We start from the raw sequence: 144,179 nt of genomic DNA, 5'->3' as shown, positions 1-144,179 counted from the left end.
TCTAGTGTTAATAATTCGTAATCTTGAATAGGAATACATTTTCAGTTATATTTAGGCTTGGTTAGAATGAGAGGAAAACTTTGAATCTATAAAACATGTTTGTATAGTCTACGACTGTAATAGTTCATTATGATATCACAATGTTCAAGTGGTTTAGGCCACTGAGTGCCTTTATCAATTGCCCTCCACCTTTGGGTCGCGGGTTCGAGGCCTATGTTGGGTAGTCTCCAGGTAATGGGTACTGGTCGGTGGTTTTCCTCTGGGAACTACAGCTTTCCTCCTCCAGCCAAACCTGGCACGTCCTTAAATTAGCCTGACTGTTAAAAAGCAACAACAAATGAAACCATAGTTTATTATACTCCTTTAAACAGCCAAGACCGATTGGTTTTAATGTGTCCCATATAGGTCTAAATTTCCCTATGTAAATGATGAAGCATTATCCTTTATGTTATAGGGTTAGAAGGCATTTCATACATCTAAGAGGACGTCAGGAAACGCTGAAGGAGTCTATACCAACCCTAGAAGTACACTGCAGGGCTATATGAGGTAGAACTATCCAATACTTCATATGGTAATTTCAGAAAGTTGAAAGAAGAGGTGTATTTTCTAATACCGATCTATTATTTGTAATGATAATAATTGATAATTGAAAAAAAATCAAACAAGTATGGATATGATGATCTTTAAAGAGCGTGACTGTTACCGGAGTTTTTGGTTTTCTGTTCCTGCCCTTGAGGGTGTTACCTTCTGTAATATAAAAATATTTTAAATAATTTTTCAAAGGTATCAATGGACACACTATTTCTGGTGTTTTGTAACAAAGGCCTGTCATGATGTGGTATCAATGGACTGTTTCTTGTGTTCTGTAACAAAGGCCCGTCTTTTGTTATATGCAACATGTTTTGATATCATGTTTTAATTGGTTAATTTCACCTTTGGCAAGATAATAAAATAAATCAACAAAGTAAGATTTTGTATAAATTTATGTTTTTAAACAATTAAATTAGTCGATGTGAGTAAAAATAGCTGATATATATAACATTATCAATACTTTCATATCTAATGAAAATGATTAATTAACATGAATGAAAAATACCTAAATAAAAACCTGCAAAGAAATCATTGTTGTTAGGTAAAATTGTTTTCGGCCCGTGTGCATTTTGTTGAGCTTAATTTTTTTTAAAGTTAGAAAATTACTTTTTTTCATGTCAACTTGACTTCCTGGATCAATTGTTTTCACAACATGTACTTAAAGTACTCGAAATTCATATCAGATCTATTAATACAACGACATTTGAATCTGCTGATAGAAAAGTAGTGGGCAATCAAACTAAATGAAACTCCCTTGAAAAAATAATGATTTTTCAGTTTAAAAGCTTAAGTATAACGTATATATTTATAAATAGTCTCGGACTGGATGACCTAAAGTATACATAACAATGAATACTCTACTTGGCTGTTGGGTGCAGCCTTGGGGATAAGTATTTTAATAAAGGAAAACTTTCAATCTAGGTTTTAGATGTTATTGTGGAAAATCAACAAAGAAAGTCCACTAATGTTTTACATGCGATGGTAAGGAATGTTTGTATAATGAAACAATCTGTCTCTAAAACAGAGAACAACTCATGTTATACAGAAATACATTTGAGGTCCTTTAATCTTTGATATTATGAATAATTTACATATCAGAGCTTTTAATAGCAATTAGTTTCATTTACGACTAAAACGTTAATATTGAACGTAACAATATAAAATGTATTGACTACAGTACTTAACTCACAACAATGGTACAGAACCAACAATCTGAAGAAAATGTTTCGCTCCTGTTAATACTTTCTTCAAACATTAAGTAAATGTATATTCAAATAGCACTTTTCATCTAATAATGTATACTACTAATAGCACTAATATATTCTTATAATACATTTTAACATAAAACTCATGAGTTAAATCAAGGATATTTGTAGCACTTAATCAAGTTACTTATAGAACATGTACATATGACAATAACAGTAGCACTCATAAAGTAATAATTGAGAATAAAATAATTGATACTTGTATCACTTTTTAAAGGGACTAAATGGTTGGATATTATACATTTAAATATCTGTTAAAATAGTGTACATTCTGTTATTTATAATATTTTATAGTTTGCATAACTATTTTTCGATTTCAGAATATTTTATTGTCATGGTGGTATTGACAATAGGAATTGGGCAACAGGCAGAGCCTATGAAAGCCCTCTCCTTACAGTGCATAAACAAGTATACAGACACATCAATCAAAATTAAAGATAAAAGATAATAATAATATTAGGAATAAGAAAGTAGAAGATAGATTCAAATGGATGATTATATAACAGAAATGCAAAATAGGCATCACCATCATTTGTATTATTGAGTTCCAGAGCAGTAACATAAACTAAAAAGTACAATTAGGTATCACAAGATATTACAAGACTGGGTCAAAATATGTCCATTTGTGGTGGGACAGGCTGCAGGTTCAAACAGTCCATTTGCACACAATCCTGAGCTGAGTCCCTAAAATGGACAGGCGGACCCACACTTGAGACATCAAATACAAATGAAAGATAGAAAAGATAGAAGTATAGAATGGGATGTACATTTGCTAAAACAGGCGACCAGTGTCAGTTATGAATCTCTGAACTATATCAAGAATAAATTTATTCATGTTTGCATCAAGTATAGGAGAACCTTTAAGAAATGTATCAATTGTAGGAGGTATAGAATCACTAAGGTCAGAAAGGGAATTAAAGAGATGTCTCCGGTTAGTAAAGAAGGGACAGTGGAAAAAGAAGTGAGTACAATCTTCAACTGGGTGGCCACAGTTATAGGCAGGGTTATCTTTAAGGTGGGAATTGAATAAATCAAAATTCAGATTACTTGCAGAGTTTCTTAGTTGACATAAAATTATGTTAGCTTTTCTTTGTCCTTTATATTTGAAAGTATCATTACAGTGGAAAGGAGGAATGGTAGCTTGCTGTGATAAAAAAGTTTTTTTTATCGCATAAATAGAAATTAATGAGGGATACAGACAAGACGGGCCATTCCATTCTTTCATGAGTTTTGGAAAGAAGCTAGTGCTATATTGACAAGTTCTTGTGTGGGGCACATCAAACAATCTATTGTGTCGAAGTGGATAAGGAGCAGTATTATTGTTTATAAAAGGTTGGATAGAATCAAATACATGAGGAGGGCATCTGTTATTTAAAATCTTTAAAAATGGATATTTTGATGTAAGTGTCTTCTTTTAGCTAAGGGTATTAATCCAGACTCATTATATAGAATTGCATGACTGGTGCCCCGTCTTAGGCCAGTAATAATATGAATTGCCTCTAGTTGAATTGATTCTAAGATGTTGCATTCCCTTTCTGTGCAATTAGCCCAAACAATATCAGCATATTCTAAAAGACGACGAATAAATGTAATATATATTAATTCAAGTGACTTTCTGTCAATTTTATACTTAAACATTCTAAGTACATTTATTCGTTTATAAGCTTTCTCATAGAGTTGATGTGGTTTGACCAATTAGCATGACTATTAAAAGTTAGACCAAAGTGTTTATGGAAGGTAACATTTTTAATAACTGAATCATTAAAGTACAGATTTGGATGCAACATCTCAGAATCAACTCTCCTTGAAAAAAGTAGGGATTCTGTCTTGTCAGGATTAAAAATAATACCCCATCTATTGGCCCACCTAGAGATTTTTTGAAGATCATTATTGAGTATATTAGCCGCATCTTGCCTATCGCCCTCAATTAAGCCATATAAAGATGTGTCGTCAGCAAATAATTTCACATTAGATAGTTAATCATCACCAATATCATTAATATATAACAAAAACTAACTATTTTGTCGACAATATAAAAAAAACAATAAAATAGGAGCGACCCAACAGTTATTCATATCATTATCGTTCGGAGAGTGTAAAAAATGTCTTTGCGCATGCAATTTTAGATTCATATTAATTCAAATTCATTAAAACAAGAGGTCGTTTCACAAAGTAAGAATTACAACACGGCTGGCAAGTTAAGTTTTGGCTAATAACATATTTATACATAGTAAGAAATCATATCAAAACGGCGGGTTAAAACAAGGCTCCGAAAGGTCACGTGATGAACTCGGCTATCTCCGATCAAAACAGCGATGGGTGGTAGAAAAATCAGCGAGTGTCGACTAGCGTTAGTTGGAAGCTGATAATCTATATCAATTTCTCTCACAGAGTGTTATAATTTTGTTTAGAGTGTAGTTTTAAGTATTACAATGCTTACCTGAAATCAAACACATAGGAACAAATAACGAAATCTAACCATTAAAGTGACAATACAAGTAAAAATACAAATAATACTTTAAAGAAACTAAAAATGTAGATTGAATGTACACTGTATACTGTAAATTCGAATAGTCTAATTGCACTCTTCAAACTAACAATCATATCCTACTGGCAGACAGTCAAGAAGCCTACACACACTTGTACGACTTGTCTTAGCCAGTAACAGTTTAAAAATATAAACAGAGGTTGAAAGGAAATTTTCACTAAAATCAGGAGTAACAAATCTTCTATTTCCTCAACTTGGCAACACACTCTTTGTCCTTTCTCTCAATTATGTAACTGAATCAACTTTGCTTAAGAATTCCTAAAATAATTATTCTAAATTTTATAGAAAAATATTCTTTTGAAATGATGAACGTGCAATCTGATCAGATGAGGTACAGAGCAACTGAAAAAAAGTCTTCTTTAAAAAACAAATACAACAAGTATATGTCTGGCTTCAGGAAAAACACACATAAAAAACTACGCATACATGTCTATTTTAGCGCATAAATACATCAAAACAATATTGAAATACTATGTTTCAGTAAACCAGATACAATGTATGAGGATTCCTTTAAATGTAATATCATAACTTCCATTTTGATTTCCTTTATTCAATCACCAAATTTTTAGATGATAGAAGGCGCTCTTTGATAATAAATGTTTACAATTTTTTGTGAAACTTGAAAATTGTTTTTTCTTGGAATATGGAGATGTATGAAAAGCGTATCGTCACAGAAAAAAACAAAACAAAACAAAAAAACTCATGTATCCAACATTGGTGGATTTTTATGGCTATCTTAATATATATTGTAAATATTTCACTGTCAAAATATATCTCAACTGCTTATATCTATTCACTTTTCATCTAAAGGAGTGGGAAACCATAAATTTATTAACCAAACCTTTCATAATGACTATATATCAGAGTACATCAAAACTATGAATTCTTCTTTTCACAAAAGTAACACAAGGAAAAAGTCTCCTTCAAAATGCTGATGATATTTTTAATGTCATAAATCAAAAGAAAAAGTTTTTGTACATCACACATCCTGACGTTCTATCACATGGTGATTTTATATATGTGGACAGATAAGATATAAAGTTGAGTTTTATGTCTACTGTATAATGCTTTGTATCTTGTCCAACAAGAAAGACAACTCTGTGGCAGTCTGTATGATTGATATATTTGATTGTTCAACACATAAGTATACGTATATACCCTTCAATATATTGCAGTGACTGAAATTAAAAGGTCCTAAAACAAATATTTAGAAATAATATCACTTTATGATAGGCATATTAGTTGACAATTATATTTTATTATATTCTGATCATCCTTGGGTTCACCGATCATTTGAACACATTCTAATAAATAATGTGTTATAAATATTAAATGTTCCGGAATATTGAACCCATAGTAAGTTTAATAAAAAGGTGCGGTTATATGATATTGATTTAAACATGAGATTCTCCATTTGATCAAGTTTGACAGCCACCCAACTAACAGTAATTCCAATCGGTAGAAGTCTTCTATTTGTTCTATATGTTCAGTACATACAACACAAATATATCTAAATCTACTAATAGCATACCATACGTAAGTTTTCCCAGGTAAATGAGTTATATTGTTGCTCTATTCTTAAAACATTTTTTTCAAAATTTCCGAGGCAAACTTATCATGGATAGGAAACATTCATGTTATTTACAAATCTTTCTACATAAAAACAACATGGCTTGTTTTGTAAAAGTGGAAAACATTTCAGGCAGTTACGTGGTGTGAGTGACCGTGACAAATTTAGCAAATAATACAACATCTCATTCTGAGAAACCCCGAAACCTTGCAGTATATAAAGAACACTAATAAATACTGAAAAACTGTAACACTACCAAGAACTGAATCTGACCTCTGTGTTACAGGATTGCATGTCTTACTAGTACCTCAATTGTTACAGTACTGATAACTGCATCATAAGATTCATCAGTGATGCTAGGGACCTAAATTTTGAAATGTACGAGGCGAATGAGAAAAATGTGATCGAAAAAAGTCAAAATCTACATGGGGAGGTGCACAAAACACATCTAAAAGAAAAGTTTATCCATGAAGTAAATTGATAATTGCATAAAATATGGAAATATTCTGCATATTACACATCATTTTACAATATCAAATAACTCTCTCTCTGTTAGTAAATTTGAATTCTGCAATATGTTTAAAAGTTCACAGTCAAATCATTACATCTTAGCAACAAAACCAGTCACTCTTCCATGTCTACAATTCAAAATGTCTTATACACATGTATTATAGCCCAATCACGCCGACATGTTGAGTGCACCTTTCATTGTCATACTGACTACTGACCAGTTGATATTAAGATGGGAAGCACAGTTTGTCCACACCAACTGCATGCATTTACTACTGTACACTACATACCCAACAAATAGCAAGTGGACATATCTAAGAAGGAATGCAACCTAATCTGCATAATTCAGGCAAAGTTCAAAGGTCATTCTTCTCTAGTTGGATAACACTAAACAATGAATATATACATTGACACACATTATAAGTTACATTTTGGAGACAAAATTTCATTTTGACACTTAAATAGATTAATCAAAATATTTTGTAGTGAAAGTTTATTTTGATTAACAAGAAAAAACATAATATCGGATCTAAACTATCATCCTTCCGGCAAAACCTGACAAACAACAGCAGTGAGTATCAGCTCTTAAACATGTTTATGTAGCAAATTAGAAAAAATATAAAAAGAGTAAGTTTTTAATTAATGAAAATTCAAATATCAAGCTACATTCTTTGAATTCTGTCATAAATAAATTTTATGAGGACAGATAAAACCCGGAATTGCACTATGCTGTTTTTATATATTGATTTGTATATATTTCATAAATGCAACAAAACATCATTATTTTCAAATGTGGAGAGAAAAAATGATTTATTTACTTAAATTCACATGCTACCATTGGCACCATTTTCTACTGTTGTTTGGTTTAAAACTTGATACTGTGTGACACTTTGAAAAGATTGCTAAATTCATTTCTTCTCATTTTTTTCCTCAAGTATAATCAAATTTTATAAGTACTTGTGAAAAATATCTTACGGTTGTACCAAAGATGTACAAGAAATGCTTCTGAAACTGCAGTGACTTAATCAACTGATAAAAACAAAATCAACAGCTTTTATACAGATGAATAAAGCTAGAGAAAGTAATGAATGCATGAAAATAACACAGAGTCGTTAGAAGTGTACAATAATATCAAAATTAGTCATGGCACTGATTACAAACAGCAGTAACCTGACCAATGGATGTCATGTACAGACAAGACATATACCTGGGACCGTTGCTTTAAGATGTCAAACTTTAAAGATCATTGTCCCCAAAACAATTTGGCTAAAAAATTATCAATATGGATGTAGATAGACATGTGTAACAATTTGCACCTGATGAGGAACTTTGTGATTTGGCAATTTGGGTGACATGAGATGTTTTGCAGGCAATATTACAATTAGTCAGCTAAGGGCCATAACTGTGGTTTTGTTCTGAAAACCAATATCTAAGTAACATTTTAATTTGGAAATTACTGTATACGCCCATACAATGTGAAAGAAAATAAACTGGTCTATACTTTTTTTTATATATGAGCACAGTATCAAATTTTAGAATATGACGAAGCCAATTCTGACAATTAAGTGAAATGTACAAGATTACACTGAAGCAAAAAATCCCCTACATTTTTATTATCACAGTACATTGGTTACACATGAAATATGATTTTAGGAAAACAAAAATTTTCACTTACTTTATATCAACTGCAAAACAGTCTGTCAGTTATATCAATTGCTTGCTTGGATGGAAGCATACAACTGTATGGAGAAGTTTAAGTGTTTCACGATATTTTCAAGATATTTGAAAACATTTCAAAATTTGTTATCAATTTTTAATATAAAAATACAATTAAGGCATCAAAATCCAATTAAAAAAAATAAGTAATCCCGTCCCTCCTTCATATTGTAATGCTATAATTAGAATGTTATCGTACTCTGTTATACAAAATAAAATCATAGTAATAATACATGACACTTGTTAACTCATTATTGGACTACATAACATACTGGATTAAAATGGATCTCATGAGTAGACAGATCAATTCAACAGCTCTGAGCTACTGTCTTACAGTACCCTATTAAGTATTCAAACAGGGAAATATTCGACCAGGATTTTTCCCCAAGCATAAAAAATATCTATTTATTTCTGCCTGAAATAAACATAAAATGATACAGCTGAAATGCAACCTCACACCTAATCCTGCCTTTATCATAAAATGATAAATGGGTGAAAGCTTATATGCAGTGAAAATTTCCCCGTGTATACCGCAACAGAAGAATCAATACACAGTGAGAAGATTATCATGCACACATGCATTGTAATGGCACTTCTTGCCATTTTTATACAAGATATTTACAAAACTTATACCAGAATACATATATCCAATAGATTTGATTTCATTGGAGATGAATATGGAAAAGTAGAAAAGTGCTATAAAAAGACCATGTAACTGATACTCCAAGTTTAGAAAAAAAAACATAAAAAAGATTAATTGAAAGTATACCGAAGTTATGACTCTAAAGACCCAAGGTCACTAAATTCTGTTGTCAGACAGGACAACAGATCAGTACAATTTACTTTAAGGTCCTAAATTTAGAGTTTGAAGTTAATGATATTGTTAGTAATAAATTTGTTCAGTTTAACATTTCTACTGCTGGGTTGCATCCTCTTGTGTAGATTTATCTTTTATTTCCCACTTTTGTGTTGTAAAAGTTATTTAAGTTCTAGCACTAAATCCTAGTCATTGTGTTAGTATTGGCAGCAGATGACACAGGTCTTGCTCTGACATAATATCGCCACATTCAACGGGATCCATTAAAGTGCAGCTTTATCTTTTTTCCATTGGTAAGTTCCTGTGTATTTGAAGTTGAATTTCTGCATTAATTCATCTGTTCATCTTTGGCCCACGACTGAAAGAACATGGAAAAGCACACACACACAAAAATGTTATTTTTCACACTCGAGGTCAGAGGTCAAGGTCATTGGTAAAACCTGTTGTTAGTAGGGAACAGTGATTGCAGGGTATGAAGCGCACTTGGTGAAAAAGAAATTATGTAGAAAAAAATCAATAAAAACATACATCATTTACAAGCTCACACACAATGTAGAATGTTTGCAAAAGCGCTCCTAATTACTGCATAATGTGTTTTTGTCAGTATTCAATTTTAACTGCCATAAGATTTACATGACAATATCAAACAAGTAAATCTTAATTGAAAGATGGTTGTATTTTAGTTTCTTCTCGTCACTGACCATGACATGGCTAAAATAAGATATTTTGGTTTTCAACACCAAATGGTGAAATTTGCTCATGGCAAAATAAATCCATTTTACAGTATGTTTTCGTGCAAGATGAAATCAGCATCGAAACCCAATTCTTAGCAGGAATCTCTATAATAGGAGAACATTTGCTGTATATTACTTGACACATCAACACACTAGGCGTAATAAAAAATTCGCTCCAATCACGTGATTGGTATGTTGTTAAGTGGATATCATGTCTTTAATACTCCAAGGGTTACAATCATTTTTGCTCTCTGCATTCCTAAAACATGTCATGGCAAAATTGAAGGCACAAGTGAAGCATTTTAAAATGGTTCCTTGAGCAAAAACTGTTTCCTGGAGCTAAAAACTGACCAATCACAGGCTGATACACTTCTTTTAAAGAAGAAGTGACATCCAACTTCAAACCATTACAATAGACCATTATGCGACCTTGACTTTCGTTTGATGTACATCAAAGGTTAAAACTGGTCTTTTCGTTTTGCCCACAAGATGTCATACATGGAAGCTTCAGTTTTGCCATTACAAGTTCCAGGTGTGCAGAGAGTGATTGTAACCCCTAGAGTATCGAGGATAGTGACATCCTAGTTTAACATTTTTGTGTATTTAACAAATATGATTTATTGTAATGTCAGAAAAGGATCATCAATGACATTCTGAAATTACGTAGTAGACCATCGATATGGAGTGAAGCTGTCTTCAAGATTGGCACAGTAAATCGTATTTCCTGTGATATCTAAACTGCAGTAAAAAGGATCTGAAATTTGTTTCTGTTCATATGTGACGGATGAAACTTCTCAATTTTTTATTTTGGTTTGATAAAGGCTCACTAAATCTTCAAAATTTAGACTTGTTTCAAAAATCACACACTCGGTATATATGATATGGTAATCCATATATTCCATAACGTTCTTTATTTGATCTTAATATCTAATGTCTTAACTGCTGATCAATATTCTATAACATACTTAGAGTGTTTTATTGTTGACGCTTCCTTATATCAAACTTTTGACATTAATGTTCCAGATGAAAGTGATTTGTATATTAAAACAAAATTGCTGATAATGTACGGTCTTGTGAGTACCAGCAAACTGTACAACCATGTGAGTACCAGTACACTGTACAACCATGTGAGTACCAGTACACGGTACAAAGATGTGAGTACCAGTACACTGTACAAACATGTGAGTACCGGTACACTGTACAAACATGTGAGTACCAGTACACTGTACAGACATGTGAGTACCAGTACACTGTACAAACATGTGAGTACCAGTACACTGTACAGACATGTGAGTACCAACACTGTACAAACATGTGAGTACCAGTACACTGTATAAACATGCGAGTACACTGTATCTCTGTATCTATTGTAGTAGGGGTACACAGATATCTCTGTATCGTATCTATTGTAGTAGGGGTACACAGATATCTCTGTATCTATTGTAGTAGGCATACACAGATATCTCTGTATCTATTGTAGTAGGGGTACACAGATATCTCTGTATCTATTGTAGTAGGCATACACAGATATCTCTGTATCTATTGTAGTAGGGGTACACAGATATCTCTGTATCTATTGTAGTAGGCATACACAGATATCTCTGTATCTATTGTAGTAGGGGTACACAGATATCTCTGTATTTATTTTAGTAGGGGTACACAGATATCTCTGTATCTATTGTAGTAAGGGTACACAGATATCTCTGTATCTATTTTAGTAGGGGTACACAGATATCTCTGTACCTATTGTAGTAGGCATACACAGATATCTCTGTATCTATTGTAGTAGGGGTACACAGATATCTCTGTATCTATTTTAGTAGGGGTACACAGATATCTCTGTATCTATTGTAGTAGGGATACACAGATATCACTGTATCTATTTTAGTAGGGGTACACAGATATCTCTGTATCTATTGTAGTAGGGGTACACAGATATCTCTGTATCTATTGTAGTAGGGGTACACAGACATCTCTGTATCTATTGTAGTAGGGGTACACAGACATCTCTGTATATATTGTAGTAGAGGTACAGAGATATCTCTGTATATATTGTAGTAGGGGTACACAGATATACACTGTCACATCCTAAGATACAGTAAGTTATAATCTATGTACACTGTGTATTCACTTTACAGTATGTGTATCTTTGTGTATAAAAGGTTGACGACACTAAGTTGTTTATTTATAATATAATGCTTGAGATATCTGAAGTAAAACTATCTGCTTTGTGATCAAATGGTCAAGGATTTAGTGTCCCGGGTTGTGGATGTCTTTTTTCATAGAATGGATTTTATAGACATTTTTTAGGTAGTTGTAGGTAGAAACACCGCTTGAAATATTAAAAATTCACTATATACCATGTTGGCATATCTCTTCCTAAAGTCTTTTAATTCAACATCAGAGTGTGGTTGGTATTTGCTTTTATTTAACATTACAAAAAATTATAATAGGATTACCTTGATCTTCAGTAATTTATCTATATATCTATTGCCACAGGTAACAATAATTACCTGTATACAGGTATAGGATTACCTTGATCTTCAGTAATTTATCTATATATCTATTGCCACAGGTAACAATTATTACCTGTATACAGTAATTTTGATCTATATATATCTATTGCCACAGGTAACAATTATTACCTGTATACAGGTATAGGATTACCTTGATCTTCAGTAATTTATCTATATATCTATTGCCACAGGTAACAATAATTACCTGTATACAGGTGTATACATGACAGGATCTGACCGGCTAGGTCCCCCATGTAACAGCATGCAAGATTTACCAGAGGACAGTCTGTATATTATTTTTTCTTCTTTTGCAAAATGATCGAAAAAAAACTGAGTGTTATACAGAAATAATGAAAATAAAATTTCCTTTCTGACAAGAGGAGATTTTAGACGATTCATTGCCAAGAAAAGAAGAGATTTCCATATATATATATAATCTATATATGTGTCTGTACACTAAGATTGGTCACATGTGGCGATTTGTAAACAAAATGCTTTAAATTACAAAGGATGTAACAATGGATTCTGTATTACATAGATCTACATGTTTCCAACCTATAGATTTATAACTAAATGAGAAAATAGGTTCATGCTCCTATTTCAAGATAATGTGTTTTTGTCTGAAATTTTTGGCCAGCAGTGACCGTTTCTCCAAAAGAAACCATTCCAAAGTTTTATCATCAGAAATGATTTATTTCATAAAACATACTTATGTTGTACAAAACCTCTGATAAACCTTAAAAAACTATATACTCTCAGCCATACTTTCAAATTTGTCCACAATTTCATCAATTTTATCGTTTGTGAGACTATCTAAGACGAAAAATTCCTGTTTGAGAAGATCTGGAGTATTGGCATATCGCTTGCGCCATCTTTTACGCATGATCTTATAATGTTTGTGCTCCTCAGTCAATATACATCCTAACAGCTCTCTCAACTTGTTACTCCGAACGTAAGCCTGCATAACATTTATCGTGCGGAAATCATACATATTCTGAGCATGAGTATCCAAGAACAATTGCACAGTATCTATATCATCTTTCATCCAATCCAGGTACCCTTGTCTGACCAGCCTTTCCACTTTTTCGTCATTTGGTACCTTTACCTCAAATATTTTTCCTTTCAGCATCTGTTTATAGATCACCGATGGAGTGGGAAGATGGTACGTTGATGCGATCCTTTTCATCAGATCACTCTGCCAAAATTGATGCTTAACCCAGACTGGGCGACTTGGATCAAATGTAACAAGTTTGTCTCTCAGTTTGGTTTCCATGTACCGACTGCGACCTTTCATGTGTATCATGTCACCGCTAAGGAAGAGGTCTTCATAGTGAATCATTTTGTCGAAGTTGAGGACCTGGTGCCCTCTATCAATGAGCTTCCTCATTATCAAGGATTTCCCAGACTTGTTGCTGCCTGTGGAAAACAAGATTTTGACAGAACTTTTTACTGTGGTTTCCCTGCAAGTCTTTAATCAATAGAATATGCTAGTTCCAAGGGGACTTTAAGACAAAACATTGTGGGAGGCATCTCTCTAATCATTACCTTTTCTCTATGCTATATCATTGTTTTTACAAAACCCATTATACAAATTATACAATCATCATCATTACCAATGACTCTCTGGCTTTTATAGAGGAAGGAACAAGAGGCTAAGGGGCCTAAACACTCACCTGAGTGAACTCAAAAACAATAGGAATGAAAGTGTAGTATAGAGAAGATAAAATGAGAAATGCTATATGTACAAGGACAGAAATTAACTTTCAGACCCATCAATCCAAGAAAAGAGTGTCTGATTCTACAATGTTTAAGTATTCAGAATGTTTTTGAAATTTCATTCAATATGACCCTTTTTGGTCATGCCCATCAGCCCCAGGGAGTTAGCCAGAAAAGTCACCTTAATACCCTTCCATTCGTGACTAGTATTTTATTCTACTATGTTTGGGTACTGAGAAGAAGATTTTTGAAATTTAAGTCAATTTGACCACTTTCGTCCCTGCCTTTCAGGCCCTTGGAGGGAAGGGACCATGTAATTCACTATTTTAGTTCATCTTTGGCAAGGTAAGGTTTTCTGCAAAATTTCATTGAAGTTTGGTTCTCAGGTTTTTGAGAAATAAAACAATGTAAAAACTTCACGGACACGCGATACTAGACAAATGGCGATCACAATAGGTCACTACGAGACTTTGTCTCAGGTAACCTCAAAACATCCTGTTCTTTCAGATAGTTTCTGCGAGATAACAAGTTACATTTACAGTAATATTCACCAAATATACATATATACCTACCAGTTACAACATTGAATCTGAATTTCAGCGGCATCTCATTCAGGTCACTAATAACTCTTCGACGATAAGCCTTGTAGCCACCTTCTAACAGGACCACTGGGTATCCTATCTCTTCAAGAACAGTGGCTAATGACCTTGACCTTAGTCCCCCACGTTTACAGTAGATGAAGGGGGTGTAACTCTGTGGTTTATCCATGAAGTGTGAATCTAGGATATTAATAATATTTTGTAGAGAAAACTTAGCACCAAACAGTTTTGCCTTAAGTCGAACTGTCTCATCTGACTGCTGAGCTTCATGTGCCTCCCAGTGCAGTTTTCCGACAATTTGGAACTGCTCCAGCGAGAGGATTGGAAGGTTGATGGCTCCAGGAATATGATCAGTTTTGTACTCTTCTGGACTTCTCACATCAATAACCCTGGAAATACCATCGCGGTAAAATGGGTCAGTGGTTCTAATTATTCTGGAAGATTTCAAACGGATGGAGTTGGTTGTGAGCCAATGTGATGAGGTCAGACAAGGACACATCAGTCTTTTCCATACTTGGTGGTGATGTAATGTCATTCTGGATGACTACCCTGAAAAGTTTCAAACACGAAATATTACTTAACTTCTAATGACATACACCATATCATAGTGGTCAAAAATATAATGCTATCTGTGATGTCACAAGTATATGGAGAGTAAAAATCAGATATACATGTGTATAAACAAACAGTGCTCAAACAACAAGAGAGCCTGAGTCCTGTACTAAAAGTATTTCATAGGACTAAAGATACATGAACTCTGGCCAGTGACTTGTATCTATCTAATTCAACATATTTTGTTCCACGAAGCCATAATCACATTTACTACAGTTACACGTTACACCTTCTGTGCCACAAGCCTCTCTCTTCTAATTGCAATTATTAATATGAATTTAGCTGTATAATCAAATCAAATTTAGAAGATGAGGTCATCAAGCATGAGAGTAAGGACTTATACATATAAGGTATAATATCAACCAACACATACCAACTTGATTGCTTGGAATAGGTTTTATACTATTATTGACTTTAATTCAGGTTCATAAAAGAATCTTTCCACCCAGAAGAAAAGTGATATTCACTGAGGAGAAAGTGAAGTCTCTGATCATGCTCTCTTTCACAATGATTCTCGCAAATTGCCTAAGTTTGAACTCCACTGTATTTGAAGGGTTGATGTTGCTCCTCTGTAATACTACATGGTAAATTATTGTTTTGATATCGCTTAACATAAAGGCCATCATGACTGAGATTTGAAGGTGTTGTCAAGCATTAGTGCACCTGATGATCGTTCAACAACTCCATAAAAATTTGTGCTGTAGAAATAGTGAGAAGATGTAGTAATTTATCAGCTGTGTTTGTTATTTGAACATAACTGTTATACTTATTCTACTACTGTATCTAGAAGAGAACAACAGGTGTTTGAAAGTGGCTTATACCAACAAAAAACATAAATAAATTGATAACCGAAGAAAAATATGTACTAAACAGAAGACCATTAATCGAAGTACATATTAAGAGAATTATTAAGATGAAGTGTACGTGCATGTAGTTCTAAGATTTCAATTTGAATTGAAGATACTAAACCATCATTTTCAACAAAATGTTGATAAAATTGCAGATAGAATGTTTTTATACTCATTTTTTACCTGTATGGTACATAATATTGGACATGCATACTCAGAATTAGAGAATATAGAATAGCTAAGATAAATCTATCAAGCTGGACCCCAGTTATATAGAAAACAGGTTCATTTGAAGTATTTTTTCTCATCCTCAACAAAAACATAACTGGATTCAAGTGATAAATGATTTTTTTTTTATTGTGAAACATACAACTAAGTTTTGTACTCTTTACATATCATGCACACAATCAAGTTCAGTTTGATGACAAACACAATGAAATCTGTTTTTATCAAATGTTTGGAGTATCAAGTAGTCTGTAAATAGGCTTGTGATCTTGTTAAAAAGTCCAGAGTTGATTTCACTACTTCATCAGATTGATTTTCCATAAAAACTTCCACCTCATTGCTTGTCCGTTTATTTTTCTGTTGAGATATTTTATAGGTAGGATCATAATGTTCTACCAGCAACAGATGAACAAACTCCTCCCATCTTTCACTCTTGATCAATGTAATCCAATTATTCACCTTTTCCTTGCCCCGATATATTTCTAATTTCCGTACAATATGTATCAAAGTTTCTTTATCTTCCAACCAATATGGATAATCCCTTAGCGAACATTTAATCCTTTCTTCTGTTGGAAGGACAATCTTAAATCTGTCTCCTTTGCACATTTGTTTGAACAAAACTGGAGGAATATACAATGCTCCAATACGCTGACTTTCTGATTCAACCCATACTGGCTTTGAAGGGTCAAAACTGGCTAGAGCATTTCTTAATAGGGCTAGCCAGTGGTCTTTGTGTGGCTGAGTTTCTCCATACCATAGACCTAACATAGAACCTTTGTGTTTGGCAAGGCATTCAAGGTGGAGAACTTGATGGCCATCCTCGGAGAGTTTGTTCAGTAGAAATGTCTTTCCTGTTCCTGTGAAACCTGTCAGGGATAATAAACAAAAGTATTGACAAAAATAAACATTGTTATAAAGGATGAATCTGTGTATTCAACATCAATAAAAAATCAACAGATGTATCTCAGATTCCTGACATCCAATTTTTTAATTTTTTTGAGGGGGAAAAACCACTCTGAAATGTAACAAGAGGCCCAGGGGCCTTAACAATCACCCCAGTGATCTCACAAAATGAAACATTTGGAATGAATGTGTATAATAGACAATCATTTCAAAGTTTCCCTTTGATTCTACAATATCTGGATATTGAAAAGAGTTTTGAAATTTTAGTCAGTTCGATCCTTTTTGACCATGCCAATCAGTTCCATGTGGTCAGTCAGAAAAAGGCACTTTAACACCTTTACATCCATGAGGAGTATTGGATTCTTCCATATTTCGGTATTGAAAAGACAATATTTTAAATTAGTCAATATTACCATTTTTGACCACACCCATCAGCCACTGGGAGTCAGCCAGGATCAATTTGCACATAAAATTCAAATGTCATTCTACATTAACAATTTTAACCAAGTTTGATCTATTTCCAATAAAAAATATATAAATTCTTGGGGAAAAAAATGTCATCACTTACTTATGGTAAAGGTCAAAGGTCAAGTAGCAGTTGCAATGACCTCATTTTGGTATGTGACTCACTACATTCTCATGTTATATACATTTCCTAAATTTAAGGTCCATACATGTTTTTGAAAGTCAAAGGTCAAGAAATGGTTACAGTGCACCCCACTTCAGAACATACCATTTTGCATTCTCATATTTTCAAATATTTCCCAAGTTTGATGTCCATATATGTGCAGGAAAATAGCCAACATATATGTGGACCAACATGTGCTCAGAAAATTGGTAATATGCTTCGTTTTCTTTTTTATATTTGTATGTGTAAATTTATGGTCAAGTCTGGTCAATATATATATGAAGCGTGACTGAGATGTGTGCTCTGGAAACCTGTATTTTGTCGTTTTTGTAATTTTAAGTAGAGGTTGCAGAGATGTCACTTGTGTGCACATGTGACACAACCCTTTCTCATGTTTTATCTTTATCCATAAAGTAAATGTAACATACTCTAGAAACCTTCTTGGCATACATGCATATGTTTGTGAAAAGTGTTTATCAATTACCTGAAATAACTTTGAAAGTGAACTGCAGTGGTAGCCTGTTGAGATCCTCGACTACCTGTTTCATATATAAGAGATAGCCCTTCTCCAACACATACAAAGCATCTAATCCAGCCTCTGTTGCAATATGAACTGCCATATTGGATACCAAACCTCCTGCCTCACAGTAAACAAGAGGATGGAAATTTGGAGACTTCTTTCTAATGAAATATTCACTCAATGAAAGGTTTGTGCATTTCTTGACCATGTCTTTTTTTGCAAAATAATCACTTTTTTTCCATTTGGTGTTGTGCTTCTTTCCTAAGACAATGCTGACCAAAGGAATATTGATAGCCCCAGGAATATGGTTCTTTTTATACAACTCTTCTGATCTCATGTCAATTACATCTGTCACACTATTAGGGAAAGGATATTGGATTTTCCTGACATCAGTAGTTATCTCCCTTCGTTTCAAAGTATGAGTTGTCACCCTTCGATTGAAAACTGAAACAAACTTCTGCTGTTTCCAAAGTCTGATTGAGCTTTGGTTCATAGTTCTGTTGAAATGGAATCTTCTTTCTCATAAATGATGTGTAGAAGGTTCTGTTCAAATGGCGACAATACGATTTGTATGAATCTTGCTTCTCGCAATTGTTAAAAATAGGCTGAATGTCTTCTTCTCTAACAAGAAAAGAAAATAAAAATCACAAATCAAGGTTAATATCAAAATAATAATTAGGTTAAAAGAATAAGTCACTTCAAAGTTCTCAACTTCAAATCCAGCTCAACTTAATTTGAAATTTACCAAATGATACACATCAAGTTAACTACTACAAAGAGAATCTTATAATGATAATCAGTGTACCTTCCCACGTCCAAGATCTTCAACCGCTAATCTTCTCCTGCAGGGAATCAATTAATGTTACAAATTGTGACATGTACAGGCTTGATCGGTCCGGAACCAAATCTGCAGCATCTGTTTTAGAAAATATTAGTTATCTATGTCTGCTATGGTATTTATCCTGTAACAGGTCCACTGCATGAGTCTTCTCACTTCTCACATCACATTACAAGCAAATCACAAAACAACTTGATTTTATTGTCCTACAATAAACCCACTCCTCCCCCCTACACCGCCTTATCGTATGATAAAGTTATTCTATAAGAGTTTATCCTTTTGTATCTATATATCCTAGTGTATTATACATCATTTTTCATTGTATGGCTGTGAAGATCAGTCAATTATGTTTTTGACTATAGCAAGGTTGTTTTGCTCAAGATAATTTTCCTGAGAGCAAAACTGACAGAAAGATTTTCTTTACACGGCTTTTTGCTGGAGAAGCATTAGTGTAACTAGACTGGTATGTCTGTAAAAACGAGTGCTTGTGTTCCATCTCACTTTTCCTGCCCTTAATGTATTCCGGCTTGTTTGTGGAAGTTTTTACCCTACAATTTTTTTTCCTCATCGAAGGTGATGTCTTGTATGTAAATCCTCTGTGTTATGGGGTCCTTATGGTATCTGTGATTTTATAACTAGCATAGATACTGACTACATTACATTATTATCCTGTGTATTTTTTTGGTCTATAATCTGTTTACCATCTCATCACACTACTTTCTGCCTAACTGTAAATAGGATTAGAGTACAGCCGGAAAGTTGGTTAATTTCTTACTATCTCGGACACTACGTACACCGTGAAGTCATCAAAACTTTATACTCTTATCTTCTACTGGTTGTTATAAAAAGTTTTATTCTACACACCAAATGCCATTTTGTGTGTCTACTTCTAATTCATGCTAACCTGACATAGCAAGCTATCTTTGAAAACATACATTTCCTTGACCTAAAGATAACTTCTCTGACCTCCTGGAACTTTGAAAGAAGGTCAGAATAATTTTTATTCACAAACTTTGTTTAATTCCTTTCAATGAAGCTTTTTGTCCAACATCAACATTTTGATTCTGCAGAAAAAGTTGTAGGAAGATTTTCTCATACATATAGTTGACCCCTGTGACCATTGAAAAAGTGTCAAAGGAATTATATTCACAAACTTTGTAGGACTTTTTCAATGGAAAGCTACCGATAAAATATATTTCTAGGGCTATCAGTGTTTCAGATAAGTTGTCATTTTGACATATCTCACACCTGTGACCATTTTTATTCGCAAGTTAAATTTGCGTTGCTCCTTCAACGGACTTAGATATGTCTTGCACGTCCAATAAAGTTATTATCAGGTTCAGGTTGTTTTTTTTTTTTTGTATATTTTGTACTCTATTGGCCATGACCTTTCGTCATTACAGATGAATTCGCGTAAAAGTGAAAATCACAAGTGACGATCATTTCAGAAATGCAAACAGTCCGAAACATGCCCCCACATTCTAAGCAGGTTATCTCTTATTGGCTTCAGAAATATTCTGTAGTTCGTACATATTACGTTTATATTACTGCACATGTCTGTGGGTAAAACGACTTTCGACCATGTACATGCCAATACTAAGCTGACATACAATGATCTGTCGGAGTGCAAATTACACTGTATGTCTCATATTCATAAACTACCTTATTGCTGCCACGATGGCGGTTGTTGACAAGGCTGTAATCTACTGGTGTGTTCCAACCTTTCGTGGATTAAGCGGCCATCTTGACGCAAGGGCGATAATTCTGTCACTTTTGCATCGTTTTTATTTATTTTTTTTTTTGTCATTGTCAAGTTGCCAAAAGCCAAAGATGAATCGAGAAACAATCGCTACCAAGCTGGAATATATCGTGTTTCATGACGTTTTTGATAGAAAAGCAATACTAGTATAGGAATGGGGCGTGGAATGATGCGATAAATATTTGCGTATACTATTTGTACTAAAGTATTTGTAAGACTGTCTTATGCAATATCATTATATTAAGGACGAAGGGACGAGAAGTATCTGTATCTGTATCGGTACGTTGTAGATCCCGTTTCCGGTTTTAATACAACGGATGAGAGAGTTAAGGATGCCCGACGGCGCCCTTGAATGCCTCCAATGTTGGGGCACATACTATTTTGTCATCCAGGTGGTTCCAATCGATGACTGTTCTCACGAAGAAAGAGTCCCTGTACTGTTCACAGTTGTGTGTTGGTACTGTGTAGGGTTTTGAGTTGTTGTTGATCCTTTTTTTCTACCATGTTTGCTGAGATGTAGCTGTCAAATTTTTTAGCTCTAACATTTCTCCTCGGCCTTTGTTTTGTAAGGTGATTTTCTGGGGGTATAGATGGTAGTAACCCCTCCACTACTTTATACATGAAGATCACTCTGTTGCGCGCGCCTTGTCTGAAGGTGATAGAAGCTTCAGGTCCTCCAGCATCCGAGTGACACATCCCTCCTCCCTTGATCTATAGTCATTTTTTATGAATCTTGCCGCGAGTCTTGTATAAAGTTTCAGGTGACTGTAAAACTAGACAGATATAATGACATAAGAGAATTTATATAAAGTTGTAAATATACTTGTACTCACATAGTTCCGTAAATTTGCCAACTATATATAGTAAAGTAATATGTCTTTCACTATTGATACCAGGGACGTTGATACAGTCTGTAGGAGAAAGTTCAGTGTCGTAAAAGAAACATTAGTTTTAGAACAAAAAACAAATATTGATCTTAATATATTGATTTGTGGTCAAAATCGGAGTTTCTGAAGGCCCTATAGATTTTTGTCAGTTTCTTAAAATAAAAAATGTTTAAATTTTGTCCAGTGATTATTCTTTTAGAATTGAATATCCCTTTTCGTGTATGTATCACCTTTGACAGATTTTTTTTCTTATTTCATTTGTCATCTTGTTGTCCAAGGGGAGTCACTCGTCCTGACTGTGATTAACTTTTCTTAGATGTTAATAAGGTCTATTTAGGTCGTAATTTCAATAATTGCAGGTTCCCGTGTATTTGGAATACTTCGCCTAAAATAAGTAGGACATACAACCTATAATTATTCAGTCTAAGAACTTTTCTCCTACTTTACGTTTATCAACATTTCTGGTCCATCCAGCATCACATGAACTTGATGAATGTTCAAATTGCCGCCGTCCGTTAACATGAAATAGCTGCTGGACTGTCATCTATGATTCGACATCACTTGATTGAATGGTTATTTTTTATTATTCCTGAGAAGTACTTAACGGATCTTTTCTTTTTCATATACAGGTTTCCTGCAACCCTGATCCCTAGTTGTGTTCCATTAATTTTGGGACTGATCAGTAAGAGAAATGGCTGACGGCCGACCAACTTTTGACAATGAAAGATTATTATCGCTATTTCTCGAGAGAAAATGGATGGATCTTCCTCAAATTTTATATGTCGGTTCTGTGATTGTGGGAATGGTCAGAAAAACAAAATGGCTGAAAGACGGTCATTGTGGATTGCCGCATTGAAAGAATGTTATCATGATTTGCGATCATCAGACTGAGCAGAGACGTATATAGACGTGATATATACGTCTCCGGACTGTGGAGTACCGAATGGATCGTTCTCTAATTTCAAACGGAGATTTCTTTAACTCCCATAAGATTTTGGGGCTGATAAAGAAAATGACTAAATGACGACCGTCATGAAATTGTCAGTTGAAAACTATTATCGCAATTGAGAGGAACTTTCAAATTTCATGTACATTGTGTGATGATATCGGGATACGGGGGAGGGAGATTTCAAAGGAAGTTCCTCCATCTTGGAATTTGCTGGAGTGCGTGATGTGATCACTTTTTGCTTACTTACCATTTCCAGGGACGTAGATCATCTATGTCCCTGCCATTTCTGTATCTTTTTCTGCAATAGATCCTGTGTAATTTGACTGGCAGGTTGGTTTTGACGACGCCATTGATGTTTTTAGCTATAGTAAAGTACGTAATTCGACTGCCATTTGATGTTTTTAGCTATAGTAAAGTACTTTTTCTGCTATATAAAGTATCCTGTGTAATTTTTTAGCTATAGGCAGGTTGGTTTTGGCGACGTCATTAATATTTTTAGCTATAGTAAAGTACGTAATGCGACTGGCGGGTTGGTTTAGACGAGGTCATTGATGTTTTTAGCTATAGTAAAGTACGTAATTCGACTGACGGGGTGGTTTTGACGACGTCATTGATGTATCTAGCTATAGTAAAGTACGTGGCCTATTCTCCCAATAGGTCTTACAATTCGCTACCAGAAAAATTCAGTTGTCCATTGGTTCAAAACATCTAGATTTTAGATCCTATGTATGTAACTATAATTCACTTTATGAATTACAATAGTTGGCCACGCACACAAATTGTCAAGATCAATGCTGAGTCCTTTGAAACACTGCTGAAGGTCAAGTGAAGTTCCATACCATCACGATCTTATTACAAAAGAAAACAAGGTATATTTCTGGTATTGAAAACAGATTCAAACTAATTTCGTGTTCCTCCGTTGATGTACGATATAAATCAAACCACAGTAGTATTATTTCTTTCAAATTTTCTTTATTTAACATTTTTACTCTTCTTTTGATGTAGCGGTACGGAATGTCACCAACAAATAAGCAATTTTATTCATCTACCATAGTGATATTAAGGTAAAAATCAGAGCTCAAACTATTCCATTGCTTTCGCTAAATATAAATATTTTGATACATTGTCCAAAATATGTTTTTAAGACAATGCAAATCCAAATGTCTCATTCAGCACAATTTTAAGATTTGTGACGGTGAAGACACCATCGTTACGGTATGAAAAGCGTGTGTTGGTACTGATATTTGTGGTCATTTGTAGACTATTGGACGACAAAATACAATTAATTATACATTTTGCTTAAATTTAGAAATCTTATTTATCAACTTGTGGAACAAACACCATGTATGAAAAATAACAGGAAACAACAAACGTATTTACATTGAATCAATAATAACAACAAAAATTGTTTACATACAAAGTACGTAAAAACTTTCACAATACCAAATATCAATCTAAATCTAAATGTTTACAAATGTTAGTCCAAAGACCAGGATCTGATTGGTCATGACGTTTGGTTACTTGGGTGGGTTCTGGTATCATTGTAATGACGCTAGAAAAAATATACCAAATAACATTATCAATCAACGGCCAAAAAAACCTGTTCTTTCCTATGCAGTGCATCGTTTTGACCTCAACTGAATCATGATCTATATCCTGTATAATGCCTGGATATGGTCTCCCATCATACTCAACAATACACCACTTACCAATTTGATCCGGTTCTTGCAGTAACTGGATGAGCCCAGCTGAAGATATTGAGGCTTCCACATGACCTGCTTGATTTTCAGCAGACCTGCCTTTGTCACTTCCTAAGGCCACCTCTTCTATATTGGTAGGACCTTCACTTACATGCTCTATCTCATTTTCTTCAGTAATGTGAACCTTTTTCGGCTCGAAACAGTCGCATTCACGTGGCCTTTTACAAAAGCATAAAAGGCATCTTACCTTAATGGAGGGTGTTCCCCGGTCGCTTAAAACCTGATGCAGGAACATTGTACCGGGGACTGCTTTAACTGTACTTGGAATGGTAACATCGAACATTTGCATCGGTGATGTATCTGCCATAACCCACTACTTTATCAGCAGAACGTTTAATGGTTGCTCCGATGCCATCAGGAGCGCCTTTTCCATGGCCATATTAAGAAAAATTCCAACTGGCGTATTTGAAGCCATACGCTGAATGAATGCGAGATTTGAACAAATGGATTTTTTTTCTAGACCGATATTGAGACGTCGGCCCATCACTTACAATATGAATCGTGTCTACTTGGGATTTAGAAACCTTTATGTCTTTAAAGACTGGATCAGGGTGTGCCCATGTGGCGGCGGGATCATGCCGGGTATTTTTAGCGATTGAACAGAAAGAGTTGGTGTCTGTTTTAGTATAGTACACACCAGTATGAAGTGCAACTTGGTGTCGGGATGCGCCAAAATGCATCGACTGAACCTCATCAGCCATCTTGCAAGCGTAATTCTCAGAGAATATGAATTATGGCCTCGTTTTCACATAAGCCATCTTTCAGATTTTTCAGTATGTTGTATTGATCGAATACGTTGCACACATGTCTACAAAACTTACCTTTCAAACTTTGAGATGTTTCATCCAGTAACTGGTGCAGAAGCATGTGTTCTTTCCCTTTAACAGTGACATGGACATTGATTTTCTGTACTTCACCATTAGGCTTTTCTATAGTTCTTTCTTCTGTTTTGTTGACCCACTTGTGCACCCGTACTTGCATGTTCTGATTAATATCACTTTGCCAAGGCAATCTTCTCCATACATACACTCTTTCTTATTCGTATCACAACATACTTTAGCACATACTTCGTTCAGATTTTTTGTTTCAAGGACTTTGCAATCAACTAATCTCTCAACTAGAAATTTCATATTTTCATGAATTTTGGATGAACACGTGTCTCGGCCGGAACAATTTGGCTCAACAATTTTCAGCAAGAAATTGTTTGTGTAAGGCAATCAGATTGTCACACAGAAGGCGTTTTTGTTTTTTCATTTTGTTCCGAGTGATAGTATCTCTCTTTCCAGGCATCATTTTGCTGTTGCAATCCTTTTCAAGAAATGATTCCACTTTCTTCTTTAGTTGAAGACTGACGCTATTTTTCTTTCTGTAGACAATTTGTTTTGTTCTACATATGTTTGAATTGAGACATGATCTTGAAATCCCCAGATCAGATGGAGAATATTTCAACATCCTGTATTTTTTCAGTATGTAAATAACTTTCGATACAACTTGTTTTCCCTTTTCTGTCTTCTGCTACTGCATCTTCTGACGCAATTCTGTAACTACAGCACTGTTGAATAACAGCTTCTTCTTAACATCACTGGGAATACTGACACCCTGGAGTTGTTGCTTTAATGCTGCGCGAGGGCTTTTAGTCCCGGTTGTACTCTCTATGTCGGTATTTTCGTAGTTGTTTCTGTTTCCTTTGCTCATGTCTGGATTCATTTTCTTTTCCAATCTCTGTCATCTCTTCTTGAATTTTGATTTGTCTCTTTGTGCTTTAAATATTTCGACCTCAAGCTGCTTATTTCGTCTTTTCACTTACTTCCGTCCACGACTTTTTCTGTCGCTCTCATTATCCTGTGACGGTCCCGGAGACGATGGAGGAGTAAACATCACTGCTGATAATTCCTTTTTCTTTTCATCCTTTCTCGTTTCTCTTTTCGCCATTTTCGGCGTAGCTTCCTCTGCTCACGTTCTGGTAGTGATTTTATACTAGGTCTTTCGCTTCTGGCTTTTTCTTTTTTTGTATCTTTCTTTTTCTTTTGCGAGACACTCGGCGTATGGAACTTAATCATTCTTTATATTCTGTCTGTATTTCCGCGCCCTTTTGCTGCGGTCATTCACATCTTTATATAGCTGGTGCTCCTTATTCAGCAGAATTTGTTTATCGAGTTTTGCAGAAAAATCATTATATTTCCACCAACGTTCTGTAATGATGGGTTCACAAAAATCAACAAGATGATACCGACTGTATCCTTTTGTCTGTCTAAATCCTTTTCTGCTTCTATAATATCTTTCTCAGTTTGAAGTAATTTGTATTTCAGTACCTTGTTTTCCAATTGGTGTTAAGCTTTTACATGTATTTATCTTTTTCAATGTTTTTTTAATTTTCAACGTACAAAATTCCGTACCGTCAGGTCGTGGTCTGTACCGTCACGGCAAATTATAAAAGAACGTGACGGTACGGAATTATTTAAAGTTATCAAGCAATAATGTTTTAATCCGTGACGTGTGGGACAATCGAAAATACTATTAATATCTCTTCAAAATAATTATTTTTTTGCAATTTTCTGACTTATTGATTCTCAGCTGTACTATAAGTAGGAATGTGAACGGTATTAAAGGTATTAAAGGTACAATCGAGCAAACTATTACTTACTTTGAGGTGGTCTATTTCTCAGCGGTCATGGCATGTAGAAAATTGAACGGGTGTCATTTACGTCATCAATAGTTTGTGTGGCGCCAGAACTTAAATGATCTTTATTCACGCTTTGATCACAAGTGACGAAATTCAGGCTGTGACGGTAAAAAAAAGGATAATCGCGAGACCGATGTTTGTTGTTGAATTAAATCGAAATGTGAAAACACAGACGAAAATACCTGTTTGTAGATAGAAAACAGCATTTCAGTCTAGTGTTAGACAATCAGTGTTACTTTTTTTCTGTATGAGTAGCTATTGACAGTATTTCTCTGCATTTCATACTGTGACATTACCGTCACACAGGAAACCCGATTATAATTTTTACTGTCACGATTGAATTTGGTAAAAATATCTTTAAATACTAAATTATTTCATAGACTGAATTTTATTTATAATACTGAATGTATATATGAACTTTATTAACAGAAAATATCCTAAGATTTTCAAGTAGCTAATAAGGTAGAAGGCTGCGACGAAATACGGGACGGAAAATGTAACACTGAGAGAATGATCCACGTAATTCGACTGGCGGGTTGGTTTTGATGACGTCATTGATGTTTTGGCTATGGAAGAGTACATATTTCGACTGACGGGTTGGTTTTGATGACGTCAATGAGTTTTCGGCTGTGCCGTAGAGGGTATATTTTTTACAACGGTATATGACTTGTATGGCGTGTTTGGCGTGTCTTGTTTGTATTTTGCATGCAAAAACATAAGATTGAGGGTTTTTTATCATAAAATATAACTATTTTACTGACAGTAAAAGCATGAAATTGTTACGAATACACATATAGGTAGCTGTATGTAAACCATCCAAAGATGGTCGAAGGGGAGGTAACTTGATGAATGAGACTTTGAGTAAAAGCATGCCAATCATCACCTTTACGTACATGATTGAACTTTCATAACTGTATTACATGATTGCCTCCCTTGTGTATTGTAACTCTCATGTGTTAGGAGGAGAATAAAGGAAGATAATTGAAGAGGATGGTTGTTTTATTTACAAATTGATTAATACGATTTAATTAACAAGCAATTATTTGACCTTGCAATATTTTCTATTTCATTCCAATGTAATTGTCATTTTGTACTAATCTGATTGTTACTGTATGAATTATTTCCTCCACATTGGTTTGATTTGTACTTAATGCATTACATTACCTTATGGAGTGTAATTACCAAAATACTTTTTGTCAATATCAAGTGTCAGATCTATTTTCTTAATCAAATATGATTTTCCCTATTCGGCAAAATAGCCTATAATTGTTTGTATTAGATTTATTCCATATGATGTATAAGTAGACCTACCTATAACTCAAATTCCCATCACGATTAATCTTTTGTTTTAACTAAGATTTCCTTGTGTAATATGAAATTCTTTTCTGTGGATGTTTTACGAAAATTGGAGGATCCAATTTTGCTTTGTTGGAGGGGATGGGATGTATACACATATAGGTAGCTGTGTGTAAACCATCCACAGATGGTCAAAGGGGAGGTAACTTCGATAGCTGTATTACATGGTTGCCTCCCTTGTTTACTGTAACTCTCATGTGTTAGGAGGAGAATTAAGGAAAACAGTTGAAGAGGATGGTTGTTTTATGTATATTCCCTCTCACTACCCAGAGCCTAATTCCCGACAAAATTGTTATGTTTCTGTAATTGAACACATTCTCTATATTCAAAATTTACATTTTTCACTTACAAAATTACATTTATATTTTTTTTCAAGATGTGTATTGATCAAACTCTTGTAGCTTTTTTTCCTTTTCTGCCGCCTGCTGTTGTTTGTTGTAGTTTGTGTTTTGTTTATAATTCTGTGTGTTACAACATGGATCGATTGATTTTAAAGTGGATAAGGATAGCATGGATGGAGCGCTTGAAATGAAGTATTTAAGGAAGAGGATCTGTGTAAAAGAAGTCAATTTATTTCAATACCTCCGCTAGGAATCAAACCCGGGACCCCTGACTTACTAGTCTGACGCTTAACCGATCGACCTAAAGAGAAATTCTCTCTAGCTGGGTAGGAATTTGCGGCTAGTATTTTACCAGGGTTACATCTGAATGTCATTTATCTTGAAGTTTATGAAGAAGAGAATCTGAATAAGTATACATTTTAACATTTTACATGTTAAATCTGCGTTCTTTTTCTTTGCATTTATTCTACTTCTTCGTGGTCTCGACAACTGACAGACAACATTATATGTCACTGAAGGAAGGATTGAATAATTAAAAACGTCAGTCTGATTCTTCAGATACGGACGAAAGGCATTCATCTGTAATATATTAAAAACAGAACATTCGATAGAAACAAAGACAGTACATTTAACAAATTAAATGAAACTTGGAGAATGATTAACATTTTGGCCAGCATCATACAATTGACGACATGCTTTTCACACATATAATTACATTAATGGTTCTCATCTCACATGAATACATACACATTTGTCACAAGTTACATTGAAAAACAGTGTGTATTAACATGACCTACGTCAGAACAGAACAGTAATCAGAACAGTGTTAACAAAACTCACCCCAAGTAAGGTAGACGAGACATAATAGCATAATCCTTCTTCGCTATACGATGAATCTCGCTGAGATGGACGAGCAATCTTATTCAATAGAAACTTACGATTTATGAAAAATACAACAAGAAAATGCAGTAACTTAGGAGATTCAAACCTCAGCTACGAAAATTAAATACCATCTCAAATTTCGGTACCACGACCTTAGTCATCGCCGACGTTATCAAATAGTAATGAAGCGAGTACACTGACAGACACCTACGATATAATTACATAGATACAGGTAAAATATTTATCAATAGCAGCGAGCAGATATATTGCTTAGAAATCAAATTGCTAATTCAGACGATTAGAAACATGTACCAGCTCTCAGATCGGTCACAAAGAAATTGATTTGAACTGATCACTTAGATTTGATTGGTTGACGCATCTCGTTTTATTCCGTGACTAAACTTTAAATCTTTTATGTAAATTACGTACTCGTTGTTACTGAGCCTATCGGTAGAATATAATACGATTATAACAATAATAACTATATCATTGAAATACATGTAGTGTTAACCTGCATTGTACATTTGTATCACGTGGATGCCATGTGACAGACAATATTGACATCACAATATATTTATAAAACCGTAGGGAACAATATTAACAAGGAAATAAAAAGTATGTATAATACAAAATGTAACATAAAGCCAAACAACTGGTCCATCGGTTAAGATAAATGCTTGTTTTTCTTTCCTTTTTATTTTCAAATAAATGTGAAAAGGGGTATAGACTTACCAGATTACTTCCGCTACATAACAAAGTTAGGCTTCTATTCTGGTCGTGCAACAGTATCCACGTGCACTCGCTAACCAATCGTAGTACATCAACTAAAATCGCAACAATTGTAGTACATTAACAAAAAATGTACCCAATTGTAGTACGTCAACCACCCCCCCCCTCCCCCCAGCCCAAAAAAAAACAAACAAACAAACAATCGTAGTACGTCAACCAAAAATACAACCAAGCGAAACAATAGTTTTTTATTTTTGATACTGCCTGGCAAAAACTACTGATATCTAATAATGCCAACATCTGAATGGACAGGTCCTATCACATGATTTTGTGTTGTTTTTGTGGATAAAGTTGAGAATATGTGATGTCTATAACTAATAACATCTCTTTCCGCCTGTCGGAAATTTAGATAAATTTTTTAATATATTGAAGTTACATCTTGACAAAATGAAGAAGTCTTGTAAAAGATCTCTATTTTTATTAATATTAATAACATATACATACAAAATATATGACAAGAAAAGTAATGATACCGAAGACATGCCAACTATACCGTAAGTATGAGAAGTTAAGGTGTTATAGAGAAATGAGTGGGAAGTAGGTTTTCCCATTATTTCATACAATTGTCGTTTACTTTGAACGGAAGAGCCATGGGAACATCTTTTGTAATAATCACGAGAACAACACAAATATAGAACGTAGAATTAACTAGAACATCGATCGAAACACTTCAGGGATTATAGAAAGGACAGCGATATGGAGATATCCACTTGTGTCCCTTCCTTTGTTTTTATACATACTTGGGGGTCATTTAATGGTCAAGGCACGGACTTGATACAAATAACCGGAAACCAGAGTAGCACATTAACAGGAAGTATCAAACATGCCAAAACAGGAAGCACGTGACCGGCAGAGGGCATTCAGCTTTCAATTATACTGAAACTACGGATTGAACTGAAGAATGATAAAATAATGTAGCATAAATGGTAGCATTTATTGAAAACAAAACTTTTATAAAACACGCAGGGGTTTGTGAACCACTGTCTGGTATTACCTAGTACCACGCTGTCATAGAACACAGGGCTTTGTGAACCACTGTCTGGTATTACCTAGTACCACGTTATCATACAACACAGGGCTTTGTGAACCACTGTCTGGTATTACCTAGTACCACGTTATCATAGAACACAGGGCTTTGTGAACCACTGTCTGGTATTACCTAGTACCACGCTGTCATAGAACACAGGGCTTTGTGAACCACTGTCTGGTATTACTTAAATTGACATCGATGATGATGATGATGATGATGATGATGATGATGATGATGATGATGATGATGATGATGATGATGATGATGATGATGATGATGATGATGATGATGATGATGATGATGATGATGATGATGATGATGATGATGATGATGATGATGATGATGATAATTGACATCGGTGATGATGATGATGATGATGATGATGATGATGATGATGATGATGATGATGATGTAAGGCATGACTATTTTTGTAATTTAACTACAAATTATATAACTATATTATAAATCCGTAAAATTGTCTGTATCCAATAAGTTGATTACAATTATTTGTATCTCATAAGTTAGAAAAACTTGTGAGATCAAATCGAAATTAATTGGGAAACAATTGCTACTGTCAGAATACCTGATGAAATTATTTACGTTTTAATTGTGTGTAGTGTTCTCCACCGTCATGTTGCATAAACTGTATTGATATTGTTGTGTGCCCTGATTTGTAAATCCTATATGCTGTACTGCATTTGGAAATAAACTGAAACTGATACTTAGTACCACGTCATCATAGAACACAGGGGTTTGTGAACAACTGTCTGGTATTACTTAGTAAAATATTTCTCATAAAAAAGACTTTTTATTTCTAGTTGTCTTTGTACACAAACGGCAGCCCTTTATCACATGTCATGTAAGTTCTTACTGTGGAACAGATTGTGAAGATATGGTACTCAACAAACGTTAACGGTCAACACGATTTTTATATTCTTAACGTTTTACATTTACTAGTGCCCGCCTCTGTGCCATATTAAATTAAATAAGATATCTAACCAAAGTAGTGGAGCGTTCTGAAGGAAACAATAACTGGTCACTATCGATCATATCACCAGTTTTGTGTGCTTTTTCAGTGGAATAAAACCCTTGGTTGTTCTTAAATACACCTAATTTCATTTGTTATATTAACATTTAATTGCACATATCAACCTTTAATTGTTAACGTTTGAATTAGCGTTTAATTGTACATATTAACGTTTGATTTTACATATTAACGTTTGATTTTACATATTAACGTTTGATTTTACATATTAACGTTTACTTGTACATATCAACGTTTGACGTATTAACGTTTGATTGTACATATTAACGTTTGATTTTACATATTAACGTTTAATTGTACATATCAACGTTTGACATATTAACGTTTGATTGTACATATTAACGTTTGATTGTACATATTAACGTTTGATTGTACATATTAACGTTTGATTGTACATATTAACGTTTAATTGTGCATATTAACGTTTAATTGTACATATCAACGTTTAATTGTACATATCAACGTTTGACATATTAACGTTTGATTGTACATATTAACGTTTGATTGTACATATTAACGTTTAATTGTACATATCAACGTTTGACATATTAACGTTTGATTGTACATATTAACGTTTGATTGTACATATTAACGTTTGACATATCAACGTTTGATTGTACATATTAACGTTTGATTGTACATATTAACGTTTGATTGTACATATTAACGTTTGACATATTAACGTATTTGTACATATTAACGTTTAATTGTACATATCAACGTTTGACATATTAACGTTTGATTGTACATATTAACGTTTGACATATCAACGTTTGATTGTACATATTAACGTTTGATTGTACATATTAACGTTTGACATATTAACGTTTGATTGTACATATTAACGTTTGATTTTACATATAAACGTTTAATTGTACATATCAACGTTTGATTGTACATATTAGCGTTTGATTGTACATATTAACGTTTGATTGTGCATATTAACGTTTAATTGTACATATCAACGTTTAATTGTACATATCAACGTTTGACATATTAACGTTTGATTGTACATATTAACGTTTAATTGTTTAATTGTACATATTAACGTTTAATTGTACATATCAACGTTTGACATATTAACGTTTGATTGTACATATTAACGTTTAATTGTACATATTAACGTTTGATTGTACATATCAACGTTTGACATATTAACGTTTGATTGTACATATCAACGTTTGATTGTACATATTAACGTTTGACATATCAACGTTTGATTGTACATATTAACGTTTGATTGTACATATTAACGTTTGATTGTACATATCAACGTTTAATTGTACATATCAACGTTTGACATATTTACGTTTGATTGTACATATTAACGTTTGATTGTATATTAACGTTTAATTGTACATATCAACGTTTATACTCTGATTGTACATATTAACGTTTATTAACGTTTGTTTTACATATTAACGTTTAATTGTACATATCAACGTTTAATTGTACATATCAACGTTTGACATATTAACGTTTGATTGTACATATTAACGTTTAATTGTACATATTAACGTTTGATTGTACATATTAACGTTTAATTGTACATATCAACGTTTGACATATTAACGTTTGATTGTACATATTAACGTTTGATTGTACATATTAACGTTTAATTGTACATATCAACGTTTAATTGTACATATCAACGTTTGACATATTAACGTTTGATTGTACATATCAACGTTTGATATGTACATATATTAACGTTTGACATATCAACGTAACGTTTGATTGTACATATCAACGTTTAATTGTACATATCAACGTTTGACATATTAACGTTTGATTGTACATATCAACGTTTGACATATTAACGTTTGATTGTACATATCAACGTTTGACGTATTAACGTTTGATTGTACATATCAACGTTTGACATATTAACGTTTGATTGTACATATTAACGTTTAATTGTACATATCAACGTTTGACATATTAACGTTTGATTGTACATATTAACGTTTGATTGTACATATTAACGTTTGATTGTACATATTAACGTTTAATTGTACATATCAACGTTTGACACATTAACGTTTGATTGTACATATTAACGTTTGATTTTACATATTAACACTTAAGTGTATATATAAGCGTTTAATTTACATAATAACGATCAATTGTACTTATTAACGTTTAGTTTCTTATACAAACGTTTAATTGTACATACATATCTATAAATATTAGGTTATTTTCTGTAGACTACTGTCTTGAGATTCAATGGATGATTAATGGATGTGATGACGCGGTGTCGATGATTGGCGATGAGGTGGTGTCCAAGATTGGTGATGACGCTGTTTAATGACTGATCGCACACGCAGTGACACATCACTCAGGAAACTTCCATCCTTAATCTTTCTCAAAAGTTATCTTCCTAGTTTGTATAAATTGAGTTCCCTATTCTCCATATAGGGATAGGTGTAATGTAATAATACCCGTACCAGTCCCGGGCCAATCCCGGGCAAGTATCGGGAGGTGGTGTAGATTAGTCATGTCTTGATTTCAAATTAGTAGTGTAGATATCGATATCGTCTATAATTTCTTATCAGTTAAAAGCTGAATATGTTAGAAATATATTGAAGTGAAACTGACTTACTTAACAGAAGGAGAAAGAAATATTCACATTTGTTGTAAACTTTTCTTTCGTGCATCTAGTTCTAAAATTGTATTAAAAGGTTCAATTTCGTGTCTTTTAAACAATCTTCGAGATTGCAGGTTCGATCAATTCAAATTCACATCAGTCTACCGGAAAATGACACATTTTATAAAGCTTCAGCTATGGGGCAAACTTACCTAGAAAGTGAACCTGTCACACGAACATAGATGAGAAAGATCCTGACAGAGAATGCCAACAAATTTTTCACTGATGTGTAAAGTCAAGTGAACAGTTACCAGCAAAAGCAGATACCTATATATCGTGAACGAAAGAGAGAATGGAGGGAAACGGAAAAGCGAAAAACAAAAACGGAAACAATGCAAGAAAGAGAAAAATGTCCATTAGATGTAAACAACACTAGCTTAATATATAAATTGTATATTAAAAAATGAATTAAATTATTAAAAAGAAAAATGAATTTTCTTTGAAGGAAGCACTATAAATGTTATAATTAGAAATGAAATTTGTGGATATGGTTACTGTATTTCTTTGATTAACTTGTTTCACTTTCATGTTTTATTCCCAAATTCAATAAGTATATAAGTAACAATAAAACATAATTAATCAGATTCCATAAAAGATGACGGAAGGCTACATAGTAGTAGATCTTTGGTGGCGTCCTCACTCCACAGCATGTCGTTTGTCATCCCGAGCAATAAAACAGCGACTTGTAGAAAGACAAAGATCTCTACTAGCTGTGACCGCCACAGGTATAGACCATCGAACCACGTACCGCAGAATTCCGTCCAAAGTTTCTTGGTCAACGGTATACTGCTTGTGCCCCATTTGTTTTTCTGTGTACGTGTGTTCTATCTTTATAACCAAGACCTCTTTCTGTCTTAACGTGTACTTAATCATAATCTTAACGGATAATATATGATTGGTATTGTGAGAATCAAATATATATATATATAAACATAGATACATCCTAGTCTGGAGTCAGCTAAGATCAAACAGCCTACATGACTCGGGATTGTCACATAACAGACAGATGAAAGTGGATGTGCTTAGGAGAAGATAAAAGGTCTTTGACGTATAAGCCTCGACTTGGGCCATGGAGTCTGGTACTCTAACGGCTCTCAACACTCAAGTCTTCCGTTGTTCATAGATTCAAGGACAATTAATTAGCTTCCAATTCACCCGCCCTCTTTATGGTGTTGATAATTATGAAAATTCAAAGCATACATCGCATCTATGGACAATAAAGTTGTTAAAAATCGGTACAAATTGTAACGTCTACAAGTCACATCATTGAAGAATTGAGACTTTACGACAAAAGGATAGTCAATTGTCCAGTTTCCGTTCTGATGGTCAGTGTACCCATACACACAGGTCAAAGGTCATCAACTAGATTGGCCTTAGCTGCTTCCCATTGTACACTTTCCTAGTAAAGACGCAAAGTCTGTAGCGTCAACAATTCTCAGTGCGGTATCGTTAGAAAATGTGTCTGTAGTGGGAATATCTTAACTTGTTTCTGGGACGAAGAAGGATCACAGGAAAATGCAGTTCTACTTCTAGACTGAGTCCAAATAGGATTTTAAAACAAAATGATTGTGTGTAGTTTCTTATTTTTCCTGGTTTGTCTGAACACATGCCAAGGACTTGGTGAGTATCGGCCATTCAAGGGAAGCCTTTTGTTTATACATTAAACAATGGCGTCTAATCTCAAATCCGATTTCTTTTTTTAACATTGTTGAACGTTTTACTTCCTCCGTTATCAGACGATTTAAAATATGTCTGAACTTCGCTTAGATGAGATCGCAAAAAGTGAAGGAAAATGTTTTCTATTCACAGTACCATATAACTAGTTGCCTGAATTTTTACCGAATTCTAGTGTATTTAGATCTGAAGAAATTGTAAATAAATGACCCGGGTTGTCGACATTTTTACCGAATTCTAGTGTATTTAGATCTGAAGAAGTTGTATATACAAAAAACCCGGGTTGGTGACAGTCTTACCGAATTCTAGTGTATTTAGATCTACAGAAATTGTAAATAAAGTACCCGGGTTGGTGACAGTCTTACCGAATTCTAGTGTATTTAGATCTACAGAAATTGTAAATAAATGACCCGGGTTGGTGACAGTCTTTTTACCGAATTCTAGTGTATTTAGATCTAAGAAATTGTAAATACAAAAAACCCGGGTTGTCGACATTTTTACCGAATTCTAGTGTATTTAGATCTGAAGAAGTTGTAAATAAATGACCCGGGTTGTCGACATTTTTACCGAATTCTAGTGTATTTAGATCTGAAGAAGTTGTAAATAAATGACCCGGGTTGTCGACATTTTTACCGAATTCTAGTGTATTTAGATCTACAGAAATTATAAATAAATGACCCGGGTTGTCGACATTTTTACCGAATTCTAGTGTATTTAGATCTGAAGAAGTTGTAAATAAATGACGCAGGTTGGCGACATTTTCAGGAATTTTGTTTAAATCTAGTACGTTTTATATATTATGATAATTCCACAGAAGAAATGCATTTCAAATATTATATATAACTTAAAATTCTAGATATCGTTTTAACTGCTACCACGTGGTACAACACTAGTAGTTGTTTAGTATCATCATCATAACCTCGCATTGTTTAATTCGTAAGTTATATCCTTCTTCATTTCGCACAAAAAACTTATCTTTAACCTCCATTAAGGAATAAGATGTCCCAGTTTACCCTGTCAAGATTTTGATCAATTAACTGAATTAATTCTGCAAGAATTGCTAATATTTGTGACAGTTTTTTTCCCGTTGTGTCACTACATTTTCAAACATCGATATATCTATATGTTGAATGATGTGATATGATGATAAAACAAATTATAACTACACACTGTACAGAGCCAAATAAGGCACATATTTCAGAAAGCTTGCACCTCTGTTTTACTCGGTAAAATGTCCATATTCATTATTTTATTTACAGAACTCGACTCATCGAAATTTGGTAAGCATTTTCTAAATATTATCTTACACGGGTAATAATAACAAAATTAATCAATTACTAAATATCCCTCACATGTCTGTCTGTCTCCTCCCCCCCCCCCTCTCTCTCTCTCTCTCTCTCTCTCTCTCTCTCTCTCTCTCTCTCTCTCTCTCTCTCTCTCTCCCTCTCTCTCTCCCTCTCTCTCTCCCCTCTCTCTCTCTCTCTCTCTCTCTCTCTCTCTCTCTCTCTCTCTCTCTCTCTCTCTCTCTCTCTCTCTCTCTCTCTCTCTCTCTCTCTCTCTCTCTCTCTCTCTCTCTCTCTCTCTCTCTCTCTCTCTCTCTCTCTCTCTTGTTTTGATGTAAACTTGTTGTTTTCAAAATTTAATTTCAGAATTAAACAAAAACCATATTGTCGATGACAATTCCTGAAAGTTATGTATCAGTTAAAGATGGAAATAGAAGAAATGCATTGTTCACTTGCTTGTTTGTAAATGGAAGGAAATCGCTCATTTGTGTCGAAGCCTTGTAGCAGAGAAGGATTAAGCCAATGAATATTTGCCATTTTGAACACCATTGAATACTAAATTCGTCAGCCGCGCCAGTGTGTCAGGAAGACCATATAGTTCCACATGCCCAAACATTTATTACATATATTTTATATTTATGGAAAATAGTTCATTTCTCTCTCTCTCTCTCTTCTCTCTCTCTTTTTCTTAACAGTCTCTCTCTCTCTCTCTCTCTCTCTCTCTCTCTCTCTCTCTCTCTCTCTCTCTCTCTCTCAATATTGTACCAAATGGTTTTATCTCTCGAGCACCACATCTCTCTCTCTCCACTCTATGTTGTAACTTGGGGTGTTTTTGTTACTTTGACAGAGAAGCTAGTGGTATTGCCTCGCTCCAACAAGATCCCTAATGTAGACCAGGCAGCCGATGGCGACACAACGACCTGTATAGAGTACAGAAGACAGCCCCGTAAAAACGCTCGAGTGTGGATCGACCTCCAGGGTCTCCATAACGTACATCGTGTCATCGTTAGACACAGCGGAATAGGTAAATTTCATCACAACACATCGTTAGACACAGCGGGATAGGTACATCTCATCACATCACATCGACAGACACAGCGGGGTAGGTAAATCTCATCACAACACATCGTCAAACACAGCGGGATAGGTAAATCGCACCACAGAATCGTCAGACACAGCGGGATAGGTAAATATCATCACAACACATCGTCAGACACCGCAGGATAGGTAAATCTCATCACAACACAGACACAGCGGGATAGGTAAATCTCATCACAACACAGACACAGCGGGATAGGTAAATCTCTTCACAACACATCCTCAGACACAGCGGGATAGGTAAATCTCATCACAACACACCGTCAGACACAGCGGGATATTTAAATCTCATCACAACACATCGTCAGACACAGCGGGATATTTAAATCTCATCATAACACATCGTCAGACACAGTGGAATAGGTAAATCTCATCACAACACATCGTTAGACACAGCGGTATAGGTACATCTCACCACAACACATCCTCAGACACAGCGGAATAGGTACATCTCATCACAATAGACACAGCGGGATAGGTAAATCTCATCACAACACATCGTCAGACACAGCGGGATCGGTAAATCTCATCACAATACATCGTCAGACACAGCGGGATAGGTAAATCTCATCACAACACATCGTCAGACACAGCGGAATAGGTAAATCTCATCACAACACATCGTCAGACTCAGCGGGATAGGTAAATATCATCACAACACATCGTCAGACACAGCAGGATAGGTAAATCTCATCACAACACAGACACAGCGGGATAGGTAAATCTCATTACAACACATCGTCAGACACAGCAGGATAGGTAAATCTCATCACAACACAGACACAGCGGGATAGGTAAATCTCTTCACAACACATCGTCAGACACAGCGGGATAGGTAAATCTCATCACAACACACCGTCAGACACAGCGGGATATTTAAATCTCATCACAACACATCGTCAGACACAGCGGGATATTTAAATCTCATCATAACACATCGTCAGACACAGTGGAATAGGTAAATCTCATCACAACACATCGTCAGACACAGCGGAATAGGTAAATCTCATCACAACACATCCTCAGACACAGCGAAATAGGTAAATCTCATCACAACACAGACACAGCGGGATAGGTAAATCTATTCACAACACATCGTCAGACACAGCGGGGTAGGTAAATCTCACCACAACACATCGTCAGACACAGCGGGATAGGTAAATCTCATCACAACACATCGTCAGACACAGCGGGATAGGTAAATCTCATCACAACACATCGTCAGACACCGCAGGATATGTAAATCTCATCACAACACAGACACAGCGGGATAGGTAAATCTCATCACAACACATCGTCAGACACAGCAGGATAGGTAAATCTCATCACAACACAGACACAGAGGGATAGGTAAATCGCACCACAGAATCGTCAGACACCGCAGGATATGTAAATCTCATCACAACACAGACACAGCGGGATAGGTAAATCTCATCACAACACATCGTCAGACACAGCAGGATAGGTAAATCTCATCACAACACAGACACAGAGGGATAGGTAAATCTCATCACACCACATCGTCAGACACAGTGGAATAGGTAAATCTAACACAACACATCGTCAGACACAGCGGGATAGGTACATCTCACCACAACACAACACAGAAAGGCTCTCATAAAGATTTAGTTTTTCTTCAAACAACATGCAGCATCTTATTTATTTTCTTTTACGTCTATTTATGTCTGCCGACAGATCTACAGTAAATTGGAGTTTTTGCTTCAATTTACTCAAGCATTTCTGCGAATGACATAAAAAAATCCAAACAAAACTAAATGGTGCCTACCACTTTATCATTGAAGTACATTCTTAATATTTCATCTGAATATCCATCATCATGACTGAGTAACAAACACACAAAAAAAAATTAACAAAAGCGTTTTACTAATTTTTATGAAATTCCGGTTTCATTTTCTTACTATTTCTGTCCGAGGAAAACATTTCGATGCTGACGTTACACGATGACCCTCGGTACTAGAAATGTACACAGAAATCACTGAACTAAACCACCAATAAGTACTTCCGTTCTCGATACTTGATGCTAAACATTTATATATATTGTCTTCATGTGTCTTGGTTTTTGTATAAAAATCGTAACAGTATGTGTATTTGCTGGTTTCTGACTCTGTTGAATTTGCTGACATTAGTATTTACCAACTTGATATGAGAAATATTTTGGTCGTTATCATTTTCATATTTTGTCATATTTCATTGTTTTTGAGTTTGAACTAAGGTATTGTTACCGTGCCAGACATTTTTCGTTTTGTTTTCCCAGATTCTAATTCAGATTTACAAATGATGAAAAACATCCAAATAAAGCTTTCTAATACGACTTCCGCGTCTAAAAAGAAGGACTGTTTTACAAATTACGATGATATACCCTCGGACGGGGCTTTGGATACTTCTACAAACTGTCTTCTCCAATCTACACGGAGTGTTTACGTCATCAGGCCCACGGAGCTGCGCTTCTGTGAGGTGGAAGTGTATGGTGAGTCCACATTGTTTCTTCTCAATTATATACTTATTCTAGTACTATTCTGCGTCATTTCATTTGACAAAATGTTTGTGCACAATATTTAAAATTTATTTTTAGCTATTCTTTCTGCCTCAAAAAAGAGTCAAAATTATTCAGAAGAACGAACTTAAGCCATAGAAATCGATGTAAATTAAATAATAGCCCAGAAGTTAAATTGGTGTCATTTAAGGGTGTGTCTCCGGTCGGTGGGGAGCGTCATGTGAAAACAGCTGTGGCGCATGTGCAGGGGGTGACGTGTGTGATTCCGTAACCGGACATTGCTCGGGCGCATGTGCGCAAGGATGGAGTGGGATCCTCTGTAATATAGGTAATGTGAAAATACCTTCTGATTTGTTTTATGTAACATGGCTAACATGTGCAAAACATGAAATTCCATGTCATGTAGTGTTTTGTATAAACTAAATACCAAGGTGTGAATACTCAATATTTGAATTATCTGCTTCACATTTTTACAGCTCAAAGATTTCTATGTGTTTTGCATTATATTATTTTATCTCAAATTTAATAAACTTAATATTCTTTCCATTTGATATCACACCGATATTTGTTTTCTGTGTTTTAGGTTTATCATTTGAAGATCTGTAATATATTTAATCTTAATTCATTGAATGAAAAGCCCTTTAAAGAATTAAAATGGAATGTTTTTGTCCAATGAACGGAACACAGGTTCAAGTTGAGTATGTGATAATAAGTGGTTTTAATTAATTTTTCAGCAACAGAAACAACAACACCACAACCGACAATGACAACCTCAGCAACAATAACAACGATAACACAGCTAACAACAACAGCCCAAAACATGTCATCTATAGCTTCAACTTTAGTAACAAGCTCCGAAACGATCGTCAGCGGCACAACAATAGACACAAAAGATGAAAATACGTTATCATCCATGCCTTCAAGAAATACACCGGATGTAGTTATCGTTAGCACAGGAGCACCTGTTATTTCCGGAAAAACTACTGAAGGGTCAGGAGTTTCTACGGAAGAAACATCCGAAAGTCTGCAGTTTGAAACAGTGGACGAAAAAACGACACAGTCTACAGAAACGCCGAAGGAATCTTCATTTTCAGGTGTGATTTCACCAGTTACCTCCGGTAACACTGAAATGAATTTTACCAGCGGTACACGTGTTGTAATGACGTCAACAACGGAAAACATGTCAGTTAAACAAAATTCTGAAACTGCCACAATGAATAATCCATATTCTTCAACGGAAAGCATGAAATGGGATAGTTATACCACAGGAAAAGTAACAAATTATGGTGTTTCCTCAGAAGATGGTCACTCCGCGCAAATATTGAACGTAACATCTAATCCAAAAGTCACCGAGGACGAAAACTTGGGTACAACGCGAATGATCGATTCTCCGACAGGGACAAGTTCCATATCCACAACGACATCCTATTTCGACTGGTCGCACGAAACACATTCATCTACTGACGATTTGTCACGCACAACTAAAGATATAGACGATGTAAGTTTTGATATGCAATCGTCAGACGTAATGACGGATTCGTCTGTCACAATTCAAGACAAGAGTAGTGTAAGTTCCGGAATAACAGTGACGGAAACAGTCACAGATTTGTCCGTAACGTCTCAAGACACGGGTAGTGTAAGCTCCGGAATAACAGTGACGGAAACAGTCACAGATTTGTCCGTAACGTCTCAAGACACGGGTAGTGTTAGTTCCGGAGTATACCCGACAGGAACAGTCACAGATATGTCAGTAACGTCTCAAGACACGGGTAGTGTTAGTTCCGGAATAACCGTGACGGAATCAGTCCAAGATTCGTCTGCAACATCTCAAGACACGGGTAGTGTAAGTTACAGAGTATACTCGACAGGAACAGTCACAGATTCTGTCCCATCTCAAGACACTAGTGGTGTAAGTTCCAGTATGCATTATACAGACGCAGGTTTGGGTATCGGAATGTCAACAGCATCAGATAGCAGCAACATCACGGAGATCGTCACAAAAGCTACACAAGTGCTTCGGGAAGTAGGGCGCACATTTCCTGATTCTAAAAAGACCCCTGCCTGTAAAGGGTTCACGTGCTCTCAAAATAACCTCGTCGTCTTAGTTGGCATCGTCGTTGCACTTCTTTTTATAGCTACTATCATCGCGACAGTTTACATGGTCAGGTATCCATTTCATTCACGTATTCCTTTTCTGTCCCATGTTTATCTGTGTGTCCCTTTTCTTGTGTTCATGTTCATCTGTGTGTCCCTTTTCTTGTTCCCACGTCGATCTGTGTGTCCCTTTTCTTATCTCCACGTCGATCTGTGTGTTCCTTTTCTTGTCTCCACGTCGATCTTAATGTTCCTTTTCTTGTCTCCCCGTCGATCTGTGTGTCCCTTTTCTTGTCTCCACGTTGATATGTGTGTCCCTTTTCTTGTCTCCACGTCAATCTGTGTGTCCCTTTTCTTGTCTCCACGTCGATCTGTGTGTCCCTTTTCTTGTCTCCACGTCGATATGTGTGTCCCTTTTCTTGTCTCCACGTCAATCTGTGTGTCCTTTTCTTGTCTCCACGTCGATCTGTGTGTCCCTTTTCTTGTCTCCACGTCGATCTTAATGTCTCTTTTCTTGTCTCCACGTCGATCTTAATATCCCTTTTCTTGTCTCCACGTCGATCTGTATGTCCCTTTTCTTGTCTCCACGTCGATCTTAATGTTCCTTTTCTTGTCTCCACGTCGATCTGTGTGTCCCTTTTCTTGTCTCCACGTCGATCTGTGTGTCCCTTTTCTTGTCTCCACGTCGATATGTGTGTCCCTTTTCTTGTCTCCACGTCAATCTGTGTGTCCTTTTCTTGTCTCCACGTCGATCTGTGTGTCCCTTTTCTTGTCTCCACGTCGATCTTAATGTCTCTTTTCTTGTCTCCACGTCGATCTTAATATCCCTTTTCTTGTCTCCACGTCGATCTGTATGTCCCTTTTCTTGTCTCCACGTCGATCTTAATGTTCCTTTTCTTGTCTCCACGTCGATCTGTGTGTCCCTTTTCTTGTCTCCACGTCGATCTGTGTGTCCCTTTTCTTGTCTCCACGTCGATCTGTGTGTCCCTTTTCTTGTCTCCACGACGATCTTAATGTTCCTTTTCTTGTCTCCACGTCGATCTGTGTGTCCCTTTTCTTACACAAATTACGAAAAAAAATTACACCATGAATACCTAAACATACGATCAGTAATCAGAAAACGGTCATATTGACACATACATGGGTTTTCAGGTATGTCCTCGTTTTGTTTTCTTTTGCTACACTTTGTTTTGTTAATCAAAAATTCTAAATTTAACAGAATTATTGATAAACGTTTGGCTTTTTGAAGGTTTAGTGAATTGATTTAAACTTTGATGTCTAACCCATGTATCATTACTACTATATTATCAACTGTAGTTGCAAACTAGGACTTTGTGTCTCATTGTTTCAGACGGAGAGCACGCAATAAGAGAAATCGTGACTTTGAGAAAGGTGATAGTTTTAAAACGTTTAACGGACTGCCTCTTCCTGATATCACCGCTGCAGCAAAGGCCCACGGAAGCAATGGTGATATTACGTCTAATAAATTGGAAGGTGAGAAGTATGTCTTGTTTGATCATCAAGTTTATTTGTGAACATAAAGCGTACCTATGTCTGCGAAGTGTGTCAGTTTGAACAGAGTGCTTACTTTGGCGCGACACGGTACACAGTGCTATAAGCATGCCTGGTTTTTGAGCAATCTGTTACCTGTGAGCGTACCTACATTTGTATACTTGAACTTACAAAAGAAAGGATAATTTTCGTCAGCTTGTAACTGACAAGTTCATTAGTAAAATAAAATCTCGAAGTTGATGTCGCGGATTGGACGAATGGTTAGTGCGTTGGCCTTCAGATTTTGGCCTCTTTTAATAGTGGGTTCTAAATCTAGGTTATGCATCCATTTATTTTTGTAATATCTATCAGATGTATTCAAACTGAAATCGGATTGGCTGGTTATTTGTTTGGATAACCGTAGCGTGAGTGAAATCGGTTTCCGTTTCAGTTCAATAATATGCCAAACATGTGTAGAAGTTGAGTGCACAGGTCGTGAATTACTAGTCTCTGCTTGGGGAAATCTCATATCACTCCTTCCTGTTACAGATTTGGTACCGTTGACCTCACCACAGGTAGAAGCTATAGTCGAAAAAATAATGACTGACGAGTCCTAGAGGGACGAAACAGTTGTGGGATGCAGTTTAATCATTTGGTTCTACTATATCTAATTCTCTATTTATATATCAAAAGGTGCTGATGTAACAAAATGCAACGCAGCATTTGCAAGGTCAAATAACTGCAATATACAACCCACAATTTCACATTAGCAGATGGAGTGTGTTGATGAACCGCCTTTGTAAGCGACGTTATTGTCACCACCTCGTCACGGAAATGACGTCATAACACTTCGACCAGACTTTGTTCTGTTATTTGTATTGTTTTAATTACATGTTTTCATTTCGTCGTAGTATGTTGAATATCTAAATCTCACAATGGATGTCTTCATTTTAGTAGTCACTTAGCTATATTGTGGATCTTCTGTAGATAATCTGGAATCTGCTAACCAGGACGATTGTTCCGAGAGCACTTCTTTCCTAGTTCCCTGTAACTTGTCTTCCTTCTCACCGAGTCAGGCCAAACCTACTGCGGTCGGCGACATACATGGTCACATAATGATGATGAAAGAAAGATCACTTTTCAACAAAGATTTCACGGTCAGTGTTAAGGACAATGTTTATGTATTTTGCTGTAGAATACTTAATATTCACATTTCAGTATTTTTGTAAACATTCGATTATTGGCTGTACCAAGGGGATGCTTCATGTGTTCCGTTTTGAGAGATAATTCGTGTCTCTTGTTTTGAGAGATTGTTCGTGTTACTGTTCCATCAAATATGGCCTTGCCAGACAATTTGTAGAGGTTAATCAACCATCTTGATTTTCTGACCAGTGGCATAGATAATTTTTCAGAAATACATCACAAAGTTTTAAATATTTTTCAGCAAGAGCTTCCCATCTTATTACGACTGTAAAAAGGTACGTCCGGTTTCATTATCGGAGTCAGGAGGTCTCTAAACATCTCGATGCTCTGAGTATGAAACATCAAATCATTGTGACGTCATTGAAATATACTTTATAATATGGACTGCTTTACTGCGTGTTGTAGGATGAAGGATTTCTTATATAACTTGATTTCAGGGTCTTCCAGGTGTAGATATCAGCTCATGTCATGTAGGAACCAGTAAAAGAAATTCGACAAGGAACCGGTATTCTAACATCACAACATGTGAGTACTGTACTACCTATCATAATCATTTATCCACAGTTTATTATTTATCTACTGTACTACCTATCATAATCATTTATCCACAGTTTATTATTTATCTACTGTACTACCTATCATAATCATTTATCCACAGTTTATTATTTATCTACTGTACTACCTATCATAATCATTTATCCACAGTTTATTATTTATCTACTGTACTACCTATCATAATCATTTATCCACAGTTTATTATTTATCTACTGTACTACCTATCATAATCATTTATCCACAGTTTATTATTTATCTACTGTACTACCTATCATAATCATTTATCCACAGTTTATTATTTATCTACTGTACTACCTATCATAATCATTTATCCACAGTTTATTATTTATCTACTGTACTACCTATCATAATCATTTATCCACAGTTTATTATTTATCTACTGTACTACCTATCATAATCATTTATCCACAGTTTATTATTTATCTACTGTACTACCTATCATAATAATTTATCCACAGTTTATTTTTTATCTACTGTACTACCTATCATAATCATTTATCCACAGTTTCCACGCAATGATTTATTTTCGATAGGATTTCTCTACTTCTTGTTTGTGATATTTTCAAAGAGAAGACGATATTTTCAAGTATCTAGAAATTGATTTCAGGAGTTGATTGTCAGGGATTTGTTATTTTTGGTTTACTGTTTTACCTTATCAAACTGCATACATAAAATATCATTGGATACTTCTTGCATGATTCGGAAAGTTTAAAAAATGAAATCGCGGGCAGTTGTTATTTGTTTCAAGTCCCCATTCATTTATCTACTTATGATCCCGGTGAAAGAGAGAAGGAATAAAAACAAATGCGCTATAATATGGTTGTATGTAACTGTCATCTTCTTGTTGTTTTGTCGTGACACTTAGGACGAATGTAAGACCACTTCATCAGGACGATTATCACGACATGTCGACTTTATAAGATGTCGTAACATGATATGGTCATAACAAATCATGTTGTCGCAATAAACCATCATTGCAGAACGACTAGTAGATGGCATGCAATAAAACAAATAATTTTGTACATCCATTTTCAGTTGATCATTCGAGAGTGGTCTTAGCGACAGATAAAGAGGAAGAAAACGACTACATCAACGCTAGCTACATCGATGTAAGCCTACTTACACTATAACCTACATGATATATCAGTGATCTAAATTATCCTGGCTCTGTCTCCATTTTAGAATAAGACAAGCATTGTAAAAGAGTGTGGCGTTTGAAATACAAGTAAATTGGTCGAAATTGGATGTGAAATGTTTGAATGATAAAAGGTAACATATGTGACTGGGTATATCAGTATAAATATATCGGAGGTATGTAAGTAAATATAAGTAAATAACTATATAGTTTCAAGGTACGTTTTCCAAATAACATAATGATACACTCGAACATATTAATATGTTATGTCACAGTGAATTTGAATACTTATGATGTTATGTAATATGTTTCAGAGTTTTGAACAACCGAGGGCTTACATTGCGACACAAGGTAAGTTATATAGTTTTGAACATCCGAGGACTTGCGTTTTGACGCAAAGTAAGTACAGTTTTGAACAGCCGAGGACTTGCGTTTTGACGCAAGGTAAGTACAGTTTTGAACAGCCGAGGACTTGCGTTTTGACGCAAGGTAAGATATATAGTTTTAAACAGCCGAGGGCTTACATTGTGACACAAGGTAAGTTATACTGTTTTAAACAACCGAAGGCTTCATATGCAACACAAAGTAAGCTATACTATTTTGTTTGGGCTTACATTGCATTACAGCTGTTGAAGACTCTTGATGTAAAACTAGCATCCATGTTTTCCCCTTAAAAGATTTACACCTCAATGGATATAGATAAAAACCAAAAGATAAAAATATCTTAGTGAGCTCTGCTCACTTTGTTTTTATTTTGTGACGGAGAGTGTTCTACTCGAAATCGTTAACGATACAGGTGTGATTATGTTACCAGTGTTTTTAGGAGATAATTATTAGTCGCCAAATCTCCTTTGGGACATCCTGGTACAAATATCATAAATACATTTATGTAACTCTTGTGTTTGTTCTCAGCATATCTTCACAAACACGCCTTTACTAATGAAATGAAAATTATCAGGTCTGTATTTCGAAATTATGCATCTGAGTAAACCTTGTAAATAACAATATTATTTCTTGGAAAAAGTTGATAATTTGTACTGTGTGTATGTCCGATCTGAAGCGAATGTCTATGGAATATTTATCGTCCATATTCACCGAGGTTTTGTGAAAATAAAGCATTGCTGTTTATTATATCAAAACACTTATTTGATGATTATGAAAAACGCAGAATTGTTTTTCCTGACTTACTGATACATCAACAACGTGACAATGTTAACATTACAGGGCCACTGAAACACACTACAGACGATTTCTGGAACATGGTTTGGCAGGAACGGTCAGAGAAAATAGCCATGTTGACAGAACTTCAGGAAAATGGAAAGGTACATATGGCGTTATGTTGCATGTTTTATCCTCCATTCGGACATGGGTCCCGGTGTAATAAATTTTATAGACAATTATCATTACATTTTCTATTCCAAAGTTTATACAAATGATTCGGAGATATTTGAGAGATTTCTGGAAATCCTTACTATATTGATATTCATTTGGTTTCAAAGAAAAAATGTGTGCAGTACTGGCCCGAAGAGAACGAAAGATTGTCTGTCGGTAGTCTTACAGTTACACTGGAGAACGAATATCACTTCCCGATCTACAAGCTAAGGACGTTCTTCATCACAGACTGTAAGGTATTGAATTGATGGCTGTCAACATATGACTTAGACTTTGTTAAACTTGAGTAAGTTGCATGATATCCTGCTGCCGCTCACTACTCTGTAAAGTAATCCCATTCGGTTTGAATATAATTCCACATTTAGTAAAAAACATACATTACACAACTCCTTGTGAATATCCTTAATGGCAGATATCATTTTCGCGGTATTTCTGAGACAGTTTTTTGTGTTAATGGCTGCTCGAAGCAAAAATCCACCACCTTGAGTGTGTGAGATCAGGTTAAAATGTATATGTGAAACATGTAAACTTGAATCAGAGATCACTTCTGGAGGTAGGTCAACAGGGTAGAGATTGATTTTTTTGGGTCAAAAGTAGTCGCCATATTTTGATTTATTAGTAACATAGACATTTTTTTCCTGTTGAATTATTTTTTTTTATCCCGTTTTATTGATCAGACACACGAGTGTCGGAAAGTGACACAGTTCCAGTTCACTGCCTGGCCGGACCATGGTGTCCCCGAGGGATTCCCGCTGATTCTTTTCCATGATCGTGTGATCAACCAGCCCTCGAGTGGCCCTATGGTTGTACATTGTAGGTAGGTAACTGCATCACTACGAACCAATGGGTTTCCAGAATAATGGCCCAGCACACAGGGCTTTGGCACGATTCTCAACACACGGTCCATATATATCTATTACAGTGACAAGGGGTGTAACTCCTGATCAGGAAAACCTAAACATATTCAGGTTACACGAAGAGTACGTTAAATTACATTTTTACAAAACGTTCAAAGCAAACAGGGTTTATGTGCTGGTGTAATCTACAAACAAATTTAGATTTTCTCTTCAATGCGTCTTTTTATTTCGCAATTATATTCCCACTAGCAACCTGTTTCGGGCGAATATCCTAATTCATAATGTAACAGGCGGGAAATATTTAGTAACGATAACTGAAGTTTATTTTTCATATGAATAAGATAATTATACATCATTCGTTAATTTTTTCTAGAAAAACTGGTCTGGGGATCTTGTGAAAATAATTGTTTCGCAAAAGTTTTGTTAGGATGTTAACGTTTTTCTTGTGTAGTGCTGGAGTTGGTCGAACAGGAACATTTATTGCCCTAGATGCATTGAGTGAACAGGGACGCAAGACAGGTCACGTGACCATCCATCTCTTTGTGGAGTATATGAGGAGATGTCGACCTCGTATGGTACAAACACTAGTAAGTATACATCTATAAGTCATACTTTGTATCACTTAAGTAAAATACCAGTTGCGTCCTTCCGACTTGCTTTAGGACAATGTACCCCTAACGCTTTTCAATAAGGGTGTCAAACCAGTGTGGGAGAGGTCATGTGGCGGAGTCTTGGCGGATAATACTCCAACGTTAGATACAGAATGTCTCTGTTTCATTGGCAGCCATATAAATGGACAACACGTTTTCCTTAGTTATGATGAATATGATGTATTATTCTGTAATCATCACTTCAATATCTAAACAGTGGTCGGATAAAGTTGCTCCTGGTTCGATTCTTCAGGTGCCAGGTTGACAGCATATGACTGATTTGCAGAGGATACAACTTGTCTCGTGTATGGTATTGAATAAGAAATAATGAAAAGCGACATACACAAAATAGAACGATTGAATAGTGTTTTTATTCAGAAATGGAAATATTGTTCATTTTATACGTATATTTAAAGGACCAGTATATGTTCCTCTACAATATTCTGATGGAAAAGTTCCTCTGTTCGAGCTCCTTGGTAGAGGCTGAAAGCTTGCGCGAAACGTGGAAACTCAACAGCGGTGGAGTACACGAACAGAAGATTCGAGAAGAATTTGAGGTACACGTTTACAAAAAGCGGAAATAAACGGATACATTTTATTTTTTGTATGAAAGGATAACTTTCATTGATCTAGTAAAAATTTCGATCAAATACCAGTTGTGTTTTGTTTCGTTCCAAACAGCTAAAGATGTGACAAGAACTAAAAGTTGATAGTCCTGTGTATATAGAGTGTATAGTACACACGTCCAAGTTAAATCCTACATGTCCTGTTCATCACACTGATTATCATTTAGAGACTCCAAGAGTTCCGCCCGAGATATAGCGGGGAAAAATACATGGCGGCGCACAAGAAAGAAAACTCCAGCAAAAACGGAACCACAGTTTTACCTGGTGAGGTTGACAACATGATAAATTATCACATAGCACCTTCTGTATTAGTGTAGTATTAGTAATGAGTGTGGATCAGATGTAATACCAATTGTTTTTATAACAAATGTAGTATTTTGATTTTGTCCCGGCCTTTACCAAAAGTGAGAACTTTTCTCTTTCCAGTCGATACCTACAGAGTAAAGCTAGACAGCAGTGAGAATGACTACATCAACGCAGTCACCATGCCAGTATGTACCCGGATCATGTAATAGTATAATTTATCATAGTACATTGTTCCAGGCAAATACCTGATAATATAGGAAGATGTACATGAAAAAATAAGCATCTAGAATGAAAAATAATGAAAACAGTATTTATCTTACACGTAACAGTAGAGACAGCATGCTCCTGGACAGCACAGATGATAAAGACTCGGAATATTGTAATATTTCATCCCCATTTCTGTTTTGAAGAACCTCGGGAGCAAATCTGGCTACATCGTTACGGAGATACCGTTGTCTACGTCAAAAGCAAATTTCTGGCAGATGATCCATGAACAGAAATGCAATGTGATAGTTTCCTTTGATCAACCGTTAGATGAAACGGTAAGTTTCGTGGAAATAGACACGATGTTTTTAATGAAAACAAATGTTAAATGGTTTTGTTAAACCAGAGGAAAATCGCCGTGTCACTACCGAGTAGCGACGACTGATCACAGTGACTTTGTTTATTGAAAACAAAAACTTTTATAGAATAAGTATGATGATTGTATTATAAAGGAAATAAAAATCAATTATAAAGATACATTAAAAAATACCCAAAGGAAAAAAGAAAAATGAATTAAAAGAAAGAATATTTGAAAAGTAATTTAAAATTAACGATGTTATCTGATGCAGGGTGTGTCCATTCTTCCCGAGACTGACCAGGAGCAGACTTTCGGGGCTTTCACCATCAGACGGGGAGATAGTGCAATAGGAGGACCACACGGCATACAGAGAGAGACCTACATCATGACGTGTGACGTAATTATCATATTGAATCTGATTCATGTTCACAAAGGACCTGTTTCACATAATATCCAAATTTAATCTTTATTTTTTAGAACCCGAGTAAACTCCTAAGAGTTTATGTTTTAAAAAAATCCAAAAGTCACATATGGCCTGTACTACGATCTTTGTTATGATCCTTGTCATGGTTGTGAGTCAGGGTGATTATCTTACCCAAAAACCTGTTCAAAAACATAAGTTGAATAATTAAATTGGGTCAAATCCTCTTTATCAAAGTCTTCTGCATACTTTGAACTCCAATATAAAGCTAAATATGGCATATGTAAAAAGTCAAGGAAATTTAATTTGCAAAAAAATACTTTTCATAAAGACTTCAACAAATTGAATTTTTGGAAAACTGTTTGACAAACGTACGGTTGCCATGAACCTAAACTATTTACACCTTTTGTTTTGGCCACACATATGCACTTAACGTACTGAAATTTTCATCAAATTCCAGGACCAGTAAAATTGTTCCAGGGACAGATTTTCTTGTGATGGCAGAATCATGAATATATGTTAAATTGTATCGGCATGTTTTTTTCTTTTCATAACGGGACAGAAACAAAAGAGCGTGGCTATAACGCACATGTGTTAAGACACTGACAACGTTTGTTTTTCATATAATTCATATTTTGTATAATTCATAATTTCTGATAATGATTGTTGCCATACTTCAGGCATACAATGATAATAATTCACAAATATTAATTCGTTTTGTCGATTCAAATTTCTGGTACATATTGTCTTTTCTTTCATTGAGAAATCGGCGGAATAGTTCATAGGATAGAATTTTACAATTTGTTATTGTGTGGATGCATTGGTCTTTGATTTTCAAATACACATGATACCCCAAGTAATATATTATAGATGCAACGTAGGCACACATGCTAGAGATTCTCTTTCCTGCAGGACATAAACAATAGTATGCATTCACAGGATCGTCAGATTCATTCTCGTCAAACTGAATCCAAACATTGTGCTTCGTTTGAGACTTGTGAGGAGAATGCATCTGTCCTGGAATTAGATCATCATCATGCTGGTAGGCCTCGTAGTAACCGTCATCTGTCTGGTGTTCCACAGTGTAACTACAGCCCATCGTTTTCTTGTGCAACGGCGGTCGCTATTGGCTGTTTGAGGGTACAATTGTGATTTTTCAGCTGGTGAAAACGACCACATTCTGGCATCATATTCCAGTTCAATAAGATCTAAGACGACCCTGGAAACACGATCCGCAATCATTTTGTCGTTTACTTGCAGCAAATATTTCAGGAAGTTGAAACTCTCCTAGATGAGTTGAGATATGGAAGTTTCATTTACACTTCCGTGATAAGGACATGCCTGTCAGGCTGCACAATGGACTTGAACTTTAAATAGTTGCGTGTTTTCTGTCCTCCATATGATACCCTTTGAAACTGCTGCTGTTTGCTTTTGTTGAGGTAGATATAGGTATTATCTAAGATAAGGGACCTGGTCACCATAAAATGCTTTGGTTAATACAGTAGTATGTGTGACAGCTTCCTGGCGTGATATATGGGCTGTACCAAGGTGTTTGAGGGCAACTTAAGTATTCAATATATCAACTATTTTGTGAAGATATATTGACAGTGTGCCTTCGGAGAGGTTAGTAAGCATGGTCATTTGATTCCATGAAAGAATAGTTGAAAGTTTCAACCAAAAATGCTGAAGCTAAACAAGGTCAGATTCACACTTGCCATACGTGTCCTGAAATTGACCCAAGGTCCAGTCAGTACATGTATGGCAGTCTGAATCTGTTTATAATCCAACGAGGCAAAATATGATTACTATTACTTTCAATTAAATGCACATTGAATGATTGAATGAAGTAAACACATATTTGAATAAAAATGTCAGAATTAGCGGTAGTTTCCCGATTTTGCCATCACAAGAAAATCTGTCCTTGGAACAATTTTACCGGTCCGAGAAGTTGATGAAATTTGTAATAAGTTAAGCACATATATGTGGCCAAAATATTCGCATTGTTTTAGGTGAATAGCAACTGTAGGTTTCTCAAATAGTTTTTTCAAAAACTTGAATTTGTTGATTTTTTTCATGAAATTTTATGATTTTTTCCCAATTAAGCTTCCATACGTTTTTATATTTGTAATACTTCACTTTATATGTTCAAAACATGGAGCAGACTTTAAAGAAGACCTCCTTTAACGATTTATTATAGGTTTTTGAACAAGTTTTGGGGTAAGATGTACTCCTTGGTTCATACCCATGACATGGATCATGAAATGTGTCATAGTACAGGCAAAATGTGACTTTAAGATTTTTTAAACAAACATTCTCAGTAGTTTACCGAGGTAGTACAAATAACACACAAAATTAAATTTGGGTATGGGCAAAATTACATGTACCGTCAAACAGGTACTTTATCATCAACAAATTGCTACATCGAGGTAATGATTAATAACAACTTCCTCTGCTCTTTGTGTTTTGAGACATAGCTTGTGTGCATAGCATGTGGGCATAGGACGAGGGCATAGCATGAGGGCATAGGACGAGGGCATAGCATGAGGGCATAGCACGAGGGCATAGAATGAAGTCATAGCACGATGACATTGCATGAGGGCATAGAATGAGGGCATGGAATGAAGACATAGCATAAGGGCATAGTATGAGGGTAAAGAGTCATAGCATGAGGACATAGTATGAGGGCATAGCACGAGGGCATAGGGGTATAGAATGAAGGCAAGCATTATCACTGTTTGGTATTGAGCTCTCAAGACAATTGTTTATGCTTTTATACTACACTCAGTGTTTGGTATTAGTACAGTTGTTTGTAAGTACTTTCAGCAGTGTTTGGTATTAGGGGTTTTAGTACAGCTGTTTGTAAGTACTTTCAGCAGTGTTTGGTATTAGTACAGTTGTTTGTAAGTACTTTCAGCAGTGTTTGGTATTAGGGGTTTTAGTACAATTGTTTGTAAGTACTTTCAGCAGTGTTTGGTATTAGGGGTTTAGTACAGCTGTTTGTAAGTACTTTCAGCAGTGTTTGGTATTAGGGGTTTAGTACAGCTGTTTGTAAGTACTTTCAGCAGTGTTTGGTATTAGGGGTTTAGTACAGCTGTTTGTAAGTACTTTCAGCAGTGTTTGGTATTAGGGGTTAGAGTACAGTTACAGCTGTTTGTAAGTACTTTCAGCAGTGTTTGGTATTAGGGGTTTAGTACAGATGTTTGTAAGTACTTTCAGCAGTGTTTGGTATTAGGGGTTTAGTACAGCTGTTTGTAAGTACTTTCAGCAGTGTTTGGTATTAGGGGTTTAGTACAGCTGTTTGTAAGTACTTTCAGCAGTGTTAGGTATTAGGGGTTTAGTACAGTTGCTTGTAAGTACTATGACACTATGATCTGAGCAATTGGAAATATGAAATCACTATAATTACATTGGATCTTGTATATGGACAGATTTGAGTAGCATTTTCCCTTAATTACCCGAATGTATTGTGCATATGTTCCAATGATTAAAACGCAATATCAGCTATTCTAGGACAGTTTTTGTTTCTGTTTTTAATGCTATGTCTAAACATCATGTATTTATATATTTATTTATTATGATAATTGTAGAATGAGGAGAACGAAGTAGCTGTGTTTTACTTGGCAGCATGGGGGACGGAAGACATACTCCCTCCAACGTGTGCTAGTCTCATCTCTCTCCACCAGGAAACACAAAAATGGCAAGAGAACAAAGGGCAAGGTCGGGTCACGGTCATATGTAGGTCAGTGTCAAATTCAAAAACAAAGTGTCAATCGTGTGTGACTGTGTGTCAATGTCATCTTATCATTAGGTCGTGTAACGGTCCGTCAAATGTCGTATATCGGTACATGTCCATACCCCAGGGAGTTCACTAAGCAAAACTCTCAGTGCTGGAAAAAATATCATTGGCGAAGCATGTAAAATGTTTGATGTCTTTAACACTCAGGGACGGTGCTGAGCGATGCGGGTTGTACTGTACTGTTTGTAACATGATGGAATGCATCGACTGGTACAATAGTGTAGACATCTTCCATACAGTCCGACATTTACAGATCTGTAGACCGGAGATCATAAACAGTCTGGTAAGTACCTCTAACCCACAGACGGGAGATCATAAACAGTCTGGTAAGTACCTCTAACCCACAGACCGGAAGTACCTCTAACCCACAGACCGGAGATCATAAACGGTCTGGTAAGTACCTCTAACCCACAGACCGGAAGTACCTCCAACCCACAGACCGGAGATCATAAACAGTCTGGTAAGTACCTCTAACCCACAGACCGGAAGTACCTCTAACCCACAGACCGGAGATCATAAACAGTCTGGTAAGTACCTCTAACCCACAGACCGGAGATCATAAACGGTCTAGTAAGTACCTCTTACCCACAGACCGGAGATCATAAACGGTCTGGTAAGTACCTCTAACCCACAGACCGGAAGTACCTCTAACCCACAGACCGGAGATCATAAACGGTCTGATAAGTACCTCTAACCCACAGGCCGGAAATACCTCTGACCCACAAACCGGAGATCATAAACAGTCTGGTAAGTACCTTTAACCCACAGACTGGAGATCATAAACAGTCTGGTAAGTACCTCTAATCCACAGACCGGAAGTACCTCTAACCCACAGACCGGAGATCATAAACGGTCTGGTAAGTACCTCTAACCCACAGGCCGGAAATACCTCTGACCCACAGACCGGAGATCATAAACAGTCTGGTAAGTACCTCTAACCCACAGACTGGAGATCATAAACAGTCTGGTAAGTACCTCTAACCCACAGACCGGACTCGTTAAATTCGTTTAATTATCGGACACGTACACCTCTCCATATAAATTTTGAAGCTTTTCGATTGATTTTGGTTTTCCTAAGTAGCCTTCTAAATTTCAAAATTTAGGCCCGTAACATCACCAACGAGATCTAGAAGGAAACAGTGGCAGTATAATTCATTATTTCGTTGTACTGTACGAAATTGTAAATTCATATTGATTTGACACGTATGTAGAAAATTTTACTTTCCACGGAAGTATGATTTATAGAGAGCGTACCCTAAATGCCCACCCTTGTTTGGGTTCCAAAAATTTGGCGTTTTTTATATGGGGAGAAATTCTGAGAATCGACAGCGACATAAAAAATCGGGGATAGTCAGGATCCTTCGGAATATACCGATTTGTTCATTTTTTTCTCTGATTGTTTTTACTTTCTATCCTTTTGCACGAATGGTAGATTTTGCTGCTGTATCTCCCAGATGTTCTGTTAGTATAATATATTTAAAAAAAAGTTCTACAGTACTGTTTTTAGAAACCGACATCAAAAGTCTTGTTATCTATATATAGCCCTAATGATACAATTTCCTCGTTTTATTTCTTCCGTTAAACTGTTTTGTTTCTAGGTGCAGTATTCCTGTTGTTTTGACGTTGCCCTGGCCTACACCGATATCTCGGACGGAACCAGTATCAAACTCCCCAACAATACTGTTTTCGTGTTTCCGACGACTTCAGTTTGACGTCACGTCACTCGGCATCACGTGACCAGCGATATCCTTATGAGTCTAGACACTCGCTGAACCAATCACACTGTTCTATGAACCTTTGTAATTTGTAAGTGTTTCTACCGCGATAACTGATGTAAGACAAGTTTAACTGCAACACACTAAAAGCAACTTCATGTGTGTGAATTATGCAGCGATAGACAGAAGAATAGAAGAAATGATGGCAAATTTAATTCTGTTAAGTAATTTGTGATATAATTGATGTATGTATGATGAGTATAATAAAAATATTCACGTCATGTTGTTTTTTCTTGATTGGATATTAAATCCCAACTTTATGGTACACTGGTGTAATGTGTAAGGAACGAATGCTTCATTGCATTCGTCCTTTTTGCCTCAAAGTATGCCGTTGTACCTTGACAGGGTCTTTACAAGCTATTACACTGTAAAACGGTAGATTACTAATAGCATAATTCTAATAAAAAATATATTGTAACTGAAGATGAACAATTTACTGGAAAGACTTACTAAAGTTCCAGAATGGGCTTCCATTTACTCCAATCAACTTCAAACTGCTGTTTACGGAGATCCGTTTTACTGCTGTATATATATTTTTGAGTCCAGTAATGGTCCTTGATGGCATCGATAACTGCATTAAGTGTACAGAATTACTAAGACATCTACTTTTGTATATGTAAACTTGATAACAAGCAGTATTTCATTATCAACAGGAGTACAATTTTTGCATTACTATTCCAATGAGAAACGATTCTTTGTTATAAGGAAACGGAATAAATAAAATATCAAGGAGAGATTCAAATAGCTGAAGTAATGTCTGAAGAACCCGTTTCAGCGTATCGCCCTGGTCGATCTAAAAGCACGTCATTAATGAAGACAGATAATTGTGCAGTCGGAGTCACCGTGTCTAAATATAGACCATGTACGTCAATGAAGTTTGGTGTCAATGGGGATGTCACGATTTAAGTTGAAAAATGTTCAAAAAAGACAACGCAAATTATTTATTCAATGGCCGAATTACTGTGACACTGTGATTGATATGTAACCTTTTATGATCATGAAGATACATTGAACATTGAGATGAATTTTACCACGTCTCCGACAAGTAGGACCCTTTGTCACTAGAAGTATCATGAAACCCGTCCTCTACATTCTTTAAACAGTTTGTGTATAGAAGAGATATATTTGGTTACCAGCGCCGGAATGTTGAACAGTTTGTGTATAGAAGACATATCTGGTTACTAACGCTGGAATGTTGAACAGTTTGTGTATAAAAGAGACATATTTGGTTACCAGCGCCGGAATGTTGAACAGTTTGTGTATAGAAGACATATCTGGTTACTAACGCTGGAATGTTGAACAGTTTGTGTATAGAAGAGACATATCTGGTTACTAACGCCGGAATGTCGAACAATTTGTGTATAGAAGAGCTATATTTGGTTACCAACGCCGGAATGTTGAACAGTTTGTATATAGAAGACATATCTGGTTACTAACGCTGGAATGTTGAACAGTTTGTGTATAGAAGAGACATATCTGGTTACTAACGCCGGAATGTTGAACAGTTTGTGTATAGAAGAGATATATTTGGTTACCAACGCCGGAATGTTGAACAGTTTGTGTATAGAAGAGATATATTTGGTTACTAACGCCGGAATGTTGAACAGTTTGTGTATAGAATAGACAGATTTGGTTACTAACGCCGGAATGTTGAACAGTTTGTGTATAGAAGAGACATATCTGGCTACTAACGCCGAAATGTTGAACAATTTGTGTATAGAAGACATATCTGGTTACTAACGCCGGAATGTTGAACAGTTTGTGTATAGAAGAGATATATTTGGTTACTAACGCCGGAATGTTGAACAGTTTGTGTATAGAAGAGACATATCTGGTTACTAACGCCGGAATGTTGAACAGTTTGTGTATAGAAGAGACAGATTTGGTTACTAACGCCGGAATGTTGAACAGTTTGTGTATAGAAGAGACATATTTGGTTACTAACGCCGGAATGTTGAACAGTTTGTGTATAGAAAAGACATATCTGGTTACTAACGCCGGAATGTTGAACAGTTTGTGTATAGAAGAGACATATTTGGTTACTAACTTGAACAGTTTGTGTATAGAATAGACATATCTGGTTACTAACGCCGGAATGTTGAACAGTTTGTGTATAGAAAATGTGTTCATTAGTTATACAATCATATTCAAGTAATTTTAGCAACTTCCCACATAGGGTTACTTCTATCAGAATACCAACACCAGGTATAACAGCAAACATGTTTGGAGTTAATGAAAATAAAAGAAAGACACAGGTAATGGTCATTATCCATTTTTATGGATGATGACTGTCTCTGCTTGCTGACTTTTGAATCCATGAAGACTAGGAAAGTTGTATTATCCTTTTCTGATCTCATATTGAAATATTTTCTTATATTACAAAAAGTCCAATGCTCCTCAATATGCCTTGTTTCAGTATATAATTACAATTATTTATTGGGGTTTTTTATGTGTGTGACAACACTTACTTGGACTGACCAAAATTACATTGCGACTGTCATCAGTGAAGGAAAGGACGCCTATCCCTTTGGAACATTTGTTCTATTTTCCTTGTACATTTTGAGGGTCTACCAGATACTCCAGAATCCTTAGCTTCAACCACGAAATTATAATGATTTTCACGTTTGGAAAGTTTGTTGGTAAGGCTTTTTCAGGAACAATAGACTGCCCATTCACCAGTGTAAACCAAATGCTATTTGTTATTTTAGATAATACTTTGAACGGAAGCGATGCACCTACTTCCGGTTCTGCTACACGAAACCGCTTACAATATTATTTGGCGCATGATGTAGAGAGTACATGGTGAAAATTTGAGAAAAAATAAAGAACTAGTAAAATTGCCATTTTGAAAGAAAGTCCAACGCCCACAGTACCATATTCCTATCTGACAGTCGAACAATCTTAACTACATGTATATTTTATCTTCTGTTTTTATTATGGCTCCAGTGGTTGTTGTCGACTATCTGGTTAGATATTGGTAAATAAGTCATTTTAGAAATTACGTACGATTTCGTTATTTTTCTATCATTTAACGATATTTTCAAAGTTTAACACAAATGGTACTACCAATAACAAAATGTCATGGTGTACAAGAACCTGAAGTAGGTTTCTCTGCTTCTGTAAAAGTGGTCATACCTAACGAGATCCCACTGGGATCTTGGCTTTCATCATTGTTGGATCTGTTAATTGCTCTTTCAAAAGTTGGATCTTTTCCATTCCTTTCTCTGCTTTTGCTCTTAATGATACGACATTCAAACATTCCATTGCAGAAATAGCGATAATCATTAACTATCAAATCCAAGATGGCTGCCTGGCAGTCACATTGTTTGTGAATTTCTGATCAGTCCCATCTAAGGACCAAGGGGAACCTATATATGAAATTTGAGGAACATCTTTCCAGTAATTCTTGAGAAATATCAATAACAAACATTCAAAGTGCCATTTGCTTTTATGATCAATCATAAAATCAACACATGAGAAGAAATGTCAGGATATAGATGTGGGCTCTAGCCACTAATGTGAGCAACTTTATTCTACTCAACGCATAACATGACCTATGACACGAGGACGTGAAAAGCAATCGCATGCCCCACCTTCCATGCCTCCACATCAGCTTCAAATATGAACATCAGTGAATGGTCAAATTCATTTTCTAGTGACAGATTACAAGACTTTTGAGCTTAGCTTTTGTAAAGACATTGATGTATGGAAAGAGCAGAAATTGCTGCAGGGACACGGACAGACAGCACAAACAACGCGTCTCTCCACACACTCCGGGGAATTAGACATTACTGTTGTAAACCTCTCCTTATCTCAACAGATTATGTGCCTTTAAAATCAAAAGTTCTCTTTCAATTTATCATTAAACAAACCACAGAGAAACAAATTTTGTATCACATTTTTTTAATTGTTTTTAGTCCACCTTAAAGCACAAATTCTGGGAACTCAAATGTAACGTCCTTCCCTGTCAGTTTCTTGTACACTGCAGCGAATGTATCCATCTAAAAAGAAAAAGAAAATAGAATCAAGCTGTGAACAAATATTGTCAGTAACACAAAACAGTAACATCCTATAATTATGTAGACTAGTTTATACAGACTGTTTGTACCTGTGGCGAGTGTTGTGATGCATTACTATTTAAGTAAAGCCAAGTCTTCTTGTCATGTCCATTGACAAAATATTCTGCAGTTAATGTGCCACAGTAACAAACCTTACAATAGTAATGAAACACATTTTTCATGAAAAGGTTCAGAATAGCGTAAAATATCCAGACATGTATTTGTTCCTGGAAAAATTGTTCCTCATCATACCCTTTTCATACTCGTATTTACTGAAAAATTGCACCGAATAAACTTCGGACTCCATCATCTTTATCCCATTCATAGAGACATTTTGAGTGATGCAAGTTTATCTGATTCCAGGACTTTTAATCATTTTAAGGATCCATATCAAATATCTCAATGGAACTAATTGAAAAAAAAGTATAAATTCTCAAAGGTGACCAAGTGTGAGCTGAGTAAACTGGCAATTTAAAAAATACTGACCGATATCTCGCTAAACCAAATATGGTTTAAAGTTGCTATCGCACTGAGTATAAAATTAAACTCATTGAAGATCTGAATCTTTAAAATGTCACAATAATTCACAAATTTGGCTCAGCAGAAAACTGCAGGTGACATTCAGAATCTGAAATGTGTGCTGGGATGTTTATATAAATGCAAGTATTCTCTAGGTTCCACTATGATAGCTTGTGTGCTAAAAGAAATTTTTAGAGTGCCAATATGTGCAAACCCTAACATTAACTTTCATCCTATACTAAACATTCAGACTATGTTGGATCTATTTCAAATTGAAAGTAAACAAATTTAACTATAGTAAACCTCCCCCCACCCCCACAGGAAGGAATGCGAGAACCTGGGGTCTTGAAATTTACAATTTTGATTAAGCACCTTAAGGTCCTTCTATCCATGAAGAGTATTTGATTACACTATATTTCATTGAAATCGGTTTAGGGGTTTTCCAGAAGTCAAAATTAAAAACGTTTATGGATGCACACAAGATGCCAAACAAAGGGGAATTGCATTAAGTCATCATCAGGTGACCTAAAAAGCTCAATAAAAAAGCTAAGTGAAAAACTTCAACAACATGGCCCAATTAATTATCGAAGTCCAAAAAACTGTATGCGACAATCAGTATATTCCAAGTTTTGTGATGGCAGGTTACTTGTTTAAGAGAGAAATTATGCCCAATGTGGAGCTAAACATAATCTTGAAATCATGTACAAAGAAACTCTTGCTTACAACTTATATAAACATTAAGCAGGTCTGGTGATAATGTCACTTCAACACAAATGTTAATGTCACTACCAGAGTAATATCTTTGTCGCAGGAATGCCAATAAACATGTGTGATCAAGTACACAAGGTGACGCTGTTTATGCTGAAGTCATCAAAGTGTGACTTTGACCTTGACCTCATGCTGACCACCAAAACCTATCTTTAGGTTCAAGTGATATGCAGTTAATGTACATACCCAAAGCGGTTAACAATATTATCAAATTAATTTAACAATAGACAAATCTTCACACCAAAACATTTGTCAGTACAATACAGAAACATTCTGTCCAGGTTTATGTAGTCTAGTTGAATGTAAACATCATGAAAAGGTTCAGAATAGCGTAAAATATCCAGACATGGGTTTTCCTGGGTAAAAAAAAGCTCTCATCATATCCTTTTCATGATGTTAGAATTTTTGGGGGGTTACCCTCCTACATATAACAGAATTTGGCAACGTATTATCTCAATGATTTTATCATATCAATATCAATTTCGTATAAGATCTGTTGAAGTCATGAAATTTCACGGAAAGTGTTACAAAGTTCTACCGAGTGAAGTATGAATATATTTTTGACAATAATTGTATTGGTGTTATTTTTCTTATGTATGATACACCTAATCCACTACATTTCTAATAAAAGCTCTCACTGCAAGAAAATCAAGTGTTACCTGACACATCCACTTAGTTTCCAATACAACCTCTCACTATGTTCAACAATGTCTCTTCCTTGCTTACCTTGTGCTCAATGTTAGTTTGTTGAGTTTTATCGAGGTGGACCTTGATCAGCCTTGACCCGTCCAACTTGATGCGGATTCTCTTGCCAACAATTTCAGCTGGGAAGGTCAGATCATCCAGGATGCTGTCGTGTACCGATGTTAGTGTACGGCTGCAAAGAAATTGATAAGGTGTTATTTGATAATGACAAAAACAAGCACAAGCCACTTGAACATTCAAGATGTCCTTCCAATAAACAAGTAAACTGTAAGTATTGCTTTAGCAGAGTACTGCTTAAAGACAACATGCCCCCAACCCCCTACAAGCTACTAACACTGTCATGACTTATTAAGATGAGACTAAATGGTGTAAATTTGGAAAAAATCATTTGTAAGTGTGCAAGGTTTGATGGAATTAAGCCATTAGGAAACTGATAACAATTTTCTAAAATACAGTAATGGTGACCTTGACCAAACAACACAAACTACAACTCATCACAGATAATTTGGCTGGTAAAAGTTGTCTGATCAAAATTCCAACAGGAATGAAGCTAGAGTGCTAACAAAGATTTTCTAGAATCAATAACATTGACCTTTACCCAACAACTATGAGAGACAATACAGTTCTTTTTTTATGCTATATAAGAAAGTGATATTTGATGAGAATGCCTCAAGGAATGAAATTGCTTGAGTGATAACTATGATACTTTAAAATTAATAATAGTTTCCTTGGCCTTGCTTCAACAATCCTGAAATATTAACTTGTTTGAGATGTTTGATAATTAAAAAGTGTGAAGATGGACAAGAATCCCTCAAACTGACAACAATTTTTCAAACATGTGCATCCATGGTACTGACAGTAAGGAAAACTGATCAGACTTGATTCAAACATTCATGCTAAAATAGATGGTTCCTGCTTAACAGTCTAATGTATATTTTGTATATTTGCAGTTTTAACTAAGACCAAACAAAAGTAATTTAGTTTTCATTTAAAAAATATTGGGACAGCCAGCATTAAATCTTACTTTTTTACTTAAGAGAAAAACAATGAGACAGCATGGACTTAAATATTCTCAAGGTCCATAGAAGCAGGTACTTTATTTGGTTTTCAAATACTTAGTTTTTTTTCACCATGGATTCCATCATTCTCATTGTGTATAGTGAAAGAAATGGTAGAAAATTCAATACAAAATATGAATTTGAAAAAAAAAATCATTCTTGCCATGAATATTAGTTTACAGATCATCATATGAAATGGTACTTGGGAAGACCATGTCATTTCTATGTAGGTGACCAATTAAAAAAATACCTGTCAAAAGTATAGCTTAACACAAAAATTTTCCATCAGCCTTTGTCTACATATAAAGTCATTTGAAGTGGAATAAGAGAGGGGTTCAATTGTAACACCTCTTTGACTTTAAAAAGCCATAGATTTGTTCAGTGTTTAAGCAAGACTTATTTATGCAAATCTGAAATTGGACTAGTAAAATGCTTGATTGTTAGCTCTCTAATCCCACGTGTTCATGTATACTGATATGTTATCTAATGCTGTACTTAATATTGCAAACCAATTTCAAGACAAATACTTAATATTTTACATGGTATTCTTTTTCCTTTTTAAAGTTGTTTTGACTTGACAAAAAAGGTTATGCGGGCATTAAAAAACCATACTGCAATGCCTGAGAAACTAAATATTAATTCTGTTTGGTTGAAGTATGAAGCAAGCAGCAATTTTAACAATTCCAGCTCTCATGCTTTAATCCATACAGAGTAAATAACTGTACATGTATTAACCTTCAATCATTATAAATTTAACGATACATTTGATAAAAAACTTACGATCGAGGGCGCTTCTGTTTGTTCTTCCTTCTGGTTTTCCTTGTTGGTTTAGGAAGAATTCTCCTCTGTAACAACAGGCACCAACAAATCACTCAAGTGTATCTGGTAGAACGTTTTCTAATACAAGAAACACCTATATTTCTAATATGCTCACAAAGTTAACATCCTGTGACACTTTACAGACATCCCATTCAGTCACAACGTTAAAAGAGTTTCAAGAGTAGAAAACCAGTAAATTGAAATGAAAAAACAAAAAGAGGTGAATCAAACAGTTTATGGAAAATCTGAACATTTTCAAACTAATTGACCATACCTGTGCAATAAATACAACATGCTTTCCACTGAATTTCTTTTCCAGCTCTCTGACCAGACGGGTCTGGATTTTCTGGTATTGTCTCAGCTGTGGAACTGGTACAAAGATGATGATAGCTTTCTTGCCAGCAACATCAATTTCCTAAACAGTAATTAAATTTACAATTCTTATTTTGCAAAAAAATTAATGCAAAGCAATACATGAAGCAATGTTGAGACTCGGAAGGTAAAGTTCTATGCAAGAAACAAGGCATCACACACCTTAAAAATACCCTTACTCTGCTTAATAGCTGCATAGCCCTCTATATGTAGAAATATGATATGAAACATCCATGCCCTATGCATGTGTGATTTGTCAATGCATTTTTATCGATCTTTTTTGTTTCACCCTCAACAATTTGGCTAGTGGAAAATAATTTATCAACCCTAGATCATTTTACTGCCACTTTATCCATATAAAAGATCTTTTTATTACTTAGCGGTGGCATAGGCTTACAGTGACATCCACAACTCTTGCCCTCATGATTAAATCTCCTTTTTCTTACCTTTGCACCTGAAATGTACAGTTCACGAAGCTGGGCCTTCAGGTCACTATTCATCTCAAGCTCAAGCAGGGCCTGAAAATAAACCCAATATTTACCAACAACTCAAAACGTAATAGCATTATATATGGTAGCAATATGGTTTCTATCTTGTTGAAATTGGGAAATAAAGGAGAATTTGTGATGCCTGACATCTCTAGACAGAAAACCAACAGAGCAATAAGCTATTACGAATTTTGCACCTATGGCCTTTGCTGGAAAATTGTATCTAGTGTTCACTGTGCAGAGAAAACCTTACGCCCATATCATTGGTAGTGGCTTCACCAAGTGCAAAGACGTCCATGATTCTTACCTGGGAGACAGACTGCTCGAAGTCATCTGGCTTCTCGCCTTGAGGCTTAATTATTTTAGCGCTCGCCGAGTACATCTACAAAAGTAAAAAAACACACTGAAAAAAACCTGTGCAAAATCAATAATATCATTTTTATATCTGACGACCTTAGACTAAGACTTGCGTTTACAGTGCCGACGAATCTTCCCTGCATAAACAAACAAGTCCGAAGTTTTGAGCCGATTCTTAAACCAGAATATATAGCATAAGTCCTACCTAAGCCATGGATACACGTTACAATAAATAAGTTTATATATGTGAATTGGTAATATGCCCCTCGTACGGGAGTTTTATACGTAATAGATCCTAGTATGCATCTTTTGTTGAAGTACGAATTGCTACATGGAGCTCACCCATTAAACATACAAGGAACCAGTTTGTACGAATAAACTAATTTATATAGAATCAGTAACTATCGAGTAATAGTCCGTTTATATGTGTGGGAAAGAGTGAGCATCCCATAAAAAGATCTGCTTATATACACCAAAATGTCATAGCAGTGTCCATCACAACTCAATCCATAATAATCAGGAATCTCATGCCTCATCAGTGGAAGGAAAACGGGTATCAGCTAAGAGTAAGTATTAATATACAACATATATCAATTTAATGTAACAAAACTGTATTATTGTGATGAAAATCGGACTTTTAATATCATGTGTCTTGTGTGCGAACCTTGGCAATGGCGGCGACGGAAGAAGAGGATTAAACCGGAAGTTGATCAAAGCTAGTTCCGCTAGGTGGCACACCACTAACATTGAATCGAAAGTAGAAATACACGAGGTAAAACGTGAGTTTTGTTCACATGAGCTTGTTCTTTCGTTGGATTACAATGCCGTACTATGCAGTTCGGAGGGGACGGATTCCCGGCATTTATAAGACATGGTAAAACATCTGTTGTTCGTAAGACAGTGAAGAAAACTATTTCAAATGCTTCTTTTACAGTACATTTTTGTAGGTAACGTTTATCTAGAAGTCAACTTTCGAAATAGTGTAATACTAGAATAATGATAGCTTGATTTGAAAAAAATTTAACCGAAGTTAAGATACTATATAAAACTTTTTACGCAACGTGAACATAAACTTACAAACCCCTTTTGTGTTTTGGGAATTAGACATATTGGTGTTATGAAATAGTTTATTTTCCTTTAACAACTTCTAATAAGGAGATAATGAAGCTTAATTGTTGAAGAAGGTGCTGGATATGTATGTTAACAGTGAAGCAAGGTATTATGAAACATGGGAAAATGAACTGGGGTCAAAATACCATGGATAGAATGAGAATTTAGAGGAATCTTTGCTTGTTTCCATTTGTCTACAGGAGAGATTATTGTATTGGCGGGAATGAGTTTTAAAATAGGCAAGGATGAGGATGTTTTGAGGGTAGAGACACAGGTTATGTATGATTTTGAAGACAAGAATAAGTTGGCATTACAGTCTGCAGAGCTGTTAGGGTGGCCATTTTAAGTTGTCAAGCATGGGTAGCTCTTGAGGTGTTCCAAAGCAAGTTGCCTTGAAAGAAAAACATGGGGTATTTGAAAATCAGAAGGATCAAACAAATCAGTTATTCTGGCTACTGTAAATAATGGATTGGGAGGGGGGGGGTTTCAGGTGAGTTGGCCATACTGTGTTGGTAGTCCTTTGTCCTTAACTCTTGGTATTGTTATTTCATGAGGAGTACATAATGTAAGTTTCTCTTTGTGCCTTATTGCTCATGTTGTCAAGCATGTCTGAGACTTAACTGCTATTGTGATACCAGTCACAGATGAAATGTGAAGCAAAGTGTTGTACGTATTCTAGTTGGTTGATATGGTTAAGAGAGTAAGGATACCAGACAGAAGAACAGTTTTCTAATTTTGAATATGGACCATTGTTCTGTATGCATGATCTTTTATGCACTGAGATTTTATTTTCAAATTTTGTTTGAGAAATCTAAGAGGCTGATTTGTTGTGGATGAAATTGAGTTTATGTGTCATTTGGTCTCTGTGGATGTTTGGTATGGGTGTCTTGGATATTTGGTATGGGTCTCTGTGGACATTTGGTGTGGGTGTCTGTGGATGTTTGGTGTGGGTCTCTGTGGATATTTTGTATGGGTCTCTGTGTATGTTTGGTATGGGTGTCTGTGGACATTTGGTGTGGGTCTCTGTGGATGTTTGGTATGGGTCTCTGTGTACATTTGGTATGGGTGTCTGTGTATGTTTGGTATGGGTGTCTGTGGACATTTGGTGTGGGTCTCTGTGGATGTTTGGTATGGGTATCTGTGCATGTTTGGAATTGGTCTCTGTGGACATTTGGGATGGGTTTCTGTGGATGTTTGGTGTGGGTGTCTGTGCATGTTTGGTATGGGTCTCTGTGGACATTTGGTGTGGGTCTCTGTGGACATTTGGTGTGGGTCTTTGTGGATGTTTGGTGTGGGTTTCTGTGGATATTTTGTATGGGTCTCTGTGTATGTTTGGTATAGGTGTCTCTGGGTGTTTGGTGTGGATGTCTGTGGATGTTTGATGTGGATCTCTGTGGATGTTTGGTGTGGGTGTCTGTGGATATTTTGTATGGGTCTCTGTGTATGTTTGGTATGGGTCTCTGTGGACATTTGGTGTGGGTCTCTGTGGACGTTTGGTGTGGGTGTCTGTGCATGTTTGGTATGGGTGTCTGTGGACATTTGGTGTGGGTCTCTGTGGACATTTGGTGTGGGTCTCTGTGGACGTTTGGTGTGGGTGTCTGTGCATGTTTGGTATGGGTGTCTGTGGACATTTGGTGTGGGTCTCTGTGGATGTTTGGTGTGGGTGTCTGTGCATGTTTGGTATGGGTGTCTGTGCATGTTTGGTGTGGGTGTCTGTGCATGTTTGGTGTGGGTCTCTGTGGATATTTTGTATGGGTGTCTGTGGACATTTGGGATGGGTTTCTGTGGATGTTTGGTATGGGTGTCTGGATGTTTGGTATGGGTGTCTGTGTACATTTGGTATGGGTCTCTGTGGATGTTTGGTATGGGTGTCTGTGGATGTTTGGTATGGGTGTCTGTGGACATTTGGTATGGGTGTCTGTGCATGTTTGGTGTGGGTGTCTGTGCATGTTTGGTGTGGGTCTCTGTGGATGTTTGGTGTGGGTGTCTGTGCATGTTTGGTATGGGTGTCTGTGCATGTTTGGTGTGGGTCTCTGTGGATGTTTGGTGTGGGTGTCTGTGCATGTTTGGTATGGGTGTCTGTGCATGTTTGGTGTGGGTCTCTGTGGATGTTTGGTATGGGTCTCTGTGGACATTTGGTGTGGGTGTCTGTGCATGTTTGGTATGGGTCTCTGTGGACATTTGGTGTGGGTCTCTGTGGACATTTGGTGTGGGTCTCTGTGGACATTTGGTGTGGGTCTCTGTGGACATTTGGGATGGGTCTCCTTCTCATTTGTTGGTTATCCTTCTGAAAATCTGATAGATGTAGATAGGCATTTTTATGGTAATACATTTGTAATTTGATACAACTTCACCATGTTTTGTGATTCTAGGGATGAATGTAAGAAACAAGTCAACGGTTTCCCAAAGGCGCGATACAAGAAGTTCAACTCTGAAACGGAGGCCAATGATTTTGTAAATGATACAGAAAGTGAGCCTGGACATTGCTCCTCAACAAAGGTTTATAACACTCAGCCACAGAACCGATATCATAAGTCTACAGCCACCAATAACATGGGTCACACTCCTGCAGCCTCTAGTCATCGTCAGCCAGTGCAGAAAGTTTCTGTATCAAATAACACTGATGGATTTAGTAAGTTTGAAGTATCACTAGAAAAAATTAGATTTCATACAAAAGTAATGAAATCATTTCACAAACACCAGGGTCAACATATAAGCTCATAATCAGAGTATAAAATGGCATTTGTGGGTAAATCTAGTAACCTAACAGCATTAGGTACCAGATTGGACCGAGGCATAGTGGGATACTTCATGCAATAGTTAACCTTGCTTGCACAAAAGGAAGAGCAAGAGGGATTTTATGTAGGAAGAAACAGCTATGTCCCCCATTGTTATGTCATGTCTGATGATCTTTCTCTTTTTTCATATGATGGGCCATGTGGCCCCCTATTGTGCTAATGAATTTTTGTAAGCACACTGAAGCATTGATTAGTTTACTAGGTTCAGATATATACACTAAAAAGACATGCAGTGTACTAGATTGCATTACCACTGTAACACCCATCTAGATTCCTAAAGCAATGTGTAGTGTACTAGTTTCCGGTGTGTACACTAATGTGATGTGTAGTGTACTAGTTTCCAGTGTGTACACTAATGTGACGTGTAGTGTACTAGATTCCTGTGTGTACACTAATGTGACGTTTAGTGTACTAGATTCCCGTTTGTACATCAAAGGGCATGAAGTGTATTAGATTAAAAAATATCAACTTTATTTTATTTACAACAGTTACGAAATTAGTTATTTCAACTTATACTAATCACTTTTGTTGGCCCAGATGTAAGCATGCAAGGGGTCTTATTGTGGAAGGAAACTGGAGTACCCAGGGAAAACCCACGTGGTCGGGCAGGTGACCCCTTACCTTTTTACGTCTAATCAGGAAATGGAACACCAGCCGGCTAGGTGAAAGGGGAGAACATTACCACTGCACCACCCGACTAGACTCCTGAAGTGACTTTTAGCATGCTAGATTTCTGTGTGTACACTAGAGCGACATGTGGTGTACTAGACTCCAACAGCCTCTTATCAATATGAAGCATAACTCTGCGTCAGAATTTTGGCCACAAATTTTTAGATACCCTTTTTTCTGGCATCCAGCGTCCAGCGTACAGTGTCCGTCTGTAAACTTTTTACATTTTTGATTTTTCGAAAACTCCTGAAGTAATTTCAATGAAACTTGGCAGTGACTTTCCATGGCCAAAGGTTAAGTAAATTGGTAAATCATGTGGTCCCAACCCCCTAGAGGCCTGAAGGGTAGGGTCAAAAAGGGGCGAAGTTACTTAAATTTCTAATATCTTCTTCTCAATACCCAAATATTGTAGAATCAAATACTCGTTGTGGATAGAAGGGTCTTAAGGTGCTTTAATATGGCTAGACTAGATTTTTGAGCATAATTAGTTTAATTTCCATTGAAAATATTTCCAACTTGGTTAGAATTTTGAGTGAATGATGACTTCTTGATGAAATGCCCAAATTGACCCCGGCTGACCCCCAGGAGCTGATGGGCATAGCCAAAATGGATAAATCAACTGAAATTTCAAAACTTACCTCAAAACAGGGTAGAATCTAATACACTTCATAGATGGAAGAATCATATGTTAGTTCAGTCAGCTGACCATTTAGGCCCGTGGGCCTCTTGTCCATATTTCAGTCTAAAACGGGGCAATAATATTGTATGTAGCCCACAGGTCTTGTACATCTCCCTTGGTGCACACAGAGAACAACATGCTCACAGCCACCTTGAGTTTGCTATGCTGAATATGCTCATGTTGAGTGCGAAACAAGGTCATGTGATGTGTGGTGCCAAAGTAGGACTTCGGTGAAAGTGAACTTATACTTACCTAATGAGACATGCATACACACAAAAACTTTCATTGACATACATGTATGGATCAGTTATGGTTTGGGGAGGAATTTCCCCATGGTTTACAGACACCTTTAACTGGAATATAACAGCTGTATGCTATCAAGATGAGATCCTGAGGCGTTATGTTGTGCCTTTCATTATAAGGTATGATTTGACCTTTCAGCATGATAACACTAGACCACACATTGTAAGAGTTTGTAGGGACTTTCTTGTGACCCACAACATTGTCCCTATTGATTAGAAATTAAAATAAGATATGTTCATAGCTGTGCAGGGAGGGCACACATGACATCAAGGATTGGTCTGACAACTGTTGTTATTTCAACTTTGTGTACATTAGGGTACCCTAATTCATGGCAGCCTAATGAAGTCTACATTAGTTAAAAATCTCAGAAAATGTGAAGACGGATGGTCCAATATTCAAAGTTAACGACTGCATTGCACATTTAGGCATATTACACATAAATGTTATTTCATTAATTCCATAAAGTTGAAGGTCATTGCTTTCTACTCTCAGTTTATCTTATGTTGTGAAATTTGATGATTGCAAATGTCACAGAAATAATTTGGATTGTAACCTATGTCTGTGTCACAGCTGCCCGAACTCCTGTGTTGTTTGTATCTTTTATAAACCTGTTAGAATCACAAAATTAACAGAACAGATTGTGTGCAGGGTCCATTGTTGTTTGTATATACTCTTCTGTATTACTTATTACTATAGTATATGTTTGATATTTATAATGACTGTGTTTATTCATTGTTGTTTGTATATACACTTCTGTATTACTTATTACTATAGTATATGTTTGATTTATATAATGATTCTGTTTATTCAGATGATGCAGAGTTTAATGGAGACATGAAAAACGTATTTAAGATTGAGTACAAAAAAACTGTGTATATGCAGAATCCAAGGTCAGGGGACACAAATCAAAGGTCAAATGGTGCAAAGTCAAGAGGTGTACATTCCAAGCCATCCAGTACATGGTCAAGGTCATTCCATACAAGAAACAGAAACGAAAATGATACAGGTAACGTTGTCCCTTGTTGATGTAAACAAAATAGGCAGTATATTTGTCTACAGAATTGAACATGATGATGGCCGAGCATGATCTTATTTATTAGTAAATGTAATTGGGCGTTAAAGAAAATGTGTGAAGTAGTTTATTGTAAAGTAGAGATGTTTAAACAACAAAATATTTTCTGTTGTTATAGTTGACTAGTGAACCACTAGTAAATCTTACGAAACCTACTAGGTTTTCTGGAAGATGTGTCAGAAGGGCACCTTGTATATCAAATTATAATCAGAATATACTTTATTTTCTTTGTCTCCATTATCTAGAAAGTTTTGGGCAATATTAACTTGGTATCTGGTTATATTAACAAAACACAAAGCAGTGGAACCAGCTGCAGCCATAGTCTCATTATTACTGAGGCTGTCTTGTGATGGGATGGTAGGGGGATAATGTAAATACTGGGTTAATGAACTCAGAACCTTATTATTTGGTAGAAAATTACAGTGGAAAAGAATGAACAAGAGTAAATGGTTCCCCATCGTAAAATTTTTACTGGTGTAGGTAATTTTCCCCCATTTCAATGTTTCCTACCAAATCAAAGTTTTCCCTTGGTAATAAAATAAAAATGTAATATACTCATTACATTTCAGTAGACCTGTTTTTAGCTTAACTGGTATTAAGCGTTGGTAAGCTTATGTTATGATGAAGGGTCTATCTGTGTGATCCATGCATAGGTTCCTCCCTTTAATTTCATCATCTAGAATGTATTTCTTACTGGGAACTAATAATTGGTGGGGATGTATTTTGAGTGGTATGTAATACATTTTGTTATATGAATGACTTTGACTTATTTTCAAGGTTACCAGGGTCAGATGTAATGGAGTACTATAAAGTTTCCTCTCAAAGATGGCTTTTACTATTTCCAAGGTTGCAGAGTTAAAACATGTTTAAACATTTTATAATCACCTCAAATTGCATGAGACCCACAGTCAGATAGTACCTGGTATTGAGAGATATTAAAGTTCCTCATGATCATGACCTTGGCCTAAACGAAAGGGCCTGATATCTGAGATGGAGTGCTACAGATTTTCCTCAATAAATGATCTGAAATACCTCTTCTTGTTAATTAGAGTATCAAGTGCATTCAGTATTAATTGTATCATGAACTCTAAAACTCTGTTTAATTAATGATTATTTTCATATGTTTTGCTTTAAAGTCAATGTGAGTAATATGTACAGGCCCTCTGTGCCTCTTGTTCTGTTGACAGTTGCCCGAGAAGATTTAATAATTAGCAAACATTTCAGTACTATTGTCGAAAAGATTTGCTTCAGATATGAAATATGTGAAAAAAATCAGCTAAAATCTTGTAATAATGTAACAGAACAAGAATGCAGAATGCCTCCAACAGGATTCAAACCACAGTCTCCATTGTGATAAACCATGGCTCAGTAATATAAGCATGCTCTGTGCACTGAGCAACTGGAACACTTTGTCCTCACCAACCAATTGCAATCACCAAATCCAGTTCAGAATTATGTACAACTTCTGAATGTGTTAGATATTGATGTGATTCTCTGATGTTTTTTTTTGTACAATAGTGTCTTCTGACTTTAGATGTGACTTTGTTTCCTCCAGGACAAGATAATGGTGTAGTGGTGTATACAGATGGTGGCTGTTTTAACAATGGACAAAGGGGTGCTCAGGCTGGTATCGGAGTGTACTGGGGTCCAGACGACCCTAGGTATGTAAATCGGGGGTCAATGTTTATGTACTGGGGCCCAAACGACCATAGGTATGTAAATCAGGGGTCAATGTTTATGTACTGGGGTCCAGACGACCCTAGGTATGTAAATCAGGGGTCAATGTTTATGTACTGGGGTCCAGACGACCCTAGGTATGTAAATCAGGGGTCAATGTTTATGAACTAGGATCCAGACGACCCTAGGTATGTAAATCAGGGGTCAATGTTTATGTACTGGGGTCCAGACGACCCTTGGTATGTAAATCAGTAGTCAATGTTTATGTATTTGGGGGCCCAGACGACCCTAGGTATGTAAATCGGGGGTCAATGTTTATGTACTGGGGCCCAGACGACCCAAGGTATGGAAATCAGGGGTCAATGTTTATGTACTGGGGCCCAGACGACCCTAGGTATGTAAATCAGGGGTCAATGTTTATGAACTGGGGTCCAGACGACCCTAGGTATGTAAATCAGGGGTCAATGTTTATGTACTGGGGCCCAGACGACCCTTGGTATGTAAATCAGTAGTCAATGTTTCTGTACTGGGGCCCAGACGACCCTAGGTATGTAAATCGGGGGTCAATGTTTATGTACTGGGGCCCAGACGACCCTAGGTATGGAAATCAGGGGTCAATGTTTATGAACTGGGATCCAGATGACCCTAGGTATGTAAATCGGGGGTCAATGTTTATGTACTGGGGCCCAGACGACCCAAGGTATGGAAATCAGGGGTCAATGTTTATGAACTGGGATCCAGACGACCCTAGGTATGTAAATCAGGGGTCAATGTTTATGAACTGGGATCCAGACGACCCTAGGTATGTAAATCAGGGGTCAATGTTTATGTACTGGGGTCCAGACGACCCTTGGTATGTAAATCAGTAGTCAATGTTTATGTACTTGGGGGCCCAGACGACCCTAGGTATGTAAATCAGGGGTCAATGTTTATGTACCGGGGCCCAGACGACCCTAGGTATGTAAATCGGGGGTCAATGTTTATGTACTGGGGCCCAGACGACCCCTAGGTATGTAAATCAGTAGTCAATGTTTATGTACTGGGATCCAGACGACCCTTGGTATGTAAATCAGTAGTCAATGTTTATGTACTTGGGGGCCCAGACGACCCTAGGTATGTAAATCAGGGGTCAATGTTTGTGAACTGGGATCCCGACGACCCTAGGTATGGATATCAGGGGTCAATGTTTATGAACTGGGATCCAGATGACCCTAGTTGGGCAAATCAGTGGCAAATCATTATTGTGATCAAAGACCTTAGGTAGACAATGATGGGGTCAGTATTTATCTACTTATGGCCAAATGACTTTAAAGTAACAATGATGGTCAATATTCATGTTATTGATGCCGAAAAAGTAGAATTGTGTTAAAGTCATTGTTCATATAATTGAGGCCCAGCTGTAAGATATAACTTAGTCAAGAAATAAATCACATAAAACATTAATCTACTGTTAAGATTAGATTTCCAATTTAATGGCTCATGGAATGTTTTGACTTATTGTTGGATTTTAGCTCAACTGGTCAGACAAATTGCTACTAGTCATGAATGACAGAGCAGATTTTGACTAATTTGGTCAGAAGCATCCATTGGGGAGGGGAAACAAACTTTGTATAAATGGTTGGACTCAGCCCCCAGAAGCCTTAGGGCCAATATTTTCATTTAACAGGTTTTACTTCCACTATTATGGCCTTTTGGCCTTTCAGTGGACAATGTCATTTGATGAAGGGGAATTAGTCTTGTATAAATGGTGGGTCCTGGCTCCCAGGGGAGGGAGGGGCAGGGCCTTATCGGGGAAATAGAGCAAATTCTTAAAAATTCTACTCATTCTGTAGAAATGACTGGATTTTTGCCCAAATTAATTTTGAAGTAGCTTTAGATGAAGATGAATTAGTTTTGTAGGAACACCTAGATTCTGTCCCAGTTTGGTTTGAAGCATGCTTGGATAAACGGAAATTAATTTTGTGTAAACGGTGGGTCTTAGCTCCTCCTTCAGCATGAGGGGCTGGGGACCCAATAGGGGAAATAGAACAAAATATCTTTTAAATCCTTCGTCTTCTCTAGGAACACTTGACTTCTGTCACAGTTTGGTCTGAAGCATGCTTGGGTGAAGGGAAATCAATTTTGTAAATAGGATGGGTCTCGTCTCCTTTGATGGGAGGGGTGGGGCCCAATGGGGCAAATTGAGTAAGTTTTTTGAAATCCTTCTTCTGTTGGAACGATTTAATTTTGTCGAAATTTGATCTGAAACATCCTTAAGTGAAAAGAGCTCAATTGTGTATAAATGGTGCATTTGACTCTCCTTAGGGCAAAAGGGAGGGGCCTAATAGGGGATATACATACAAGTCTTTAAAATGCTTTTCCATTAATGTAAAGGAAGCAATTTCAGTAAAGTAAAGCACTAAGCAAAGATAGCAATACAGACCCTATGGACCTCTTGTTTATAAAATATAAAATTTCAAAAGAATCAGTTTAATTATCCTGTAATAAGCCTGTTCCTATTTTAGATAAAGAAGTTATGATAGCAACCTGCAGGCTTATCTCCAGATATTACATATGGTTTCTTGGTCAGATAACATTGCAGAATATTTTCAGGAATGTGAGTGAGCGCCTCCCAGGGAGACAGACCAACAATAGAGCTGAAATCCACGTAAGATTATTACTTCTCTTTAATGTTTTTTATGGTGAACAATGGGTTCATATTCTTAGTGTTTATTTACTGTGAGATCAGATGGCTCATACCTACTGCTGTATATAAAGGCTCATACCTACTGCTGTATATACAATCTCATACCTACTGCTGTACATAAAGGCTCATACCTACTTCTGTATATAAAGGCTCATACCAACTGCTGTATATACAGACTTATACCTACTGCTGCATATAAAGGCTCATACCTACTGTTGTATATACAGACTCATACCTACTGCTGTATATACAGACTCATATCTACTGCTGTATATACAGACTTATACCTACTGCTGCATATAAAGGCTCATACCTACTGCTGTATATAAAGGCTCATACCTACTGCTGTATATAAAGGCTCATACCTACTGCTGTATAAAAAGGCACATACCTACTGCTGTATATAAAGGCTCATACCTACTGCTGTATAAAAAGGCTCATACCTACTTCTGTATAAAAAGGCTCATACCTACTGCTGTATATAAAGGCTCATACCTACTTCTGTATATAAAGGCTCATACCAACTACTGTATATAAAGGCTCATACCTATTGCTGTATATAAAGGCTCATACATACTGCTGTATATAAAGGCTCATACCTACTGCTGTATATACAATCTCATACCTACTGCTGTATATACAGGTTCATACCTACTGCTGTATATAAAGGCTCATACCTACTGCTGTATATACAATCTCATACCTACTGCTGTACATAAAGGCTCATACCTACTTCTGTATATAAAGGCTCATACCAACTGCTGTATAAAAAGGCTCATACCTACTGCTGTATATAAAGGCTCATACCTACTGCTGTATATAAAGGCTCATACCTACTGCTGTATATACAGGCTCATACCTATTTCTGTATATAAAGGCTCATACCTACTTCTGTATATACAGGCTCATACCTACTGCTGTATAAAAAGGCTCATACCTACTGCTCTATATAAAGGCTCATACCTACTGCTGTATATACAGGCTCATACCTACTGCTGTATATACAGGATCATACCTACTGCTGTATATACAGGCTCATACCTACTTCTGTATATAAAGGCTCATACCTATTTCTGTATATAAAGGCTCATATCTACTGCTGTATATACAGGTTCATATCTACTGCTGTATATACAATCTCATACCTACTGCTGTACATAAAGGCTCATACCTACTTCTGTATATAAAGGCTCATACCAACTGCTGTATAAAAAGGCTCATACCTACTGCTGTATATACAGGCTCATACCTACTGCTGTATATACAGGCTCATACCTATTTCTGTATATAAAGGCTCATACCTACTTCTGTATATACAGGCTCATACCTACTGCTGTATAAAAAGGCTCATACCTACTGCTGTATATAAAGGCTCATACCTACTGCTGTATATAAAAGCTCATACCTACTGCTGTATATACAGGCTCATACCTACTGCTGTATATACAGGATCATACCTACTGCTGTATATACAGGCTCATACCTACTTCTGTATATAAAGGCTCATACCTATTTCTGTATATAAAGGCTCATATCTACTGCTGTATATACAGGCTCATATCTACTGCTGTACATAAAGGCTCATACCTACTTCTGTACATAAAGGCTCATACCTACTGCTGTATATACAGGCTCATATCTACTGCTGTACATAAAGGCTCATACCTACTTCTGTACATAAAGGCTCATACCTACTGCTGTATATACAGGCTCATACCTACTTCTGTATATAAAGGCTCATCCTATTTCTGTATATAAAGGCTCATATCTACTGCTGTATATACAGGCTCATATCTACTGCTGTACATAAAGGCTCATACCTACTTCTGTACATAAAGGCTCATACCTACTGCTGTATATACCGGCTCATATCTACTGCTGTACATAAAGGCTCATACCTACTTCTGTACATAAAGGCTCATACCTACTGCTGTATATACAGGCTCATACCTACTTCTGTATATAAAGGCTCATACCTATTTCTGTATATAAAGGTTCATACCAACTGCTGTATATACAGGCTCATATCTACCGCTGTATATACAGGCTCATACCTACTGCTGTATATAAAGGCTCATACCTATTTCTGTATATAAAGGTTCATACCTATTTCTGTATATAAAGGCTCATACCTACTGCTGTATATACAGGCTCATACCTACTGCTGTATAAAAAGGCTCATACCTACTGCTGTATATAAATACAGGCTCATACCTACTGCTGTATATACAGGCTCATACCTACTGCTGTATATACAGGCTCATACCTACTTCTGTATATAAAGGCTCATCATGTATATAAAGGCTCATACTGCTGTATATACAGGCTCATATCTACTTCTGTATATAAAGGCTCATATATACCTACTGCTGTATATAAAGGCTCATACCTACTTCTGTACATAAAGGCTCATACCTACTGCTGTATATACAGGCTCATACCTACTGCTGTATATACAGGCTCATACCTAATTCTGTATATAAAGGCTCATACCTACTTCTGTATATAAAGGCTCATACCTACTGCTGTATATAAAGGCTCATACCTACTGCTGTACATAAAGGCTCATACCTACTGCTGTATATACAGGCTCATATCTACTGCTGTACATAAAGGATCATACCTACTTCTGTACATAATGGCTCATACCTACTGCTGTATATACAGGCTCATATCTACTGCTGTACATAAAGGCTCATACCTACTTCTGTATATAAAGGCTATATATATAAAGGTTCATACCTATTTCTGTATATAAAGGCTCATACCTACTGCTGTATAAAAGGCTCATACCTACTGTATATAAAGGTTCTGTATATAAAGGCTCATACCTAACTGCTGTATATAAAGGCTCATACCTACTGCTGTATATAAAGGCTCATACCTACTGCTGTATATAAAGGCTCATACCTACTGCTGTATATAAAGGCTCATACCTACTGCTGTATATAAAGGCTCATACCTACTGCTGTATATAAAGGCTCATACCTACTGCTGTATATAAAGGCTCATAACTGCTGTATATAAAGGTTCATACCTATTTCTGTATATAAAGGCTCATACCTACTGCTGTATATACAGGCTCATACCTACTGCTGTATAAAAAGGCTCATACCTACTGCTCTATATAAAGGCTCATACCTACTGCTGTATATAAAAGCTCATACCTACTGCTGTATATACAGGCTCATACCTACTGCTGTACATAAAAGCTCATACCTACTGCTGTATATACAGGCTCATACCTATATACAGGCTCTGTATATACATAATGGCTCATACCTACTGCTGTATATAGGCTCATATCTACTGCTATACATAAATATACAGGCTCATACCTATACTTACTTCTGTACATAAAGGCTCATACCTACTGCTGTATATACAGGCTCATATCTACTGCTGTACATAAAGGCTCATACCTACTTCTGTACATAAAGGCTCATACCTACTGCTGTATATACAGGCTCATACCTACTGCTGTATATAAAGGCTCATACCTATTTCTGTATATAAAGGTTCATACCTATTTCTGTATATAAAGGCTCATACCAACTGCTGTATATACAGGCTCATATCTACCGCTGTATATACAGGCTCATACCTACTGCTGTATATAAAGGCTCATACCTATTTCTGTATATAAAGGTTCATACCTATTTCTGTATATAAAGGCTCATACCTACTGCTGTATATACAGGCTCATATCTACTGCTGTATATACAGGCTCATACCTACTTCTGTATATAAAGGTTCATATCTATTTCTGTATATAAAGGTTCATACCTACTGCTGTATATAAAGGCTCATATCTACTGCTGTACATAAAGGCTCATACCTACTACTGTATATAAAGGCTCATACCTATTTCTGTATATACAGGCTCATACCTACTGCTGTATATAGAGGCTCATACCTATTTCTATATATAAACTAAAAGGGTAGAAACGAGCCCATTATAAACAGAACCGAGATGTTATATTGCTACAGTAATAATTGATTTCATTGTTTATTTCAGGCAGCTTGTCGAGCCATTGAGCAGGCCAAGACACAAGGCTTACAGTCAATCACCATTAAAACTGATAGCCAGTTCCTAATCAGTGGTAAATATCTCACATGAGAGTTTTACAGATAGCCAGTTCCCTATCAGTGGAAAATATCTCACACTGTGTCTTACAGATAGCCAATTCCCAATCAGTGATAAATATCTCACACTGTAGTCTTACAGATAGCCAGTTCCCTATCAGTGGTAAATATCTCATATTGGTGTCTTAAAGATAGCCAGTTCCCAATCAGTGATAAATATCTCACACTGTAGTCTTACAGATAACCAGTTCCCCATCAGTGGTAAATATCTCACACTGTGTCTTACAGATAGCCAGTTCCCTATCAGTGATAAATATCTCACACTGTAGTCTTACAGATAGCCAGTTCCCCATCAGTGATAAATATCTCACACTGTAGTCTTACAGATAGCCAGTTCCCTATCAGTGGTAAATATCTCATATTGGTGTCTTAAAGATAGCCAGTTCCCAATCAGTGATAAATATCTCACACTGTAGTCTTACAGATAGCCAGTTCCCCATCAGTGATAAATATCTCACACTGTAGTCTTACAGATAGCCAGTTCCCTCTCAGTGGTAAATATCTCATATTGGTGTCTTAAAGATAGCCAGTTCCCAATCAGTGATAAATATCTCACACTGTAGTCTTACAGATAGCCAGTTCCCCATCAGTGGTAAATATCTCACACTGTGTCATACAGATAGCCAGTTCCCCATCAGTGATAAATATCTCACACTGTAGTCTTACAGTTCCCCATCTGTTAGCCAGTTCCCCATCAGTGAAATATCTCATACTAGAGTCATACAGATAGCCAGTTCCCCATCAGTGATAAATATCTCACACTGTAGTCTTACAGATAGCCAGTTCCCCATCAGTGATAAATATCTCACACTGTAGTCTTACAGATAGCCAGTTCCCTATCAGTGGTAAATATCTCATATTGGTGTCTTAAAGATAGCCAGTTCCCAGTCAGTGATAAATATCTCACACTGTAGTCTTACAGATAGCCAGTTCCCCATCAGTGATAAATATCTCACACTGTAGTCTTACAGATAGCCAGTTCCCTCTCAGTGGTAAATATCTCATATTGGTGTCTTAAAGATAGCCAGTTCCCAATCAGTGATAAATATCTCACACTGTAGTCTTACAGATAGCCAGTTCCCCATCAGTGGTAAATATCTCACACTGTGTCTTACAGATAGCCAGTTCCCCATCAGTGATAAATATCTCACACTGTAGTCTTACAGATAGCCAGTTCCCCATCTGTTGTAAATATCTCATACTAGAGTCATACAGATAGCCAGTTCCCCATCAGTGATAAATATCTCACACTGTAGTCTTACAGATAGCCAGTTCCCCATCAGTGATAAATATCTCACACTGTGTCTTACAGATAGCCAGTTCCCCATCAGTGATAAATATCTCACACTGTGTCTTACAGATAGCCAGTTCCCTATCAGTGATAAATATCTCACACTGTAGTCTTACAGATAGCCAGTTCCCCATCAGTGGTAAATATCTCACACTGTGTCTTACAGATAGCCAGTATCTCACACTGTAGTCTTACAGATAGCCAGTTCCCCATCAGTGATAAATATCTAGCCAGTTCCCCATCAGTGTAAATATCTCACACTGTCTTACAGATAGCCAGTTCCCTCTCAGTGATAAATATCTCACACTTACAGATAGCCAGTTCCCCATCAGTGATAAATATCTCACACTGTAGTCTTACAGATAGCCAGTTCCCAATCTGTTGTAAATATCTCACACTCGAGTCATACAGATAGCCAGTTCCCCATCAGTGATAAATATCTCACACTGTAGTCTTACAGATAGCCAGTTCCCCATCAGTGGTAAATATCTCACACTGTGTCTTACAGATAGCCAGTTCCCCATCAGTGATAAATATCTCACACTGTAGTCTTACAGATAGCCAGTTCCCTATCAGTGGTAAATATCTCATATTGGTGTCTTAAAGATAGCCAGTTCCCAATCAGTGATAAATATCTCACACTGTAGTCTTACAGATAGCCAGTTCCCCATCAGTGATAAATATCTCACACTGTAGTCTTACAGATAGCCAGTTCCCTCTCAGTGATAAATATCTCACACTGTAGTCTTACAGATAGCCAGTTCCCCATCAGTGGTAAATATCTCACACTGTTCCCCAGTTCCCTCAGTGATAAATATCTCACATAAATATCTCACACTGTAGTCTTACAGATAGCCAGTTCCCCATCAGTGATAAATATCTCACACTGTAGTCTTACAGATAGCCAGTTCCCCATCAGTGGTAAATATCTCACACTGTGTCTTACAGATAGCCAGTTCCCCAAATATCAGTGATAGCCAGTTCCCCATCAGTGATAAATATCTCACAGTGTAGTCGAACAGATAGCCAGTGCCCCAACAGTGATAAATATCTCAAAGAGGAGTCTTACAGATAGCCAGTTCCCCATCAGTGATAAATATCTCACACTGTAGTCTTACAGATAGCCAGTTCCCCATCAGTGATAAATATCTCACACTGTAGTCTTACAGATAGCCAGTTCCCCATCAGTGGTAAATATCTCATATTGGTGTCTTAAAGATAGCCAGTTCCCCATCATCTCACACTGTGATAGCCAGTTCCCCATCAGTAAATATCTCACACTGTGTCTTACAGATAGCCAGTTCCCCATCAGTGATAAATATCTCACACTGTAGTCTTACAGATAGCCAGTTCCCCATCAGTGGTAAATATCTCACACTGTGTCTTACAGATAGCCAGTTCCCTATCAGTGATAAATATCTCACACTGTAGTCTTACAGATAGCCAGTTCCCCATCAGTGATAAATATCTCACACTGTAGTCTTACAGATAGCCAGTTCCCCATCAGTGATAAATATCTCACACTGTAGTCTTACAGATAGCCAGTTCCCCATCAGTGATAAATATCTCACACTGTGTCTTACAGATAGCCAGTTCCCAATCAGTGATAAATATCTCACACTGTGTCTTACAGATAGCCAGTTCCCCATCAGTGGTAAATATCTCGCACTGATTTGTACGAGTAGAAAGTCTTGTCAGCGTTAACTACAACCTTGGCTTTGTTATATGTAATGAATAACAAAAGGAAGTAGAGCCTTCGTAGAAGTTTCAGGTAAACAATGGTAAATTGCATAATGATGGATTGAAGCCTCTTGTGTGTGACAAAGTTTCTGGAACGGATTTTTTTTATTAACTGGCCATCATCACATGGTGGGCTACTCAAATCGCTCTGCATGCATGGTCCATGGTCTGTTCATCCGCAAACAATATTTGTTATCGCTATTTATTGAGAAGTATGTGATGGATCTTTCTTAAATTTCATATATAGGTTCCTTTTTGGCCTCTAGTTGTGCCCATCTAATTTGGGGTCTGATAAAAAAAACAAAATAGTAGACAGACAGCCATCTTGGATCTTGACTTCGAAAGTTTGTTATGGTTTTTCTTGAGAAGTAAAGCATAGATATTTCTCAAATTTCATGTGTATGCTTTCCTTGATCCCTAATTGTGTCTGTTTGATTTTGGGATTGATCAGAAATACAAAATGGCTGACAGACGGCCTTCTTGGATTTTGCCTAGTAAAGTTTGTTATCACTGTCTCTCAAAAAGTACTGGACGGATCGCTCTCAAATTTTATTTGTAGGTTCCCTTCAGTCCCTAATTGTTCCTGTTTAATAGTTGATCAGAAAAATGTCTGCCCGACAGTTACAGATTTTTTTGTCGTTATTTCTGCAAAGGAATGTTTAAATTTTGTATTAATAAGAGCAAAACAGAGGAGATCATCAGAGAAAAGGGAAAAAATCCAACTTTTAAAGAACAAATAAAGATCAAACGATGGTGGGTGCCAAGATCCCTTTGAAATCTCTTGCTTTATGTTTGATTTGATATACAAAGAAATCATCATTTGTTTCAGCTGCTACACAATGGATGCCAGGTTGGCTGAGTAATAATTGGAAACTTTCGTCTGGTGGTCCTGTTAAAAATAAAGAAGATTTTGTGCATTTAAATCAGGTTTCTGCTGGGATAAGAATTAAGTGGGTATGTTTTAGACATAATGGTTTTATTGTAGTCCTTTCCAGTCCTGCTTCAACAAACCACATACCAATTAGAAAGAAAGTAATCAAGTTTGGTAACTTTCACTTGAACTGTCCAATTTTCTTCAGGTTTTTTTGTTCCCGTCAGGTAATTTTAATTTTTATCTCAAGTGAAACACATTTTTGCAGATGTAAAATTTAGTGCGTCCAAGCAAAATGACTTTTCAGACCAGTGCTCAGAAAATGTTTAAGATAATTACTTGAAACTTTGTACATTTATCAAGTTAGTACTCTAGTGGAAGTTCTCATTTCAATATTTTCAGTTGTATGGAAATTTTAAAAATAACAAAAGGAAATTGAACTTGTTAGTTATGTAACCATTGTATTTGTGAATGATGTTTTTTAGTTTCTGATTGTATACTTCTTTCCAGATCCATGTACCTGGACATAGAGGTATTGTTGGGAATGAGGCAGCGGACAGTCTAGCTAATGAAGGTGCTCTAAAACCACTGCCATGACCAGGTTTCATGGCTGTTTATCTGGAAATGCATTGAGAAAACTCATTTTCTGTACAGAGGAGTCCACCAAACACTCCAAACATTGTCAACCAAAACAAACCAAGGCTTACAGAGATGCTGTTTCCAACACAGAAAATGTCAGATTGTTTTGTTTCTCATGTAGAAATGTCTGGTGTGCCCAGCTGTGTTGTTTGGTCAGCGTCGCACTCAGAGAAATTGTCAGTGCTTCCTTGTTAAAGTATCCCAGCTATATGATAAACATAATCTCACACTAATTTCTAGTCATAAGATGTTTGCATTTATCATATCTCATTTGACCATGGCAAAAACTGAGTAGAATAAATATTCTCAGACTTGTGTCCAAGATCTGATATTTTACAGTAAATCTACTGCTTTAGCTTCACTTTCAACAAATTTATAGTTCTGCCTCATAAGGTTTGCATTCTGTATCTCCTCCCCCTCAACTGTGCACAGGTCTATATCCCCTCCCCCTCCACTGTCCACAGTTCTGTATCCCCTCCCCCTCAACTGTGCAAAGGTCTGTATCTCCTCCTCAACTGTGCACAAGCTTGTATTCCCTCCCCCTCCACTGTCCACAGTTCTGTATCTCCTCCCCCTCAACTGTCCACAGGTCTGTATCCCCTCCCCCTCAACTGTCTACAGGTCTGTATCTCCTTCCCCTCCACTGTCCACAGTTCTGTATCCCCTCCCCCTCAACTGTGCACAAGCTTGTATCCCCTCCCCCTCCACTGTGCACAGGTCTGTATCCCCTCGCCCTTAACTGTGCACAGGTCTATATCCCCTCCCCCTCCACTGTCCACAGTTCTGTATCCCCTCCCCCTCAACTGTGCAAAGGTCTGTATCTCCTCCTCAACTGTGCACAAGCTTGTATTCCCTCCCCCTCCACTGTCCACAGTTCTGTATCCCCTCCCCCTCCACTGTGCAAAGGTCTGTATCTCCTCCTCAACTGTGCACAAGCTTGTATTCCCTCCCCCTCCACTGTCCACAGTTCTGTATCCCCTCCCCCTCAACTGTCCACAGGTCTGTATCTCCTCCCCCTCAACTGTCCACAGGTCTGTATCTCCTCCCCCTCAACTGTCTACAGGTCTGTATCCCCTCCCCCTCAACTGTCCACAGGCCTGTATCTCCTCCCCCTCAACTGTCCACAGGTCTGTATCTCCTCCCCCTCAACTGTCCACAGGTCTGTATCTCCTCCCCCTCAACTGTCCACAGGTCTGTATCCCCTCCCCCTCAACTGTCCACAGGTCTGTATCTCCTCCCCATCAACTGTCCACAGGTCTGTATCTCCTCCCCCTCAACTGTCCACAGGTCTGTATCCCCTCTCCTGTAACTATCTACAGGTTTCTATCCCCCTTCTCCTCAACTGTCCACAGGCCTTTACCTGTCTCCCTCAGTTGTCCACAGAGACTTAATAGATTTCATTGTGTGAAACACATAAAACAGCACATTAATACCATGTATGTATTTATTGAGTTACAATTTTATCACAGGTATACAACATCATTCTGCAGGTGTTCTGTAATTTGAGTCTGTAAATGGATTTATACATGTTGAAGTAAAAATATTTGAAAAGTTTGATTTATTTATCTTTGATGCAAAAACAATTATCTCTTTTGCTTGATAGCAAATATTTATCTTTTATTGAAATGACACACGCACACTTCCATATAAAGTATTTAATTGAAATGACACACGCACATTTCCATATAAAGTATTTAATTGAAATGACACTCGCACACTTCCATATAAAGTATTTTATTGAAATGACACACGCACACTTCCATTTAAAGTATTTTATTGAAATGACACACACACTTCCATATCAAGTATTTTATTGAAATGACACACACACTTCCATATCAAGTATTTTATTGAAATGACAGTCGCACATTTCCATATAAAGTATTTAATTGAAATGACAGTCGCACATTTCCATATAAAGTATTTTATTGAAATGACACTCGCTCACTTCCGTATAAAGTATTTTATTGAAATGACACTCGCTCACTTCCGTATAAAGTATTTTATCGAAATGACACTCGCTCACTTCCGTATCAAGTATTTTATTGAAATGACACTTGCTCACTTCCACATAAAGTATTTAATTGAATGCATTAGGACTTGTTTACATGAACAAATATAGATAAAAAAGGCCTTGCATGGAGAAACAGTTTAAATCTGTTTTGAAAAAATTAATTTCATAGAGTCTTGAAATATATCATGTCCCATTAAAACAAGACAAACACTTTACCACTGAGGGAAAGATGTTGAGGGCTACGACATTCTATTACAAGACAGTTTTGCATTATATGAAAGGACTGTAGAACTAATGTCGTGTCCAGAGAAAGGCCATCCATAAAGCTATGGTACTTACTAGGAAAGTGTTTATTGAAGTATATACAGACTGGTAAGGAGACTTTGGGACTCTATAAATTTATGAAAGTGAGATGTTACTTGCAGAGGCTTGACTTTTAGATGAACACTGAACAAGATCTCACTTAGATAAAGCTAAATACCACACTTGGTTGAAAAAAGCTAAATTCCACACTTGGTTGAAATCCGACAGCAAATAGTTATTTGATGGAAACAAAGTATCTATTTTAAGGATTTTTTAGTCCTGTAACTCTGTCAAATGTTGGCAGATTATGACCAATATCAAATTCATTAAAAATCTTCTTGACATAAAACAATATACAAAATTTGGTTCAAATCTAACAGTAAAAAATTCATGTTGTTTGACAAAAACTCAATCACAGACAGACCAACCAAAAACTATTTTCCCCGCCTCCCCACCCCAAAAAAAATTCCCTGTAAAAGTTAACACTGACCTGGAAATTATTGAATGCTACCCAGCTTTTCTGTCCAGGAGGTCACTCATCACTGTACTGTTAAAGTTGATTGATTGAACAATTGTTCTATTCCTCGAGAGATCAGACAGATTGTGGCATCCACCATTGTTTGATCTTCATTTTTTCTTTAAAAGTTTTATCGTTTTTCTTTCTTTTATTTGCTCTTAATGATGAAATTTGAGAATTCCTCTTTGCAATTGAAAAAATAACAATCTTTAACTATTAAATAAAGGTAGTTGCCTGTTGGCCCTTTTTTCTTATCAGCTCCAAAATCTAAAGAGCACAACTAGGGACAATAAGGAAATTACATGTAATTTGAGAACAATCCAACAAGTCATTCTCAACATAAAAAAACTTATATACAATACTTGAAACCCATTTATTAGCCGACAGGCAGCAATGTTAGTTTTAGTCTGTCAGCCATTCTGATCATTTTGACCAGTCCCAATGTGGACTGATAGCCAACAAAGAACTAGGAACAAATAACATACAAAGTTTGAGAAGGATTTGTCCAGTACTTCTCCAGAAACAGCAGTCAAAAACTATGACTGTCGAAAACTAAGATGGCTGCCTGTCTGCCACCTACATACAAAGTTTGAGAAGGATTTGTCCAGTACTTCTCCAGAAACAGCAGTCAAAAACTATGACTGTCGAAAACTAAGATGGCTGCTTGTCTGCCACCTACATACAAAATTTGAGAATGATTCGTCCAGTACTTCTCCAGAAACAGCAGTCAAAAACTATGACTGTCGAAAACTAAGATGGCTGCCTGTCTGCCACCTACATACAAAGTTTGAGAATGATTCGTCCAGTACTTTTCCAGAAACAGCAATAACAAGAGTTGTTTAAGGACAGACAGGTGGACAACAGACGAGTGATTTAAATATCTCACTTGGTGATGGTGTGATTAATGCTAATTTGAACATTCTTCTTTTATTGCACATATCGTTAACATTCATTAAAGTTACAATCTCACAATCAAACATAATGCTAAAACAATACACAGATAAACATATAATCAGCACACATTGTCACTTAGTAGCTTTGGTTTGTATAACTATGTAACCCTGGTAAAATACTAGCCGCAATATACCACTCAGCTAGAGAGAACTTCTCTTTAGCTTGATTGGCTGAGTGTCAGACTAGTAAGCCAGGGGTCCCGGGTTCGATTCTTAGTGGAGGCATTGAAATAAATAATGACCTCTGTTATAACTATAACAAGTGATCCAAAATGGATCTTGGTGCCGACCATCTCATGATCTTGATCAGGTCTTTAAAACTTGGATCTGTTCCTATTCTCTTCCATCCTCTTACTTGCTCTGAAAACTGAACAAGCAAGTACGCATAAAGGGAAACCTACATATATCTACAAAGATCCCTTTAGTACTACTAATAAAATGACAGACTTTAACTGTCAAATTTCAAGATGACTGTCTGTTGGCCATTTTGGTTTTCCTTTTGGTCCAAAATTGGACATTGTATAACTAGGAATGAATTGGAACCTAGATGTATACCTATGAGAATGATTGATCCAGTACACAGAAATAATGACAATAAACTTTTAACTATTAAAATACAAGATCGCCAACTGTCAGCCATTTTGTTATTTCAATCGGTCATATTTAAATAGCATTGGAAAGCAAACTTTCAACTAAACATGCCACTCGGGGCCGAGGGATCCAATCAACAAATGATTTTCCATTCCTAATGATGTTTCAGACCTAATTTATTAGAAATATGTTGAAGTGTAAAGGAATAGTTTTAGAGTTTTATTCAGATATCCCATTAAAGAGCTACTCCTCAGTGTCTCCAGGAGCACAATCAACTGCCTGAATTCAGGAAATAAATGCCCACCCCTAATCCTGTTTCAGATGAAATTCGCTTAAGATCCACTTGGGTGTTAAGGAGAAATAGTGTTTTAAAGGAAATTTATACAAGTTCAAAAACAATGGATATAGATCATCTTGACCCTTCATAGTGAAAATCCAAGATGGCTGCCTGCATGTTAGTCCCAGAAACGGACACTGACCAACTAGAGACAAAGGGCAACTCACATGGAATTTTAGAATGACCCATCCAGTACTTCTAAAACAGTACTACACTGTAGAATTAAATTATACACCAGCATAATTAACAAACAGTACTACACTGTAGAATTAAGTTATAATTAACAAACAGTACTACACTGTAGAATTAAGTTATAACTAACAAACAGTACTACACTGTAGAATTAAGTTATAACTAACAAACAGTACTACACTGTAGAATTAAGTTATAACTAACAAACAGTACTACACTGTAGAATTAAGTTATAACTAACAAACAGTACTACACTGTAGAATTAAGTTATAATTAACAAACAGTACTACACTGTAGAATTAAGTTATAACTAACAAACAGTACTACACTGTAGAATTAAGTTATAACTAACAAACAGTACTACACTGTAGAATTAAGTTATAATTAACAAACAGTACTACACTGTAGAATTAAGTTATAACTAACAAACAGTACTACACTGTAGAATTAAGTTATAACTAACAAACAGTACTACACTGTAGAATTAAGTTATAACTAACAAACAGTACTACACTGTAGAATTAAGTTATAATTAACAAACAGTACTACACTGTAGAATTAAGTTATACACCAGCTAGTCATAATTAACAATCAGTACTACACTGTAGAATTAAGTTATAATTAACAAACAGTACTACACTGTAGAATTAAGTTATACACCAGCTAGTCATAATTAACAATCAGTACTACACTGTAGAATTAAGTTATAATTAACAAACAGTACTACACTGTAGAATTAAGTTATACACCAGCTAGTCATAATTAACAAACACATATAAATAGATTATCTCCCTTACATACACATCAAACATAAGATTTTAGCACTAACATACAGCACATCAGGAAAATAGAACCAATCAAAATAACACAAATTTCTTCAGTCAAGAGGAATGCATGTAGTTACACAAATAATCAGTTCACAGGAAATTCGCTAAAATCTTGATACATTGGTACAAGTAGTAAATCAACAGTAGACCTGTCTGTTTTATAGTTATGTGTAGAGAACATCTTTTGATATAAAAAAAGTACAGAACTGATAATACATTGGCATTACAGCAAAAATCTATTAAAATAAATTAAATATGAGTATTAACTTTCTTAGCTATGTTTCAACATAATGTGAACGAGAGGCCTATAGAGCCTGTATTGTTCACCTGTATCTTAAAGCCCAGCAATGTTATACATTCCTATAGGTTTGGTATTTAAAATATTTCCAAATTAAAGCTTGGTCACTTTACCTCTTTGATGAGGCAAGACCAATGGGTAAATTCTTATATCATTACTGTCTTTTCTCTTTTGATGCCCAGTAAGAGTTAATGTGGATATGGGCTTGGTATCTCAACTTTATAAAAAAAAATATGACCTAGAAATAATGTCACTTTAGGTGTGCCACACCCAAGGGTCACTTCTAACATAACAAATGTATTTATAACTTGAAGCCAAGCAATGCTTTATATATAAGGTTATGGGATGGAAATTTCAACTGTTTTAAAGATGATATATCATCTAGAAATTTAGCCCAGAGGGGTGGGGTAACACCCAAGGGCCTGTTCTTACATTGTGAATGTGTTTATCTCTTGATGCCCAGCATTGCCATATATGGTTTAGGGTTGAGGATCTCAACTGTTTCAACGATATTACCATGAAACTGAGTTTGTAGGAGTGGGGCCAGGCACCAGAGCCAATTCTTACATCATGATTATGTTTACATGTGTATCTTTATGCCAAGCAATGTTATACATGGTTATAGGATCAGGATCTAAACTGTTTTCAAACACATTTCCTCTATTGAGCCCCTCCCCTCCTGCCTAAGAAGGCCAAGATCCACCACTTATATAAAATTAATTCCCCTTCACCAAAATGTGATTTGCAACAAATAGTCAAAATCCAGTCATCCTACAGGAGGAGTAGGATTTTAAATCATTTGCTCTATTTCCCCTATTTGGCCCTGCACCTGCCCCAGGAGGCCGAGATCCACCCTTTAAAAAAAATTACTTTTTCTTCACCCAAAGATGCTTTTGATAAAAAAAAAGCATTCCTACAGGAAGATAAGGATTTTAAAAAACTTCCTCTTTTTTCCCCTATTGGGTCCCCTCCTTCCCTCTTGCCCCAGGGGTTGGGGGTGGGGGAGACTATACAAAATTGATACTTCTCCACCAGAACATTATTCACCCTGAATTTGGACAAAAACCAATCATTCCCACAGGAGGAATAGGATTTTTACTAGTGTATGTACTGTTTGTTAATGTAACTGGATGTATACTAGTGTATTTACTGTGTGTTAATGTAACTAAATGTTTATTAGTGTATGTACTGTGTGTTTGTTTACTAGTGTATGTACATGTACTGTGTGTTAATGTAACTAGATGTTTACTAGTGTATGTACTGTGTGTTAATGTAACTAAATGTTTACTAGTGTATGTGCTGGGTGTTAATGTAACTAAATGTTTACTAGTGTATGTACTGTGTGTTAATGTAACTAGATGTTTACTAGTGTATGTACTGTGTGTTAATGTAACTAAATGTTTATTAGTGTATGTACTGTGTGTTTGTTTACTAGTGTATGTACATGTACTGTGTGTTAATGTAACTAAATGTTTACTAGTGTATGTACTGTGTGTTAATGTAACTAGATGTTTACTAGTGTATGTACTGTGTGTTAATGTAACTAAATGTTTATTAGTGTATGTACTGTGTGTTTGTTTACTAGTGTATGTACTGTGTGTTAATGTAACTAGATGTTTACTAGTGTATGTACTGTGTGTTAATGTAACTAGATGTTTACTAGTGTATGTGCTGGGTGAACTAATGATGATCATTGCAGATAAATTAACAAGAAAATAAAAACAATTTGTCAGAAAAGTACCCCAGTAAAGGCCATCTAACATACCTTATAGGTACCTGATGAATGAATCCTAACAGATGACCTTAACTGATATATTCTTATGACTAGTAATAATATATCAATAACCCAGATAATGTGACGTATGAAATATAACCTCAAAATTTACCCTGTTAAATGTACCCCATTAATTTTAAGTTGAATATGAACCTTGGTAAATGTATACTGTTAAATGTAACCTGGAAATATATTCTCCTGCCCCAGAAAGTTGAGACCTTCAGTTATTGAAACATCTATTCATTTGGACCTAAGCCAGCTTCAGTCTGAATTGGTTCAAAAGTCAAGCATTCCTAAAATAGAGGAAGAACTTAAAAGTATTTGTCCTATATCACCTATTGGGCTCTATCCCTCCAGCCCCAGAAGGGACCAAAACCCATCATGAATATAAATTTTATTTCTCTTCACCAAAGGATGCTTCAGCTCAAATCGAGACAGACAGAATCCAGGTATTCCTGTTTCTATAATGTCACTGCAAGCTATCATAGATAAAATCCAAACAATAATAACATAATACACAAATACCATTGGTTTGTTCAACATGGAATGCTTTGAAACTAAAAATTCTGAGACAATATTAAATTATACTATCATAATAACGGAAGATTTTTCAATCTCATTCATGAAAAATGTTTACAACATAAATACATCAACAAGTGATCCTGTGGATCTGTATCGATCAATTGCTTTCAAATGATGTCTATGACCGACAAATTTGACCATAAAACTGGTTAAAATGATTCTTTTTTTTGCACTATGGGCACCCCTTAAAACATGTTTATGTCATCTTCATGTTGGACGACAGACATGGTAGGACAGACACTGTAAAATTTTCCGTTTGAAACACATGAATGCTATCATGGAAGAATTCTCTGCTGCAATTTGTCATCACTGAAGATTTTCTGCTGCAATTTGTCATCACTGAAGAATTCTCTGCTGTAATTTGTCATCACTGAAGAATTCTCTGCTGTAATTTGTCATCACTGAAGAATTCTCTGCTATAACTCGTCATCACTGAAGATTTTCTGCTATAACTCGTCATCACTGAAGAACTCTCTACAATCAGATGTCACTCGTTGACTCCTGATGTCGTCTCGAAGTTTATCCAACTCAGCAAGTTCACACTGCAATAAATAATATTCAACGTTATGTATTAGAGAACATTTTAACATTTTTTAAGTCTCCATGCTCCACTGCCAGAACCAGAGCCTTTAATACAAGAATTTTAAGTATACAAACTCCCTTTGTTCACTTCACCATGCTTCACAATACCATACTACACCTGGTTCTATTTATATAAACAGTGACCTTGACCTTCCACCTCAAGACCCCAATATCACTCCCATACCAGCATTTTGAAGAAGAATTGGATATAGTGTGAGTGTGATTAGTCAAACAGAATGCGAGATATTGTCCCAAAAAGTAAAACAAGAGTGCCGTGGACACAATATACACCGCCACAAAATATAAAGATCAAAAGTCGCCCCTTCATGCACATCTACCCATTGTAGTAGTGACATTGAGCAAGTTTCATGAAAATCTGATGATTAGTTTAGGAGGAATTGTGTTCACAAGAAATGGACGTATGGACAGACAGACAGAGAATATTACACCAATATATGACTGCCTCCGGCAGCGTATAAAACACAGAAACAAGAAGACAGAAAGACAAATGGACAACCTCAATACTACAGTGCACCTGTTACTTCAATGCGGGGCCTTCATGAAATACAAAATAATTTTTTCTTGATTTAAATTTTTGCTGATTGTAGATGAGGGGACAGAGTGTTAAGCCACAACTTACCCTGAGCTGCTGTAGGTAAAACTGACGTTTGGTGGAAATACTCCGCATGGGGAAAGGGTTGATCCAGTTGAAGGCAAACTGTGAGAAAAAACATTCTGATGAATCAGTCACCATTCATTCTGACTCATCTGTACGCTTGTTACTAACAAAACCACCCTTTGCCATACTTTATCTCCCTGCTACACATACATAATCAATTTACAGTAGACTACATGTACCTGATCTCACTTCCTTAATTGGTAATGATTGACTTAAAATTACCAATAAAACAACCACTATGAAATTTTCTTGAACAAAAACCAACATTGAGCGTAACATAATATCAAATGGAATTTCTCACAACATTAATATACACCGTAATTCACTATTACCTGAGAAATTCTCCGCACGTCGGTCATCTTCTCCCCAATAACTCTCATGTAGTGATTCACACCCAGTGCACTGTTCTGTTGTAAGATTTCCTCCTCCGCCATTTTGAAAAAGGCCACAGCAAAACGAAACAACATCTGATGAAAAAAATACCATTTTTATCATTGATTTACAATCTAAACTAGAACACGTCTTTAAGAAATTAATACCCTTACTCCCATATGTCCAGAAGTTATCACATGAGACTCTTTACCCTAACTTATGTCAAACTTATTACAATGAATTGTAGAACTTGATGTTATGATACTACTGGGTAAATATGAACCAAATCTGTTGAGAGTTTCTTAAGGTGGATTTGGAACACAACACAGTGGGACAAGTTTCTCAAGGCATGACATTAATTTGGAACACAACACGATGGGACAAGTTTCTCAAGGCATGACATTAATTTGGAACACAACACAGTGGGACAAGTTTCTCAAGGCATGACATTAATTTGGAACACAACACGATGGGACAAGTTTCTCAAGGCATGACATTAATTTGGAACACAACATGATGGGACAGGACTGATATAGGTTACACTATATATGTTTGCCCCATACAATGTAGGAAAGGATACAATTATTGAAGTTTGAATTTCATGTGAGCCATGCAGCAGAGATAGACGATGTGCATATAAGATGGATGGATTAACCTACAGCTGACATGTGTGTATAAGACGGATGGATTAACCTTCAGCTGACATGTGTGTATAAGATGGATGGATTAACCTACAGCTGACATGTGCGTATAAGACGGATGGATTAACCTACAGCTGACATGTGTGTATAAGATGGATGGATTAACCTACAGCTGACATGTGTGTATAAGATGGATGGATTAACCTACAGCTGACGTGTGTATAAGATGGATGGATTAACCTACAGCTGACATGTGCGTATAAGACGGATGGATTAACCTACAGCTGACATGTGCGTATAAGACGGATGGATTAACCTACAGCTGACATGTGCGTATAAGACGGATGGATTAACCTACAGCTGACATGTGCGTATAAGACGGATGGATTAACCTACAGCTGACATGTGCGTATAAGACGGATGGATTAACCTACAGCTGACATGTGTGTATAAGACGGATGGATTAACCTACAGCTGACATGTGTGTATAAGACGGATGGATTAACCTACAGCTGACATGTGTGTATAAGATGGATGGATTAACCTACAGCTGACATGTGTGTATAAGACGGATGGATTAACCTACAGCTGACATGTGTGTATAAGATGGATGGATTAACCTACAGCTGACATGTGTGTATAAGATGGATGGATTAACCTACAGCTGACGTGGATGGATTAACCTACAGCTGACATGTGCGTATAAGACGGATGGATTAACCTACAGCTGACATGTGCGTATAAGACGGATGGATTAACCTACAGCTGACATGTGCGTATAAGACGGATGGATTAACCTACAGCTGACATGTGCGTATAAGACGGATGGATTAACCTACAGCTGACATGTGCGTATAAGACGGATGGATTAACCTACAGCTGACATGTGCGTATAAGACGGATGGATTAACCTACAGCTGACATGTGCGTATAAGACGGATGGATTAACCTACAGCTGACATGTGCGTATAAGACGGATGGATTAACCTACAGCTGACATGTGTGTATAAGACGGATGGATTAACCTACAGCTGACATGTGTGTATAAGACGGATGGATTAACCTACAGCTGACATGTGTGTATAAGATGGATGGATTAACCTACAGCTGACATGTGTGTATAAGATGGATGGATTAACCTACAGCTGACATGTGTGTATAAGATGGATGGATTAACCTTCATTATCACTGTACCTTACTGCCTTCATACAGGTAAGCGTCCCACACCCTGAGGAAAGTCTCCGGCGGGATATTGTCCACAAAGATGGTGAGGAACCAGTTGAATGTGAAGAGTGATAGATCAACGTTGTGGGTCTCAAAGTGTGTGTACAGACGTGGCAACTTGTCCTGGACCATGTCCTTCAACACTCGCTGAAATCAGCATAAAAAAAATATGCATTATACTCAATCTATAAGCAATGTAAACATCAGGAAGAATTTTAAAGGTCTACCCTTCTCTCCACTATTGGACTACTTCCATCTGCCCCTCAGTAGCAGACCCCCTGCTTCCCCCCACCCATATCTTTACTGATTTATAGATGTTGTGTCATATTGTTCATAGCAGTGTACAGCTTTGCCCTGAGCAAAGAAATTCTGACCTGCCAAAATAGTGGATGCATTTCCAGGGCATTTGGGAAACTAGTTGATCTCAACTCACATCACCTTTTGACATCACCATCATTCAGTGCTTTACTCCTGCAGTATTTACCAGGTCAGCTTGAGCCGCTATCAGTTTTACTGCGGTATTTACCTGGTCAGCTTGAGCCACTATCAGAGTTTTACTGTGGTATTTACCAGGTCAGCTTGAGCCACTATCAGAGTTTTACTGTAGTATTTACCTGGTCAGCTTGGGTATTTACCTGGTCAGCTTGAGCCACTATCAGTTTTACTGTGGTATTTACCAGGTCAGCTTGAGCCACTATCAGAGTTTTACTGTGGTATTTACCTGGTCAGCTTGAGCCACTATCAGTTTTACTGTAGTTTACCAGGTCAGCTTGAGCCACTATCAGTTTTACTGTAGTTTACCAGGTCAGCTTGAGCCACTATCAGTTTTACTGTGGTATTTACCAGGTCAGCTTGAGCCACTATCAGTTTTACTGCAGTAATTACCTGGTCAGCTTGAGCTGTTATCAGAGTTTTACTGCGGTATTTACCTGGTCAGCTTGAGCCGCTATCAGAGTTTTACTGTGGTATTTACCTGGTCAGCTTGGGTATTTACCTGGTCAGCTTGAGCCGCTATCAGTTTTACTGCAGTATTTACCTGGTCAGCTTGAGCTGTTATCAGAGTTTTACTGCGGTATTTACCTGGTCAGCTTGAGCCGCTATCAGAGTTTACTGTGGTATTTACCTGGTCAGCTTCAGCTGTTATCAGAGTTTTACTGCGGTATTTACCTGGTCAGCTTGAGCCACTATCAGTTTTACTGCGGTATTTACCTGGTCAGCTTGAGCTGTTATCAGAGTTTTACTGCGGTATTTACCTGGTCAGCTTGAGCCACTATCAGTTTTACTGTGGTATTTACCTGGTCAGCTTGAGCCACTATCAGTTTTACTGTGGTATTTACCTGGTCAGCTTGAGCCGCTATCAGTTTTACTGTGGTATTTACCAGGTCAGCTTGAGCCACTATTAGAGTTTTACTGTGGTATTTACCTGGTCAGCTTGGGTATTTACATGGTCAGCTTGAGCCACTATCAGTTTTACTGTGGTATTTACCTGGTCAGCTTGAGCCGCTATCAGTTTTACTGTGGTATTTACCAGGTCAGCTTGAGCCACTATCAGAGTTTACTGTGGTATTTACCTGGTCAGCTTCAGCTGTTATCAGAGTTTTACTGCGGTATTTACCTGGTCAGCTTGAGCCACTATCAGTTTTACTGTGGTATTTACCTGGTCAGCTTGAGCCGCTATCAGTTTTACTGTGGTATTTACCAGGTCAGCTTGAGCCACTATTAGAGTTTTACTGTGGTATTTACCTGGTCAGCTTGGGTATTTACATGGTCAGCTTGAGCCACTATCAGTTTTACTGTGGTATTTACCTGGTCAGCTTGAGCCACTATCAGAGTTTTACTGTGGTATTTACCTGGTCAGCTTGAGCCACTATCAGAGTTTTACTGTGGTATTTACCTGGTCAGCTTGAGCCACTATCAGAGTTTTACTGCGGTATTTACCTGGTCAGCTTGAGCCGCTATCAGAGTTTTACTGTGGTATTTACCTGGTCAGCTTGGGTATTTACATGGTCAGCTTGAGCCACTAGCAGTTTTACTGTGGTTTTTACCTGGTCAGTTTGAGCTGTTATCAGAGTTTTACTGCGATATTTACCTGGTCAGCTTGAGCCGCTATCAGTTTTACTGCAGTATTTACCTGGTCAGCTTGAGCTGTTATCAGAGTTTTACTGCGGTATTTACCTGGTCAGCTTGAGCCGCTATCAGAGTTTACTGTGGTATTTACCTGGTCAGCTTCAGCTGTTATCAGAGTTTACTGTGGTATTTACCTGGTCAGCTTGAGCCGCTATCAGTTTTACTGCGGTATTTACCTGGTCAGTTTGAGCCACTATCAGAGTTTTACTGTGGTATTTACCTGGTCAGCTTCAGCTGTTATCAGAGTTTACTGTGGTATTTACCTGGTCAGCTTGAGCCGCTATCAGTTTTACTGCAGTATTTACCTGGTCAGCTTGAGCCGCTATCAGAGTTTTACTGCGATATTTACCTGGTCAGCTTGAGCCGCTATCAGTTTTACTGCAGTATTTACCTGGTCAGCTTGAGCTGTTATCAGTTTTACTGCAGTATTTACCTGGTCAGCTTGAGCCGCTATCAGAGTTTTACTGTGGTATTTACCTGGTCAGCTTGAGCCGCTATCAGAGTTTTACTGTGGTATTTATCTGGTCAGCTTGGGTATTTACATGGTCAGCTTGAGCCGCTATCAGTTTTACTGCAGTATTTACCTGGTCAGCTTGAGCCGCTATCAGAGTTTTACTGTGGTATTTACCAGGTCAGCTTGTGCCACTATCAGAGTTTTACTGTGGTATTTACCTGGTCAGCTTGTGCCACTATCAGAGTTTACTGTGGTATTTACCTGGTCAACTTGAGCCGCTATCAGTTTTACTGCGGTATTTACCTGGTCAGTTTGAGCCACTATCAGAGTTTTACTGTGGTATTTACCTGGTCAGCTTGAGCCACTATCAGAGTTTTACTGTGGTATTTACCTGGTCAGCTTGAGCCACTATCAGAGTTTTACTGTGGTATTTACCTGGTCAGCTTGAGCCACTATCAGAGTTTTACAGTGGTATTAACCTGGTCAGCTTGGGAATTTACCTGGTCAGCTTGAACCGCTATCAGTTTTACTGCAGTAATTACCTGGTCAGCTTGAGCTGCTATCAGTTTTACAGTAGTATTTACCTGGTCAGCTTGAGCCGCTATCAGAGTTTTACAGCAGTATTTACCTGGTCAGCTTGAGCCACTATCAGAGTTTTACAGTAGTATTTACCAGGTCAGCTTGAGCCACTATCAGAGTTTTACAGTAGTATTTACCTGGTCAGCTTGAGCTGCTATCAGTTTTACAGTAGTATTTACCTGGTCAGCTTGAGCTGCTATCAGTTTTACAGCAGTATTTACCTGGTCAGCTTGAGCCGCTATCAGAGTTTTACAGTAGTATTTACCAGGTCAGCTTGAGCCACTATCAGAGTTTTACAGTAGTATTTACCAGGTCAGCTTGAGCCGCTATCAGAGTTTTACAGCAGTATTTACCTGGTCAGCTTGAGCCACTATCAGAGTTTTACAGTAGTATTTACCAGGTCAGCTTGAGCCACTATCAGAGTTTTACAGTAGTATTTACCTGGTCAGCTTGGGTATTTACCTGGTCAGCTTGAACCGCTATCAGTTTTACTGCGGTATTTACCTGGTCAGCTTGAGCTGCTATCAGTTTTACAGTAGTATTTACCTGGTCAGCTTGAGCCGCTATCAGAGTTTTACAGCAGTATTTACCTGGTCAGCTTGAGCCACTATCAGAGTTTTACAGTAGTATTTACCAGGTCAGCTTGAGCCACTATCAGAGTTTTACAGTAGTATTTACCTGGTCAGCTTGAGCTGCTATCAGTTTTACAGTAGTATTTACCTGGTCAGCTTGAGCTGCTATCAGTTTTACAGCAGTATTTACCTGGTCAGCTTGAGCCGCTATCAGAGTTTTACAGTAGTATTTACCAGGTCAGCTTGAGCCACTATCAGAGTTTTACAGTAGTATTTACCAGGTCAGCTTGAGCCGCTATCAGAGTTTTACAGCAGTATTTACCTGGTCAGCTTGAGCCACTATCAGAGTTTTACAGTAGTATTTACCAGGTCAGCTTGAGCCACTATCAGAGTTTTACAGTAGTATTTACCTGGTCGGCTTGAGCTGCTATCAGAGTTTTACTATAGTAATCCTTTGGCATGATGTGCTCAACAATGGCCACAATTAACCAAAAGGCTTCTTCTTCTTCAAGGAACAGTAAACCAATGGCAACCAGTCTGTTCAGACCCTGACATCAAAATTTCAGGAAGATTTAATCAAATATGCAATTAAAAGCAAATGAATACATCAAAAATATATTTTTTCATGTACTATTTTGGTGCACATACTGTCCTGTCATGTGTAAAGTGACACCTGTCTATTTGTATAGTGACACCTGTCTATACCATAACACATACATTGTTCTGTCATGTGTACAGTGACACCTGTCTATTTGTATAGTGACACCTGTCTATACCATCACATTCACTGTTCTGTCATGTGTACAGTGACACCTGTCTATACCATCACATACATTGTTCTGTTGTGTATAGTGACACCTGTCTATATGTATAGTGACACCTGTCTATATGTATAGTGACACCTGTCTTTATCATCACATAAACTGTTGTCATGTGTACAGTGACACCTGTCTATATGTAGTGACACCTGTCTATATGTATAGTGACACCTGTCTATATGTATAGTGACACCTGTCTATATCATCATATACATTGTTCTGTCATGTGTAAAGTGACACCTGTCTATACCATCACATACACTGTTCTGTCATGTGTACAGTGACACCTGTCTATATCATCACATACACTGTTCTGTCAGGTGTACAATGACACCTGTCTTTATCATCATACACTGTTCTGTCATGTGTACAGTGACACCTGTCTATATGTATAGTGACACCAGTCTATATGTATAGTGACACCTGTCTATATGTATGATGACACCTGTCTATATGTATGATGACACCAGTCTATATGTATGGTGACACCTGTCTATATGTATAGTGACACCTGTCTATATCATCACATACACTGTTCTATCATTTGTACAGGAAACTATGTATTAGTGATGGAAAATTGGTTTAAATCCATAATTGATTATCAATTAAAAATTGGATAGGCTTTTCCATGTAGTTGATCAATTACATAATCAGCTGACTGTTAGTTCAATATCAATTAAAAGTGAATGTATTCTGTGTGGCAGTAATATTTTCTTTTATTGACTTAAACCTACAACACGTTACTTCCCTAGAATTTACGTAAGAAACAATAGACATCTCTTTTTATATATGTTATGAATTTGTTTTTGCTAAAACACAAGGCACATATTAATGTAATGGTTGTTGATTATGAAAAATCATCACATCAGATTAGGTTAAACAATTAGATAATGGATTACATCCACTGTTGTCCCATCACTATCAGGGACCAGTAAAAACTAAATATATTATGTTATTGTGATATGGTTATGCTACATAAAGCGATGATAAGTATCTACATCAAAGCATGTCTGAACTGTCTTTTCTCTAGGTTGTCTTTCACAGGTAAGTAAGGAAGTGTACCTGGCAATATCCAATTACAGGGTTGTGAAGGCTGTAGGCCACCAACACACGTCGTAGCTTGGCAACACCATCCAAATCGGAACTTTCATAATACTTATTGTTGGGCAAGGTTCGCAGCAAATCTAGTTCAATCTGCCGAGTAAAAATTAACATAAATAGATCTAGAACAGCAGTGAAAACATTCCATAACTAATCTGACTACAATTCTTCCTGGAGTATACAATCTAATATGGCTGTGATTTTCCCATCATTTTGTCAGGAAGAACTATGTGTCATAGTGATTACATCTGTATATACTGAACATGTAAGAAGCATTGTAAAAGGACATAACAATAGATATCATTACAACTCTCACCTCATTCTTTTAATTACAATAATATCAAAATTAATTCACAAATCCACCAATCTGATTTTGTTTTGACTATTAAAGTGCATAATGTACTAACAAAAGGTGGGTGTTTTTTGAAAAGCCATCTGTCCAATTAAAATTACAATGTTATAGTATTTAGCAATCACCTGTTTGGCAGCAGGATTGTGTGGGGTGTCGCCTGATCGTGTTATCAATCCCTTGTAGTAGTGTGGACCTAATTTATCTCGATCAGCACTCACATAGAAGTTCACACACCTGAAAATGTTGACAATGATTACTTGTTTAACCTCATGAAGTCATATTGGCTTCTCATGTAAACAAGATATGAAGGACACTGCCAGATAATCATTAACAGGAAGTGCATGATGACATCACAATAAAAGGTCAAGAGTATATCTGAAGATGATGAAAACTGTGGGACAGTTGTAACCGATGTTTATGACATCTGCAGGTTTCTGAATGTGAATGAATGTGGTAGGACACGGACCTCACACTCAAATAGCTAACACTGACATAACAAGTATAAGACTTCACACTCAGGTAACTAACACTGAGATAACTAACACTGAGGTAACTAACACTGAGGTAACTAACACTGAAGTAACTAATGCTGAGGTAACTAACACTGTGGTAACTAACGCTGTGGTAACTAACACTGAGATAACTAACGCTGAGGTAACTAACGCTGAGGTAACTAACACTGAGGTAACTAACACTGAGGTAACTAACGCTGAGGTAACTAACACTGAGGTAACTAACGCTGAGGTAACTAATGCTGAGGTAACTAACACTGAAGTAACTAACACTGAAGTAACTAACACTGAAGTAACTAACACTGAGGTAACTAACACTGAGGTAACTAACACTGAGGTAACTAACACTGAAGTAACTAATGCTGAGGTAACTAACACTGTGGTAACTAACGCTGTGGTAACTAACACTGAGATAACTAACGCTGAGGTAACTAACGCTGAGGTAACTAACACTGAGGTAACTAACACTGAGGTAACTAATGCTGAGGTAACTAATGCTGAGGTAACTAACACTGTGGTAACTAACACTGAGGTAACTAACACTGAGGTAACTAACACTGAAGTAACTAACACTGAGGTAACTAACACTGTGGTAACTAACACTGAGGTAACTAACACTGAGGTAACTAACACTGTGGTAACTAACACTGAAGTAACTAACACTGACATAACAAGTATAAGACTTCACACTGAGGTAACTAACACTGAGGTAACTAACACTGACATAACAAGTATAAGACCTCACACTGAGGTAACTAACACTGAGGTAACTAACGCTGAGGTAACTAACACTGAGGTAACTAACACTGAGGTAACTAACACTGAGGTAACTAACACTGTGGTAACTAACACTGAAGTAACTAACACTGAGGTAACTAACACTGAGGTAACTAACACTGACATAACAAGTATAAGACCTCACACTGAGGTAACTAACAATGAGGTAACTAACGCTGAGGTAACTAACACTGAAGTAACTAACACTGAAGTAACTAACACTGAAGTAACTAACACTGAGGTAACTAATACTGAGGTAACTAACACTGTGGTAACTAACACTGAGGTAACTAACACTGAGGTAACTAACACTGAAGTAACTAACACTGAGGTAACTAACACTGTGGTAACTAACACTGAAGTAACTAACACTGAAGTAACTAACACTGAAGTAACTGACACTGAGGTAACTGACACTGAGGTAACTAACACTGAGGTAACTAACACTGAGGTAACTAACACTGTGGTAACTAACACTGAAGTAACTAACACTGAGGTAACTAACACTGAGGTAACTAACACTGACATAACAAGTATAAGACCTCACACTGAGGTAACTAACACTGAGGTAACTAACGCTGAGGTAACTAACACTGAGGTAACTAACACTGAGGTAACTAACACTGACATAACAAGTATAAGACTTCACACTGAGGTAACTAACACTGAGGTAACTAACACTGACATAACAAGTATAAGACCTCACACTGAGGTAACTAACACTGAGGTAACTAACGCTGAGGTAACTAACACTGAGGTAACTAATACTGAGGTAACTAACACTGACATAACAAGTATAAGACTTCACACTGAGGTAACTAACACTGAGGTAACTAACACTGACATAACAAGTATAAGACCTCACACTGAGGTAACTAACACTGAGGTAACTAACGCTGAGGTAACTAACACTGAGGTAACTAACGCTGAGGTAACTAACACTGAGGTAACTAACACTGAGGTAACTAACACTGACATAACAAGTATAAGACCTCACACTGAGGTAACTAACACTGAGGTAACTAACACTGAGGTAACTAACGCTGAGGTAACTAATGCTGAAGTAACTAACACTGAGGTAACTAACGCTGAGGTAACTAACGCTGAGGTAACTAACACTGAGGTAACTAACGCTGAGGTAACTAACGCTGAGGTAACTAACGCTGAGGTAACTAACGCTGAGGTAACTAACGCTGAGGTAACTAACGCTGAGGTAACTAACACTGAAGTAACTAACACTGAAGTAACTAACACTGAAGTAACTAACACTGAGGTAACTAACACTGAGGTAACTAACACTGTGGTAACTAACACTGAGGTAACTAACACTGAGGTAACTAACACTGAAGTAACTAACACTGAGGTAACTAACACTGTGGTAACTAACACTGTGGTAACTAACACTGAGGTAACTAACACTGTGGTAACTAACACTGAAGTAACTAACACTGACATAACAAGTATAAGACTTCACACTGAGGTAACTAACACTGAGGTAACTAACACTGTGGTAACTAACACTGAAGTAACTAACACTGAGGTAACTAACACTGAGGTAATTAACACTGACATAACAAGTATAAGACCTCACACTGAGGTAACTAACAATGAGGTAACTAACGCTGAGGTAACTAACACTGAGGTAACTAATACTGAGGTAACTAACACTGACATAACAAGTATAAGACTTCACACTGAGGTAACTAACACTGAGGTAACTAACACTGAGGTAACTAACACTGACATAACAAGTATAAGACCTCACACTGAGGTAACTAACACTGAGGTAACTAACGCTGAGGTAACTAACACTGAGGTAACTAACACTGAGGTAACTAACACTGACATAACAAGTATAAGACTTCACACTGAGGAAACTAACACTGAGGTAACTAACGCTGAGGTAACTAACACTGAGGTAACTAACGCTGAGGTAACTAACACTGAGGTAACTAACGCTGAGGTAACTAACACTGACATAACAAGTATAAGACTTCACACTGAGGTAACTAACACTGAGGTAACTAACGCTGAGGTAACTAACACTGAGGTAACTAACACTGAAGTAACTAACGCTGAGGAGGTAACTAACACTGAGGTAACTAACACTGAGGTAACTAACACTGACATAACAAGTATAAGACCTCACACTGAGGTAACTAACACTGAGGTAACTAACGCTGAGGTAACTAACACTGAGGTAACTAATACTGAGGTAACTAACACTGACATAACAAGTATGAGACTTCACACTCAGGTAACTAACACTGAGGTAACTAACACTGACATATCAAGTATAAGACCTCACACTGAGGTAACTAACACTGAGGTAACTAACACTGAGGTAACTAATACTGAGGTAACTAACACTGACATAACAAGTATGAGACTTCACACTCAGGTAACTAACACTGAGGTAACTAACACTGACATATCAAGTATAAGACCTCACACTGAGGTAACTAACACTGAGGTAACTAACGCTGAGGTAACTAACACTGAAATAACAAGTATAAGACTTCACACTGAGGTAACTAACACTGAGGTAACTAACGCTGAGGTAACTGACACTGAGGTAACTGACACTGAGGTAACTAACACTGAGGTAACTAACACTGAGGTAACTAACGCTGAGGTAACTAACGCTGAGGTAACTAACACTGAGGTAACTAACACTGAGGTAACTAACACTGAGAACAAGTATTAGACGACTAATGTACCAAAACTAACCCTTTCCAGATATGACTTCTGTGTTCATGAGGAACACCCATGCGTACTAGTCCCTTGAGTTCAGCTGATCTGACCAGAGTTTTTCCAGTCTGACCCACCATGAAGTTGTCCCACTTGACCAAGTGTGAGGTCACCTCATCTGCTTCCTACAAAATACAAAAGCATTATCACACAAACTGTTTTAACAGGCAGTCAACTGTAGACTGTGTAACCATAGTGACAGTGACCCTTGACATTTAACCTTGATCAATGACCACCAATATATGACCTGATGTAGAACTAGACAGATTGAACCAAATGTCACAAGTTGTAAAATGTCATATACCAAATGTCACAGGTTGTAAAATGTCATATACCAAATGTCACAGGTTGTAAAATGTAATATATCAAATGTCACAGGTTGTAAAATGTCATATACCAAATGTCACAGGTTGTAAAATGTCATATACCAAATGTCACAGGTTGTAAAATGTAATATATCAAATACATAAGTTATCAAACCTATGTCAACAATCACTGATTAGAAAGTATTACTGTGGAGCATCACAATATCAAACATTAAGATTATCTTATAACTTGGTATAGCCCTGTTAAAAACCTACTTTTTCTCATCTAAATGAAAAATAAACAGAAGCATTTCTCACATTTAGTAGACATATGTAATATATAAACCTGAAAAATGAAAAGTCTTTTCTAGGGAACATTCCAGCCAAATTTGATGTCTGTAGGCCTTTTAGTTCCTGAGAAGATGTTGTTTAAATGTTTTAACAGATTTGACCCGTGACCTTGAATATAGGTGTAGATGATTGTATTTCGCAAACTTTGTTTGGTTTCATCCTTTGAACATACCAGTCTAATATCCTGTTTCTAGGTCTATTAGTGTATGAGAAAAAGTTGTTAAAATGTTTTAACAAATTTGATCCCTGTGACCTCAAATAAGTCAAGGTCATTTATTTTTGAAAACTTTGTCAGGCTTCATCCCAGAAACATAGCAGCCAAATATCAAAACATTTGAAACATTATTGAAAAGAAGTTGTTTAAAGGAAAAAAGTTGACACCGGATGATGGACACAGTATTAGGCATAAGCTCTCTTGTCCTTCAGGCCAGGTGAGGTAATAATATCACAATTTTTGAATTTGAAATGGCTGTATTTTCTTTTGCACAGAAATATTTGAATAGAAATACTTAAACATAAAGTTTGACATGACTATGTACTATAGGCTGACCTTGATTTTGGTGGACAGCTCTGCTGACTTCCTCTCAAGTTCGGTAGCCTTGGCAATGAGAGGGTCTTCATCCTCATCCCCACCGTACTTCTTTAGGAAGCCATATCGGTCATACTCCTGTCCACTGTTAAAAATCTTTCTTTTATTCAAGTCATATCACTCTTTGTTAAAACTCTCTTACAGAAAATAAAGGAAATAATTAACATGAACAACATATGTAGGTGTACCATCTAACTTTAGGACAGCTGAGACACTCACCATCTCACTACAATACCATAACTTACATATGTAGGTGTACCATCTAACTTCAGGACAGCTGAGACACTCACCATCTCACTACAATATCCTAACTTACATATGTAGGTGTACCATCTAACTTCAGGGTGGCCGAGACACTTACCATCTCACTACAATATCCTAACTTACATATGTAGGTGTACCATCTAACTTCAGGACAGCTGAGACACTCACCATCTCACTACAATATCCTAACTTACATATGTAGGTGTACCATCTAACTTCAGGACAGCTGAGACACTTACCATCTCACTACAATATCCTAACTTACATATGTAGGTGTACCATCTAACTTCAGGACAGCTGAGACACTCACCATCTCACTACAATATCCTAACTTACATATGTAGGTGTACCATCTAACTTTAGGACAGCTGAGACACTTACCATCTCACTACAATATCCTAACTTACATATGTAGGTGTACCATCTAACTTCAGGACAGCTGAGACACTTACCATCTCACTACAATATCCTAACTTACATATGTAGGTGTACCATCTAACTTCAGGACAGCTGAGACACTCACCATCTCACTACAATATCCTTACTTACATATGTAGGTGTACCATCTAACTTCAGGACAGCTGAGACACTCACCATCTCACTACAATATCCTAACTTACATATGTAGGTGTACCATCTAACTTCAGGACAGCTGAGACACTTACCATCTCACTACAATATCCTAACTTACATATGTAGGTGTACCATCTAACTTCAGGATGGCTGAGACACTTACCATCTCACTACAATATCCTAACTTACATATGTAGGTGTACCATCTAACTTCAGGACAGCTGAGACACTCACCATCTCACTACAATATCCTAACTTACATATGTAGGTGTACCATCACTTCACAGCTGATACCATCTCACTACAATATCCTAACTTACATATGTAGGTGTACCATCTAACTTTAGGACAGCTGAGACACTTACCATCTCACTACAATATCCTAACTTACATATGTAGGTGTACCATCTAACTTCAGGACAGCTGAGACACTTACCATCTCACTACAATATCCTAACTTACATATGTAGGTGTACATATTACCATCTCACTACAATATCCTAACTTACATATGTAGGTGTACCATCTAACTTCAGGACAGCTGAGACACTCACCATCTCACTACAATATCCTTACTTACATATGTAGGTGTACCATCTAACTTTAGGACAGCTGAGACACTCACCATCTCACTACAATATCCTAACTTACATATGTAGGTGTACCATCTAACTTCAGGACAGCTGAGACACTTACCATCTCACTACAATATCCTAACTTACATATGTAGGTGTACCATCTAACTTCAGGATGGCTGAGACACTTACCATCTCACTACAATATCCTAACTTACATATGTAGGTGTACCATCTAACTTCAGGACAGCTGAGACACTCACCATCTCACTACAATATCCTAACTTACATATGTAGGTGTACCATCTAACTTTAGGACAGCTGAGACACTCATCATCTCACTACCATATCCTAACTTACATATGTAGGTGTACCATCTAACTTCAGGATGGCGGAGACACTCACCATCTCACTACAATATCCTAACTTACATATGTAGGTGTACCATCTAACTTCAGGACAGCTGAGACACTCACCATCTCACTTAGATATTACAACTTACCCATAGAGAACCACAGGCATGAACACCACTATATGAAGTTTGAGGTTGATTAGGCAAAGGGTACTGAAGGTATCGCGACAGAAATAATCTTCTATTTATAGTAATGGTGACCTTGACCTTTGACCTTGGGACCTAAAAAGCCATCCCAATCAAGCACTTTTGGTGAGGAAGCACAGTGTGAAGTTTGAGCTTGATTTGCCAAACATAGTAATACTGATATGTTGCCTTTGGCAGGTGACACAAAAATCAGTAGGTTTTCAGTACATACCTAGTGGTAAACAAGTAGTCCATATCTTCATTTTCATCCAGGTCCAGGGCATCAGAGAGGAGTTGAGTGACCATCTCCTGGGACTGGATATCATCCTCACCTCCTATAGTGACAGAAATAAAAGTACAGATCATACGTTGGTCTGGTAGAAAGTTACATTAAAGTACACCTTGTCTGTTTACAGGTGATACACCACACAGATTATAGTCAAACAAAATTACTTGATCTCAACAGAACTTTAACATTTACATAAATAAATAGACTTCATTTTACAACACTAACACAACCAGTCCTAGTCTATAATATGATCACTTTCACTGTACACTTCTGGTCTGAACCAAACTTGGAGATACCACTCACAAAAATTCAACAAAACATGCTACAGAGACAACCAGGAGTCCATACAAGTCAATAAATCAGACACATAACCACAGTTTTAAACTATATATATTTATTTACACTAAATATAAAGATAATGAACAACACAGCCTAACACATCTGGGGTAGACATTTCACAATCTCTAAAGCTGTTAGCTACGATACAGAGGTGTAATTAGTCTACTGGAAACTGCATTACACTAAAAGGCAGAAGCAAACCCATCATCTATTGATGTGACACAAATACTCCAGGCACATGGAATGGTGCTAAATGGACGACCATCAATTTCAGCTTAAGTCACTCTCTCAATCAAGAATTTATAACTGGCTATCGTGGCTATCTAGGGAACAGTGTTACCTATGAAGATTTACTCTGCTGCTGTCATTGGTCTGTTTTGTTGTGTATTGGTTGGTCTTGTCTAGTCAGCTATTTGTGTTTTTATCCATGGAATGGCCTATAGAAATGTTATATTTCTCCATACTCTCGAGGTAGGTGCAGTCGCTGCTTGTTCTGACTTTTGGAAACTTACATGTCAAACTTGGCATTACAGGGAGCAACCCACTAATGTATCAATAGCACATACAATACCCACTAAACATACACAATACAAACATGGTATTATATACTGTTAGTGTGACATAACACATACAATACCCACTAAACATACACAATACAAACATGGTATTATATACTGTTAGTGTGACATAACACATACAATACCCACTAAACATACACAATACAAACATGGTATTATATACTGTTAGTGTGACATAACACATACAATACCCACTAAACATACACAATACAAACATGGTATTATATACTGTTAGTGTGACATAACACATACAATACCCACTAAACATACACAATACAAACATGGTATTATATACTGTTAGTGTGACATAACACATACAATACCCACTAAACATACACAATACAAACATGGTATTATATACTGTTAGTGTGACATAACACATACAATACCCACTAAACATACACAATACAAACATGGTATTATATACTGTTAGTGTGACATAACACATACAATACCCACTAAACATACACAATACAAACATGGTATTATATACTGTTAGTGTGACAATGTAAGGGATTTGTCTCCATTACATATATAATAATGAAAATTATCAGAACTGTTTTGTTCAGACTTGTTTTGATATGAAATGGAAACTTTTTAAATGTTAGAGATATCACACTTACCCCTTACTGGCTGTTTAAACTCTTGAAGAAGGATAAGATATTTGCTATGGGTTTGGTAGAACTTTGCCTCCAGCTGTGCATAGCTCCTGAAATATTACATCAAATCATACCAAGTGGTTGTCTGATATTTTGTCCCATTTCCTCTCATAATGACATAGAATATCTTGACAATCATGTTTTTAAGTTTTGGTGTGGATGGGTGTGGATGGGAGGGTGTGTGGGTATGTGTGTGTGTGTGGGTGTGGATGGGTGTGGATGGGAGGGTGTGTGGGTATGGATGGGTGTGGATGGGAGGGTGTGTGGGTATGTGTGTGTGTGTGGGTGTGGATGGGTGTGGATGGGAGGGTGTGTGTGTTTGTTAAACTTAAAACAACATTCACAAAATCAATAATAGATTTTTTTCTATCTAGAGCTGTGACTCTTTATGGGTTATCTTAACCTGCTCAATCATGATATCTGCCAAGCTTTAATATAAAATAAGATGTTACTGTTTATGGATTAGTCTTTCCTTTTAGGATAATGAAATGTTACTGTTTATGGATTAGTCTTTCCTTTCAGGATAATGTGATGTTACTGTTTATGGATTAGTCTTTCCTTTCAGGATAATGTGATGTTACTGTTTATGGATTAGTCTTTCCTTTCAGGATAAAGATTACTGCTGATTATTCCAGCCTTTTGGATGATGGGATGAGAGTGGCAATGGATTATCAAAAAGATAGGACTGCCTTTAGATGATGTAATACATACATTGCCAGTGTTTTGGCATTATCTTCATCATGCTGTCTGAGATCTGTCAATTCCAGTATCTCATTGGTTAGGAACTTGTTTTGAGTTTCGTATGCTGCACACATATCCTGTAACATACAATTGCTAGCTTATTTAAGTGGATCTGTAATAACCAAAACATCTTCATTCACAGCATTACGTGTTCCATTGTTTAGTTTTTTTTTCTGGATTTAAGTCAATCCACCAATCTAAACAACATGATCTTTTCCAGTCTCATTATAATCAATGTATATATGATCTTGTTCAGAATGTCTCTACTGTATAAAGAAAATGCACTGTAAGAGCAGGTACTTTTTTAATGTCTCTCATTGTTTTTGAAAAATTACTACTTATGCAGTATAATTTACAAACGAGAGGTCCAAGGGGCCTACTTCACTCACTGGCTTATTGAGCTATTCAACCCTTCAACAAAGAATTTCAAATATGACAAATAGTTTCTGATATGATGTCCCTATTGGGTCCCACCCTTGTGGTCATACAGAAGTCTGATTCACTCTTCAAAAAAATAGCCAGACCAAACATATCCTTGTATGGAAGAAGGATTTTTAAGAACTTACATTTCCCCAGTTGAGCCCACCCCTCCTAGGAGGCCAGCATGCATTATCTATACAAAACTGATTTTCCTTCACCCAAGAATACTTCTAACCAAATTTGGTCAAAATCAAATTATTCCTACAGGAGGAATAGAATTTTTTAAAATTTGCTTTATTTTCCCCTACATTAGATATAGTGTTGTTTTAGGAAAAGTCACAGACAGATGAATGATAACGGACAAAGGGCAATTTGAACAGCTGACATTCATCAGATGGTGAGAATCAAGGCATATTTTACAAGAAAAAAAAACAAGACTACCTAAATGGCAATTATCTTGTAATAGTTATCAAATATGAAAAGTCACTTCCTTTTAGAGATGTTACTGTGTGATACTGGTAACACCTACCAGTCTATCATAAGTGATTCCTTTTCAAACCAAAGCTTCTGTAGCATATTGTAAGGTGCGTATTTTGCTGTCCTAAGATTACCTTGAGTCTCTGTATTTCTCTTGTATCAATCGCAGGAATTGGCGTGGAGTTGGAAATGAGTGAATCGGTAGGTGGTATAGAAGGAGATATGTCTACATAACCATTAGCCTTCCCGTCAGCCACCACTTTCTCTGCCTCTGTCAGGTTATTCGTTAATTTGATGATGGTTTCATCTTTAGCGGCCAACATATCTTCAAACATCTTTAACTGATCTTGGATACTGCATAATTCTCCCGATTTTGTCCTGTATAATAAATAAGCACCTTCCCTTATTAGATCTCACTACACACCTTACAATAACAAAGCCAAGTGGTCTTACCATCTCACAACACATATTTATTGAACATTGTAGTGTGAGGATGAAGGTATGTATGTATCTTACCAACATGTAGAAATAAATTACACCTCAATGCATTCATGGAAATATACTGTGATAATCTCGAATTACATAAATGTTTGGTAATAAACCTATCTTTATCTACATTTTTGTTCAATAGTAATACTACGATACCAATACATATATCCCGGTCAATACAAGTTTATTGTCCTGTAACAATCCCACCAGAGGTAATGCAGGCCACTGGGCTAATTTTCCTGTAACAATCCCACCACAGTTAATGTAGGCCCCTGGGCTAATTTTCCTGTAACAATCCCACCAGAGGTAATGTAGGCCCCTGGGCTAATTTTCCTGTAACAATCCCACCACAGTTAATGTAGGCCCCTGGGCTAATTTTCCTGTAACAATCCCACCACAGTTAATGTAGGCCCCTGGGCTAAGGTAATGCAGGCCCCTGGGCTAATTTTTCCTGTAACAATCCCACCACAGTTAATGTAGGCCCCTGGGCTAATTTTCCTGTAACAATCCCACCACAGTTAATGTAGGCCCCTGGGCTAATTTTCCTGTAACAATCCCACCACAGTTAATGTAGGCCCCTGGGCTAATTTTCCTGTAACAATCCCACCAGAGGTAATGCAGGCCCCTGGGCTATTTTTCCTGTAACAATCCCACCACAGTTAATGTAGGCTCCTGGGCTAATTTTCCTGTAACAATCCCACCAGAGGTAATGTAGGCTCCTGGGCTAATTTTCCTGTAACAATCCCACCAGAGGTAATGTAGGCTCCTGGGCTAATTTTCCTGTAACAATCCCACCAGAGGTAATGTAGGCCCCTGGGCTAATTTTCCTGTAACAATCCCACCACATTTAATGTAGGCCCCTGGGCTAATTTTCCTGTAACAATCCCACCAGAGGTAATGTAGGCCCCTGAGCTAATTTTCCTGTAACAATCCCACCAGAGGTAATGTAGGCCCCTGGGCTTATTGCAAGATATATACTGTACAATAAAGTAATTGACTCAAGTTTATAAATAACGTATCTCAGTTTATTATTTATACAGGTTCTGTATTCAAACTTATTATACAATTAATGCATCAAATCTTACGTATCAACACCTTTATAGTTTAATCTGGTGAAAGAACAGTTCATAATTAATAAAGATAATTCATTTTAATTTCTTGACTGATGTTTTAACCTGAATTGCTGTGCCAATAACTCCTTCTCTTCCTTCATAGACGCCAGGCCAAACTTGAGTTCAACAATATGCTTGTCTCGTTCTTTAAGCATTCCCTCAAATCCCTCTCTGTCTTGTGTACTCATCTGGAACCTGCACAATCAGAACAACAAGACCAATATCAAGGAAGGGCCTTTAAGTTATCGCACAGATGGTTTGACTATTCTTAAATATTGATATTGAAATAATTATCTTGTAAGTTTAAACTCTATGAACTTGTACAAAGTTGAATATCTTATCAACAGAAATGACATTTCATAATAACTTGAAAAAAATTAAACACAACATAAACAAATCATGTCCATGGCTTATTATGATGTTTCAAAGAGATGGGTTTAATATACAATCAAGTAAAAATGGTCCTCTCTGTAATTGATTGTGTTCATCAACAGTTCTATGTTTCTCAATACATTCCAGGTAGATGTCTTATGTCATACATGTCATGCATTACTGCATTCTCATCATGTCTATACAGTCCACAATTATCTGTTTATAATCGTTATGATATCTTGTCTATACAGTCCACAATTATCTGTTTATAATCGTTATGATATCTTGTCTATACAGTCCACAATTATCTGTTTATAATCGTTATGATATCTTGTCTATACAGTCCACAATTATCTGTTTATAATCGTTATGATATTTTGTCTATACAGTCCACAATTATCTGTTTATAATCGTTATGATATCTTGTCTATACAGTCCACAGTCAGAGCAGAATCAAAACAAGGTCTTGTGTATAAAAGACGTCCAATAATGAAAGGTATTGTGGAGATTGGCATAAAATCACCAATTTTCCACATTTGAAGTCCCATAACCTTTATAGATATGAAAAGACACCAATGGTTATTTAATTAGTGTGATGTCTCGTGTACATAAACCCACATACCAAATTTGATGAAGATCCAATTGCAAATACATAGTGTGCAGAATGTAATACAATGGTATATTTTCAACATAAAGATATGGTAGGACTGCTGAGTGGGTGTGTGGGCTGGTTAGTAAGTAGTTGACTGGGTGGTAGGACCACTGATTGGGTGTGTGGGTTGGTCAGTAAGTAGTTGACTGGGTGGTAGGACCGCTGAGTGGTGTGTGGGCTGGTCAGTAAGTAGTTGACTGGGTGGTAGGACCGCTGAGTGGGTGTGTGGGCTGGTCAGTAAGTAGTTGACTGGGTGGTAGGACCACTGAGTGGGTGTGTGGGTTAGTTAGTAAGTAGTTGACTGGGTAGTAGGACCACTGAGTGGGTTTGTGGGTTGGTTAGTAAGTAGTTGACTGGGTGGTAGGACCGCTGAGTGGGTGTGTGGGCTGGTCAGTAAGTAGTTGACTGGGTGGTAGGACCGCTGAGTGGGTGTGTGGGTTGGTTAGTAAGTAGTTGACTGGGTGGTAGAACCACTGAGTGGGTGTGTGGGCTGGTTAGTAAGTAGTTGATTGGGTGGTAGGACCACTGAGTGGGTGTGTGGGTTGGTTAGTAAGTAGTTGACTGGGTGGTAGGACCGCTGAGTGGGTATGTGGGCTGGTTAGTAAGTAGTTGACTGGGTGGTAGGACCACTGAGTGGGTGTGTGGGTTGGTTAGTAAGTAGTTGACTGGGTGGTAGGACTGCTGAGTGGGTGTGTGGGCTGGTCAGTAAGTAGTTGACTGGGTGGTAGGACTGCTGAGTGGGTGTGTGGGCTGGTCAGTAAGTAGTTGACTGGGTGGTAGGACTGCTGAGTGGGTGTGTGGGCTGGTCAGTAAGTAGTTGACTGGGTGGTAGGACTGCTGAGTGGGGGTGTGGGCTGGTCAGTGAGTAGTTGACTGGGTGGTAGGACTGCTGAGTGGGTGTGTGGGCTGGTCAGTAAGTAGTTGACTGGGTGGTAGGACCGTTGAGTGGGTGTGTGGGTTGGTTAGTAAGTAGTTGACTGGGTAGTAGGACCACTGAGTGGGTGTGTGGGTTAGTTAGTAAGTAGTTGACTGGGTGGTAGGACCGCTGAGTGGGTGTGTGGGCTGGTCAGTAAGTAGTTGACTGGATGGTAGGACTGCTGAGTGGGTGTGTGGGCTTGTTAGTAAGTAGTTGACTGGGTGGTAGGACCACTGAGTGGGTGTGTGGGTTGGTAAGTGAGTAGTTGGGTTGGTGGTAGAACCCTTGAGTGGGTATGTGGGTCGGTGACTGAATAGTTGGGTGGGTGGTAGAACCCTTGAGTGGGTGTGTGGGTCGGTGAGTGAGTAGTTGGGTTTGTGGTAGAACCCTTGAGTGGGTGTGTGGGTTGGTGAGTGAGTAGTTGGGTCGGTTGTAGGAACCTTGAGTGGGTGTGTTGGTTGGTGAGTGAGTAGTTGGGTTGTTGGTAGAACCCTTGAGTGGGTGTGTGGGTTAGTGAGTGAGTAGTTGGGTGGGTGGTAGGACCCATGAGTGGGTGTGTGGGTCGGTGAGTGAGTAGTTGGGTGGGTGGTAGGACCCATGAGTGGGTGTGTGGACTGTTTAGGATTGTTTGGCGAGTGTGTAGTTTGGGGACAAACAAGTTTCAAAATTTATTTCACCTTGTCTCCATTTCCTTAGTAAGTGAATCCAACTCTTTCTGAAGCAGACGGACGATCTCCCTGTTTGCCTGTAGTTCCTCATCTGTAGCTTGCTGGTCCTGTTGGGCATTTGTCAGTTGTTTCTGGAGCTGGGGTGTATCAATACCAATAGTTTAACAACACACAATCAATATACATCATTATTTCAATGAAGCAGATTAAAGATCAATATTTAATTTAAATTTCACAAACCACAGTAAAGATAAATGTTTATTATAAACATTGCTGCTGTTGAGTGTTGCTACCAGGAATCAAACCCAGTCTCGTAGGACAATCAACTGGCTCTACCATCGGAGCCAAAGAAGTAACAGTCACCTTATTTAACACTATGTAGCAGCCACACCAACCTACTTCTTTTACACCACTCTGCTTTTCTTGAGATTTCCACCTGAGACTCTAAATATTGATACCTGTGGTATTTTGTCAGACTCCATTGTGAAAAAAGGAAAAATACACACCCCTGTCAACAGCCCTAGCCTGGATTGGAACTCCCATCTCAGGCATGATAATTGTCTAGCTTTACCAACTGAGCCACAAAAGCATGCTCAGTCAGCTGAGAGACAGAGATTGTATTTAATACTATGTAAAAGTCACACTGATCCATCAGCTGAGTGACAGAGACAGTTCTTAACACTATATACAAGCCACACCGACCTGTCAGCTGAGTGACAGAGACCGTATTTAATACTATATACAAGTCACACCGACCTGTCAGCTGAGTGAGAGACAGTATCTAACACTATGTACAAGTCACACCGACCCGTCAGCTGAGTGACAGAGAAAGTATTTAACACTATATACAAGTCACACTGACCTGTCAGCTGAGTGAGAGACAGTATCTAACACTATATACAAGTCACACTGACATGCTACATTACCATTGGTACATACCAGCTTACACCTGTTACAGACACTAGGTGGTGCTTCCTCATCGCTTATTACAGACTTCCTGGCCAACACCTTTCCAAATGCTGACTTAAACTTGCCAACTTTACCCCCCGGTTTGACTGATGATATGGAGGCATGTCTGAGGGTTGGGGTAGAACCATCTGGGCTCACAATATCCTCTTGGCTTGGTGACGGTGAAGCACTCTCAGACAATTGTCTAGGTACTGTGCTGTCTGTGAAACAATTAGCAAACTGAAAATCAATTTTCAATCAATTTTTGTTTGTTTTTTCATTGAAAATTGAGGTCAATCCTATGGCTTTTTCAGTAAAAGTACAAGGTTAGTCTGTCTCAAGTATTCAAATATTGTACCAACAGCAACAGAACATATTTATTAAAATAAATTAAACTGATGACCAACAATATTAAATCAGGCAAAATAAAAGTTTAAAGAACTTAGACATGCCTCTTAGAATACACAGGAATTAAATTGAAATACATTGTTAGATATTGAGGTTAGAAGTAAACTGAGCAGCATTAAAGTAAAGTAAAGACATGTGTTCTAACTTCACTGATACTGCGAGGACAGATAAATATTTAAACAATTAGATGTAAGACACATGTTCTGACTTTACTGACACCATGAGGACAGATAAATATTTAAACAATAATATGGAAGACATGTGTTCTAATTTTACTGACAATGTGAGGACAGATAAATATTCTAACAAAAAGATGTAAGACATGTGTTCTGACTTTACTGACACAATGAGGACAGATAAATATTTAGACAATAAGATGTAAGACATGTGTTCTAACTTTACTGACACCATGAGGACAGATAAATATTTAGACAATAAGATGTAAGACATGTGTTCTAACTTTACTGATACTGTGAGGACAGATAAATATTTAAACAATAATATGGAAGACATGTGTTCTAACTTCACTGATACTGTGAGGACAGATAAATATTTAGACAATAATATGTAAGACATGTGTTCTAACTTTACTGACACCATGAGGACAGATAAATATTTAGACAATAAGATGTAAGACATGTGTTCTAACTTTACTGACACCATGAGGACAGATAAATATTTAAACAATAATATGTAAGACATGTGTTCTAACTTTACTGACACCATGAGGACAGATAAATATTTAGACAATAAGATGTAAGACATGTGTTCTAACTTTACTGACACCATGAGGACAGATAAATATTTAGACAATAAGATGTAAGACATGTGTTCTAACTTTACTGACACCATGAGGACAGATAAATATTTAAACAATAATATGTGTTCTAAGACTATAAAATCAGAAACCAACAAATGTCTGTAAATCATGAATACCCCTGAACACTGTAATACAAACTCCACTGACGCAATGTCATAGTTGACTTTTGCGTGACATTTAGAAACAAAATAAACCGGTAGGTGATATTTATTTGGATAAGATGGATTTCATGGTACGGAACAAAACTATTCTGCAGACGTAGAAGTCAATTATATGCATGTGATGAACACCGCCCTTTAAATACTTTTTTTGTTATGAAATGATAACAGATGTTACCAAGGTTATGAAAAGATAACAAACCTTACTTATGTAATGTTATAGAATGATATTTCTAGCCAAAAGAAATGCTTAGTTGTTCAGTGACAGTTCAAGCAGCAATGGTGTGGCGTGTTTTCAAGTATACATTACGTGAATTTGAAGATGTGCCATGGGTGTGAGACGGGAAAACGTTGCAGACACACAGATAAAAGTTGTATCTCTACAAACCTATTTGTCCTTTAATGTTAGAGAAAGCATTCTGAAGTTCAGACTTGAGGTTAGTAAATGACCAGAGAGAATTAGTGGTAGTACCCTCTGGTGGTCCGAGAAGCAGACTGGTTGGTGCTTTTATCAAAGGGAAGTCACTGTGGCTGGTCTCTACGTCCATGTCAACTTCATCCTTCTTGGAAACAAGCCCACTGATATTCCCCTGTGTTCTCTATAAATATTTGAAACATCCTTTTAAAAACAAGATTTACATACATATACCACACTATATGATATGAAAATCCAATCATAAAATTGTTTACAGGGCTATTTTGGCAGACAGAATGTTTATTTGTCAATACTGACCATGTGACATTATCCATAAACATTGTAACATCATCATAACAATACAGACACCATAAAACCAGAATTACATATAATGTATGCACTTTTTCTGACAGTTCTCCCAGACTGAACAGAAGGTTGAATCAGAAAGCATGTGTTTCCTTTAGAAATCCTGAAAGAGACGATGATTTTCTCTAACAAGTTACATTTTGAGTTATATCACAACCTTACCATGTTTTTCACAAGTTTTTTTCCTGTAACATATAGTATAGATACATATTGTTTTAAGGACTTACGTATGTTGGAATTCAGAAACTTTACAGCATGTTTGACTCAAATGTTTCTTGTTTTTATTTCCTACATGAACCTCCTCTACAAGTTACACTCAATCAATGAGACTTTTTACACACCAAAATGTCGGCATTATCAAGCAGTTTGACATATATCAAGGGAGTGTGCAGCTTTATGAAAAAATATTTCACCTAGAACAGAAGTTTGGCCTTTGAAATATGTTGGCAATATATGACCATGTGACACGCATTTATAGTGGTATTGCTGTGTATAATTATGTATGACGTTAACATGGCAATATTGTATACAGTTGGGATTTTGTATCCTGGGTATTCATAGAAATATTGTATGACATTTGGATTTTTTATCATGGGTATTCATAGAAATATTGTATGACATTTGAGTTTTTTATCCTGGGTAACCATAGAAATATTGTATGATATTTGAGATTTTTATCCTGGGTAACCATAGAAATATTGTATGACATTTGATATCCTGGGTAACCATAGAAATATTGTTTGACATTTGAGTTTTTTATCCGGGGTAACCATAGAAATATTGTATGACATCTGGATTTTTTTATCATGGGTATTCATAGAAATATTGTATGACATTTGATATCCTGGGTAACCATAGAAATATTGTTTGACATTTGAGTTTTTTATCCGGGGTAACCATAGAAATATTGTATGACATTTGATATCCTGGGTAACCATAGAAATATTGTTTGACATTTGAGTTTTTTATCCGGGGTAACCATAGAAATATTGTATGACATTTGGATCTTGTATCAAGGTTATCCAATAGACAAAGAGCAGCTATTATATGTTCTTCACCAACCCCACCCCACCCCCACCCCCTCTCTCCCCTCTTCACCACCGAAACCAGTAAATTTCCAATACAAATTTTCCTGTGTAAACTTATAACCAGAGGTTTGTAACAACTCATCAGTATGACTCAAATCACTTACAAACATTTTAAAGTGTCACCACACGTACACTATAGATATAAATGTATCTAACACAAGTGATTGAGGTTAAATATTCAGATTCACAGATTATAAAACTAAGTGGTTGTGTATACAAGTACTCAGTAATATGTCTTCCCTTGACTTACAGCCAAGCTTCCCTGAACAAAATATGACTTATTTATTTCAAAATAAACAAAAAATGTTTAAAAAATAAAATCAATATTCCAACTCACTCTAGATCACACAAATTATAAATGCTGAATTGAAATATCAGTGTTTAAGAACCTGATAGATCTTATCATTAATATATATCATTAATCATTATAGTGACAGAGCACTTGATGCAACTTTTAATTTTATACTTTGAAACAGGATCTTAATTACAATAATTCTAGATATTGTTTCCTTTCATTCTATTACAATAAAATTAATTGCTCACCCTGAAATTCCACTGACCAAGTCTGTCTCGCGAGAGTGAGTTCCTTGCCATGTTAAATATTCTACGACGTTTCTGTAGTTCTTGTAACCAGAACATCATCGAATGTCGATCAGATGCATCCAACAGGTGTTCTTTCCCTCCAGACCTGGTTAATTGAAATGTTTGTAGAAACATGTATTATATGTAAAGGTTTTCAAACCCCTCGCCTCAAAGAAAATCTTCAAACCTTATTCATTATTAATCAGCAATATTTTGACCATGAAACTGCCAATATCAAAAAAGTTTCCAGATAACTTTCATTTTTCACAAAAGAGGAAGTGCTTGAACTTAAATGACTTTAAATTTTCCACAAGCAGAAAACAGAATGTGCAAATACATTGGGAATTATGACTAACTTTGATATAATCTGGTGAGTTATTTTGTAAATACTATCCTAAATGTTGGGAGAGATACATCATACTTCATTCCCAATACCAAAACCTCTGCATTCATCTAAACTTTATCAATAATTGTCTTGATATTAAGGGTGGGAAGCAGGTGCTTTTTTGCCTTAATTAAATGTCATTAGCTTTTAAATCAAGTTCATACATGTGGTCATTATTAGTTTTGGTTTTTCTAAAGCCTTGTTATTGATAAAGGATGTACGGGTACCTGGTTTACAAAACACACTGGTGCTCTACAAGTAAGATGGTCATACCTCAGAATCACCATGTTTATAACGGAAAATATCTGTACAGAAAATCATTAACACTGGAAACATATTACTGAATTGTTGTGACAAAAACAAAATATGCACACAGAAACCTACTTATATATAAATTTTGCTTATCTAAGGTTGATGAAATCTGGACACAAAGATAAATAAAAAGAAAATGAGAAGAACAGACAAAACTGAATTGTAGATGTCTGATATTGTATATATTTGTGTCTCCATTATCCTACAGACAAAACTGAATTGTAGATGTCTGATATTGTATATATTTGTGTCTCCATTATCCTACAGACAAAACTGAATTTTAGATGTCTGATATTGTATATATTTGTGACTCCATTATCCTACAGGCAAAACTGAATTTTAGATGTCTGATATTGTATATATTTGTGACTCCATTATCCTACAGACAAAACTGAATTTTAGATGTCTGATATTGTATATATTTGTGTCTCCATTATCCTTCCCCTATCCATTATCAGTAGGCCATTACCTGTAACATGTTATTAATGACATGTATTAGCAGTTTTATCATCAACATTGGTACTTGAAGTGTCATGTCACTTGTTTTATAATCTCGTAGATTTTGACACCTCAGTAATCGTTATGTAAGGTTTATACGTGATAAAGCTGTTATCAAAGTCTTCCTGTCTATCTATTTCTTGTTTCTTTGTTACCTTCAGTGTCTGTGGGTTTTTTGGGGACATTGTTAACAAGGAAGCTAGCAATTACATCTTTATTTTCTGTAAACCTGTATTGTGTGTAACACGTACAGACACAAGGAAGTATGTACAGATATTCAGATTTGTCTCTCGGGATTATATATCACAAACAGCTACAGAACAACATTCTGAAATAGGAGCAGTCATATCATTTTATTTAAAAAATAAATCATTTGAATAGCAAAAAGCAAATTTTCATAGTTTCACATGTACAATCATCAATGTTACTTCATGTAGCTCGCCATCAGAGTTCCTAATCGGTCCCTCTTTAAAGAACAAGGCCAAGGTCAAGGTAGTAGTTACAAAGTGAAGGTTACAACTAGACAGTCTTTATTTTATCATGATGAGAAAGTAAGACAATTCATGCATGTGGATCTGGATATTCTTCTCAAAATTATTTTATTATATCACCTGAACTTTGGTAAGTATTCCTCACAACGTCTCTCAAATACGGTTGAAAGACAAGGTCATATGTTCAAGGCAAAGGCACAGAATCTTTACACTATGAAAAGAAACTTATTCAAACATTCTTGGCAATTTGTTTTTTAAAATTAGGTCTTGAACTCCATATAAGTTTTCTGATCATTAAGGTATCAGTCCAAGGCCACTTGAAGGTCATTGTTTGAAATATTGAACCTGTTATCTTAAACCAACATGAACGATCATGTCCTATACACAGTTTACACGAGGTCAAATTCATTTATCTATAACTGTATAGCCTTCATAACAGGGTGTCACTCCACAGTTGATATATTTACAGAGTGTATCTGTGCAACTTCAAAGACATATGTTCTGAAGAGGGCTTTCATCGAACATTGCTGACAAAAGTAGCTGGCAGCGTTGAACTGTTTGTTTCATTGGTTGTTATATTAGTGGTTATTTTCAATCTCCAACTAGATGTCGTGATACATGGCATAGGGAAAACCCGGTTTTGAGAACATTTTACGGTCACATGACCAGAGCTCACAGTAATTCAAACAATAAATGATTCATAGAAAGATAAAAATGTTGATATCTTGATACGACCAAATGGCTATTCAATCTACAATCACTACAATGAATCATGTACGCTGAACGAATCGTTTGGGAAACCTGATTTACAGGAGAAACAGTTATGGAAGCAAGCAAAACAAGAAAAGACAACAGAATCCTTTGGGGGAATTCACACACAAAGTATGGGGCCCATCCGAGAACATAAAGGTCATAAAGATATGGCCCTCCATAAACCAGACTGATTAACAGACCAGTAAAATGAAGTGTCTTCCAGCTACCGAAAAAAACAAAAAAAAACAAATTTTGATTGATAATTTTAAATGGAAGTACAGGGCTTATGTCCATTTATCCTAGATAAGAATTAGTGTGCTGATATCAAAGTTTCATCATTTGTATTAAAATGTTTATGAGTAAATTGATAACAAAATTAACTAAGAAGAATGACAAGAGTTTTGATAAAAGTATTGGTACAACAGAAAATCCAGTTTTTTTGTGTGTGTGCTTATTCCTTTAATCCAATACCTGGGCTTTTGTTTCCAGCGATAATTCCACCAGGCGAGGAAAACTAACTCCACTAACAGACAGAAACGTAATTGTTGATGATGACATGTGTTCTAAATTCAAACAAGTAATAAGTAGTCACAGAATTCCACATTATTTGGTACAAGCCCTCCTCGATACATTTTCAACTAAAGACTAATGTAAATAGGAAATGAACATATGTCTATGGTTAGTGGTTGTTTTCTGAAGAGAATCGCTTTTGAAGGGTTTGTCTGTCATCAATCTGTCATCATTTTGCATATGTTCCACAACACTTGCTACAATATTTGTAAGTTACGTCACGCGATATCCGTAGGTTTATTGTTAAATGGGTGATCTTTATCTAACTTTCTTGAATGGAGAAATCCAAAACAGCAGAGAATACATGTTTACAAAATAGCAATGTGAATGTATGGTTTATCACTGGATATCAGTATAACATATAAGTAACCAACTAGTTTATCCACTACATTGGCCTGATAACACATAAGAAAACAAGACAAAAGGATGTGATATTCACACTGATATAAGCTGTATACACTAACAATGTTATTAGATACAAACTAGATACTTATTTAACAAAGTCTATACATCTCTGAACCAACCTAACTAATAATTATAAAATTAAGGTAAATTTTGAAGTGTTCTGGGTCAGCTTCAAGATAACTTGCATGCGTTGGCATGCATAATCATTTAGGTTTTCATTCTTCTGAAATCATACATGTTTAAAAGTCAAATTTCAGACAGTTGTTTGAAGTAGAAGAATTTCTTTATTACACCTCTGTTTACATGCTAAATTATGATTTACTAAGAGTCAGTACAGCTCACCTTGATGTCATCAATTGAAAATCACACATAAATTAGCATGTCAAAAAGGTCAATCACACATAAATTAGCATGTCAAAAAGGTCAATCACACATAAATTAGCATGTCAAAAAGGTCAATCACATGTAAATTAGCATGTCAAAAAGGTCAATCACACATAAATTAGCATGTCAAAAAGGTCAATCACACGTAAATTAGCATGTCAAAAAGGTCAATCACACATAAATTAGCATGTCAAAAAGGTCAATCACACATAAATTAGCATGTCAAAAAGGTCAATCACACATAAATTAGCATGTCAAAAAGGTCAATCACACGTAAATCAGCATGTCAAAAAGGTCAATCACACGTAAATTAGCATGTCAAAAAGGTCAATCACACGTAAATTAGCATGTCAAAAAGGTCAATCACACATAAATTAGCATGTCAAAAAGGTCAATCACACATAAATTAGCATGTCAAAAAGGTCAATCACACATAAATTAGCATGTCAAAAAGGTCAATCACACGTAAATTAGCATGTCAAAAAGGTCAATCACACATAAATTAGCATGTCAAAAAGGTCAATCACACATAAATTAGCATGTCAAAAAGGTCAATCACACATAAATTAGCATGTCAAAAAGGTCAATCACTGGCAAAAAGTTGAAAACTTTGAAACAAAGTTTTAGATCTAAAAACCAACAAGAATGTCTGCAACTTTATATATTGATGTAAACCATAATTAATAAGACACCAGATGACCATCCATCATCTATTTTAATTACCAATACTGTGTAAAATTGAACAAACACAGCTAGTGACCAACAATACCAGGAAATGTGACTGGGAATGATTCATTCAGTCTCGTCGGCCGAAATCCCATAATAGTGGATGTACAACTTTTTAAAATATACTCAAGGGATAAAGAAACACAGGGTGACATTATTTACAATATCTTGCGAATGTGTTGTTCAAAAACAATGAAAATCAGTCAAACAATTCTCTAGGTTACAGTGCACGTGGTCCTGTATTGAATATTGCATTATTGTATTGTGTAACAATGTCTTCCCAGGAAAGCACAAAATGGGAAAATCTGTCGCACAGCAGTGTTGTGACATTGGCATGGCTGACGGAACCTCAGAGGGGTCAGGCCATTGTGATGATTAAAGGTCAAACGCAAATACAGGTTGCCAGACATTTCAGTGTCCATATTTGCAATATTGAATGTCTTGTTAGACGTCTAAGGGAAACTGGGTGGGTTGCTGACAGACCTAGGTCAGGGTGTCTGCGCATGACGTCATAATGTCAGGACAGGTTTATTCGTCTCACGCATTTGCGCAAATGGCATGTTACCGCCACTGAATCTGCCCTTCACACCATAGGTACTCATAACTGTCCTATCCATGCAAAAATTGTAAGGAAACAATTGTGGGGAGTTGGTCTGTGGGCACGCCATCCGTTTGTAGGTCTGCCCCTTACTGCTACACATCACCAATGTCATATGGCTTGGGTTGCAGCACATGCCCCAGAGTATTCCCATGTAGGTAGTGGTGGTGGGTCTTGTTTACTGATGAGATGCGGTTCACCCTGTTTCAAGCAGATGGTCGTCATCCTGTATATTGACATCGTGGAGAACATTTTGCCAACTGTTGCCTAGTAGAGATGGACAGTGGGGAGGATTCTCACACGGAGATAAATCACCATTGGTTGTGGTAGCAGATAATTTAACTGCTGCTAGGTACAGAGATGATATCCTCTGACGCAATGTTGTCCCATTATTGCAGTAAAATAACCTCATATTCCAGAAGGATAATGTTCAGTCCCATGTAGCAAGGATCTGTCGCAACTTTCTTACTAACAACAGAATCCACCCACTGGACTGGCCGCCATGCAGCTACGACCTATCCCCTACTTGTGGGACCAACTGGATAGACAGGTTTCATGATGCCAGCCTCCTCGTTACTCTTGCCCAACTGAAAGCAGCCCTCTTGGAAGAATAGGCCAACATCCTAATGAGGAGGATAAACTCACTCATGAACTCCATGCCTAGGAGAATCAGAGCTGTGGAGAGAGCGAATGGGGGACATACCTGGAACTGACTAGCCAGCTCCCACAATCAGTCCATTTCTATTTCAGATTACAGAGTTCTCTTTCGACTCCCTTCAATTACTTCTAAATCATCGGTGATTTTGCAGTTTGTTCTGTAGGAATTAATCTTCATTCTTACTTAAGAAAATTTAACATCATACTCAACGTCTTGCTAGAACCATCTTCAAACTTTACTCTGCGTTTCTTTATCCCTTGAGTATACATGAATGAATTAATTCAGTATTTCTTAAATAAATTGCAATAAGTGTTGTTGACACACAGACGATGGACCACAGATGAAAACAACTAAAACAGCCCACAATGTGGGCTACAAAATGGAACCAAATCAGACAACAAATGGTTTAGAAGGTTATCTTAAGGTTTACAAATCAAGTATTAATTAGTTAACCAGAGGCTGAGAAGTGTTCTGAAATCTCCCCCTAAAGTACATATGTACCCCAATGTTAGAAATACCTAAAATAATTTACTGAAAAAAGTCTTTAATCTAAACACAAACATAATTAACATGTGTTATATCAGAGACATGTTCTCTACGTCTCTGGTTACATGCATTTCTGATCAATAAGAACTTGTTATTATTGACCTCTCACATGTACTGCCATCATGTCAGTTATTATAATGTGACATTCACTGGCCAGTGACTATAAAAATCATCATATACAGTATCTATTGTCAGTACTGTTCAGTGCGGATTTGAGTCATTGCCATATCTAAAATAGAAAGTTGCAATATCACTAAAATTTGAAATAATAATAAATCAACGTAAAGACATACGTTTTTGTATAATAAACTTTTGAATGTTGTATACAATACTAGTTTATGACTCTATCATTGTTTGGAATAGTATAAATTCATGACAAACAAATATTACGTAGGCTGTACACGACGTGGTACATCATATACTGTACCTGATTTCAAAACTCCCGGGCTTGCCAGTATTTCCAGCATTAAAATGAAAAGAAGCTCTGGATATATCAATTTCATCCAAAGGTAGAAAGTCATGCTGATTACGGTACACATAAAGCTTGCACGTGTTATCCCCGAACACGCAGAAACGCTGTCTGTTTGTTTTGATTATACCACGTGTGAGAATTTGCAACCATCCGAATAGTTTAGCTTCCGGGTTGGCCGAGTTACTTTCACTCTGAGTCAATTTCACTGAGACTACTTGTGTGGCACTGTCATCCATGTCACTTTTGTCAACATCCGTCAAAGACTGTATATTTGTAGGAATCTGTTCGGGAACGCCAGAGGGATGAGGAGCAGACGACTGATTGCGCTTGTCGTCTACTCCCGGTCCTCCCACCGACACATCCATTTTGTCCCGGAAGTTATAATCTCATGACAGATGTAAAGGGTTATGAGGGGTCATTTCAAAACGACAAATACTGCTTCATTCAAAATCACGGAAATGATTGAAGATGAAAACAAGGTGTTAATGGACTCAGGAACGTATCCCTGATGAACACAACTACGATACATAGAAATAGTAATCAGATCTACAGGGGGCACTGAAAAAAAATCGTTTTTAGATATAAAAAAAAATAAACGCACCACGATTTCCCCCTTTATTTTCTAAATGAAACAAACGTTTGAAAGAGTCATAAATATCGAAGTATAAAAAACGAGAATACGAAACCTTGATTTTCGTTATTCATTTTTAAAATTAATTTTCCATTTGTTAATGTTCATTTTAGCTGACTCGACTGGTGTGGTCCTAAGATGAAGCTCGACAAAGTTTACCTTGACCTATATCCACGGTCACAGGGGGTTGATTAAAAAAAACCCACTTAAAGGACTTCTTCTCATGAACCAAAAGGCCTCTAAGTATGATATTTAATTGGTAAGTTCACAGGATGAAACACGACAAAATTTGTGAAAAAAATGACCTTGACTTAAATTCAAGGTCACGGGATAATTTTTACACGTGTAAACGGATTTTCCTCGTGAACTTAAAGGCCTAGAGGCATGATATTTAGCTGATATGTTCCTTAACAGAGCCTGACAAATTTTGCAGAAACAAATAAGACATTGACTCATATTCAAGGTCACAGGGGTCAAATTTGTTAAAACATTCAAACAACTTCTTCTCATGAACTTAAAGGCATGATATTTGGCTGGTATGTTTCTAGTATGAAGCCCGACAAATTTAGAAAAATAAATTACCTTGACATATATCTACGGTCACAGGGGTAAATTTTGATATACACATTTAAACGACTTCTTCTCATAAACTAAAAGGTCTAGAAGACTGATATTTCACTGGTATGTTCTTAGGATGAAACATGGCAATCTTTGGGAAAAGAAATAGCTCTAACCTGCATTCAAGGTCACAGGGGTCATATCTGTTAAACATTTAAATGACTTCTACTCATGAACTAAAAAGGCCTAGAAGCATGATAATTGATTAGTATATTTCTAGAATAAAGCCCTACAAAGTCTGCGGGAAATGTTCTTGACTTATATTCAAGGTCACAAGGGTCAAATCTGTTAAAGCCTTTAAACGACTTTTTATGATATAAAAGGTTTAGAGGCATGACAGTTAGCCATATTCAAGGTCACAGGGGTCAGATTTTTTCTTAAACATTTGAACGACTTCTTCTCGTGAACTGAAAGACGTAGGGCATGTTATATTTATAACAGGTGGGCGCTGCATGCCCATTGGACATTTTGTTTAATAACCCAGTGGTGTCTGGGTTTGTTGGTTGATGGTCAATTAAAATTATTAGAATTAGAATTAGAAACTATTAGAGTTCCCCGTGGTTGGTTTTGTTTGCCATACGGTGATATCTGGTTTCAAACAAAGCGTCCTACTTCATAATCTCATCATCAATAATCTTTTGTAGGTAAATAAATAGATAAAATCAATAAATAGATAAAGAGAAACACCGATCATTTAATCACAATACCCTTATATATACATGTAACTACCAAAATCCATGCCCCAGCAATAGTTTATTGTCTGGTGCCATGGTAACTGAAGATCACTCACGGTTACATTAAATCATGGAAACGCCATACTCAAATATACACACACTGCTTTCAAGAAATGTTTGCACGCATTTCATTTTCTGGGTCAATTTTGGATATCTATTGCTAACAGAAACACCGTTTTATTCACATTAGTTTTGTTCGTTTTTGTTGTTTTAGAGTGGGTATAATATCAAAATTGTGTTTTGTTTTGTAATGTCTTTTGTTTGTGAGATTTTTTTAAAGTATACAAACAAATGCATATTGTCCGTTCTTTTCGACTTCGGAATGCAATCGGAAATCGTTGGCGCTTTGCGTCCACGAGTTTTTGGAGACAATTAAATCATGTGACCTGATATTACGCAGTCCCTTAGTAACGCCGGTAGTTAACAACACTTCATGCCGGTGTTTGGCGAACTTTTACACCGGGACATTATTAACTTCAACAAAAGTAATTTCACTAACAAATATATGAGAGATGTGTGAGTATTTTGATAATTGTGTACAGCTCGGCAATGAATACTTATCATGGACTGTCTTCAAAGCTGAAAACCTGATATCTCCTCTTCTTTTCAACAGATAGGCCAAGACGCATTCCGAGGCAATTTTCACGTTATACAGATGAAAAAGACATCCGAAGAGAAATACAAGAAATACGAGATCGTATCGAAAGCAACACTGTAAGTGAGCTTTAGGGACTTTGGGACTGTGATACAGAGACTGGATGTGTCTAATGCTGGTTCCAGATCAAATATCTCAATGAGAAATAATAATTAAAGATCATATTTGGTCCGTTTGGTCCCCATAAAAAAACCAGCGTTTTCTATCTTAATTACACTTGGAACACTATGTCTTAAATCACGATGGAAAAATCCGAGACGTTATTGTTGTTTTTAATGATATCAGTTGTAGAAGGTTGGATACGATATTTGATCGCTGAACTGGGAAGAATATTTGATATTGATTTTTTTTCAAAATTTCGTTCACTCATGTATATATACAAGGTACATCATCTAAACACGAGTTCTACATTGACAAATATATGATACATTGGTACAATGTTCCCAGGGAGTATCACCTCTAGATCCGACACCTATGAGAGCACGGACTGTTCCCCCATTGGATTAAAGCATGCCTTATAATTACAAGATTTATCTACGACAACCTCACAGACACTTCATTCGTTTGTTCCGTAAACTGCTGTTTGATGTAAAAGTGATTTTTTGTAACCGTTTAAGTCCTCCACCAAGTGTACAGAAACAAGACTATCATATGGCGATGGTTAAAAAAACATTACACACACGTTATCAGGTATTTCTTTTTACAGAGGATGAATTTGGACATACAGAGCAATGTCACAAACGAAATTGATGACTTACGACAAGAAAATATGAAGATGGCTGCAATGTTGAACAGAAAAGAAATATTTCATGGACACACGAACATCTATGAAGAAGTTACTAGGCTCCGTTGCATGAATTTGAGACTGAAGGCAATCACCGACTTACAAGGAACAAATCTTCACATCAAAACATATAAAAATCCATCTCTGGCTGTTAAAACAGATACTTCATGCAAAGAAACTACCAAACAGAGGAACAGCCAATGTAGCAGTGGTCGACTAACCTGTACAGGGATAGACCCGTCGAGCAGTGGTCGACTAACCTGTACAGGGATAGACCCGTCGAGCAGTGGTCGACTAACCTGTACAGGGATAGACCCGTCGATCCCACGGTCAGTAGACGCAATCATTCAGTCAAGTGATGAAAACTCCATCATGAATTCCGTTGGACTGTCTTTCATAGAGGGCATGTTATGTACAATATATTCGACCAAGAAAGTTTCCGGAGGTACAGAGAGTTACGGTCATACCAAGGATGTCACAATAATGGATTTGTGTGGTTGTTCAGACAAGAGAAACATCCGTTTTTTTGTGAGATCTGCACCACCATTGCCTAAAATAGATGTCCACCAACACCTCACTGTTACAGCGGAAGATGTTGCGATACGAGGTCAGTATCCAGGCCCTGTTAGCAATCACCAACATGTAGTATTATAAAGTGTGATAATTAATTACTAGAATCTTGTGTCCTGGACAAAGAATGGGACATGAAAATTTTCACAGCCAAATGATAGATACAGAAACAAGAAACATCCAAAATTATCAGTGTGCTTCAATTATGATGTTAATTGATTCTTGATATTAATTAAGTGTTAATTGATCATGGCTATTAATTAAGTGTTAATTGATCATGGCTATTAATTAAGTGTTTATTGATCATGGCTATTAATTAAGTGTTAATTGATCATGGCTATTAATTAAGTGTTTATTGATAATTGATATTAATTGTTAATTGATTATTTATATTAAGTGTTAATTAATTATTGATACTCGATAAAAGGAAGGAGCATAAGTACACTGATGTCGTGTCTATTGGACCTACACTTTATACTTCACTAAATTCTCACTTAATCAGGCTGTTTCCACAACTCTCTCTCTCTCTCTCTCTCTCTCTCTCTCTCTCTCTCTCTCTCTCTCTCTCTCTCTCTCTCTCTCTCTCTCTCTCTCTCTCTCTCTCTCTCTCTCTCTCTCTCTCTCTCTCTCTCTCTCTCTCTCTCTCTCTCTCTCTCTCTCTCTCTTGTGAATTCTACTAACAGAATTGGTGATTTTAAATATTTCACAATCACGATACTTGATGTGATTTCTGCCACACTTTCCGAGATGGTAAGCATTTGAAATATAAGGAAATTATGAGGCTGTAATCTGGCATTCATGTTGTAGATGGAACGGCATGTCGTAAAAAGTATCTGGAATTAGTATCAAGTCTGTATATCTTATACCCCGTAACGATTAATCTTGAGAAAGTTAAATACTTAGCGATACTTAGCGAAATGACACTTTATTTTCATCATGTAATGATTGCCTTATGTTACAGAATTTTTAAGCTTTGACGATGAAAACCTAAGGGAAGCAACTCTGGATATCCCCGCAGAATTGACATTAGTGAGTGATTTCCCAAACAGACGCCCGTTGTTAGAAATTGAATATGTTCACGATGAGGTTGATCATTTAACATTAAATATGTCAATGTCTATCATAATGTAAGAAAATTACTTACGTGGAGAAATGTTGCTTTCATGATATATTGATGTTTTTACATCACAAATGTATAGGTTATAACTATTACACAACATAACAATTTTATGTGAAGAATCTTTACTGATTTGTCGTATTTCCTTGTTAATTTTAAATGTGGCTGTTTAGCTCCCTGTAAAACGTCGAACCCATTTTCTCTATATTGATAACATATTTCATATTTAAAAATTCAAACAAATTTGATTCCTCCTTTTAACAGCCAGGACAAGGTATCACACCAACAACTGCCCCACGAATGTCAGCATCATATTGAGATCGTACGATCCATCATCATAGCATGGTTGACGGGAGGCTATCCGCGATAACTGCCAAGTTGAACCAACAAACATGAAATATTCCTAGTATGTCATATTCATCCTGATATTCCAAACGTAGGCAAGGATGTTGCTTTCCTTAAAACATGTTCTTAATTAAATTAAAATTTTATCGGATGAATTGTGTTCACAGTAATTTCGCTGAGTGAGAGTGAAGATCGCATTATATCAAGACATATTAGAAAAATAAATCTGGTACAATTGAATGTGAGGGAAAACAACAACTCGCCAATTGATGAAAGTTGAATAAGGGAGTGTGTGCTATATACACCAGCAATATTTTACACCAGAAGTCTGTTCAGGCTAGCATTCCACAATATTTTCAAAGCTGAAACACCCCTGTAATTTCCTACAGTTACTCCAAGCCCATTGCGTCCAAACTTTTCGTCTACAAACTGCAGCTGCAGCAACTGAATGTAGATGTCCTTGTAAATATATGGTTGTGAATTATACAGAAGCGTATTTCGTAAAAAAAAAAAACCCGTCCAAATTCAGAGAAGAAATATAGAGGACGACACGATTGTTGTCGGGTTTCTAATTGACATCGTCGAGTTTGGTGGTAAGATCTTCCAACAGACTTTTTACATACATATGGGAACTAACTGTGCTCCTCTGTTGGCTGACTTGTTTTTGTTGTCATACGAGGCTGAATTTATCGAAGAGCTTGGCAAAACAGGTCACAAAGACTTTGCAAAGTCGCTTAATTTTGCCTTCAGATATATTGAGGACGTCTTGTCTTTAAATAAAAAGAAAATTTATTGACCACATCTATCGTATATATCCCACCAGAATTGGAAATCAAAGACACGACATGCTACATCAACTGCTTATCTCGATCTTTTCCCACAACGAAACCAACATGGATAACTTTCCACGAAGCTGTATGATAAACGTGATGATTTTAATTTTCCCTACAGGGAATTTTCCATTTCTGGATAACAATATTCCTGCATCTCCAACCTATGGTATATACATGTCACTGTTGATCTGATATTCAAGGACCTGTTCCGTTATCACGAGTTTCGTGCAAGAAGGCATCAGCTGACGAACAATCTCGTATCACAGGGGTTCATAGATGCACGTTGATCAAAATTATGGGAAGTCATATGGTCGCTCATTAAGGTAGCAGTACACAGTTTCTCGGTGTGGCCATGGGTGATTTTTTTGCTCATTAGATTACCCCATTATAAAGGTTTTAATTAAAAATGAAAAAAAATCCTTGCTAAAATTGGTCCTGTCATGTTAAAGTGGACAATGTGGGGTTTCATTTTTTTCATGATAATATTTTAGCTTTGTGTTGGAGATTACTATTTGGGCAGTCTCGAATCTGTGTCTACGCACGAAAAACTAGCTTTACAGGAAGTGAAATTTTCATAGTGTTTACATGTGGTCATGTTATGAAGAATTTCCGAGTTGGAATTTGCTGAAATGTAAGTACTTTGTTACCATGACAGTGTTGTTGATTGTAAGATAGGTGATTAGAATTAAATTTCTCCTAGAAAGTTGTAGTGTTGGATTGGAATTAGCAGTATTTTTGCATTTTTAGCATTTTTCAGTAGGTAACCATGACAATCAAATGTCAGAAATCAGAGGAATTTTTTTTTACACAAATTTCATCTCTCTACTGTTAATGTAATTGTTATACAGTTTATAAATATATATACATGTAATGATGTATTTTTCATAACCAATCTGCTATACCTGTATATCTCAAACATGACAAATAATTTCAGGAAAAATGCAAATTAACTGTTTACTGCTACCTAAGAAATATAATATTTCTTTGTGTGATAAGAAGCTGGACGTGTTTGATGCTCTTTAGTTTACCTGTTGATACCGTTGTTGTATATATTATTCTCATTTGATAACGTGACATTAATTACTTGGATTGATCAAGGTTTACATGGCGGGTGTCGTCGATGAATCCGAAGACGCTTACTCTACCGGACCATCTGGTGTTATTCTCCTTTTTCAGGAGTCTTCGTGTAAATCTTTTTCGTTCATAGTGTGCCGTAGTATATGGAATTTGAATTTGGATTATGATTATGCTGCCAAGTTGGTATTTTCTTGATTTTTTTATCAATACAAATTTTGAATTAGAGTATAGCCAAAAATTAATTAAACTCTGCTATATAACTGTTTTGTCCTTCTAGGACTCGTCAGCAAGCGACTTAATAAAACCAAAATTGCTCGAATGAAGTGTCAATATGGAGTTGGGCGGGAGGTGTACTAACCTCATTATCTAATCAATTTCACGATTTTGATATCTCTGAAAATATTAAGAAAATAGATGACAACTTGTTTCTCTTGATTCCATTCATACCAGTGACTTATTCAGCCTTGTATCTTTAATCTATTATACTATTCAGCTGTTATGATTCAATGTTCTGTATGAATTTTGTAACGCACATTCTGCATGTCGATAAGTCAATCAAAAAATCAATTTTAAAAAAGGGTTTCGTTATTGTCTTGATATTGTTTTAATTACAATATCGATGTAACTACCTTTTGAGCAGACCTGGCCCTAAGAACAGGTCGAACCCTTGGAGAATTGTACTACACTCTAAAGGAAGCAACACAATTGAAATATCTATTATTGGATTGATGTAATTCGTGTCATTATTTTGTAATTGTTTTAAACAATACAGTTTACAATGCCACTTGTGTTGACTAGGATAAATTATGTGTCATATACTGTGTTAATATTTACATAGATAGACCCCGGTAAAATCTATTGATGTTAATGGTTATATTGACTCTAAACAATACTGTATTGTTCTGTATTTTCCCCCTTATGAAAAATAATCATGCAGCTTTACTTTTTTTTTTTTTTTGAGAACAATTAAAGACAGCGTGTTTCCTGCTTTGTTAGATAAGTCCATCACCATGAAGGATTGTCATGATACAGTATACAGGGACTCTAGGCTGAATTAACCCAATCTAAACCAAACTGTGATTTAAACGCATTCATGGTTACATATATCAATACTTAATGGTGTTCCCGTTGATGTTTTGAAAATCCGTTTGTGATACGATCCATTTTAACTTCCATTAAGCTATCTTGGGAAGATCTCTATCGATACATATATTGTTAAAGTCCATGAAGTAATTTTCCGAATGGACGTGTGCTTGGCGACTGTTCATTCTACGGGTGTGTATTGGGTAATGTGATCAGCACACCAACACACAACCAGCTAGATGGCCGGAACCTGCTCGCTTGAATAGGACAACAGTACCTGCGAAATAATTGTACAGGTGAGATAAAATGATAAATGTTTTTAATATATGTTTACATTATTTTTAAAATAGATGATTTTGGAAATGACTGATGTTACGTTCACCAAATATAAGTGTTAAAATTATGTTCACGAGACCAGTTGTTGAATGGAGGTGGTTTGATAAGGGCTTATCGACCGCTGAACAATACTTATTGTTTAAAACTAGTGATCGTTTTAACCCTTGCTCGACGATTGTATGTGAGGTAGTACCCTACCATCAGGTGTGACGGATAGGCCTTTGTAAGGATAAAATGTTATCTTGCTTCGTAACAGATAAACAAATTAATTTGGTAGTATCAATCGATCACAGCTTTTACCTGGGAAATTAGTTAAAATAACGTTCAACGTTACAGAGCGTTTTGGCAATTTGTATATGTCCTTGTAAAATGTTCACCTTCAAGGCAAGTGCTTGTGACATAAATCCACCATGACATGGCTAAATAGTGAGGCAATCTACCTGCCTGAAAGTTCTATAAGCACGGGGAAGTAGATCATACAGCGAAATGTTATATACCCTGTGCATAACTTTCTTCTACGATGAAGTTTGAAATAATCATTTTAATTCAGCTGTTCTACATCGCACTTCACTCAAGAATTCTCCATAAAATGCAGGGCTCGTGTTCACGAAGTCATTCTCATGCTCAAGGTTTTGTCATCAAAAATCAAGTTTTGTACTCGCCTATTTTCTTATTCGAAAATTCTGCTGTCAAGGTTTTGAATCTGTCCTCAAGTTTTCTTGAGCATGGTCTTGGCTATGCTCAGGATATCATTGTCGTCATGGCCTCGGGATATCATTGTCGTCACGGCCTCGGGATATCATTGTCGTCACGGCCTCGGGATGTCATTGTCGTCACGGCCTCGGGATATCATTGTCATCACAGCCTCAGGATGTCATTGTCGTCACGGCCTCGGGATATCATTGTCGTCACGGCCTCGGGATATCATTGTCGTCACGGCCTCGGGATATCATTGTCGTCACGGCCTCGGGATGTCATTGTCGTCACGGCCTCGGGATATCATTGTCATCACAGCCTCAGGATATGATGTCGTCATGGCCTCGGGATATCATTGTCGTCACGGCCTCGGGATATCATTGTCGTCACGGCCTCGGGATGTCATTGTCGTCACGGCCTCGGGATATCATTGTCGTCACGGCCTCGGGATGTCATTGTCGTCACGGCCTCGGGATGTCATTGTCGTCACGGCCTCGGGATATCATTGTCGTCACGGCCTCGGGATATCATTGTCGTCACGGCCTCGGGATGTCATTGTCGTCACGGCCTCGGGATGTCATTGTCATCACGGCCTCAGGATGTCATTGTCATCATGGCCTCAGGATGTCATTGTCATCATGGCCTCAGGATGTCATTGTCATCATGGCGGTAGAACGATTAGTTTATAAGAAGATAGAGAGTTATTTCGTTCGGGCTGTTCTGTTAAATTATACGTAATTATTCAATACAGGGAAACACATCTCCATTGTTGACTAATTGTTGTTGTTTACTTCCGTTTTTTTAAATTTTGGGTGTAATTGTTCGCAACACCAAAGGTCAAGATTATAAAGATGATAGGTACCAGAATGTTCTGTGTTTTCGAACAGCAAGTTAAAGTTGTCCCTGTTAGCAGCGGGTAACGGCCTATTTACTGGATAATGTCCAACTACAGTTTCATGAAACTTTGAGCATCTTAAAGTGTGCCACACCAAGTCGACAGTAGATGGCGAAGTTTCTTTCGAAACAATGAAAAGCTCACCGATGGTAGTTATTTGTCACCAGGTCTTTGAGTTTTGTATGGAAACGTGTAAGCGTTCTCGGAGGTGTAAGATTTCAAAGTTGATACAAAAATTAACAATAAGGAAATGTAGTGTTTGTTGAGATACTCGTTCAGTGAACAGCCAGTGTCCTTGTGAGATGTGGTCACCTCATGTGAGAGGCCCACAGTACGCTATCGAAAGCAACGGGGTAAAATATCGTGTTCAAGGGTACACGCTGTTTTGTAGTCTCAGCTTCCTAAGACACGCCTACCTCGGGATTTTACGACGTGAGATTGTAATGTCCGATACTCAACCGCCTCAGACATCGTCGCTCAAGAAATACAAAGGAAGGACTTAGACACCATATCTATTGAAATATGTGTCGGACATCATGTTAACCATCCAAAGTCAACATGTCTATGTTGATTTTTCCCTGTTGCTTATATATATCGTCACACTAATCATAAATTGTTCATGTTTGTCCGATAACAGCACAAAGCAGGGACTAAACAAACACGGGTGCCTTGCGATTGTAGACCTCTAACGACGGTAGTTAATCGCATGATTACTCGTGATCTCGGTAAGTATTGCTGGGTATTGATGTCGGCGCACTCAATTACAGGTCGGCCCACACATACTGTACGTGACACTTTATTGTATACGGTGTTAATTAGGGTATGTTTTCATTGGTACCTGGCCTAAGCTTCCTTTTTTGATTTATAACTAAGGGTTGATCACCTGAAATTGTTTTCTAAACGATCGTTTTTTGTCTTGTGTATCTGAGAGAGCGGAATAAGTTCGGATCACTGTAATGGTATACGTTTTAAGTGACCTACTCGCAAAACTATTTATTGATTTCAAATTTCCCAGCAAACTGAGAAAACAAACATAACATGTATTCTCGATTTTCGATACAGAAAACTCGATACCATTGGATCATGGATCATGGCGATTTTGATACCCTGGTACATTGCCGCTTTGATCTAGTCTAATAACACGGATAAGTCTGCTTACCTCGGGAATGACAGTTTCGTCATTGTAACTGACACAGTAGGATAACACCAATGATTGTGGTATTTCATTCCCAATAATTATAGGGCAATGTATTTAAACGATAAGATGGCAACGGGGATGGAATAATTACCACTCTGTCATAAAGACTGAAAAATCTCAGATCGCGGGATTTAAGTTGATCACTAAACCTAAAACTCTGCCTATCAGAGATACCAAACAGTTGAAATATAGGCCTCTCTAAGTGACCGTCAGTTTTCTGTAGTTTTATGATATACAATGTTTACTACAAAATACAAGTTCTTCGCGAAAACATCGCAGGCAGTACATATATCTTACTTCCACCATCAAATCTATGAAGAAACATCTTTCATTACATAATTATCTGTTATCCAGTAAAAATGTATTTTTTGTTTCTCACTAGAGTAATTTACGCTAAAGCTTATTTTATTGGTTGTGACAGTCGGATATCAACTGGACAATGACGTTACGTCATGATTTGTTTATGGCGCAACCAAATGGCTGCCTCCGTTTGAGTTGGTCCTCCGCATTTTATTTGAACCTGTCAAAATAAAACTTTACTGAGTCATGTGATAGCAAGCATCTTCATTCTATTTTCATTTCATACGAGATTTTACGAAACTCGTCCCGACGTTTTGATTTTTGA

At 36.7% G+C, this 144,179-nt stretch overlaps 6 protein-coding genes across 6 annotated transcripts; 2 read left to right on the top strand and 4 right to left on the bottom strand.

The window, feature by feature from the left end:
- Positions 1-12,939: 12,939 nt before the first annotated feature.
- On the bottom strand, positions 12,940-20,896 carry LOC132561364 (tRNA 2-selenouridine synthase-like). The gene is made up of 3 exons (XM_060226089.1): positions 20,819-20,896; positions 14,556-15,131; positions 12,940-13,683 (listed from the first exon to the last, which is right to left on the bottom strand). Exons 2-3 carry the CDS (start codon positions 15,115-15,117, stop codon positions 13,013-13,015), a joined length of 1,233 nt encoding a protein of 410 aa, XP_060082072.1. The 5' UTR covers positions 15,118-15,131; positions 20,819-20,896; the 3' UTR covers positions 12,940-13,012.
- LOC132561374 (tRNA 2-selenouridine synthase-like) lies at positions 16,435-19,227 on the bottom strand. The gene is made up of 3 exons (XM_060226100.1): positions 19,124-19,227; positions 18,283-18,939; positions 16,435-17,133 (listed from the first exon to the last, which is right to left on the bottom strand). Exons 2-3 carry the CDS (start codon positions 18,809-18,811, stop codon positions 16,508-16,510), a joined length of 1,155 nt encoding a protein of 384 aa, XP_060082083.1. The 5' UTR covers positions 18,812-18,939; positions 19,124-19,227; the 3' UTR covers positions 16,435-16,507.
- Positions 20,897-36,846: 15,950 nt separating the features above from the next.
- On the top strand, positions 36,847-58,675 carry LOC132561386 (receptor-type tyrosine-protein phosphatase T-like). Its single transcript, XM_060226111.1, has 24 exons — positions 36,847-36,904; positions 38,218-38,238; positions 39,089-39,265; positions 41,615-41,827; positions 42,045-42,182; positions 42,589-43,609; positions 43,829-44,020; positions 45,300-45,442; positions 46,427-46,596; positions 47,080-47,167; positions 48,254-48,327; positions 48,668-48,704; positions 49,578-49,675; positions 49,853-49,981; positions 50,423-50,562; positions 51,054-51,189; positions 51,669-51,809; positions 52,046-52,142; positions 52,305-52,369; positions 52,595-52,726; positions 53,018-53,143; positions 56,755-56,906; positions 57,111-57,246; positions 58,562-58,675. The coding sequence occupies exons 1-24, from the start codon at positions 36,847-36,849 to the stop codon at positions 58,673-58,675; spliced, it is 3,798 nt and encodes a 1,265-aa protein (XP_060082094.1).
- A 3,949-nt stretch (positions 58,676-62,624) lies between these two features.
- On the bottom strand, positions 62,625-67,907 carry LOC132561363 (small ribosomal subunit protein eS7-like). The gene is made up of 6 exons (XM_060226088.1): positions 67,833-67,907; positions 67,484-67,555; positions 66,940-67,080; positions 66,627-66,691; positions 64,810-64,960; positions 62,625-62,739 (listed from the first exon to the last, which is right to left on the bottom strand). The coding sequence occupies exons 1-6, from the start codon at positions 67,905-67,907 to the stop codon at positions 62,662-62,664; spliced, it is 582 nt and encodes a 193-aa protein (XP_060082071.1). The 3' UTR covers positions 62,625-62,661.
- A 742-nt stretch (positions 67,908-68,649) lies between these two features.
- Positions 68,650-89,117, top strand: LOC132561358 (ribonuclease H1-like). Its single transcript, XM_060226083.1, has 8 exons — positions 68,650-68,756; positions 71,365-71,624; positions 74,253-74,447; positions 76,069-76,174; positions 78,783-78,837; positions 82,895-82,979; positions 86,883-87,007; positions 87,435-89,117. Exons 1-8 carry the CDS (start codon positions 68,677-68,679, stop codon positions 87,519-87,521), a joined length of 993 nt encoding a protein of 330 aa, XP_060082066.1. The 5' UTR covers positions 68,650-68,676; the 3' UTR covers positions 87,522-89,117.
- A 7,280-nt stretch (positions 89,118-96,397) lies between these two features.
- LOC132561385 (TBC1 domain family member 2B-like) lies at positions 96,398-132,347 on the bottom strand. The gene is made up of 19 exons (XM_060226109.1): positions 131,938-132,347; positions 125,146-125,290; positions 123,122-123,332; positions 121,339-121,568; positions 120,409-120,536; positions 117,855-117,986; positions 116,325-116,568; positions 115,264-115,370; positions 114,517-114,602; positions 112,920-113,019; positions 110,699-110,822; positions 109,472-109,617; positions 105,578-105,686; positions 105,062-105,193; positions 103,592-103,729; positions 99,420-99,596; positions 97,545-97,679; positions 97,174-97,251; positions 96,398-96,493 (listed from the first exon to the last, which is right to left on the bottom strand). The coding sequence occupies exons 1-19, from the start codon at positions 132,345-132,347 to the stop codon at positions 96,398-96,400; spliced, it is 2,928 nt and encodes a 975-aa protein (XP_060082092.1).
- Between the last annotated feature and the right edge of the window lie 11,832 nt (positions 132,348-144,179).

Source organism: Ylistrum balloti, unplaced genomic scaffold (genome assembly GCF_031769215.1).
Source record: "Ylistrum balloti isolate Yb309-2 unplaced genomic scaffold, AGI_CSIRO_Ybal_v1 Utg371196, whole genome shotgun sequence".
Lineage (NCBI taxonomy): Eukaryota > Metazoa > Mollusca > Bivalvia > Pectinida > Pectinidae > Ylistrum > Ylistrum balloti.
The sequence above is the reverse complement of the archived record's forward strand: the minus strand, read 5'-3'. Positions and strand labels throughout refer to the sequence as shown.

Excerpts from the sequence above, each read along its gene's own strand:
- LOC132561364 (XM_060226089.1), bottom strand. The coding sequence starts at position 15,117 with ATGACATTACATCACCACCAAGTATGGAAAAGACTGATGTGTCCTTGT. Across the intron at positions 13,684-14,555 it reads CAGATTCAATGTTGTAACTG|GCAGCAACAAGTCTGGGAAA; the intron begins GTAGGTATATAT and ends TGTTTTCCACAG.
- LOC132561374 (XM_060226100.1), bottom strand. The coding sequence starts at position 18,811 with ATGAACCAAAGCTCAATCAGACTTTGGAAACAGCAGAAGTTTGTTTCA. Across the intron at positions 17,134-18,282 it reads CACTTTCAAAGTTATTTCAG|GTTTCACAGGAACAGGAAAG; the intron begins GTAATTGATAAA and ends TATCCCTGACAG.
- LOC132561386 (XM_060226111.1), top strand. The coding sequence starts at position 36,847 with ATGATTGTGTGTAGTTTCTTATTTTTCCTGGTTTGTCTGAACACATGC. Across the intron at positions 49,982-50,422 it reads TCTTCATCACAGACTGTAAG|ACACACGAGTGTCGGAAAGT; the intron begins GTATTGAATTGA and ends TTTATTGATCAG. Across the intron at positions 52,727-53,017 it reads ATCAACCGTTAGATGAAACG|GGTGTGTCCATTCTTCCCGA; the intron begins GTAAGTTTCGTG and ends TATCTGATGCAG.
- LOC132561363 (XM_060226088.1), bottom strand. The coding sequence starts at position 67,907 with ATGTACTCGGCGAGCGCTAAAATAATTAAGCCTCAAGGCGAGAAGCCA. Across the intron at positions 67,081-67,483 it reads TGTACATTTCAGGTGCAAAG|GAAATTGATGTTGCTGGCAA; the intron begins GTAAGAAAAAGG and ends ATTACTGTTTAG. Across the intron at positions 64,961-66,626 it reads AAACAGAAGCGCCCTCGATC|CCGTACACTAACATCGGTAC; the intron begins GTAAGTTTTTTA and ends ATTTCTTTGCAG.
- LOC132561358 (XM_060226083.1), top strand. The coding sequence starts at position 68,677 with ATGAGCTTGTTCTTTCGTTGGATTACAATGCCGTACTATGCAGTTCGG. Across the intron at positions 68,757-71,364 it reads CCCGGCATTTATAAGACATG|GGATGAATGTAAGAAACAAG; the intron begins GTAAAACATCTG and ends TTGTGATTCTAG. Across the intron at positions 71,625-74,252 it reads AAATAACACTGATGGATTTA|ATGATGCAGAGTTTAATGGA; the intron begins GTAAGTTTGAAG and ends CTGTTTATTCAG.
- LOC132561385 (XM_060226109.1), bottom strand. The coding sequence starts at position 132,347 with ATGGATGTGTCGGTGGGAGGACCGGGAGTAGACGACAAGCGCAATCAG. Across the intron at positions 97,680-99,419 it reads ACCTGTATGAAGGCAGTAAG|ATGTTGTTTCGTTTTGCTGT; the intron begins GTACAGTGATAA and ends TTTTTTCATCAG. Across the intron at positions 96,494-97,173 it reads TTTACCTACAGCAGCTCAGG|TGTGAACTTGCTGAGTTGGA; the intron begins GTAAGTTGTGGC and ends TATTTATTGCAG.